The sequence below is a fragment of the Bradysia coprophila genome, assembly GCF_014529535.1.
Source record: "Bradysia coprophila strain Holo2 chromosome X unlocalized genomic scaffold, BU_Bcop_v1 contig_38, whole genome shotgun sequence".
NCBI lineage: Eukaryota > Metazoa > Arthropoda > Insecta > Diptera > Sciaridae > Bradysia > Bradysia coprophila.
The window spans coordinates 1,495,205-1,639,383 of record NW_023503327.1 but is presented as its reverse complement, the minus strand read 5'-3'; the positions used below and the strand labels follow the sequence as shown (position 1 = coordinate 1,639,383).

General features: G+C 35.8%; 2 protein-coding genes across 5 annotated transcripts; both read left to right on the top strand.

The window, feature by feature from the left end:
- Positions 1-10,096: 10,096 nt before the first annotated feature.
- Positions 10,097-12,089, top strand: LOC119069575 (sodium-dependent phosphate transporter 2-like). Its single transcript, XM_037173660.1, has 7 exons — positions 10,097-10,268; positions 10,336-10,468; positions 10,534-10,737; positions 10,800-10,991; positions 11,059-11,650; positions 11,722-11,777; positions 11,840-12,089. The coding sequence occupies exons 1-7, from the start codon at positions 10,179-10,181 to the stop codon at positions 12,040-12,042; spliced, it is 1,470 nt and encodes a 489-aa protein (XP_037029555.1). The 5' UTR covers positions 10,097-10,178; the 3' UTR covers positions 12,043-12,089.
- Positions 12,090-47,251: 35,162 nt separating this feature from the next.
- Positions 47,252-137,727, top strand: LOC119069667 (carbonic anhydrase-related protein 10). 4 transcript variants are annotated; one of them, XM_037173786.1, is made up of 9 exons: positions 47,252-47,598; positions 59,635-59,879; positions 103,719-103,769; positions 109,934-110,070; positions 110,281-110,493; positions 110,777-110,872; positions 110,965-111,186; positions 125,370-125,547; positions 131,683-137,727. In XM_037173786.1, the coding sequence occupies exons 2-9, from the start codon at positions 59,819-59,821 to the stop codon at positions 131,703-131,705; spliced, it is 981 nt and encodes a 326-aa protein (XP_037029681.1). In that variant the 5' UTR covers positions 47,252-47,598; positions 59,635-59,818; the 3' UTR covers positions 131,706-137,727. The 4 variants fall into 4 exon arrangements, with proteins under 4 accessions (XP_037029681.1, XP_037029680.1, XP_037029679.1 ...); XM_037173785.1 differs by having other exon boundaries at positions 47,252-47,667; positions 59,660-59,879; XM_037173784.1 differs by having other exon boundaries at positions 47,252-47,667.
- Positions 137,728-144,179: the final 6,452 nt, after the last annotated feature.

The following is a 144,179-nucleotide window of genomic DNA, read 5'->3' as shown; positions in this document are numbered from 1 at the left end:
GATTAGATTTCTGTTTTCCGACACGCAGCTTTCAAGGAAAATTATGGCTACCGTAGTAATCGTTCTCCAAATATTAACAAAAGAGAATTTTACACAAAGTTTAAAGAATTTTAAATAATATGACGAAAGGCAGATGGATATTTAAAAAAAAAAATCGTTAATATGCAAGACAGACAAAGGCACAGTGATCCCGTACAACGTACAGGTTTGAAAAATCACAATAATGGAATCGATTGAACAATTTTAAATTGAATATTTGATGGACAAGGCAATTATAAATTTGGTATTTTCAATCGAATCGTTCTTTTTTATCGTTTATAGAGAAACAAACGTTAAAAGGCTGACTCTATATTTGTAATACACATTTTGGGCTCTCTTTATGTGAGAATATCGTTCGCAAATTTGGTACGTAAGGTGGACGCATACAGTTTTCAGCGAACTCAAATCGAAATGGTTAAGCAAGTTTATGCAGTTGAATTCAGAGATATTTTTGTAACTATTTCGATTTGAGCTTTCAAATCTTTCAATTTTCTTAGCTTTTACAGTGACGCTGCTTGAATAAACGATTTTTGTTCTATCACTCGGTATAAAATTTGTCTTAATTTGTTCCTTCCGTCACTCGTCAATAGAATGACACAAATATTCGGCATGTCCCGGAAAATTTGTGAGGAAAATGGATACTTTGGTGGAAACTCGTGGGATTATCACTCCAACCACATACGTCGAATTAGGTCCTTTTTCCTGGTTTTAATCGAGTTACTAGGAAAAAGGATGAAATTTTGAGGAAATGAAGTTTGGTGTCCGGAAGTCCGGAAGGAAAATTTTAAAGGAAATTGCCTATGATACAGTCAAGGGCAGTGAAATTTCAGCATGAATTTGCTTCAGCTGATCCACACATACAAATAAAACTGTTTATTCTTGTGTAGAAATGGAGCATGTTTCTTTAAAAAAATTTTTTTTTGGAAATTTATGTGAAGACGAACGATAACTTAAAATATGCCCAAATGGACCATGTTTCTCTGAAAAATTTTTTTTTTGGAAATTTATGTGAAGACGAACGATAACTTAAAATATGCCCAAATGGACCATGTTTCTCTGAAAAAATTTTTTTTTTGGAAATTTATGTAAAGACGAACGATAACTTAAAATATGCCCAAATGGACCATGTTTCTCTGAAAAAATTTTTTTTTGGAAATTTATGTGAAGACGAACGATAACTTAAAATATGCCCAAATGGACCATGTTTCTCTGAAAAAATTTTTTTTTTGGAAATTTATGTAAAGACGAAACGATAACTTAAAATATGCCCAAATGGACCATGTTTCTCTGAAAAAATTTTTTTTTTGGAAATTTATGTAAAGACGAACGATAACTTAAAATATGCCCAAATGGACCATGTTTCTCTGAAAAATTTTTTTTTTGGAAATTTATGTGAAGACGAACGATAACTTAAAATATGCCCAAATGGACCATGTTTCTCTGAAAAAATTTTTTTTTTGGAAATTTATGTAAAGACGATAACTTAAAATTCGCCCAAATGGAGCATGTTTCTCTAAAAAACAAAAAAACCAAATTGGAAATTTTGTGAACACGATAACTTAAAATTTGCCCAAATGGAGCATGTTTCTTTAAAATTTTTTTTTTTTTGGAAATTTATGTAAAGACGATAACTTAAAACTTGCCCAAATGGAGCATGTTTATCTAAAAAAATTTTTTTTTTGGAAATTTATGTACTATGTGTAACATGCAAAATTGGTCATGATCGTAGTTAATTTATTTAACACAGATACCAAATGTCATGTGGAATGCGTGGAACGTTAAATCGTGAATTTTGCTTTGTGTTTGAGTGATTTGTTTCCGTACAGAACTCATTCTGTTCTCGTCTTTTTTAAAAGAAAAATTTAATTAATTTGATAATACACAAAGTATCTAAACTAATAATTTTCCATTAATTCGTCAGAACTTTTAATTCATAATTCAATCCTGAAAATTCATCAATCTAAAAATACACTGCTCGTACGCATTCACATCCGCAATCAACAAACGTCAAACGGTTTTCATTGTCTCATTAGATTTTTTTGTGAAAATGTTTTTTGCCTACCTATTAAACCAGAGCTCTCAATATTTCCGAAATTGTTTCATTTCGAATAAGGAAAGTGCTCTTAAAATCAACAAATCGAAAACAAAAAAACAATGTTTTTTATTCTTGGAGTTATTTTCAGAAAAGTTACACTCCGCAAGTGTCGCATATCGATTTTTTTTAATAAAACTTAGATTTATTGATCAAAAACAGTTAAAGAACTTATATAAATTGTTCTTCGCTTGTTCGATACTATTTTTAATTCATTCTCATTTAAAATGTGTTTTGACTACTTATCTACTCGAAAATAAAGAAATATCAGGAATTCCTAATAAGTTGCAGATGTTTTCGATTCAAAAGTTTTTTTCCTCTATTTCAGTGGATCTTTATTTTAATATTGAATAATAGAAGGGTTCTGTTAGCCGGGCTCACTGAATATCTTTGAATTTTGACCTAATCTCTTTTTAAGTATCTACAGAAATTCTTATGATTTCTCATTTTTTAGAAAAATACCTTGCAGTACTGCTTGATAATTTATTAATCCAGTGGGGAATAATTTCCCTCACTTATGGCATTATGTAATAAATCTCATATTTCTATCTCCGAAATGCTGCGTAAATGTCGAACATTAACAAATTGGGACAATTGAAAAATATCAGAAAATGTGAGTGTAGAAAATGGCTTGACTACTACACCTCGTAGGCTTATCTCAAATCTTAATAAAATTATAAGCTCTAACCGTAGCTCAACTTTTTTTCGTTAAATATATTCTTTGGTTTTTCTGTCAGAAGCAGGGCCTATTATATAGAATTTTCTGGTGAATTTTGTAAATTTTGTGAATTAATTCACAAAATTCGCAAACTTTAAACCGAAATTTCTGAACTAGATTTAATTTTCCCTAGTCAGATATGACTCTTTGTGAATGGAAAACGAAAGAAATTTACATTTATATTTCAATGTCAGTTAATATTTGAAGTATTTGAGTTGTTATATGAATCTCAATTCTCGGTACAAAAATTGAACAATTATGCACCTGATATCAAGTTTATAAAAGACTTTTAGCATGTGCTGTATAACCTTTTTTTGATCAGAATAATATTCTACGTTGAAATTAAATTTTTCTTGAGGGTCCTAACTCCGTAAATTTTTTCGAATTTCGGTGAATTTTGTGAATTAATTCTACATAGGATGTGCTATGTGACAATAAACTAAAGTTGGTTGATTTCTTGGACTATAGCGGCGGTTTGCAAATAAAAGACGTTATTTCAAGCTTCGGCTTTGCTCTTCATCAGGCTCTTTTGACTACTAATTACATTACTGAAAATCAACAAAAGTATGAAGCTAAGACTACTAACTCCTCTCCACATGCATATTACAAATGTTTTTTAGCTTTGACTTTAATTTAGCCAACGGCGAAGAAACAAAATCCAACATGTGTCAATAAACATCAGACGCATCTTCATTGTATTTTGTATTGTATTTTGAATAGCCTGAAACCTGATATGATCTGGATCAGATCTGATAGATTTTGACTTGAACTGATTTGAGTTGAACCTGAAAATACAGACACTGACCTGAAGTGAATTCTATCAGACCTATTTCGCAAATTATTTTAACAATATCTTGAGAAATTTGTTACTTGTATTATGCAAATATCCTCCGTGAAACTACGAAACGAAAATTACGATTTTAGAACTCCGCGGCAAAGCAAACTAACAAGAAATATGCAAATGAATCAGGTATATTTCAGGTTATTTCAGGTTAAATTTAAAACATGTCAGGTCAGATCAGGTTTTTGATTTCCTGAAAATAAGTCCAAGAATAAAAACATTGTTTTTTGTTTTCGATTTGTTGATTTTAAGAGCACTTTCCTTATTCGAAATTTATAAAAATTATCAATTGAAGCATCAAACATCAATATACAGCTATGATTTGCGTTGTTATCAATGAAATGTTTTTGTTACAGCCCTGATGATGTTCTCGAATTGAGGACGAAATATATTGGCAAAAACTAAAAAAATTGTCTTTTGATTGAGCTATTCCGACAATCTGAATATATCAATTGAAGCATCTTGTAAACAATTTATTGAATCGAATAAATGAAAAAATTTCGGAAATATTGAGAGCTCTGGTTTAATAGGTAGGAAAAAAAAAATTTCACAAAAAAATCTAATGAGACAATGAAAACCGTTTGACGTTTGTTGATTGCGGATGTGAATGCGGACGAGCAGTGTATTTTTAGATTGACGAATTTTCAGGATTGAATTATGAATTAAAAGTTGTGACGAATTAATGAAAAATTATCAATTTAGATACTTTGCCTACTGTATTATCAAATTAATTAAATTTTTCTTTTAAAAAAGACAAGAACAGAATGAGTTCTGTACGGAAACAAATCACTCAAACACAAAGCAAAATTCACGATTTAACGTCCAAATTAGGGCTTATTATATACGAACACATCTGAAACCTATAAAATTTAGATGACTTTGAAACAATTTTAACACAAAAGTAGAAGCTGTTTCAGTCCTTGTTACATTAAAGCGAAAGAAGATGTTAAAATTGAAAAGCACTCGACAACACCAACAAATCAACAAAAAATCAATCAGATGTCAATTGCGTAGCAGTCGCTGTTTCTCCAAGCACTCGCGTTCCACGCATTCCACTTGACATTTGGTATCTGTGTTAAATAAATTAACTACGATCATGACCAATTTTGCATGTTACACATAGTAAAGACGATAATTTAAAATTTGCCCAAATGGAGCATGTTTCTTAAAATTTTTTTTTTTTTGGAAATTTATGTGAAGACGATAACTTAAAATTTGCCCAAATGAACCATGTTCCACTGAAAAAAAAAAATTTTTGGAAATTTATGTAAAGACGATAACTTAAAATTTGCCCAAATGTTCCACTGAAAAAAAAAAAATTTGGAAATTTATGTAAAGACGATAACTTAAAATTTGCCCAAATGGAGCATGTTTCTTTAAAAAAAATTTTTTTTTGGAAATTTATGTGAAGACGAACGATAACTTAAAACTTGCCCAAATGGAGCATGTTTCTCTAAAAAAAAAAATTTTTTTTTGGAAATTTATGTAAAGACGATAACTTAAAATTTGCCCAAATGAACCATGTTCCACTGAAAAAAAAAAAAATTTGGAAATTTATGTAAAGACGATAACTTAAAATGTGCCCAAATGGAGCATGTTTCTCTAAAAAACAAAAAAAAAATGGAAATTTTGTGAACACGATAACTTAAAATTTGCCCAAATGGAGCATGTTTGTCCTTGATTTCGCCAAGATGTTTACTCTTTGACAACTCATCACCGACTGAATATCCTTGATTTGGCAAAGATGTTTACTCTTTGACAGCCATACACACATTGAAGTTAGTTTTTAGCATATCAAAACTAAATTATTGTATCGGGGATACAGTGAACGACATCTCAAATGTCTCACTGTCAAATTTTTCTGAGAATTTTATTGTGTCATTGCAAATTCACAAAGACATTCTCTGAAAAAAATGACAGTGAGACATTTGAGATGTCGTTCACTGTAGTGATTTAAGATGCTTAGGAAGTTTAAGAATGAAAAATAAGCTTGCCAAAATTACATTGCAAAAATTGTCAGTCAAGGGACCTGACCCGCCCAAAAGATGGGACGTAGTTAACAAAGTTACAGCGCTCAAATGAAATACCTATCACGTTCATCTCCATTGAAGATTCTCCAGTATACACTTCAAGTAGAAGGAATTATAATAAATTTCGTAAAATATTAAAATAATGGTCTAAAAGGTGTTTTCTTGGCAATATTCCCGCACCTCCCGAAAAATGTTTTTGGAAAAATTAAAAAAAATGAAATGTTTCAAAATTGCAATCATATGACGAGACAGGACGAGAATAGCCAACTCGAAATGACACCTAAAAAACTAGCCCTAAAATAAAATAGATCTAAATAGTAAATGCAGAAAACGTGCATGATTTACGTCCTCCTATGGCTATAAAAATTAGATTACACCACAGTTTCGATTCGATTATACTTTCGATATCACGGACAATAAATGATGGCATAGCCGTTTCCAAGGCCCATAGGGTATCGCTATATATATACCATTGGAATTATTAAATGAAAAGATAAGAGTGAAAAAAAAACGAAGCACAAAGATTACCATTACAATGCGAATTATTAACAGTTTATTATTCATAAAATGAGCACACAATTGCTAATATGGCAGACGTCCACAACGTCTATAACACGATTCTGTTATCAGTCTTTTTAATTGTTAATCGCTCTCGGCGAATGTGACACACGAGAGTTTCACGTTTACTACATACGGAGCACCATAAACGTTGAGTAGTTGATTCGATTGCGGATCGTAATAAACTGGAAATCGGATATTGAAAATTAGCGAAAAGAAAAAGCTTCTGTTCAAAAACAATCGACCAATGACCACATTTTCGAATTTCAGTTTCTGTCACACATACAATGCTAGAGCCAACCACAACACACTGCATTTCTGCAATTGTTTAAGCGCAAAACACACGAGGCATCAATAACGTGTTTCGACCGAAATTTCTTTGTTCTTTGGTGCTTAACGAAACTATAAACAATTTGGTCGAAACACGTTTTCGATGTCTCATCGCTTGTTTTTAGCTTTATTCGCTCTGTTTTCATGAGGATGAGGAAGTCTATGTCTCACTCTCCCCCTCAAAGGCCACTAGTAAATAACCTCCATACAAACAACAGACACTCTACGGGGAATAATAATGGTCGAGATGTGCGTCAAATTCGTCTCACTCTGCTCGGAGGGACCAGCAATTTCATATGTTTTTTCGTTTCACCCTGCCAAACAACCTAAGTGATAATGCTCGGAACGGGTTCGGTCAGACCGGAACCCGAACTTGATTTAACCCGAACCTGAAAAATTATTTCGGGTTCAACCCGAACTTGACCCGAACTTGAATTTTCGATTTTGGGTTTAACCCGAACCTGATCTGAACCTGAAATTGTTCAACCCGAATTTGACCTGAACCTGAATTTTCAATTTCGAGTTTGACCCGAACCTGAACTGAACCCGAAATTTTAAATTTAATCAGGTCGGGTTCGGGTAACCCGAAATTTTTGTCTTTTTTTAGTGTAATAAACGCTCAAAATTTCGGGTTACCCGAATCCGACCTGATTAAATTTAAAATTTCGGGTTCAGTTCAGGTTTGGGTCGAACTCGAAATTAAAAATTCAGGTTCAGGTCAAATTCGGGTTGAACAATTTCGGGTTCAGGTCAGGTTCGGGTTAAACCCGAAATCGAAAATTCAAGTTCGAGTCAAGTTCGGGTTGAACCCGAAATAATTTTTCAGGTTCGGGTCGTGAATCCTGTTCAGGTCAACCTGAACTAAAACAGGTGAACCCGAACCCGTTCCAAGCCTTACTAAGTGGTCCTGCGTGAAATAACGCTGACGCACATCTCGATCATTATTCCCCGTAGAGTGTGTGTTGTTTGTATGGAGGTTATTTAGCCACTAGTAAATGGTGTTTTACTCAATTTATCGATCAACGTGAAGAGTAATAGGCATACGAAGATTGAGGGAAATTTTAATGGAATTAATTTGTCATTGAATGGCTCAACTAGAACAGTTGTATTCGGAAGTGTCCATCTACCATCTCCCCGTGTGAACTTATTCTATGTAAGACTTCTTCACTGACAAAAAGATTTCAAAAACTTATTTACCTTTGACAGATAACTTATCTCCCGGTAACTTTTTATGTTTCGAAAATCACGTTGGTTGCGGCAGTTAACGTACTTTTATATCAGACAAAATATTACCTGAAAACGAATCTGATGTCTTTTTTGTCGGTGTAATGGTGACAACAACCATAATGAACTGACTACTTTAATAGCTAGTTTACTGAGGTTATAAGAAACTAATATTTTCTGCAAAGTTTTATAAATGTCGGTAACTTCCTATCGTGCACTGTACTGCAGTACTGTAAATTACGGCCTGTAACAATCATTTTGAAGAAAATCAAATCGTTTCCGTACAGTAAACTCTTGTTTGTGGTTCATTAATTGTCTGTTAAGGCTCGGGTTCGGCAATTTTTACATCTTTTGCTCATACCTATCAAGCAGGGTTTTTTTAGCAATTGAAATTCTGATAATATTAAACGAATTGTGGCAGTATTTTCATTAAACGTACACGAATTTGGAATTGAGATCAAAATCTGCTCTTTGAGAGCCTTGGAACTAGATTATCTTTTGCTAATGACCCTATCAAGCAGGGCTGTTTTTGAATTTTAATTCTGAAAAAAATTCCAAAAAAAAAATCAAAATTTTTTCGGATATCTCAACGCACTTGAGTGACAGCTGTCAAATATTTTGTGTGAAATGTCTTTACAGTTTTTTTTATAGTGCCCGAATTTGTATGATACACTGCCCCGTTTCAATACTCTATTTACATTACCACTCATGCTTGACGTGCGTTAACACGTAGGGGATAATGCTCAAGCTAAATTTTTAATTTTAGAAATTTATTTGGAGGTATTCCTCGACTCCCTTAGCACTTTTCGGTATGCCTAAAGTTGACAAGTCGCAATAATCGGCAACGTGACGTTTTAAGCGCTTTGCATTACAGATGCCATGGAATATGGACTAGGTACGTGACCATTACCCCACTTTACAACACTAAATTCGGGCGACAGTCGTCTTAGCCTGTTTTTTCGGAAGCTTGTGCTTCACTTTCAAACATCTATTTTCAATCTTCTATCATCACCTCTCAATACTTAACTTAACTGACCATTTAGGTGAATTGAATGGTACTGTTTTGAACACGTAAAAATCCCATTTTCGATTATAAGCTGTTCTGCTTGGTACTTGGATACGTAAGTGAAATTTTTTTTATCACATACGCGCGTTGTTTTAGCTCTGTCATGTTGCACACGTATTGAATTGGTTTGCGTCAAGTTGCATCTAGTGGCGAATTTGGAACGATTTAGCGGTGTTATGTTGCAGTCATATAAAATTCGGTTGCGTCAAGTTGTATTTAGTGGTGAAATGGAAGGATTTAGGGTTGTCATGTTGCACAAGACTAAGTTAGACAACATACGAAAATGAATTCTCCTGAAAGTTTGGATCCGTAATTTCTCTGATCCGCTGAGGGTCTGCATTGCCTTCAGTGTTTATATACTTTAATAAAGTAGAGTACACCCTTGTCACTATCACTCTCGGCAAGCCTCGACTTCTTCGTGACAAGTGTGTAATATATATTAAGTGGGCAAAGAAGGAAAATTGAAATTTACTTTACGTTTAGGTATTAGAGCTAGAACATAATCGAGAAATGTATGATATGTCAGCGCAAAATTTGAAAACGTCATTGCGATTTCAAATTTTGCGCCAAAATCACTTAATTGAATGGGAACATCGATGACTTTTAAAATTCTGATAAATCTAAAATTTTGTGTACTTGAAGCGAACAAACGTTAATGAATTTTACATGCTATTGAAGCCCTAATCAATTCAAAAAAAAAGCATGCAATAGTTACGTGACAAGGTATAAAAAGTTGAACAGTCGATTTTTCGTGTGAATTTTGTTGATCCGAGGCGAAGCCGAGGTCAACAACCACACAAAAACTCTACCTTTCAACTTTTTATCTCGAGTTTTGTAAATAATTTCATTGAAATTTGGAGCTTACTAAACTCATTATTTGTCTATATCATCATTGTACAGTCTGTCTCTAGTCTGTCAACTAAGAAATATCTCGTTGAACTTTACACGACCAATACCTTACAGCTATTCAATGAGTAATAAATTAACAACCTGAGCATGTGAATGGGTCGAGTCATAATCCGTCATCATTAATTTGATGTAAATGCTCACACGAATATTTCAGCCGCTGCTCTAGTGATCTCGTGTCAACAAAAAGCTATACAATGGCCAATAAAAGAGGCTTGTATAATTCCAAAGCGCTAGATAAGATAAATATTTAATTGAAATAGAAGTGGATATAAAAGCGATTTGCACACCGGTGCTGTAGTTTAGTTTGAATATTCTAATCTCTCGATATACGAAAAAAGAACTCAACGTGTGCTTGTCGCATCATTTCAAGCATGGATCCATACTCAACTGAACTGTTATGGATGGTCATCGTTGGATTCATTCTCGCATTTTTCCTGGCATTCGCTATTGGTGCTAACGATGTAATGTCGATGAACTAGACTCCTTACATGCACAACGAGAAGTTAACGTAAATTTAACCTTCGACAGGTCGCCAATTCGTTTGGTACTAGTGTCGGATCGGGTGTGCTCACATTCAAACAGGCTGTCATCCTTGCAGCCATATTTGAGACGGCTGGATCAGTGCTAATTGGTTACAAAGTCACTGACGCTATACGAAAAGGTACTTTCTCTTTCTGTGATTACCCATTGGCTGGGGCAGCATATTGATCACGTAGTCACTTTCAGGTGTTGTGGACGTAAGCGTTTACGAAGGCTCCGAAAATGTGCTGGTCCTTGGCATGCTATCGTCACTGATTGGAAGTACAATTTGGATTTTCATTGCAACGTTCGCCAATGCCCCAGTTTCTACGACACATTCGCTTGTTGGTGGTATAGTTGGCTTCAGTTTAGTGGCACGCGGAGGTGATGGAATGAATATCACACAATTGAGTAAGTTGATAGTACAGTGTACATGCCGGTCGCCTGGTCACAAGTTTCATTTTTGCAAACAGTAAATATTGTCATCAGTTGGTTCGTTAGTCCGGCCCTTAGTGGTGTCGTGGCCATTGCCATTTATACCCTCATTAAGTTCCTTATATTGAGAGCTAGCAATCCATTGAAGGCTGGACTCATAAGTCTACCAATCATTTACGGTCTATCGTTTTTCATCAACTTTTTGGCTATAACATTCGGCGGAAGTCAATGTAAGTTGGATCAGAGTTACAGACTTCGAGTCAGTAGTTTGTGACAAACCCAATTTTCTTTGAGCAGTGCTCGGCATGTCCAATCTGACGACGTGGATGTGTTTCGTTATATCAATCGGTGTGGCATTGGCAGTTGCCCTGATTGTACAGTTCGCTATGGTACCATGGCAGCGAAAGAAGGCGCTCGGCGTTTTGGACGCAAATGACAAAGCCACAATTCAAGCGCACACTCAGTACCAAATTAACACTGCATTGTCCTTGGAAAATGGTAAAATCGATCAAGGACTCCAATCGAAGGACGTCGAAGTGGCTGTAATCGATAACACAAATCATTCCACACCGAATGGCAGTACAGTTGCGCTTGATGCATCCTTGGTCGAAGAAAAATCAGCAATTGTGGAAACATTGTTCCATTATCTTCAGATATTATCAGCAATCTTCACGGCCTTTGCACATGGTGGAAATGATGTGTCTAACTCAATCGGTCCTCTAATTACTATATGGATGGTGTATGTAGAAGGATCAGCAACGCAGAAATCTGAATCGCCAATCTATCTGCTCTTCTATGGAGGCATCGGTATGGTAATTGGTTTCGCACTACTCGGCCGAAGAATCAACGAAACGATTGGCAAGAAAATCACCAAAATTGTACCTTCGACGTAAGTTAAAAAAACTTTTTGGGTTTCTCATTCGAATAGCTAAAATAATCGAAATTTTCTATTGAAACTAGTGGCTTCACGATAGAAACTTCCGCGGCAGCCACAGTATTACTCGCTAGTAAAATTGGTAAGTTCAACAAACGAATACATTCAATCCGAAACGGATCAGTTAACCATTCCGTGTCACAGGCGTTCCCGTCTCGACCACCCATTGTATCGTTGGAGCAGTTGTGTCTCTGGGCATTGTGCATGGACAGACGGAAGGTGGTGGGAAGCAAGTGAATTGGAGACTGGCTCTATCAATGTTTTCTGCTTGGGTGATAACGCTGCCCGTGGCTGGTGGCATAAGCGCACTTGTGATGTATTTCTTTAAATTAGGATTCGGTTTTTAAGTTGATTTTAGTGTTAGGTCTCCGACTTCGTATTTATTTTCAAAAAACAACAAATTTTCTATTTATTTTGTAATAACAAAGTGAACTTTAGTGGTAGGTTACGCCCTTGTTTGTACATCAAAATACAGATCAGTTTTGAATTAACGGTTACAATTTGTCATTTTCACACAGCTAACTTCACGTCTGTTGTTGGATGGTGATTTTTGGTATTTTCTTGAATTTTTGAGGTTATCCGTGTGAAAATGACACTTTTTACTGCCTTGAGAATGATGTATTGATTGGATAAAAGATCTTAATGCTGATGCAAGTAAGAAATAAATCTATTGACAGTGTCACACTTAAGCTTTGACTTTTTCTGAAATCAGAGAGCTTTATCCCCATAACACCGTGACTTTTCAATAATGAGTTGAGAAAATAATAATTATTATGTTGTAGGAGGGGTAATGAGATCGTTACCTTCTGTACATAACAAGAACGAGCGTTAGCGAGTGTGTGTGTTATGTACAGAAGTGTAACGATCGAGTGTTGCTATACTACCACATATATGATTTTATCGTTCCGGGGTGAATATGTCATACATAAACGAAAAATGGGAAATATACTGATACTAGTCTGCATCCTGTGGCACTTCGTGCCACCTCGCATCCTAGCAAGCTAGACCGGGCAGACACCTGCTCCGGAAAAAAGCCTGTTACAGACAAACACCTATTAGAGACAAACATCTATTCGAAAGCAACTCTAAGTCTGCTAAAGAGCTATACGAAAATCGAGGTAGTGGTCAGTAACACAGTAACACACAATAGCGTACACTTTGGTCACTTCCACACAACCACTCTTTCAATACAGAATAACTCTTTGCCGAAGAAACTAACTCTACATCTGCGAGAAAAAAAAAATTAACTCCTAAGTTACCGACACCGTTCCGGCGCCCGGCTCGCATTGCGGCCCTCCGAAATTACCGAAAAACACCTCGTTCCCCGTACACATTTTTCCGTTTCCCTTTGTTGAAAACCATCAATTTTGGGTGAATCCCGTACCCTTCCACAACTCACGCCACAACTACTGTTTCAATACCGAACAACTTTGCCGAAGAAACTAATTTTCCATTTGCTTCATTTAAAAAGTTACAAAAATCGAGGGGGTGGTCACTCACACACAAAAGTGTACACTGTGGTCACTTTCAGTAGACAACTCTTTCGATAACCAACAACTTTGCCGAAGAAACCAACTTTCCATCTGCTTCACACAAAAAGTTAAAAAAAAATCTAGGGGTGGTCACTCACACACAAAAGCGTACACTGTGGTCACTTCCATACAACCACTCTTTCAATAACCAACAACTTTGCCGAAGAAACCAACTTTCCATCTGCTTCACATAAAAAGTTACAAAAATCGAGGGGGTGGTCACTCAAACACAAAAGCGTACACTGTGGTCACTTTCAAACGACAACTCTTTCGATAACCAACAATTTTGCCGAAAAAACCAACTCTCCATCTGCTTCACACAAAAAGTTAAAAAAAATCGAGGGGGTGGTCACTCACACACAAAAGTGTACACTGTGGTCACTTCTGCACAACCACTCTCTCAATTAACAACAACTTTGCCGAAGAAACCAACTTTCCATCTGCTTCACATAAAAAGTTACAAAAATCGAGGGGGTGGTCACTCAAACACAAAAGCGTACACTGTGGTCACTTCCATACAACCACTCTCTGCAAAACAAAACATGTCAACAAATCAATTTCGTTCGAAGTCTCAGTAGCCGAATCGGTTAGAGCGCGTCACTTTTATGCGATGGTCTTGGGGTCGCTCCTCGTCAAATTTTTAATTATTTTTTTTTAAATCAAATATTCACGTAGACTTGCAAAATCCCTTCAAACTAATTTCATTTTCAATCGAAACGGTATCTGTTTCGATGTATGACTCAACAAAACGTGTTCTTACGTCGTACATGTTGATCCGATCGAGTTTTCAAAGGTTTGTATCTCGGCAGATATTAATCCGATTGAAAAACTAATTACGTTACAGAAGTCCTGAGATCACGCACTACACACTGGCATTTTGTTTGATTGAAATCCGTTTAGTCGAAATTTAATTATTTTCATCGTAAACAAAATACAAGAGAAAGGGTTCACATAACAACTACACAAGCACACACTACGCCATGAGGCGTACACGTTATGTACTTTTCGAATTGAATCACATTAGCCGCGAGAATCCAACTAGCAATTTAGCAAATCGTACATGTTCGAAGGCTCAGTGGTCGAATGGTTAGCACTGCTTGCTTTCACGCAAAGTTTCCGAGTTCGTTTCTCGTTGCGGTCAGGATTTTTTTCCGAGTTTCTTTCATATATGCGAATGCAACACAACAATTGAACAGGTTAGTTTCTTTCATTTAAATGCGGAGTAAAACCTCCCTAGGGACGGGTCGCGGTCGACGATGGATTAATGTATCATATAAAGCTTATATTCAGAACCGTTTAATGTATGACATACTCACTCTGATTAATCTCTGGCTAATCTTTGCCTAATCACTGGTTAATCAAAAAAGAGTGTGTGTCGTCAGCCTGTCACTACCAGTCATGGCCTATTTTAGCGAATTTAATTCCAAAAATTTTTGAATTCTGGTTTCTCTTAAATATGATCCTAAAGTAATCGATTTAGGATTTAGCTCAAAAACATAAAAAGTAACTAAAAAGGCCATAAAAACGACGGAGACACTTCGATCTATTGTTTTTTTTTGTAGGCAAAGAAAAGACACGACGGATTCCACTCATGACAAGTTAATCCTTTTACGAAAATCGACCTTCACACGCAACTTCAGCACTTTTCTCGAATTTTCAACCCATAGCGCTTATAGAACAGAAAAAAATTCACTTTTATTGACTGTCTTAAGCGAACGTTGACCATTACATGACAGTTTGCCCCCTGCGAAAATGATCCATTACATGTAGAAATTTTTTTGTTCATTTTACGTGAATTCCTTTCTGATATTCAACTTTGAGATGGCACAGGCAATAAACCAGAATACATGGGATGTTGCTACGAAAAACATTAATTCGGAAACAACCCTGTGATACTGAGTTGTGAGATTTTTGAACAATTGCTCGACACAATTACTGCTTGTTGCTCAACAAACACACTTGTTAGTTTGCTTTTATCACAAAAGTGGCACCTCATGTATTGAATTACTTTCGTAGCATCCAACATAATCCACAATTTTACACTATTGTCCAAACTACGTCTCCCACTCTACTGCTGATGTAATTTGTGGATATTCCCATTCCCTATACTGTAACAGCAAAATGTCTCACTAGTCGTTATCAACCCAGACGCCTCTCAGACAACAAAATGCTAAATGTGTGTGACGCGTAACTACAAAAAAAAGGCAAAGTGAAATCAATCGATTAAAATGAGTGAATGAGTAGACAATTCTCCTCGCGAAAAAAAAACTTTTTTATTTCACATCTACTACACGCCTTATCAGTAAATGATTCGTTCGCTTATGGAGATAAACCGAAAAGTATGAGGAGAAGATGTGTTTCTACACAAAAGTAGAAGACAGCATGATCTCCAATTTTCTACATTCAGCCAAAAATGTGCCATCATGGCTTCACGGTTAAAAATCGATTTTAAGAATATGTAGGCCAAAAATTGGCATTTAAGAGTGATATCGCCAAATCTTCAGGTGATTTTTTTTAACTTTGGGAACAAGCGGTCTCCGATTTTAACGAGTGACAGCTCGTTGGATTCGTCTTTCAATTCTAAGAAACACGTATCTTTCACTTTTTCTTTTCTGTGAAAAGCGTTCAAAAGTGAAGACATGCCAGAGGGTACCGAAAACAGTTTTTCAATAACTCAAGAAAAAATTAATTTAAATTGTTGTAATGTTGTACGAATGTCGGCCTTGGAAAGACCTACAGGTAGAGTATACGAACCGCTTGGTGTGAGTAGATCCACGAGAGTTATGACTAAAAATGTAGTGAATGTTCGGAGAGTCCGTCTTCTCTGCAGCTTCGATGTTCCACGAAACTGAGTATGGGGTGTTGTAGCTGGCCTCACCCACTATCGTTCCACATATAAATGAACCGTTCGCTCCCACTCGATCATATCGTTTTTCCAAACTCCTATCACGTAGCAAATATTGAAAAACTAATTACTGTTTCGGAGTCCAGAGGTCATTTGCTATACGCTAACACTTTATTTGACTAAAATCCTGCGAGAAAAATTTGAAATTATTTCTCTTGATATTACTAACACTGGATCAGATATATTCGTGGCATAGCGACGCGTTTTTGTATTGATAACGTAAAAGAATAGTTGACGATAAAAAATGACTGCCATACCGTTCTAGATGCTGTTCCAGCTTGAGAGCCCCCGGAAAGAAGGAAAAAAGCTGCATTTTAGCACCAACTTTTTTTCCAACAATTCTGTGGGCTTGCTGCACAAAAGTACTGGGTTCATTTATATGTGGAACGATAGTGGGTGAGGCCAGCTACAACATCCCATACTCAGTTTCGTGGAACATCGAAGCTGCAGAGAAGGCGGACTCTCCGAACATTCACTACATTTTTAGTCGTAACTCTCGTGGATCTACTCGCACCAAGCGGTGCGTATACTCTACCTGTAGGTCTTTCCAAGTCCGACATTCGTACAACATTACAACAATTTAAAATCATTTTTTCTTGAGTTATTGTCGAAAAACTGTTTTCGGTACCTTCTGACATGTCTTCACTTTTGAACGCTTTTCCCAGAAAACAGTTTTTTTTAGAAAAAGTGAAAGTAACGTATGTTTCTTAGAATTGAAAGACGAATCCAACGAACTATCACTCATTAAAATCGGAGACCGCTTGTTCCACAATCACCTGAAAATCTGGCGATATCACTCTTAAGTGATAAGGTTCTTTAAAATGCAAAATGATTGTGGTTCCATTATTAGGTCATCCAATAAGCTAAATTCCACCATCATCCCAAATTATCCTCTGTTATTATATTCACTCATAGCTACTATGCTCGGCTGAACAGTTATGATATTGCACTCTGTCTAAATAACAAAAATGAAAAAAAAAAGAAATCAAAACTCTGTGCAATGTATCGCTTCTCACCAAAGCAATTTATTAACATTTAGCAGACACACATCATCCGAAACCCATTCACATAATGTACAACCATGTTTATAAATGTCAAGAGAGTAATCAAATAGACACATTGGCAATATATTTTTGGGAGACAGTTATTAATTGCAGTGGGTGGTAAAAGCAAATAGCTAAATAATTGCATGTATATTTATGGGAACCATGGTCTCTGATACAGACAATGTGAAAATATTTTCAATCCATCTATAACAACTATGGGTTAATAAAGCAATGTTTACACAACATTTCTGTGCACTATTTAAATCATGCGGAAATAAAATGTACTAGGAAAAAACAGTGATGCATTTTTGTGGGAAGGTCAAACATTAATGCAAAATTCATTGCAATGCTCGATTCATTTTAGAAATTTATCGACAATTTTTTGTTGTTCAGTTCATGGACGTTAGTTTTGAACGTATTAAATCAATACTCCCTCTAGCAAACAAAGTACTTTTCTTACTTTTACAAGTACAAGCTACTTGACGCCTTTGGAATTTACATGAAAATTACAGCGTAGTTAGTCAAAATGTAAAATATTGTTTGTAGAGTACAAAGAAAAAATGTGAGAATTTGACACATAGAGCTAAGAGTTTGTTTGCTAGAGAGAGTATTGATTGAATCAAACTATTTTTCTAAATGTCACTCATGACACTAAAGTAAACGAAATTCGATAAGCGTTTGTTTGTTCACAAATTTTCCTTTTGACATTTCTCTCGTGTTGTCGGAGAGAGGAAATACTATAAGAAATGACAAATTAAGTTACTAAGCTAAGTTATCTTTCTACTGTTTCTCCTGAATCAGGCCAGTTTCCATGGTTCTGGATAAATAAATTCGGGTAGCTTTCGTTAAGAATAGAAGCCACTCCATGAGTGTAAATAGACCGATTCTCAAGGACATTTCGAAAATATTTGTTCGAAGAGACTTCTACAGTCGACGACTTTGAAATAAGTGATGCACTTCGTTTCAGCTGTTTTTCAGCTCATTAACTCGTACAAACAAAAGTTCTTAGTCTTGATGAATTATACGGGTGAAATAGTCACACATAAGCGTGTGGTAGTGTTTAGAGAAGTGAAAACACTTCAGTTTGTACAACTCTTAATTCAAAGTCGCCGACTGTATCTTTTGTTTCTTCTACGTACTTACAAATAGAGATGAGCTAGACTTCTTTGCCCACAGTCCGAACTATAGAATTTATTATGCCTTTCTAAGTCCACTATCATGGTACGGTACAGTAAATGTCAGTGAAATTCATACATGAATTTGCATCAGCTGTTTTTCAGCTGGTCCATTAAAAAAACCAACAAAACTTTATATACCAAGCGGGTGCGTGTTTCTATTTTACAATCTCGTTGGAATGAGTGGAACAGTTGAAGAACAGGTGAGTCCTGCATCAATTTGAATAACGTCGACTGTAAATAAATAATTTCGACATTTCGGGTCGCACATTCTATCAAAATGTCCCATGCACACAATTTATTCAAAATACATCCACGCCAGCAAATTTTAATAATTCCCATGGATATAGGATATGGTGCTGTTGGCAGCCTATATTTTTTCGGGCAACACACTAGTCTCTCTCATTTTATTGGCCAGTTGAAAGTCACGCCAGCAGTAAACTGGTGCAAGTAAACTCTTAGTTATGATAGTCTTTAGAGACAATGCCAAAATTACCAGAATTTGTATTTTGATTTAAAAAAAAAAATCCAATTTCTAATCGAAGTTGACAATGAGGTGAGTTTCGTGTTACCACGCCATGCAAATTCGATTTTGGTGAATTTTTAGCCCCGTACGAAGTACAAAGGGGCTTATTGGATTACGATGCCGTGTGTAATTGATGGAATTCGAAGCAGACGGTAAGGGCAAAGTGTTTGCCTATGTTCATAGATGACGAATCCGCAATAAAAATTTTGTCTGTCCGTCTGTCCGTCTGTCCGTCACGTCGATATCTTGAGTAAATCAAATCCGATTTCAAAAATTTTTTTTCCCTGAAAGAAAGTCAAAATAGTGAGGCTAAGTTCGAAGATGGGCATATTTAGGTCGGCCCTTCGTGAGTTAGGGCCGCCTAAGTGCTTTAAGGTCTTTTGGTGATATTTATGGCAAAATAAACGATGGATAAACGAATGTAAATGACACGGCAAATGATAGGTATTTTCAATACCCATCCAGGAAAAAAAAGTTTTTTAAAATCGGGTGAGTGGACCGTGAGTTAGGGCCTTAGAAGTGAAAAGCTACTAGGGCCCTATGTGTATTTTACATACAACTCGAGTAAATTTCATCCGTTTTTCGTAATTTTTGTTTCATTTGAAAGGTAATCGAAGCCCGAATATAATGTGGCGAAGAACGTTTTAAATTTGGGTCCTTGGACTGAGGCCGCTCCTCGGCCCTAAGTGTATTTTGCATATAAATCGAGTAAATCTCATCCAATTTTGCTAGTTTTTGTCTTATATGAAAGGTAATTGAATACCGAATAGAATGTGGTGAGAAAAATGTTTGAAATTTGGGTCCTTGGACTGAGGCCGCTCCACGGCCCTAAGTGTATTTTGCATATAACTCGAGTAAATTTGATCCGTTTTTCGTAATTTTTGTTTCATTTGAAAGATAATCGAACACCGAATAGAATGTTGTTGAAAAAAAATTAAATTTGGGTCCTTGGACTAAGGCCGCTACTCGGCCCTAAGTGTATTTTGCATATAACTCGAGTAAATTTCATCCGTTTTTCCTAATTTTTGTTTCATTTAAAAGGTAATTGAACATCGAATAGAATGTTGTTGAAAAAAAAAATTAAAATTTGGGTCCTTGGACTAAGGCCTCTCCACGGCCCAAAGTGTGTTTTGCATATAACTCGAGTAAATTTGATCCGATTTTCCTAAATTTTGTTTCATTTGAAAGGTAATCGAACACCAAATAGAATATTGTTGGGAAAAAAAATTAAATTTGGGTCCTTGGACTAAGCCCGCTACACGGCCCTAAGTGTATTTTGCATATATCTCGAGTAAATTTCGTCCGATTTTCCTAATTTTTGTTTCATTTGGAAGGTAATCGAAGGCCGAATATAATGATGTTGAAAAAAAAATTAAATTTGGGTCGTTGGACTAAGGCCGTAACTAGGCCTTAGGCCTCTCAATAAATTAAAATTTAAGGTCAACTTGAAATTTGTGTTACATTTGAAAGGAACGTCGTACGGGGCTTCGTAATTGCGCTATGCGCAATTTGTAAGATGTACACATTTCATAATAATTTGACTTCAACTAGGGTGACAGACGCACTAGGGTCACGTGCGCAATAGATGTACGGGTTCGTACGGGGCTCAGTCGCAGCAAACGCTCCGACTGTTCTGACGGCTCGTTTGTTTGAAAAAGGTGTATTCCCGCGTATCTAATAAAATGTCTTTCTCTAAAGTACTCCGTGAGAGAGCCGTGAAAGAGCGAGCTGTCAAATAAACAAAGGAAAAATTGAAAAATTTAAATTTTGTCTCTCACACGGAATACTTTTTTCGTAAGAGGAAACTAAGCATTAGATTAGTAAGTGACTTGCATTGTCTCTGATTGACGATAAAAACTTTCAAAATGACAGTTTTACCACGTGATCTTTTGCGATTAGTGGCTTATAACTAAGACAAACCTCATCAACAGTTCGTTAAAAATATTATACCTGACGAAAACGAACGAAAATTGAACCTTTTTACAAGAGAATTTTTGAACGGTTTGCTTAATAAGGTGCACTCTTCCCGTTCATTCTCCTGCTAGTTCACTCTGTACACCATAAACGATGCTATACTATCATTTGAATCAATAAATAAATACCTGCAAGCGTGTACGTATAATATGAAGATAAACAAACAAGCATTCACCTTAACCCGTTTACTTCATAACGAACGAAGGATAAACCAATAAATAAATATACGAAAATAAATTCACTGTCTTATCCTTATCCCTCACTTAAATTCGCTTTGAAAAATCGGCACCAAATACACACAAACGAAAGAAGAAGAAGTAAAAAAAAAGAAACTGTTTGCTAAAAACTCACTATACTTACAACTTCTTTCTTCTTGAAAAGGGAGTTAAAGTTGTAGCATATAGACTCTTATCCCCGACAAAGCTTCTCTCGAGTGGCACTCTTTTGTAAAAAGCCTTCAATGAATTTACATAAAAAATTCTACCTAAAATACATTGTTGTTAAAACACTTGAGTGTGAATTGGATATCGGAATCAGAAATCTACAAAGCGAGAGGTTCGATGTATAGGATTTGGGGGGAATGTATTTTTTTCTCATGCATTAAATTGTGTTCGATGACTGTTTTAAGGGATATGATATAAAGCGAGACATTTATTAGCTTTTCGTTTCCCGTTTACTTTTGTTTGTTTGTTTGTTGGTTACGAAAGAACCGTGTGAGTTCTCGGGAATGGTCTTTACAAAGAGGGATTTTTTTGAAAGTGGACCAGGCTCCGTCGGAGCTTTTTTTTTCGACGGTTTGTTAATATGCCCAGATAGCCCTTGGTCCCAATAGTCCAAAACCGCAGTCGTTTAATTTTCATGTTTGCGTCTTGGCTGGTGGTGAAGGTACAAAAGTCGAAAATGGGTGTTTTTTATACATGATTTACTGCCGCTGCAGACGATGGACACACATGTGTGGCGGCTCGTTGGATAGGTACTGTCCAGGAGACCCGGGGCAAAGACAGATATCAAATGTGTACTCAAGCACTATTCAAAAATAACAAAAAGTATGTATCAGTCAAAGGCCGGAAATTTTGATGAGCTTTATTAGGTGATATTTTGTACCTGGTGACTGTTGTTGTACAGATCAGTGGTTGCCCTGATAGAGGCTTAACCCAGCTCTACAATTATACCTCAATTGCCATAGAAGTGAAAGGTTTCAGGATACTTTTTTCGGTATAAAGCAAATGTCTTCCTTCACTCGAAAGCAAAATATTGATTTTAGAAAAATACACGAATTATGCTGTTTTTGATGTCTGCATTCTCCAGGTGCGAGATATCACCTTTTGAAGTTCATCAAAATTTACGGCCTTTGACTGACACAATATTTTTGTTATTTTCGAACAATGGCACAGAACATGTAAGATATCTATGCTTGCCCCGGTTCTCCTGGCCAGTACCTATCCAACGAGCCGCCACACATGTGTGTCCATTGTCTGTAGCGGCAGTAAATCACGTATAAAAACACCTTTTTTTCGACTTTTGCACCTTCACCACCAGCCAAGACGCAAATATGAAAATTAAACGACAGCAGTTTTGGACTATTGGGGCCAAGGGCTATCTGGGCATATGAACAAACCGCCGCGAAAAAATAGCTCCGACGGAGCCTGGTCCACTTTCAAAAAAATCCATCAAATTGAATGTATCGATACCTACAAACAAGATCGATGGCTCATTAGGCAGAGTCTAGCGAAATGCAATAAGACGTGAACCTCGTAAAAATTCATTTAACAATTAAAGTTGGATTGTGCTTGTGTACACGGTGCAGTCGTTCGGCTGCAAAAACCTTCAAATAATAGAGGACATCGTTTTCCATTTAGTTGGAGCGGATAGATTGCTTTTTAAGCTGATTGTATTTGTATAATCTTTCGATTTACATAAACTTTTCCATGTCGACGTGTAACCGATTCGTTACCAATTTCACTATAATTCCATCGGTTAAATTGAATTGGTATTGCGAAGAGGACACAGAAAACCGGCCAATAAGAATTCTATCGTTGCAATTCGGAGAGAAATGAAATGAAATTAACGATAACTTCTTCATGTCTTTACCACGAGGAAAATTATAAAATATATTTGATGTGAATTATGGTGGAACGATTGTTGCTCGAACTGTTTTGGATAAAAAAAAATCGTCGTTCCCAGTCTGCTCAGACTATGTTGACGATTCATTTCACCTATGTTACAGACAGCTGTCATCTGTTGTCGGAAGCAACGACAGCAATAATAAACGACAAGCTCTGACTAATAAGGTCTTATATAGCAAAAAGCGTGTTCAAAACAATTGAAATAAAAGATTTCTGAAATAAATTTCCAAAAATCTTCGATCGAATGAAGTAATAGATCAGATAGTAAAACTTTTACTATGCTTGCCGTCTGAGACAGGTTATTGTACTCATTTACTCTTTTTGTGGGAATTTTGGAAAAAATGATTTTTTCTTTTACAAATATTTTTGAGCACTTTACCGTTATTTCGATCCATTTCGACCAATATCGGGAAAACATAATGGTAGTTCTCATAAAAGATACCGTTCGACTATCACTATCCGTTAAAATTTTAGGCTTTAGGTTGTACGCAAACTTAACATTCCACATAAAGAGCGAGAAGGAGCCATCTTTGGTTCAGTGCTCCATTTTGCTTCTGATACACTTTATACCTGGCCACATTCGTCAACACGATATTGCCAATATTTCATATGTTTATACTTTAGACAATAAAACGGTAATTTCGCTCCGGCGGCGTGATTCACAATGACTCAGAAAGTGACATTTTCCTTATATAAAATATGTCATTTTCTGTATCATTGTGAATCACGCCGGAGCGAAATAGCCATTTTATTGTCATAACAGCCAATATTATATGTGCTTGAAATTCAATCTGTCAAACGTACGGAAATTTGGAATAGAGTGTTTAAGGAGAGCGAAAATCTGTTAAATTTAACTTGTCTCCGAGTGTATGTGAGAGAATCAGCTCAGTTCGTATGGATATTTGAGAGAATTCTCTCTGCACGTTCTACCTCGAAGAAACGATATTACTTTTATGAATATTGTGCGGCTTCGGTCAGAAAAGACGAGACAGCTCCAATGCAAATGAAGGTGTGAGCAACGGCGAACCGTCAGCATTGCTCCACCCTATGAAAGTTTATATACGTGAACAACTTAAATGTGATTTGAAAGAAAAGATTTTCAAACTTGGTCAGAAGTTTATAGCCTGAATACAAGCACCGATACCTCTTCAGTCAGTTTTTCCGTTAAAAATGGAATTACAGGCGGAAAAAAAACCCCGTATACATAAAGTTGAAACCAGAATTCGAAGCCACACATTGATTTGGCAGGTATACATTTAATATCCGGCTTTTTCACAAAACTTTTCTTCAACTCGAATATTTTTGTAGAATTTCCGCAAGTTTATACAAACTTCTGTTACAATTTTGATTGAAATTAACTGAAATTGGTACATGAAAATTATATCGGAAATAATTTCCGTAAAAGTTAATTTCTTTTCTTTTTTGGAGTTCGCCCGTTGTACATGTAATTATAAAAGCAATGGTGGACGGTAACAACTTCAAAAATGTTAACTTGCAAAAGTGCTGTACTTTTTTCTTAGTGTGGTGCATTGCAACAGAAATTGTTTTATTTTTCGGTGAGCAACTTTTTCCATTTAATCGTAAGCAACGTGCAGGCGAATGCAGACGTTTAAGTTACGACTTCTGAAAAGTTATAGTAACACCCGATAGCTCTGTAACTACTATCAAGAGATCAATTTTTAACTGGAAAAGATTAACAAGTTTCTAAGACATGGCTGTATGAAGTTGCTTAATTTTTTGTTGTATCCAAAACAATAGTCTTCGTTAGAAGAATGAAATCAAATCATCTGTTGAAAAGCAGAAATTAGGGCGTTTTTAGGTACTGTATTTTCGCTGATATCTTTTTACAAATATCCTTTTTGAAAAATGTAAGATGACAATAGCCCGATCGTCAAACCACTCAAACGAGTTGTAGAGTTGCATCGGAGTTGAGGGAACGCTGAAAAAAAGAGTTGCATCGGAGTTGCACGGTGAAAAAGAGTTGCATTCAAGAATAAAAAAAAGAGTTCGACGGGAAAGAAATAAATTTTGTGGTTTTTCAAGCTGTTACCTGAACTAACCTTCAAATAGTGAACAGTGATCCACTTTAATATAATCTTTGACCAAATCAGCACACTTCAAGCAAAAGTGTTTTGAGGGACAGCTGTCAAATAGAGCACACGCCCGGAATTTTACTGGGTTTTTGTGAGTTTTACATGTAATTTTTAGCCCCGTACGAAGTACTGGGGGCTTATGAGATTAATATGCCGTTTGTAACACGTCGAATTGGAAGCAGACAGTAAGGGCAAAGCATTTGGTTATGTTAATAGATGACGAATCCGCAATAAAAAAAATATCCGGCCGTCCGTCCATCCGTCCGTCCGTCCGTCCAAAATTCTTTTTTTCCCCGATTGGTATCGACAAAAGTAAGGTCAAGTTCGAAAATGGGCATGGTAGGGTCGGCCCTTCCAGAGCTAGGGCCCTATAGGTGTTTTTCAGTCTTTCGACGATATCTACCGAAATACGCACGCAATAGCTGCTTGTGATATATCAAATAAAAGGTATTGACGAGTAGAACAAAGTTGCTGAACATTGTTTTTGAGTAAGATGCAACGCGGGCTTGTTGGGAGGGCTCAAAGGTCGTTACTCGGCCCTAAGTGTTTTTTGCACATAAATCGAGTAAATCTCATCCGATTTTGCTAGATTTAGTTTTTTATGGAAGGTAATTGAATACCGCAAAGAACGTGGCGAAAAAAGTTTCAAATTTAGGCCCTTGGACTAGGGCCGCTACTCGGCCCTAAGTGTTTTTTGCACATAAATCGAGTAAATCTCATCCGATTTTGCTAGTTTTCGTTTCATTTGAGAGATAATTGAATGCCGAATAGAATGATGGTGAGAAAAGTTTCAAATTTGGGCCTTTGGACTAAGGCCGCTACTCGGCCCTAAGTGTTTTTTGCACATAAATCGAGTAAATCTCATCCGATTTTGCTAGATTTAGTTTTTTATGGAAGGTAATTGAATACCGAAAAGAACGTGGCGAAAAAAGTTTCAAATTTGGGCCCTTGGACTAAGGCCGCTACTCGGCCCTAAGTGTTTTTGCTAAATAGGATTACGGGTCGTACGGGGCTAAGTCGGAGCAAACGCTCCGACTGTTCTGATGCCTTGTTTTTTTTTTGATTTTCTTTACATTTTTTTGGGTAAGAAAACGAATACGAAAAGAGTTGCAGAAAAAGAGTTGGACATTAAAAAGAGAGATGAGTTTTATTGGTTTTGAACCATTTTGTATGAAATTTAAAGGTTTAAAACACTTACAGTGTAGACCGAATATTTTTTTAAAGCAACCACATTGTTGTGGTGAGGTCTAATACTGCACTAATTTGTATTTGATTTTAACAAAAGCGCCCAATTTCGTTCTTTTTACTTACTTAATTTTAATTTAGATATTTAATTTCACTTCACCTTCTTTACTTACAAAAAGAATGAAATTAAACTGATTGAATAAATCGAAATTTGAAGAATTTTTATATTGCTGTCGTTGTCGATAACAGATGAGTTCAGTACCACGAGTTTGAATAACATCAGTCAAAAACACTCAAAGAGTAAAAGTGACGCAAGTCCCTGGGCATACTTCCTAAACAACTGATATCGCTGTAGGTGAAGCATGTACGCAAAAATTGTCAAAGCAAAAATTAGGCCAAAAAAATTTTACCAAAAAAATTTTGCGTCACAAAGTGCTAACGCGCGTCCATGATAACAAGAAAATATTTCGATGGGAAATTTTTTGTTAGGTCGATTTTTCGTTTTTTTTGGGAGCTGCTGGAAGCTTCGAATACTGTATGGAGCCTGACAAAAGATCAACATTCAAAAATTTTTATCTGTCAAAAACAGTCCTTAACATCCGCCGTTTTCAAAATTCTCCATACAAAATGTAAACAAACGGCGGCTGTTAGGGACTGTTTTTGACAGATAAAAAGTGTTGATCTTTTATTTATTAAATTGTTGTATTGCTTGGTAAGTAATTGTTGAACAAAATTGTTGAAAAAATTTGTTTTATTCAACGAAGGGCGAACGAAACGTTTTACTGTTTACAATCATAGTGGACGAACAACAGGACAAAACAATGCTGATTAATTTTTATTTTGAATGTTGTATTGCTTCGGTGGTGTTCCGAACATTGCATAAAATGCTGATTAATGTTTTGCACGAAGACAATGGTGCAAAACATTAAGGTGAAACGATCGGTTTTAATGTTTTGCCCCATTGTCTTCGTGCAAAACATTAAAAGAAATCGATATATTTAATCGATACCATTAAAAGATGATACCAGAAAGTAATTTGTCTTGCGATGACTATGTGCATATCAGCACGACACAAACTGAAGCGAGCATACATACACTTTTTCGTCATTTGTTAAAAACTCTTTGTTTTTCGTGCTATATCTCTCACATACAGAATCGTAAACGGTAACACGTTTCGTTCGCCCTTTGTTGAATAAAAGACATTTTTTCAACAATTTTGATCAAGTCAAAACATTTTGTCAATGTTGATCTTTTAGCCTTTGAGCAAAGTCATTTAGGTCGCTGAGAATTTTAAAGGCTGTATCGTACTCAAATGATTTCTACTTAATCTCAAAAAGTATTTTTAGTTATTTTGCATAATTGCAGGAGTTTTCCATAGAACGAGCTACTTTCGCGATGATCCAAAGCGATGATCCAGGTCAATAAACATACGAAAACGAGACTTTTCATTTTGATCCCGAGTTTTGTAATCGTCGATAGAGATGAGTGGGCCGCCCGCAAAAGCCTCATGGGCTTCAGAGATCGTGGGCATGTGCCAGGCTGTGGGCATTTTTATAAAACTTGGGCGCCCAAACTACGATTTGATATCGTCATCCCATCAATTTATAAGAAATATTTTTCGATAATTAGTGTAATATCGGATGTTTTTTGGATCCTGGAATCAAATTTTGTTTGAAACGGTCGTCATTAACATAGGAATCACTAGCAGAATGTCTTGATACAAACTTATTACCCATACAAGACACATTTAACACTAACTAAATCAGCGATTCTTGTAGACAAAGTTTGTGGGCTGGGCTAGTGCCCATGGACATTTTACTTGTGGGCATTGGTCTGGGCATTGGGCCCATTTTTTCAAATGACGGGCATAGTGGGCATGTAGGCACGAAAATTTGCTATGCCCACTCATCTCTAATCGTCGAATGAAGAGCAGGTCGTGTTTTGTAATCGTATAATTTGATTAGTGTGTCAACGCTTGGACATTCTCAAAGGGCGACGTTCTATGCAAGATTGATTTTTCAGAGAATGTCATAGGTCACAATGAGGAGGAGATAAAGACGAAGGAGAACATAAGATCGAATTTGCTGTATTTATTTCGACCTGATATTTGTTATCCACTACTTGATGTAAGCCTCCCAATGAGGGGTATTTAGCCATGAAACACGATGCGGGCCAGTGCAGGTTGGTGAGTGTGAACCACATGCTTTGATTGAATATAGCTTAGCAAAGCCTTTAGGATTTTTCGTCTGGTGCTGATTATATCTGCGCCTGCAGTTAGACTTCAGATATTTATACACCGAATTCATTGTGAATGTGTCGATGAAGTCATCAAACACCTCAACTACCCAGACTCTGAAGAGTGGGTACTGGGTACGCTTAGGAACATTACTTTCGTGCTACACATTGAGGAAAAATCCTATACAGAATTTGCTCTCACCGTGATTGAATAAGGATTATCTTGGTGGGAGGCCAGTACGTTACCACTGAGCCAAACCGTTTACCACCTTGCTCCAAGATAAGTTTGTTGTAGCAACATAAAAATAGTATAACTCTTTGAGCGACAATTGTAGTCGTCTCACGTCTGACTGTTCCAATTATCATTTATTGGAATGATCACTTCGTTTCCTGATTGCACTAGTGTTCCTCGTTCCAGCAGTTATCTAAAATGCTAATTCAAACTAATTCTTCGGTTATGAAAAAAAAGGAACGACGACGAGAAGCAGAGCGTATTTTATCAGTCTTGTAAAATTTTGCATGTTTTAGTAAATTTTCGCATAAAATACGGAATAACGAGAGAAGGGTTGTACTTCACCTATTTGTTCGCTTATAGGCACTTTTTCAATGAACGGAACGGTTCTCATAAATTATGCATTCAAAGTGAAATGTTAGTCGCCGCGCCATTTGTATAATTTTCAGGATATGCAAAATTTTAAGCACAAAAATAACTTTCCACACAAAGTAGTAAAAGCTTTAGGTTTTAGCCAAAAATATTCTCTACATATAATTTCTGTGGATGAGCATATGCACGGGTATAGTGTACAGTATAGTATATATGTATTCAAGCACTTGCAAGTTTGTATAGAAATGTATGCTTTTACACGTTTGTTGTACGAGTAGTTATGAATATAATTCCGGAAATGTAGAGAAATTGCATGCTATTGGTCTCACACCCTTTCAAATAGCCGTATTTATTTGGGGGGATGAATGAAAAAGTTGCCTTCGGGGTTAACGGATGTCATGTTCGAGATTGGGGCTTTTTTTGTGTGCGGTGTTGTTTGGTAAGTTTTTCTTTCTTGTTTGTGTAGTGGGTATATTTGTAAACATTATATAAAGCGAGAGAGACATTCGGGGGTTTTCGCTGAGAGTTGAAGAAGATTAATATGAAAGATAAGTTGAAAAAGTTTTGAAAATAATTTTTTTTTCTGTTTGTTTATTGTTTCAAACGTGTCAATGGCAGGCGAAGAAATAAATGATAAAATTAATAATTGTTATTAGTATTTCGGTGAGGGTTTTTTTGTGCTTTCTCTATTTTGATAAATTACCGAAATTTTTGTTTTGACTTTGATTGGGCGCGTCTTTGATAATGAAACTTTGAATTTGTGGATTTTGTTTGAACCATGAACGGTGTCACGCATTATAATACAACAATGAAATGGTAGTGTACTACGGAATTCAAAGTAGAGCGGGGAATAAAGACCATTTTTCGTGAGAACGTTAACATGGAATCCCAACGAAAATAAGAGCCGGCGGACATAAGGAATTTGTTTTTCTTTTGGGATATGTTGAATCATCCAATCTTCGAGAATTGAATTGCCTCATAGGAATATTCATGGAAATATTGTGATTTGAAAAACACACCGACAATTGTTCGATTTCCATTGTTTGTCGTATGCTACAAATCGAAGTACAGTGGTAAACGCTGCATAATTGTCGATCTTAGGCCGAAAACACACAAGCAATTTTGCATTGATGGGATCGGCAATTATGCTGCGTTTTCCATTATTTAGACTGTGGTGAATATCAGATCGCCCAAAACCACTTACAGTGGAGGTGTGACGCAAGTCCTCTTATCCACTTACAAAAAGATATGCGTCACAAATGGCAGCTGATGAGGAAAGCACGCGAAAGTTTAATCAACAAAAATTTAACCCGAAAATTTTTAGAAAGAATATTATAACAAAAAAAATTTGCGTCAACAAGTGACAGATGATTCGGCTTTCTTCCGTTTGAATTTCATTCTTTAAAGCAATATATTTCACAATTAAAAAAAAAAAATTTCCTCTACATCTGCCACTTGTGACGCAAACTTTTTTATTATAATTTTCTTTCTAAAATTTTTCGGGTAAAATTTTTGTTCATAAAACTTTCGCGTGCTTTCCTCATCAGCTGCCATTTGTGACGCATATCTTTTTGCGTGTCGAATCTGTAAGCGTCACCTACACCGATATCAGTTCTTTTGTAAGTGGATAACAGGACTTGCGTCACACCTCCACTGTAAGTGGTTTTGGGCGATATCAGCTCTTTTGTAAGTTTTCATTTTTTAGAATTTGATCGCAGATAATAGAAAATCATATTGTGCAGTTTGAACGAAAATATTCTTCTTACAAAACTGTATAACTTTCTCTTTCATCTCAACCTTCCAGCTTTATTTGACAAAAATCGAAAATTTTACTAAATTCAAAAATTTGACGAAAATCAAAAATTTGACGGAATTCTAAAATTCAACGAAAATAAAAAATTTGATACAGTTTGTTCATTTCATTTTTACACAGTTTCTAAAGATTGTCGATATATCAGAGATTTTAATGTACCCAGTCAAGTTCTTCCCAAATTGCGCAATATTTGAATTCGCGATAGAAATTTTAAATTTTGCGCCAAAAATTCATAATTTGGGAAGAACTTAGTTGACTGGGTACATTTAAAACTCTGACATATCTAAAACTGTGTAAAAATGAAATGAACAAACTGTAATTTGACGAAATTTAAAAATTTAACAAAAATTGAAAATTTGACGAAAATAGAAAATTTGTCGAAATTCAAAAATTTAAGGCACTTAAAACGCTCATAGCTCCGAGATAAGCGACTTTTTAGGAAAACCATGAATCACGCGTCGACTAGAATGTGAAACTCTATAACTTTGTCTTTTAAACGAACTTTCTATCTGCCATATTTTCTGAGTTATGGGTCCTATAGTTCAATAAAAATTCAAAATTCCTTTAAATTAGTTTCTTAGAATTACGTCCTTGACATACCCTGACAATTTCAGCCAAATCCACCGGTAAGTTGTGTACAGTCCTACGGAATTTTTTTTTCAAATTTTTCAGTGTGAACGGACTTGCGTCACGACAATTCACTAACGTAGGGCCATGATTACAATGGCAAACGCAGCATAATTGTCGATGTCATCAACGCAAAATTGCTCGTTTGTTTTGGGCTTTCGGAAATTTTCGTATTATGTGACATGCGAACAAAATTTCCTCGACGAAAACTTTAGATCTTTTAACCAGAAGTGAAATCGTTAGAACACCAACGCTTTACATCCTCTGACTCCCTGACGAACAAACTTTGCTTTGCCAAAATTTGACGAAATGTGTGCCGGTCAATTTTCACACAAATTCAGTCATTTTTAGTGTTTGGAAGAGCAAAGTGACTTGATTTTTAGGAAGAAAGAAAAGTGTCGGCGTCAGTTGATAGAAAGACTAAACCGGAGATGCGAGAGATGTAATATTTCGATCGCACAAAAGTAATACGGCTACAACAACTATGCAACGACGGCTGTGCTAACGTGTATAAAATGTACAATACAGCATTGATATAGATCTCACGCCGTAAGCTTAACAAAGTGCTGAACTGAGTGAAATAAATATTGACTGAGTTTCAACCTTTTATTACCGTTCAGCGACAACAACAGAATAACAACTCATCCGTATACAACAGAAAATTAATCAAGTAAACACCATCTAATCGTCTCGGGTTGCAATCAACGAAACATGGTTCATCGCAATGCAACCTAACATCATCGCCTTTATACAGAACCGTTCTGTATTTCTAAAAGATTTTTTTTTTCGTACGAAAAGCATTCATTTCATGTGCTTCATAATTTATTGTTTATTATTGCACCAATTTCATGCGAAAGGGCAACGCACTTCAAGCATGAGTGGTACTCTAAGTAGAGTACTGAAACTGGACAGTGTAACATACAAACATAAAACACTGCAAAAAACATTTTCATGTAAAATAGAGTACTTTCTGCAGATGACCACTATGATCACTCATGCTTGAAGTGCGGTGGAAAAAGGAGGGGGAAAAAGTTCACAAAAAAAAACTCTACAACTGCGATTGAAGACATTTATCTCACATTCACTGCGAAATTGCATGCAACTAGCATCTCTTCGGTATGTCGAATCGAATTATGCATTTTCCCATTTCACCATTTCTCGATGCATTTATATATAGTCATGGATGGTGTAAGTGCTATTCGAGCTATTTGGAAAGCTGCATTTTAATGTTTACTTTGATTCGTGTGTGCGTTGTATATTGTATACAGTGCTTATAAAATCATAAGCGACTCAATTCAAATGTTCATCAAGCTCGCTCTTCGAAGTAAATTAAACATTGCGCTAAAGTTAAAATAAGGGACGATGAAGCTTGCGTTTAATCAATGTTGTTATTTGACTATTCCATAGGTGACAGCTGTCAAATCTAGTTTATTTCTAGGATAGTATTGATGGTGTTTAAACAGAACTCAACTTATCATCGAGTGGCAGGGCTTACTTTAGACAATTTTAATTCCGAAAATTCTGAAAAAGTTCCGAAAAAGTTCTGAAAAATTCCGAAAAATTATTTCAGAATTTTTCGGAATTTTTTCGGAACTTTTACAGAATTTTCGGATTTAAAATTGTCTAAAGTAAGCCCTGTCGAGTGGTGAGTACAATGGAATGTCAAACTCAAAGTTTCACCATAGCATCATTCGGCCCTGAAAACCGGACATTATCATGGGTTTCCATAGCAATCTAGTTTTTTCAGGTTGTATGTTTTCTTTGCATTATTTAAAACACACACATATGCAATTGTGTGTGCATGTATGCGTAAATTGGACTAAATATTTGACATCTCACATTTAAACGTTCATACTTGGAGCTAGAGTGCAATGGGGTTTCACATCTGTTCAGATACGTTCACAACTGAATTGATTAAATTGACAGCAATCAATCACGTGATTCGATGTTACTAGTCATTCTGTAGTGGTCAAATCATTCCAATTTAGTGTACACGAACTACGGTAGTCTATCCAATTCGTTGTGCAATCGGTGTATAATTTAAGGTCAAAGCTTATTAAAGCTCTCCAAGACAAATAAGAAAAAAATTCCCTCAATTGTGTCGGCCTCATACACGTCACACGGCAGATGCTAACACAACGCCATCCATAAAATGAAAATATAAAAAATCTAATGGAAATTAAATTAACAAAATAACGTAATATCATCGCCCTCTTTAATCATTTCAATATAAATCATATAACGTAAGTATCCATCAACGAAAAAACCGCATCGGAAAATTGATGAGCTTAATGGTATTTACTTTAACCTTTTACAATGAACACCAGAACACCCCGCCTGAAGACAACACTTTCGTTTTGATATGATTGTAACCGTACACCGCATAGACACACACACCTATTTTGACACACCTACCTGTCGGAAGTCATTAACTGAAATTGGGATTTTATGATGATATCGTTTTGTATATTATAAGTTGGCTCACACGAACGACACATACAGCCAAGTCAACCATAAATACATTTTCAAACCGTACGAATAAAAAAAAAACGGCAAAACAACAACAACAAGAAACTTTTTCGGGGAATAGTGCTATGATGCCCTGTGTGAATAAGGGGGAAACCAGTCGTAGAATTTTTGGGACTGGCCGTGGAATTCTTTGGAAATGGAACTGAGTTTGTGGACTCTAGTTGAAGTTTTGGAACTTATTTGTGAAATGGGATCGATTTGTGGGACACATTTAATTGCTAGTGTCTTCCCCCCGTAGCCAGTGAGTCTTCGTGGAGCTTTAATATGGTCACGTCAAACTCAAATGGTATTTGTATTTGATGGACTAATTTGGCTGGAATATAGTTTGTTGAAACGTTATATGTTTCTATGAAAATGCTACACATCGCTGCTATTTTTCGTCTGCTTTTTACAACTGTATAACGTTGATAATTAGAATTTTTTTTTTCGGTTTGATATTAATCCCAGTGAAATTTATTTGCAATTTGGGGTGTATTTGAGGTAATATTTTATGGCCAAATGTGGTATGGTGCTGTTAATATACCTATACCGATATACCTAATGTTTATGCTATACGAAGCAGTCTTTCAGCAAATCTTTACGTAGAGTTCTAGCTGCTTGATTTATACCGCTTTTGTAACTTGAAAATGTTTGTGCGGAAAAGTTATATCTTATATCTTGAGATAATGGTGGAATAGGAAATGGTTATTTAATTGCACCTTTGTTTTTACCGTAGAGATTTAGTGATACTGATTTACGGTGTATACAATTTTTTAATCGTCTCGGTAGTAATTATTTTTCTTTTCTTTTATTACTTTTTCTTTCGTTTTTTCTTTTCATTTGACACAGAAATTTGGCAAGTACATCGGTTCATTGAAAATATATTTTGTGTTTTTTAATTAATTGTTTATTGTTGTGGCCGGTGAATTGTTGGTTTTCCGAGAATTATAGCCGATCTGCTCGTTTTGATCTAACAAATTCTTTTACGTTTCTCTAACCAATTCGCTATTTTCACGTTCAATAGATGACACTACTTGGTATGTTAAAAATTTTTAATATCGGGCACAATCATGTTCAAATTGTGCTAACAACAAACATTTGTCGCCACATTTTACAGTGTTTAGAAAACACAATTTTAAATTTATCACAGTGTTAAGCCAAGTAGGTATTGGAGGTCCAATGTCTTCTCGAAATAAGGATCTTATCGGGAGTGACTTTGATAGAGATCTTATTCGGTTGAACGGTTTATTTGAAGGCCCGTCATTGGGAAATGACAGGACAGTTTCCCGAAAATGTATGGAAAATTTTATCACAAAAATTCACCGAAAAGATTCAAAGAAACTCACCCATGATGCTTTCCATTGTATTCGTGCACCGTCTCTTTAGGTCCCCAAGGCATATTTGAACACTAAAACACTTTTTACTCGATGCAAAAACAAAATTTTGTTTTTTGTTTTGTCGCGATAAAACACAGAAAATATTTCGACACAACTGTGACACTCCGCTATTATAAGTACTAAAATGAATGTTTGCTGTGTTCACTTCGGCAGTAAAATATTTTCATTCAAAAAAGTGTCCGACACTTCAACGATGGTAGACATTTATTAAAATTGTAACCTCGCCCACTTCTTTAGTAAGCTAACAAGACTTCGCTGAGTCTAATTATGCCACCTCTTCAAACAAAAATATCGGCTGAGGTCGAATAATTCTCCGTTGAGCTTTAACAAACCTCCGCTGAGCTCTAATAATTCTCCCCTGAGCTTTGACAAACCTCTAATGAGTTCTAATAATTCTCCGCTAGGCTTCAGTAAGAGTCCATCAGACGTTAGCACGTTGTAGTAAGGCAATGACGCTAAGCGAACACTCAATGAGCATCAGCGGATACCTAATAATTGTTGCTATGATTTAATAAGACTTCACTTAGCTTTGGCAGATCTCCGCTGAGTGTCCGATTCGCTCCATTAAGCCTTCGTGCAACTTGGTTAGGCCTAACGGACACTTCCTGAAGCCTAGCGGAGAATTATTAGAGCTCAGCGGAGGTTTGTTAAAGCTCAGCGGAGAATTATTCGACCTCAGCCGATATTTTTATTCAAAGAGGTGGCATGATTAGACTTCGCGAAGTCTTCTTAGCTTACTAAAGAGGAACGAACATTTATTTACGCTCAGTGCAGTCTTACGAGAGGCTAAATTTTTAATAAATGCTCTCCAATCGTTGAGAGAATATCCGCTGAGCTCTTGTAAAGCTTTAAAAAATGGTCGATGAGCATTAATGTATACGCTACCCTTTGTCAACCGTTTGATGATTGTTTTTAAATGTCCGACACTTTTTTGAATGAAAATATTTTACCGCCGAAGTTAACACAGCAAACATTGATTCTAGTACTTATAGTAGCGGAGTGTCACAGTTGTGTCGAAATATTTTCTGTGTTTTTGTCACGACAAAACAAAAAAAAAACTTTTTGTTTTTGCGTCGAGTAAAAAGTGTTTTAGTGTTCAAATATGCCTTGGCGACCTAAAGAGACTATGCCCGAATACAATGGAAAGCATAAGGGGTGAGTTTCTTTGAATTTTTTCGGTGAAATTTTGTGATAAAATTTTGCATACATTTTCGGGAAACTGTCTTGTCATTTCCCAATGACGGGCCTTGATGGGAAATATTATTTTTACTAACATCGTTTGGACTACTTGAATCGACTACTATGAATTTCTATTAAACAAAAATAACTCGTAATCTATGATTCCAACAGTAGGGTGGCCGACTATTGGTACATGTCCGTATACTAGTGTCGCCACCAGTCGGCGAAATGAACTTTTAACAGAAAATGTATGGGTCATCTGTCAAAATTTTCAGCTCGTGTGAGAAATTTATGAGAATTTCAATTCGCAGTCTTGTTTTATAATTGACTTTAAAAGACATTGACTGGAACACTTAATTGATTAGGTACATCGATGACTTTTAAAACTAGTAAAAAACTGTCAAATGTATATCAAAAGATTTACGTTGGATTTACGATTTACGCGTCGCACCCTTTGTTGCAAATCGCTAATAACACTTCCAATTCAAGATCTTTCATTTCAAACTTTGATCCTAGATTGTGATTTCAAACAGAGATTTTTTACAATTTACTGGAAAATCTGATAATCTACAAAGCAACAGTAATTCACAGAGAAATTGTAACAGAAGACAATTCTTCTGCATCATCGGATACGTATTTTTTAGAAGAAATTGAAATCCTTCCGGTTCGGCGGCAGCAACGCCATATATGTTATCATTTCTCTGGTAATTTCGGACACATCCCTCAATGGACATCCAAATGCCAACTCAACTCTGATCGACAAGCCAAAGGTGAAGTTTGCTGGTATTGCCTATGTTCCGAGTCTATCCGAAAAGATTGCTGACACGATTAGGAAGAGTGCACCGAACCTGAAAATTGCGCCCCGTCCGATCGTCAAAGTTGGTGGCATTTTCACCGGAAGCTGTCCTTAGACCAAGAATCGTGTGTAGTCTACTGAATATGATGCAAATCTTGTGGAAAATTTTTACATTGGTGAGACATCGTGGTGTTTATGTGACCGAAGCAAAACACACCAAAACGACATTAAATACATGAACAATAAGCCGGAGAACTCTAGGAAAACAGCGCTAGTGAAACATGTATATGATTTTGTAAGAAAGGAGATATTGAAAAGATAGTGAGAGAAAGCAATGTTAAAGATTCACGAAGCGAATCAAATTGTGTTGCATGGTGATCGGCCATTGAACTTCAAGTCTGACGCAGCGCATATCACACCGGTATTCTTCAACATTATCAATGTTTAACATGCTTAACAAGTGTATTGGCAATTGTTGGTGACAGATTGGATAACAATCAGCTGTCCAATGTCAATAACAACAATTTACAAACGCGATACAATCTTCGTGATAGAAACAAAACTGTGAGATATAGATTGTAAGAAGTAAAATCCAATTATACTAATGATGGCACCTAGTCTAAAAACGAACGAATTTTTATAGCTCTGATGATGGTCTGCTTGACCGAATGCATGGAATAAAGTTTGTATCGTAACGAAGTGCTTTTATTGCTTGCCCCAAGCGAAAATTGATACTTACATATCAATTTGGCCCCTGCGAAAATGGTCGATTACATGAGGGATATTTGTGTGACACTATCGTCAAGGAATCTCTATTTTCGCGGGGTGCACAGTCATTCACGTAAAACTTAGTTTTCGCGGGGTGCAGCCAGATGAAGGAGAATGCATCATCTGAAATATTTAATGCCTTCCAACAGAAAAAAAGAAAATAATTATTGATGTTTTGTGTTTTTGAACACAAATTTTCCAGTGGCGTGAGTTGAATGTCGCAAAAGCATTTGAATTATTTCGAAAAGAAAATCACAAAACTGAAAGTGTCAGCCATTTTTTGCTCCAGCAATAAATTCAATGTTTGTAATGAACACATGGCAAACACTTATTTTTCACTTATATTCGAGAACACTAAACACTTTGCTTATGTTAGACATTATTCACTTCACTTCACTGCAAAAATTTTATTCTAAATAACGAAAACAACAAAATTAATGCATTATCTGAAACGGAAAAACAATTCAGTGACAAGCCGACTGTTGTGACCGTTGTGACGTGTATTGAGATTACTGCTGTAACAATACCAACATAACATTAGTGTTGTTTTCGGGATTTTTTTCTTCGTAGACGTGTGAGCCAATTTCGGAGGGTTCGGCGGTATACTAGATTCGTTGTTACTGCGTTAAGGAATTGATATGTAAGAATCAATTTTCGCTTGGACAAGCAATAAAATAGAATACAGTGCAAGCTGCTGCCATGATTCATTACTTGGGGAAACAATTTTGAAACTCGCAACTCACGCGTGTGTGTTTAAGCGCCTCGGTTTGAAAACTGTTATTTTGACGCGGGTAGTTACATACCTCGCCTTCGGCTCGGATATGCAAACTCTACCCTTGTCAAAATAACAGTTTTCAAACCTTGGCGCTTAAACACACACTTGTGAGTTGCTCGTATCTCAAAACTGTTCCCCCATGTAATGAATCATTTTCGCAGCATGCACTGTAACCTACTATTATTTGTGGTTAAAGTCAAGCAACACAACCAGAAGAAGTTGGTAATTTCGTTTCGCTCGTTTGATAACTTCACATCTAGTGACAAAAACACTCACTTTCGCAACGTGTTGCATAAAACGTTTGCAATTTCGTCGTAAAATCTCTTTGCCATTTATAATTTCACTGGTTTCGTATTCGTATTCGTGCGTTTTTTCACTAGTGAAAAAATGTTAAAAGGAAATCCTTTTTGTCACTATATATAGTGATAAAAGATACCATTTACTCAACGCACATAAAACACTCAACATCGAAGGGGTCAGCAAGGATCAGCCCTTGGTCCATTGTTATTCTTACTTTTTATCGATAGTGTTTTGCCCTTGCTAGATCTTTTCAATTCATCAAACTCCTAGTTCGTCGATGACAATAAAATCCTCTGTTAAACCAACATTACTCTTTTAAAAGAAAATCCTCTGAGGACTTGTCAATGGTTTTCTCAAGATGGTCTATGATTTAAGAGGATTTTGAGGAATTTCTTATGAAAGGATTTTCCAAAATTTAAAAAAAGGATTTTCTAGTTTATCCGCCCTCGTCCATTACTTGCTACATTTCATCTGTAGTTTCTATTGTTATAGTCGATGATGTTTCGTTATTGAGCTTATTTCGATCTAGACCCGATATACAGCCGTCTGCAAAACAGTCAGTTTGCCGCAACTTTTTCGTTTCAATTTGCAGTGTCCCATTTTGTCACAATTCGAATGATTTCAAGGAAAGAATAATAAATTTCAGTGAATTCCCGATACGAAAACAATATTTTTGTCGGTATGGGTATACGCCGCCATTAATTATTATTACCGAAGAAGTTTATTCAAATGTTCCTTTCATTATCTCTGCATGGAGCATGGGTACCAAACACACTGTAAATAAAAAAAAAGAAATCATCATTGCACTGAATGCAAGCAAATAAAATCGCTTTTGTCTAAATGAATTTATTCATGAAGTCAGGTGAAAATAATACACCCCCGCACATATAGCCCAACTTGGAGTGCCTTCAAATATACTTAAACCGAAAGTACCGCATAATTTATAGAAGTAATTTTGGTGCTTTTGTTTGCAAAGCCACTTGGTATAAATGTTGGTTGTAGATACTAGAAAATGGTACTAATTTCCACTTCACAAAATTTCAATAGGTGACTAGGTGAGGGTATTATAATAAATGGCCTTTTATGGAATTGGTATTGTGTACGAATAAAAGGATTTGTTTGAAGCGAACGGGGTGTTCGGTTTTTTTTTTCATCTTCCTTTCTTTCTTTTTGCTGTTAATTTACGTGGTATATTTTTCCTGATTAAATTTTATATACATTTTTACCGTGCCATATAATTGAAAAGTGGTAGAGAAATGATGCCCGGAACTTTTCATAATAATTTCATCCGGCGAACAGACAAAACGAAACGAAGAGGGAGCCATTCAAATTTAACATGACTGAAGTACGTCCAGATACATACACACGATATAATATTTTTTTATTGTATTATTATCTCGTAACAACATTAACTTAACAAAAATAAAATAAAAAAAAAAGATTTTTCCCGGCACATTTTCATGAAAATTTATTTTTATCACGTCAAGCTTTTCTCTTACTCATAATAATATCAGTCAAAAAAGACTCTTCACAGAGTAATGCGTGACGCAAGTGATTCAATCAACTTCTAATACAATTGATATACAGGCAAGCAATATCTACAATACTGAGCTTCTCATGCGGAAAAATTATTTTGGAATATTTTTTCTTAATAGTTTTGAGTGGGAACAAATTGTGTATGGAATGGGATATTTTGAAGTATGTTTTAGTGTATTGGTAGAGACCTTAAAAGACTCGATAAATATGTACTCTCTGCAAAGTTAAAACATGTTCTACTCCCCCAATTCACGACTATAGACGAGTTTGTTAAGAACATTACGTAACTTATGAATGATCCCATGCGGCGTAACTTTTTCTTCCAACTCTACCGTTTAACTCTACCGAAAGGTCTTGGGCTGAGGAATTCAAAACATGCCTCAGGTAGTCCCAAGTCATCCTTAGCTGCTGGTAGGTCTTCAAAGGTCGATAAATTGGTGTTTCTTGGACTCATTTTACCGGCCGCTAAATATCCGCGATCTAGATGTGAGTGGGCTCGTTGGACCGAAGAACATTCCTAGTTTGGTAAACATCTACTAATATATACCATTGACTTGCCACGAGTTAGCAAGATTGGTGATGAGTTGAAATTTCATTTCGACTATGATTCGCTAGACTTGTTCGTGTGTAAATCGGTATAGTGTTGATGATGAGAAGTGGTATTTTTGAACTGCATTTTAAGACGTATTTTTCTCTCACATCAAAACAGTGGTCGAATGTCTTATGTATATGTTAGAATAAAGTATAAAATGGATGAAATGAGTCAAGATCAAGATGATAATGCGCATCTAACATGTTCCCATTGATGCTTTACATGTCGTATTCGTGATCGACAATTTTCATCAATAGAAAGCTTACTAAACATACGTTGCAGAGAGCATGTTACTTGTACATTAGCTGTCATCACTACTACAACTTTGATCCAAGAAGTTGAACGGTTCCTGCATTTCTCGTCTTTGAAAATATTAATTTAAAATGTAAAATTGTTGTTCCAGACATGCGTCGCACATCGTGCCTTGATCCTCGTCGTCGAAATTCTTTTTTTTTACATTTTTTATTCGTTTGACACTTGCGTCACGGCAACATACTTACGCCGTGCCATGATCAAAAAATAACCGTACGTTACACGTTACACTCATTCATATACCCATGCACTGAGATTAAAATAACGAAAGATTTATGACACGCTGCAAGGAAATTCCTGTGTTGCGATATAAGAGAATGAAGTATAATATTATATACGTATGTATAATATACGTTCAGCGCTACACATGCTATACGTGTGTTTATCAGGTACAACAATATTTTCGTTTCTTCCTTTGCAGCGAAAACTTTGTTACATTCAAAGATAAATAACAATGAGTTGTAGTTTTTAACGAAGTGTATGCTTTTTTATAAGATGAGAACGGGGTATTGCTTCGTCTTTTTCTTCGTCTTTTTTATTATTATTATTTTCGGTTGGTGTATATTATGTTAGATGGGGGCATCGCGCGATCATTTCTTAGTGGAGTACAACTTAAACAGGTGCCGGAAACAGAGATGCTATGTTCTGAATAATTTATGACTCCTTAATCGAAAACATCTTTACAATGAACGTAATATACATCGCGTTCACAGGATGCAATCATTTTCCGTAACATATAACGTAAAAATTGCTTCGCAGCGGTAACATTTCAATCATTTTACACATTTTATGGATGCGGGTAAAGTCGCAAGAATAACAATTTCGCGAAAATATATTCCGCGACCACCCTAGGAGAAAACGTTTTTCTTCTAAAGTTGAAAAAACCAGTTCGGACACATTGTTCATTCTAGAGAATGGCCAGAGAAGAGAATTTAAATGTTGAAAAACTTTTGATCTTTGCGTCAGGGCATTTGAGGCACTTACGTGATCATATGGAGCTGTCGCCTAAATACAACCCCACACACAAAATGTCACATTATTTAGAAATTGAATCCTGTTAGTCAGAATTATATGGCTGGGAATACAGCGGACCTGGAAGTTTATGGATTTAACCGAAATGATCAGTTTTTAGGAACTGATCTCAGATTACGTCAAGAATGACAATAACCCAGAAAAGAATCCATAAAATTTGAAAAAGCTCGTAAAACCACAAGGTTCCATAGCTATGTACTCGATGTAAAACAAGTATCAGGAAATGCGTTGTGCAGTAAGTGATCGTTATTTAAAACAATTTTGGCGTCAAATCAAATTATAAACATTTTAGTAGAGAAATCCGGAGCATAACAATTACGTAGTGAATATTCGCAGTCGCCTGCCAATAGAATCTTTCTTAAACAAAATGCTATTGGCAGGCGAACTTGCCTGCGAATACTGTTTTCTCTTTTACGGAGGCTATTGACAGGCGCCTGCCAATAGCATTTTTCCTTTTACAAAGACTATTTGCAGGTGAAATGGCCTGCCAATAGCATCTACGTAACAATTAATTATAGAAATTTTGGTGTTAAAGAGCATCAGCATTTTGTTTCACAAAGAAAATATTATTCCTCGAAATATTAGTATTTAATCAAGCTTTAATGAAAAAACGAAAATTTTCGAAAAATATTGTCATGCTCAGGAGTTGTTTGACTTTACATGTTTTATAAACCGCTTTTCCGGCCGGAAAAACGAATTTCCATTTTCTAGAAAAAATTTCAATTTCACAGCTCGTCATACTCATGAGATAAATAAAAAATTGAAAAACCTTGAGCACAGGGTACTAGACTCCAGAGAAAAAGGTCAAAAAAGTTCCATAAAAACCAGACGAAATATGGTTCAATGAACCTTCAGTAATGCCAAGATTTCAAAGCGATTTATTGTCTCATTTACAAGTGTTATGTTAGCCTGTAATGTCCAACTACACAGAAAATGTTCATTTTGGACATTGTAAAAATCTAGGTCGGATGAACTAGAATATCCTCTGTCAACCACAAAAAATCCTTAGCAAATCAATACTTTGAACGTTTTTGAAAGCTTCTAGAAAATCACTTGATTAGAATATGAAATCCATGGAAATCCTCAATACCGAAATAGGAAATTCAAGAAAATAGGTGAAAGTTCTCAGAAAATAATTGAAAATCCTCAGAGGAATTTCTTCTGAAAATCCTTTGCCAACGAAATGTACAAATCGGTAGAAATTTTAGATAAATTGAGTGTCTAGTGCTCACTTTTGAATCCTGTAATTCATTTTAGCGCTCGGATCAACTGAGCCAAGTTAATCACTTTTTAATTGGTGTGAGAGTCAATGTCTGTTTTGGGCAGATGGTCTGTATCAATATCACATTTGTCACGCACAGAGTTCGAGGAATATTTGTTATTATAGAAAGATGGGCGACTGAAAGTGTTACAGGAGGAAAGGGCATAGAGCTATGTGCGTTTTGGTAGATGCTAGTCGCCCGTACGGGCGAATAGCGTCAGTAGTATAAGTAGACTATTCGTCCGTACGTGCGAATAGTTTTAGTATTATAGGCATACTAATCGACCGTACGGACGAATAGTCTCAGTATTATAAGAATGCTAATCGCACGTACAGCCACCTGCCACAGTGATGATGTTTGGCCGGCCGGTACGTGCGATTAGCATCCTTATAATACTGACACTATTTCTTTGAAAAACATTATACTTAAATAAAGTTGAATTAAGCGAAATGATATATGTATCGCCACCGTTTACAAACATGATCGTCACCACAGCCAAAAAGTACGTGCCCAGAAGATATAGGAAGGAATTCAAATGAATGAGTTGGATTTTACTATATTTTTCGATCAAAGAGAAGTAACAGGCACACATAGCTTAAGAGAAATTTTAATAGGAAGGAATACATTCCGTGCTGGTGCTGGTGCGAAGAGAGCAACCGTCTGTACTGCTGCACAATGAGGTTAAGGAAAATTAAAGTCCCGGAGCAGCTAAGGAGCTTCTAAAATAATTGGATGAAACGAGGAAGAAAAAGTTGACTCAAACAGTTGAAAGCATGGACATGCAGATCGAGCAGAAAAGCATGAGCTTTGATTAGTAAAAAAAAACGAAAATGAAACCGAATAGAATCGCACGAAAATTGGTACAAACGTTAAAAGCTCCGCACGACAGAAATTTCCTGAGCCGGATAACCAAAAAAATCGTGATTAGGAAGAAAAAAGACACCAAAGAGTAGCGAAATCTCCAGATGTTTCTCCACGACGAGGCTCTAAATATCATGAAAAACGGACGAGCTAGTGGATCCGATTCGATCCACCCAGAATTTCTGAAGAATTCTGGACCCAGATGCAGAACATAGCTTGCAGGCTTCTTCACGAACATAAACAAGACGAACATCCCACCACGAGCGTTCAAAATAACAAAAGTAATGGCACTTCTAAAACCGAACAAGAACGAAGAAAAACCAGAAACGCTAAAATTAATGGAACGTATCCTGTACAACCGAATGGAAATTGAAACAATCCTGCTAGATGACCAAGGTGGTTTCCGTACCGGACATAGATGCGATGACCAGGTCCTTTCACTCACCAATTACATCGAAACTGCACACGCAAACGCAAGTTTTTGTACGCCGATGACAAAGCATATGCGTTCCACCACAAAAAATTCCAAGAATTGAACAAAACATTGAACGAAGACATGGTAAATTACGTTTAATACTGCCGGAAGTGGAGATTAATTCCAAACGCATCGAAAACCGTCGCATCGGCCTTTCACCTGAACAACCGCGCAGACTCCTTAGAGCTAAGAATCTGGTTCAACGCGTCGTGTCTAATTCAATCCAGCCTATTTGGGAGTCACGCTCGACCGTTCGCTAACTTTGAAACAAGAAGAAAATCAGCACAAGAAAAAACTTGCTGAACAAATTAACCGGCACCACTTGGGGTGTATCCGCATCGTGCCAACAAACAATGAATACGATGAATACTGCTGCTCCTCGTGGATAAACAGCGCACACACACAAAAAGTAGACACACAACTCAACGAAGTCATTGAATCGTAACTGGTACGGTCGGATCCAAACCTCTGCCATGGCTCTACGCTCTCTGTGATAAAGCACCACCAGAAGTAAGAAGGCAACACGCTTTTCCAGAGAATACCAAAAAGTCCTGTCGATTCCCAACATACCTCTCGGCTGTAATTCCGGAAACCGTCTATCGCCACAGCAACGCAAGTACACGAACACATCTTCGACACCAAAGATTCATGGAAAGTGACATGGGAAGACTCTGGTATGCAAATAGTATTTTTCGTCTTCGCCTCGTTAGGACAAGCTTAAGACGTGTCACGAACTACGTTTTCAAAAACAAAACAAAAACATTACAACAATTTCAGCTTTTCTTAGCAATCACTTTTCGATCGTAGGTGCAATGACGAAATACGTCGAATTATGATTCTAAGGCCCAGAAACTCACACTGGTGCAATTTAAACAGAATTCGTACGGGCGAATAGTCGTAGTATTATAAGAGTACTATTCGTCCGTACGGGCGAAATTCAAAATTCAACGGCAAAACATCATGGGCGGAGCGGTAGCATAGTCCGTGGCGCTAGCCCATTCTGTAAGAAAAAGGCAAACGAAGAAATGCTTTTGGGCGCTACTCGATAAAATTGGTTCAAAATTCATAGGAGATCCATCGTTTTGAAAGCCCTGAAGTGCCATTTTACAGGGTTTTTTTGAGGGTTGGGAACGGTTCTTCAGTTATATTTCTGGATTTATGGATATTATGTCGTACGTGGGACGTTGTTTTATAGCTTAAATTAAAGTTCTCGACGAGGAACAGAAACTACACAAATCAATCAAGGAAGAGGGGAGATAGAGACCTTTTAATTGGTGAAACTCTGGCTCCTCGCACGGAGAATGACTGGTATGAATTTTTGGTGTTATGGCATGTGAGGTTTTTTTCCGTAATTTTCGACATTTTTCAAATTTAATTTCTCGTCAAATTTTCAAATTTCGTCAAATTTTCGACCTAAAACTTCCAAAACAAGTGATATCCCAACAAAAACCCTTTTAAAGAGAAAAGTGTATCTTCTAAAATGAATGGGAAGCGAAACTGTTTGTCGCTAATTTTTTAACATGATTTTCTATATGAAGTCAACAATTTGCGAAGAACATTTTAGAAGTTGCACTAGGATAGCGCCACTCTTTTCTTTTTACAGGCTTTTGTTGGGATTTGATTAGCCTAAAATTTCATTCATTCATTTTTCCGACAACTCGACGAATATGATTTCTCCTTCTACACATTCCGCAACATAACACACACATCGGAACGGAGCAAACTCACCAAAACTGAAACGAAAAACATCGCACCGTAATCGTGGAAACGCTATGCTTCTAGCTTGTGTAAACAAAAAATAAACAAAACTTCTCCAGGCTATTATCATGTGCTACACTACTACAACTCACCAGTATCTTTCGGCATGAACCTATCAAGTGATATCAAGTTCAATTCCACACAATTTTATTGTGATTTCATTCGTGCACCGAACCTGTTAAACGAACATAGATTCTCTGTCTCGGCGTGTGTGAGTGTTTCGTATGCATATACCGACTGAATTTTGTGTGTGATATTTGCCTTCCGACATCGACATCGACGAAAACGGGAACCTCCAATTTTCCCAAAAAAATAAAAACATTTTCCAGCCGATATATATGCGGCGGTGATTGTAAACATTTATGTTTTTTGTGTCAGTCGCTTTTAACGGGTCGTTGTGGCAAGACACAAATTATATTCTCTGTGCGGTTTTTGTTGGGGTTGTAACTACAATGTGCACATGCTATGGGGTTGTGTCTTGCTGTTAATTTTGAAAATTAGTGAATAAACGGTTCGGTGATTTTATCGCAAACTCACTGTGAATGGACTCTAAATCAAATTTGTGGTCAATATTTTAACGGTGTGTGTAAAAAACTGAATTTAATAATTTGCTAAAATTAATTTTATTTCTGTTTCGACTGTGTTTCAATAATACTGCAAAATTGTCCGCTTTAAATCGAAAGTTAAGAAGTAAATTGTGCGAGGGTAGAATAGCATAAAAGAGAAATATTCTTCGACTATATCAAAATTTCTAAACACAATTTGTACAAGTGCTTACGCTACACTAACTCTATCAAAAAATAATAGTTCCCTTCAATTCAATTTCATTTTTGCGGTCGTTAAGTCAGTGCAATTTTCTCCCATCACACAGCATCTCGCCTATATATCTGCACAAAAAAGTATTAGGTTGATGATAGCAAAAAAAAAAAAACGAGAACCGAAACGAACGTAGCAAAATTTGGACTGGCATATAAAATATGATTTCCAAAAAAAAATAAAAAAAAAATATTTTTTGCTCTGTGTTAGCAGAAAGCAATTTATACTTACTCGTCTTCCTCCAATATCATTCCTCGATGATAACAAGTTTGTGGTATGACTATCTCTCTACATATATCCTCCAAAACACTATGTGTCTATACCGTACACTGAACAAGTATCAAGATCATTTGTAAAATTACTCTATACCCGACCATCGAGGAAACGGTTTGAATTTTGAAAATCAAAAAACTGGAAAAACGAATCGAGGAAGAATACAATATATATAGAAGAGCAGAAGAAGGGAAAAAAAACGTTAAGAATTTATATGAGAAACGAAATGAATTTTCGTTTTGCAATTGAAGAAACGTTTTAATAATATGAAAGCGTTGAATTGGGTCACACAATTCTCTTTGATATTTTAAAAATGTTTTGATGCACAATGAAATATAAAAAAAAAATATTTTTTTTTGCTCATAAAGTCATTTGCATAAAAATCATTTTTCCTCATAAATCCAAATGTCCTGTATGATAGTGAAAATTATTTAATTTACGAACGGGGCACATTTTTAGACGATTTCTCGGTAACAAATTGTAAACCTCCTCTCTATCTGCATGCGTGTCATAGAAGTTAAAATGAAAAAAAAAGGTTTTTTTTTATTATAGTTCCACTGCCCAGGCATGTTTTTCGTTATTAATTTTGATGAACGAAAAAAAACCGTTTATAAATAAAGATTCAAGGTTTTCGGTTGGGGGATGGCAATTTGTTTTTTTTTTTTCATTTTCATTTTTTTATTATTAGACATTACAATAGAGCACTCCTGTAATTAAAGCTTTACTGTCGAAATGGCATTAAAGGTTTGGTTGACCCGAGAATTAATTTTCTTTCTTGCCTTTGTTGTATTGAAATCGAAACCATAATTATTTTGTCAAAGAAATTGAATATTCCTGGTCAGTGTGTGTGCTATTATTTTCTAAATTATTGGTTCGAATGTTGTAATTTTCCGAACGGCCGTTTATAATATCGAAATGAAAATTCCTTCAAATAACCAACGTGTGGCTTTGACGGATTAACTCTGATAGTTTTCCTCGTAATTGTTCTTTTTTTGTGTGTGAAGACCCAGTTGTCATTATCGGGGTAATTTTTTTGTTTTTAAATTCTACTAGGGAAAAAGGTGTACGTAGTTGATTTGGTGAAAGTTAATAAGATACGTTCTTTGCAAAACATTTTTTAGACTAGATATTTCGAATAATTTTACATCTGAACCGGTTCTGTAATGTCTCTGATTGAAATGCACTGGCACTGAATGTGATAAGGTAAGCGGAAAAAACTACATCTCCAGTAAGCACTTCCACGATCCAAAATGAATTTTACTTGTAATTGCGTCAAAAAAGGTTAAAATATTAACAGATAAGTCTATCGTTATTGACCTAAAAAGCTAAACAGTATGTCTTAAAGTTTTTTGAATATTACGAAATTAACAAAAAAAAAGACAACAGGTTATGGCCTACACTCGCAACGACAGTTCTCAATATGTTATTCGTTCGTTCATTCTCATAGAATATTAAGAATTGTTATCAATTTAAAGACCGAGAGCCTGAGTAGCATATCAGTCTCACATAGGGTTTGAATACTATAATGCTATACAGTTTGTTCATGTCATTTTTACACAGTTTTATATATGTCAGAGTTTTAAATGTACCCAGTCAATTAAGTTCTTCCCAAATTATGAATTTTTGGCGCAAAATTTAAAATTTCTATCGCGAATTTAAATATTGCGCAATTTGGGAAGAACTTAATTGACTGGGTACATTAAAAACTCTGACATATCGACAATCTTTAGAAACTGTGTAAAAATGAAATGAACAAACTGTATTATTACACAAGCCGATAGGATGGAAGACCTTAACATCAGTCAGTAGAAAATCCAAATTATTTTCAAAATTTTGTGTTTAAGTCAGACACGACAGAATTTTCAATAAATTTTTAGATTCAAGTTACATTCTTCATTTAGCGCCAATATTACATCACTTTAACACCGAACAGATTTATTTAACGATGTATGACGACTGTTATGTGATTCACTAGATCTACACTAAACACAAGGCATCTCTCATCTCTCAATTCTATAATTTGGCATAGTTTCTGATTAGATTTCCCTTATATAGAAAATTGTTTGCTAAACAAATGAAGTAGAAGATTTTTATGGATGAAATTATATATCTTGTTCAAAAGAAGTGACAGATTCAATGATCTTATCGTTAGAGCTTTTTCAAACATTCAGGTTAGCTCTTGTGGTAGCTCACCCACGCTCACAGACCCACAACTAAATTAAATGATGAAATAAAATTTCATTTCAATTATAATTCGCTAAACTAGTTCGTGTGAAAAAAGGTATAGAGTTCTTATAACATCATACCAGTACCACTCGCACCACTCGTGATGGGAAGTGGTATTTTTCAACTGCATCTTAATGCAAAACGTAAGAAAACTTACATTTCTATCGGATCGAACCACCGGATCGAACAAATGCCTTACGACTATGAAGAATGAAATTTTAAAATAAAATTATTATTGAAAGGTCCTGTGGAGCCTGTGACAATTTGGAAAAGAAATATTTGAGCTGTCAGGCACGCCAGAATTTTGTTTCTCATGTGGCGTTATATGCAAATTTCCAGATTTCTATGACACTGATCGAATGGTGAACCATAAACCATACCAACGTACAGGAGACTATAATTGTTGCAGTGTTGCAAAATCACTACAGCGAAGTTACGCTTTCACGTTAACCATACTCAACTTTAAACGCCCTTTAAACACTATACCCGCCTGTGTACACCAACGGACAGCTCTCCTAAGATTACAACATAAATATTTCATTAAATAAGCCTACCGTCTCGGGTACGAGTCTACAAATTGCATATAATTCTTCGATATATATTTTCTTCAAGTTTAATATAAAGGCACCCTCGGTGCATATTTATAAATGAAGTAAATTTGTGCACTGATCTGAAGAAATTTATGATAGAGGTGGTAGAGCATGGTTTATATACAATTTATTTTAACCATGTATAATATTGCCATACTACACGTATCATGATCGCCGTGCCGTATTATATACACGGTTCTGCATGTGGGTTTTATTTTTAAGAAAATAATTGTATTTTCCGACTCGTATCACCACATTTATCGTCATCCCCGACCTAACTCATTATCTCAATGCCAATATATTTCTTAAGACGACAGACATTCGAAATTTACTGCTTTCGACGACTAAAAACGACCCGCCAAACAAACCCTGGCCCCCAAAAAGACTCATTTCAAAGTTTCAGGTTTCTTTCTCGAAAATGAAAATTTTAAAATAAATCACGTGCAGATAAACACCACACACACATACACACGGCCAATGTTGTTTGGAAAATAAATAACTATTTTCCCGTTTTACAACCTATACCCACTCACGAGTAGTTAGCAGTGAAAAGTATTATATAGAATTGCTGAATTGCTGGATTTTATAGTTAGAATTATAATGTCGAAAGGCCCACGGTGTATATTTTTGAACTCTTGTTGAAAAGTAGAAAAGTAACGCCCTTATGGAAAAACAAGTTAAATAAATTGGTAAAGTTTTGCATACGAAATTGTTGTTAAATAGTCTTGTTGTGTACGTATACGTATATGTACGATGAAGATGTATGTCGGTTTATCATGTACGAAATACCGTTTTTCAGATGTTTAATGTTTCGTCATATAAATACACACCGTTCGGTTTTATTTTCCACGTTATATAGGGAAGCAAAAAAACCCCTTTTTAAATTAAATTATTCATCGAAATGAGATACACATACGTTGTAATGTAATAGTTTTTTTTTTTGCCAAAGGGGTCGGGCGGGTGCTAATGTGGGCTTCTAACTGGCTCCGAACATAATATACAACCGATTATCTGCATACACAGTCGGTGGGATTATACATTGGTAATATTGAATTGGTAAATGCAAAACATTTCATTCTTAAGGCTTGATTTCCACTTACCAAAAAAGCATTCAGTGTGAGAGACAAATTTGATTTTTTTTTTTAATTTTTGTTTTGTTTACAGCTCAGTCTCTCACGGCTCTCTCACAGTGTACTTTTTGTTGAGTGGAAACCATGCTTGATTTCCACTTACAAAAAAACCATTCCGTTTTGCCCCTGTATAGCTAAACCGCGCCTATTTTCTATTGTTTAAAGTGTAATCGGAGAGACGTACTCAGTGAGAGAGCCGAGAGAGAGCAAGCTGTCACAAAAAGCAAAAATGAAAAAAAAAACAAATTTGTCTCTTACACAGAGTACTTTTTGTTAAGTGGAAATCAAGTCTTAAGTATGGTTTCCACTCAACAAAAATTACTCCGAGTAAGAGCCGTGATAGAACGCTCTGTCAAGTAAACAAAACAAAAAGTGAAAAAATTCAATTTTGTCTCTCACACTGAGTACTTTTTTGGTAAGTGGAAATCAAGCCTTAAAGAATGAAATTATCCAATTTGAAGTCAAAGTTTTCCTTTCAATTCATTTTTTTCCCGCTTTCCTTTCTAAATTGCCATTTAAAGGATCTTCAACCGTCTGTATATTTCACCATTTATGTTATGTATTATGTCTTATTGTCGACGTAAGTCATTTTAAACAGTTATCAGACGGTAATGTGTGTTGTTTGTACATTTGTTTGGCATTTAGTAGGATTAGTTACTTCTGTTCAGTCTACACATAAGTGAAATGGTTCGTTTTCTTTTGTATTTAAATTTTGTTAGGCCCAGAACATAATGTAGTAACTGACATGGCCATCGTAGAGATAATTGGGTGTACTCTTTCTGACATTCGAAAAAGATCCTATGGTTTGCAGTGTTCATGCTCTGGATAGATTTTACCACACACCTGACGGATAACATTTAATTATTTACTTAGGAACATGTTACATTTCTACAAAATATTTACACCCGCCCTAAAGTATGGCCAGCGGTAATATTTGCGACATGTGTGAAAAACGGCAATCCGTGCTATTTCACACTTCCACTTTGGCTCAGTATACTTTTATGTCTGCTATGTACATTTAGTGCCTCCTGCCCGTTCAATTTTGTTCAAATCTTCGTTGCACAACGACAAAGGAATGTTAAAATATGGTGAGGCCGGATAGACGGCAAATTCTGATGATAGCTGACTTTCAATGGAAATAGACTGGCATTCACATGCTGCCTTTTGACTCTACTCAAAACGATTTCCACGTAGAAAGGTCCGAAAGTTCGGCCAATTTTATATTTCGGCAAATTCAACCAATTCGAAGGAAATTTTGTTTGTCCCAAGAAAAGTGGTCCTTCACCAATATGTCGCATATGTTTAACTGCAACCTGGCAAAATGCAATACGAACATACTAGGCTGATAATAATCGATAATGCATCGGCATTCGATATCCACCGGAGATTCTCCAGTGTATTGCACTAGCAATCAAAACTATTCGCTCTGATTTCCCATTGGAAATGTCACTAAAATTGAATCAAACAAACAGATTATGCTTCTTCCACATGCATCATTATAGTAATCAACTGAGCGCAGGAGGGTCGGTTATTGTTCATACAGACATTCAAAGCAGTACGAACTCAATTCAGCTATGTTTTTATCCTCGAAAATAATTTTTAGTTCAATGGGAGGTGAAACCTGCAAAGGGAGTCTTTGTTTTAGGATCTGTCATAATACACATCGCGAGCCTAATAAAGTATTTTGCACCGAGATTCATACCACGATTTATGCAACAGAGGCATCTAAAGTTTGCAAATTTTGCACATTACGATGCTAAGTTGCATAAAAGCATTAAAAACAACACTACATCCCCAATTAACCAAATTGTTCCTCTCCAAAAATTCGGAATTCCTTCGGAAAACGAACAATAGATGTCGCTATTGTTCGTTTCCGAAGGAACTCCGAATTTTCGGAAAGGAAGAATTTGGTTAATTGGGATCGTGTGGCCTGATCAAGTTACACCACTATTTTTAACCTTTTTTTTGGAACCGGTCGATGTATCGCTCTGGAATCTTTTACTTCATTTGTTTTAACAGAATATTTTAGTATATGAGACAACGATAGGCGGAAATCATCGTGCATCGTTTTCATTGATGCAGATTAACTGCTTGCGAAGGGTTTGAAGATTTGTGTTACTAATTTTTGGGAAGACATTTTCCTAAATTTACGCAGATTTTCCTACATTTATCCAAATTTCTAGATTTTTAGACCCGTACGAAGTACTGGGGTCTTATAGGTTTACGCATACGTTTGTAACACGTCGAATTGGACTCCCTGAGTAAGGGGAAACCTATTGTGGTTGTCTAGAGATGCCAAATCCGCGAAAAAAAAATGTCCGTCTGTCTGTCCGTCTGTCCGTCTGTCTGTCTGCACGATAACTTGAGTAAAACGCATCCGATTTTGAAAATTCTTTTTTTTCCCGTTTTGTATGTCAAAAGACAGGCTAAGTTCGAAGATGAGTGATTTTGGATCGACCCCTCCCGAGCTGTGGCCCAATAAGTGCTTTACGGTTTTTCGAAGATATCTCCGGACATTTAAACGTTAAACTTGTAAGTGATACGTCAAATAAAAGGTATTTACAATACCGATCGACAAAAAAAAAGTTTATGGAAATCGGATGACCGACTCGTGAGTTAGACCCCTTGGTGTGGAACAGGCACAGGGCGGCAAGCAGTTTTTGCTTGTAGGTCGGCCACATTTGAACATATTTCGTCTGTTTTAGCTTTATTAGATAGGTATTGACCGTACCAATCAGGGAAATTTTGTTCTCCGGAGCGTGAGCTAGGTCTCTTGGAGTGAGCTCTTATCTGGCTACTCGGAAGTACAGTGAACGTGGTGTATTTTGACAATATCTCGAGTAAATTTTGACCGAATTTCATGAATTTTTTTTTGTTTGAAAGGTATTAACGAATGTAAAGCGTCGGTAGTATTTCCGGTCTCCTAACAAAATGGCTGCCGGCGGCCATATTGGATTTTAGTAAAATAGAAATATCTTGGGAAAAATGATGCTTAGAGAGTTTCTGTTAACATGGAAATAATGTGTTAAGTGTGAGGAGTTTCAGGGATTCCATATATGGACATCTATATATACCTATATACAGCTATATTGAGCTATATACAGGCATATAGAGCTATATAATAGCATATTCCTCTGTGAAATGTTTATTTACAGTGAAATATAGGTAAATAAAGCGGTATATAGCTGTTTAAATAGGAATTTATGAAATTTGACTTCGTACGGGGCTGTCTATATTGCCTCCGGCAATTTAATTGTATATGATAACAAGGCAAAGAGTGGATAATGTAAGTGATTTGAGAGGAAGAATAGTTTTTCAGCAGAGAAGAAAATGAAGTAAGAGAAATGAAGAGTTTCACATTAAAGGCTTTTGATACGAAGGTGTTTCGTACGGGTCGGCGTTAGCTATGTTTTTTTTGAAAACTAAGGAAAAACTATTTCTTTGATTTTCCAAAAAAAAATTTGGAAAAATGTGGAAAATTTGTGAAAATTGGAGAAAATGTCTTCCCAAATAACAGTCTCTGGCTAATGGCAATGATGTGCCGCTCCTACGTAAAGATGTAATGGGTAAATAATGTTGATGAATTCGCGAACAGGGACTAATATTCATACGAAATCAAATTAAAATACCGAAAAATAAGAACGACAATGTGTGTTAAGGGTAACGATCCGAAAGTTCTTGACTCTATGCTCATGTACCAGTATTTGAATGAAGTAATCAACAACTCCATGTCTTGTTTTGCGTCCACTTACAAATCCAAACGACAACAACACTAAAAAGAAAACCAGAGAGCAAAAGCAAAACCTAAAATTACTTTTATTGCAATACACTCCAAGTTCATGCAGTTCATAACATTTTCGGAAAAAACCGCATTTTCGCAGAAAACTTCAAAACGACTCCTTTGCGACTTTCCTACATTACTTTTGTTTAAAATACGCTGTGTAGAGTAAATATACATTATCATATACTATGTGTAGACCGATGTACAACCATAGAGTAAACATTTCAACCATGTACCACCCAGCAAAATGAAAATGGAAAAACAAAATCTTCACCATATCTAATTCTTCGTAACTCAAATCATGTACATGCTGCTACTATGCATGCACAAGAGTCCATAACACTTGAAATTCCATCTGTATGGCTATGGGAGCGTATATACAGATATTTTATATTGTTGATCTATAGACACACACAAGAAAACTTTAAAGTTTTGTTTAGCTCGTTCGTTGTGTTGAACTTAAAAAAGTATTTTACTTTTCCAGCGAAAAAAAAAACTTTGGTAATTAGTCAGTCCCAACTCAAAAGCAAAGTAATTCGTTTGATATCGCAGAAAATAAAATCTAAATTTCTTCTCCAATTTTTTTTTTATTATATATCTACGCAAGATAAACTCTAATTAATAAGTTGCAAGTTAATTTTTAAATGAGAAAAAGTGGAAGGGAAAGTAAAATGGTAAATAATCCCGGCATAGATAGAGTCGTCGTCGTCGCGTCTTATTCCGAAATTATTTTCAAAGAAGATAATAATTATAAAGGGATAGGGGTTTTATGCGATGGAATGAAATTCGTTTTTTTTTTGCGCGCGCGACGAGACGACGACAATTTAAATGTTTATAGACTGAGACTAAAGGTTTCGCACGGTGTGTATATACAGTTCGGCTCAACCCATCACACTTTCACATTCAGTTAAATTTTATTTATTCCGAAAAAGGGTGCAGACAGAGGAACGGATTATAATAATAATTTCAATGCTGTAGAGGCTTCAGTTTTAATTTCTGTTCGGAACATCCGTTCACGTAATTAAAATCAGTATAGCGTCCTGAGACGACAGGGATGAAAATATGAAAGGTATAAAAAAAAACTGAGCAATTAATGTCTCCACATCAAATTCTTGAACAAATTCTGATTCAATTTTTCTTTTCACTTCTATCGTGTTTCGGAAGGGATAGTTCATGAATGCCGTCCGCTTACCTTACATTGTAGAGATGATTATGAACTAATTTCTAGACCAATCATATCACCACCTATCAAGTATGTTACTTACATCCAATAATGTTTTTTCAACAATTTAAAACCAAATCTTTTACTTCTTTTGTTTTACCATGTATTTTCCTGTGAAACGTTACACTAACCACACGTATCAGCTATTTTTTTGGTGGTCAAAACGGAATTAGCGAGTTATAAGAAAAATGAAATTTCATTATTTAACTTCGATTCGAGTAGTGTCTACGAAGTAAATAGAACTTTTTGATACTTCCGATAAAATAACAATATCGTAGACGAAGATCAAGCAATCTAATTTCGTAATGTAGTGTTTGACCAAGGCTGTAAACAAAGTGTACAGCCTTGGTGTTCCACCTAACAAATCATTGCTGTCTTATATTTCAATGATAAGATTTGGTATTATGTGTCAGACGGCTGTTATCGACAACGACATTAATAATAAACGACAAGCTCTGACTAAAGACGTCTTATAATATAGCAAAAAGCATATTCAAAACAAATGAAGTAAAAGATTTCTGAAATCAATCTCTGAAAATCTTTGATCAAATGAAGTAATAGATCAGATAGTAAAACTGTTACTATTCTTGCCGTCTATGACAGGTTAAGCACTGTATGATTTTCATATTTTTTGTTTGTTTTTTTGCGGGCAAATTTTAAGTTGAATAGTTAGGTGTCGTAAAATTGGGGGCGAATTGTGATTGACCGTTTTTCTCCACAAAACAATAACATTAATTTATTGCACAATTTTTTTAAACAAAAACTTTGACAGTTCGAGGTCGGGGGGCGAATGTCTATTTTCTACATTGTCAAAACAATTTCTTTTGTTGTCAGCTCTTTTGGCATTACTGTCCTAAAATGTCAAACTTGCTTTTGCGTCCAGTTTTCTCTGATTGATTCATTTCAATCGAGAGAACTTAGCAGCAAATGCAAGTTTGACATTTTAAGACAATGTAAAAAGAGCTAAAAGTTCAATAAATGAAACGTTCTTTATGAAACGTTCAAAAAGTACTCCGTGTGAGAGACAAAATTGATTTTTTTTTAATTTTTACTTTGTTTACTTGACAGTTTGCTCTCTCACGACTCTTTAACGGAGTACTTTTGGTTGAGTGGAAACCATACCTTAGATAAAGAAGGATTCTAATTTTTCTATGACCCTACTAGGTGCTTTGGCTTGGTCCATACGATGCAAAATTGAGAAATTTTAGCCAAAGATTTCCGCTGTGTGTCACTTTCTCAATCTCTTAAGCTAAACTCACAGTTAGAAATGGAGTCTGCTTCATCGTCTAAATGAAGCATTATGCTTGAGTCTCCCAAAAGCGAGAATATTAGTCCAGACTCGTTTCCGTTCCAACTGCAAAATTGCGTACATACATCAAGTCATGATACCGACAGAAAGTTATACAGTTTCAAAACAATATACAAACTGAACAATCGGAATTGCTATACAAATCATATCCAGCTATTTTGCATAAATTATTTCGTATTTGCTGCGATGAATTACAGCTAAACGATTAAACGTCTAATTACAGTCTGGTAAACAGTTTATTCCCCGTAATTTTATTCATTAGATTTACGTGACAAAAATGTGAAATTAATTTTAAAATTTTCCAACTTTATGGTAAACCATTGAGTAAACCCTCCGTTTCCTTATAAATATTGCCAGTTATAAAAGCGTGCAAAATAGAAAATCAGCAAAATCCATTCCATTACATATACCATTTCCGTTCGTAATAACAATAATCCACTTCAGTATCAGTGCATGTTGTTTGAAATAAATTATCCTTGACTTTATTCCAACAAAATATATCTACGTAAATATAAAAAGAACAAAAAATATTTATGTTTTTTCCTCGGTACAAAACCAACTATGAACGAGAATAACAACAAGTATATATAGAATACACACGACGAAGAAGAAGAAAAAAACACACACCTCCCATATACACAGACACAGAGCGAGAGCCAGTGTTGTTTCCCATATAGGTCGACATTGTTGTAAAACCACCCGAACAATAATACACACGGCAATTTCCAGCACAAGCTATCTGTTAGTGTGCTTAGTGATTCTTTCATTCTTTTGGCCGAACACCATCAACTCCTCGCTTACACAACACTCACTTTAAAAGCCAAGAAGCAGAGCAGAGAGGCCCCAAAAGAAAAGCACATCAAACCATAACGAAATAATACCGAAAGTGTCACCATTGTTTTGTGTTTCAACACATAAAGCCAGGGATTTATTAGTTTACCCAGTAAATTTATTGCTTTATGAAATTTAAGATGTGATTGCATAGAGCATAAGGTGTATGCTCAAAATTTTTTTTTTTCTTCTTCTTCCTTCTCTGCTGTACTCTTGTAGCCGGTGTGTAAGTATGTACACGACGAGCACACAGTGCAGAGAGTATTATATTGTTCTACATCTTTCTGAAATTAACGATCAACCGTTGGGAACAAATCTGCTTGACAATTTTGTTTTGTATTTTATATATATCCTAGATATAATTTAAAGTTCTCGTTCGGGGGGTGATTTAAAGCGGTTATATCAACAAAAAAAAAAAAACAGCGCAAACATAGCGACAGAACGAAACTGAATTTTAACTGAATTTATACTGATATGATACAAAAATTAAAGTGAAATAAATAAATGAATGTGAGTGTGCCAGAGACAATTTAATTTTCCATATGACGAAAAAATGGGAATTGTAGCCGTCGCATCTTGTCTTGTTGCTATACTACAGCTTCAGCAGACAAAAGGTAAATGAAATCACAATCTATTTTGGGAATTTTTTTATTTTTATTTTTATTTTTATTTTACCGTCCCTTTTTTTACTGCATTTAATTTTATAGATTGAAATTTATAAACCAAACGAAAATTTAATTATTTGAAGTGACTTACTCTATTGACCCACCTGTGTGTGTTGATTTTTTTCCCCATTGATTTTTTTAAAAAGATAACTACAAAATGAAATTGATGTTTTATACGTATATGGAGAGTAAAGGCGATTGCGGATAGCAGCGTAATATAGATAATAAACAAGTACGCCCATCCACCACCCTCGGTAAAACACACACATCACACAGTAAAGAAATTAAGGACAGAAGTGTGCGACGGTACTTTGTGTCACACAGGCGCGGGTTTAAAACTTATTGGCTGAAGACATTGGGCGAAAATACGATAGGTGGCTATTTGAAAGTTTCGTTGTCGAAGTATTTTCAGAAAAGGAATCAGTTTTTGCCGGATTTTCAAGGATTTTCGGTTGGAATTTTGAAAATTTTCCTGGATTTTCATCGATTTTTAATGATTTTCACTTAAAGTTTTGAGGATTTTTCTGAATTTTCAATTATTTCCTTTAGTTTATCAAAGGATTTATTAAGGATTTTCCTTTAAAGTGTTGACGATTTTCCTGGATTTCCAAGAATTTTCATCACATTAAAGACGTTCCTGGATTTCCATCGAATTTTAATGATTTTCACCAAAAGTTTTGAGGATTTTTCTGAATTTCAATTATTTCCTTTAGTTTATCAAAGGATTTATTAAGGATTTTCCTTTAAATTGTTGACGATTTTCCTGGATTTCCAAGAATTTTCATCACATTAAAGATGGATTTCCATCAAAGTTTAATGATTTTCACCAAAAGTTTTGAGGATCTTTCTGAATTTTCAAGGATTTTCTTTAGTTTTCTTAGGATTTCTTAAGGATTCTCCATTAAAGTTTCGACGATTTTCCTGTATTTCCAAAAACTTTCATCTAATAAGAAATTTTCCAGGATTTCTTTAGTTATCTGAGGTTATTCTATGATTTTAGGAGTTTACAACTTTTCTAATTTTTTAAAGATTTTCCTTTCTGAATTTGAGTATTTTTAAGAATTTTGTTTAGTTTTCTACAGTGAATGACATCTCAAATGTCTCACTGTCAAATTTTTCTGAGAATTTTATTGTGTCATTGCAAATTCACAATGACATTCTCTGAAAAAAAATGACAGTGAGACATTTGAGATGTCGTTCACTGTAAGGATTTCTTTTAATGATTTTTCTGTGAATCTTTGAAGATTTTCTTTAGTTTTCGGATGGTTTTTAAGGATTTGGTTTGACGATTTTCCTGGATTTTTGATAATAGAATAATCTTGTGGCTAAAAATTGAGAATTATTTTCTAAGGATGTTTTTGTTGACAGCAGATTTTCTAGGTTGTCCAAGCCGTTTGAAAATACAGTTACTAGAAACATTCTCAAAGTTGCCCCCAGAGACAACAAACAATGTGATGAAACCTATGGCTCCCTTAAAAATGGTCTAAACTACTGGGTTAGACTGAAGATTACTTGCGAGCGAGATTGCGAGGCATCTTTTGTTGTTTCTTATGTTCGTTCGAACTATAGTAGATTACTCGCAAAGCCCCATAAAAATCAGTTTTAACGTTCATATGTCAACGAAGTAAGGCCTCATTTCCCAGGGGCCTAGTGAGTAAAACTCTTTACCCTATTGATATAGGCTGAAAATACGAATATTTCTTTTTGACATTTCTATTCTGACGTGCAGTTTGTAGATATTTACGAAACGACATTGTTTATGCGTTACATTTCCACATTTCAAGTGAAGATAACGGCTGTTATTATCATTTCGCCGATGGAATCTTACGATTCCATTAAAAGTTTCGAATCATTTTCTTTCGATAAGTTTACTATCGACAGTTCATCGGCGCACCGCTCTAATGAAGAATGAATGTAAAGCAAGAAAACGGACTTTGAAATTTTTATTTTATGCCCTTCTTTGATAGTAAATATTTTTATGAGACTGTGATGCTCTTTGTCATACAGAGGATATTAATAGGTTGTATAACGGCTTTTATGGATGTTTGTTATAGCTTAAAGACTGCGGAACGCTCTACAATGCGAAAATTTAACGGTCTGGGAAATTTCCTTTTGAAATTACCTAATGGATTTATCTATTTTATTCAGAGCTATTGTAAAACCAAGATCAACAGCAAAATAAAAACCCCATACAAATGTATAACGTCAAAGATCAATGTACTTCGGTTAAATGTGTGCTGGCATTTTTATTCAGTGGAACATTACAATTTATGTGCTCGACGACCTATTTAATGGATGGTTCGGCTACCTGCCGGATGGGATGAAGAACAGAAATGTTATTTGTTTGATCTTTTAATTACTTAAACGTATTGACTATTGATTTAATTCCGATAATTTGGATAGACGAGGTTTTTTTTTTCATTACGCCAGGTCAACGAAAGCTGACGACAGAATGTTTAATTTATCACAGCTTTCTATGGAAATTTTAATCAATTCAAGAACAAAATGTCTATCACAAAATTGTGTAGAAGAGTCTGTTTCCACTGAATATGCACTGATATATACAACGGAAGTAGAAAAAATTTCAATTTAAATATTCTTTGAGATTGTAATAAATTTTCCGTTGTAATAGTTGGACGCCCATTCTTTCGCGACTATTTTTTTTCTCTCGTTTATTTTGTTAAATCAGTTCTGCGTTCTGCATGTACTTGACACTATTATGGTAAGAAACATTTTTTTAGAGAAGTTTCTAAATCTTGAGATCTTTCTTCCGTATGGTTGTCGGTGTATCAAGATTCAGGAACTAGTATAATATCCCTTCATCTGAACCTGAAAATCAGATTAAAAGCAATCAATGAACATTTTGCAAATTTGTAGCCTACATTTAGGCGGAACAATATCCGTTTTTTGATGATTTCTCTGATAATCAAGGGCCACAGAACATCCTGTGTCCATGAAAGGGGAGAAGAATGTGTTGATTGATCTTGATAGAGTTTGATATGCTGAATTCGAAAAATTCGGGTGCCAGGCTGAGTTCGTGGTCATTTTCGAGAAAAAAGGGGAGAAGTCCAAAATGCAGAGTTGCCGTTTTGATTTTTTTTAGCCATTTACGGCAAGGTATATAATGAAATTAAGTATGGAATCCACTGGAAACTAAATTTCCTATATCTAGGAATTTTTTCGGATGTTTCAAACCCCTTAGGGTGGTCCAAAATCGTGACCAAAATCAAACAAATTTTTGAACTCACCCTATTTCACTACTTTTTGGTAGTTTTCAGATAAATAGATTTGTGTAAAATATTTTTTTTTGGACTTTGGACACAGGATGTTCTGTGGCCCCTGGACTATGAACAAAAATCTCTTTTTGAAAAAGTGAAGCAAAAATGTGTTACATTTAAAGGAAAAATTGGTTTATGGGTAATAGTTAGTTAGTTAGTGTAAGTGGGTAGGGTAAATACCCTGGCACCTAAGCCTCTAGTGGGCCTGTTGTGCGTACCCACGCCGGACTATTTACAATCTAGTAGTTTGATTGAGAAAGTCCAGGATGCTTTGAGGAGATAGACTCCAGATGTTATTGTGAGGCAGGATATACGCGCCAAATGATTTCGATCGGGCTGTAATGTACGCCGGGCACTTGCACAGGTAGTGCTCCATTGTCTCGACATCGCCGCAGTTAGGACAATGAGGGTCTTCCACCACGCCCATTGTAAATAAGTGTTTGTTGAGACCGCTGTGTCCTGTTAACGCAGTTGTGATTCTTCTAATGTTTCTTCTGCTTAGAGAGATAATGTATTTTGAGTTTTTAGGGTTAATCTTAATGCTTTCTTTTGCGAATGAAGCGTTCTTAACAGCTGACCAGTGGTTTTTAAAGGAGATTTGCACCCAATTTTTTATAAAGTTTTTAAAATAAGATGGCGCTGCTTTAAGTATGGGTTCGGGTCCCATAAATGAGGCTGTTGCTCCGGTTTTAGCCAGACGATCGGCTAGTTCATTACCGATGATATCACTATGTCCTGGGACCCATGCAAGAGTGACCGAATTGGTGGTAGCAAGACGATTAAGGTTATCGGAGCAATCCAGGACGAGGGCTGAGTTTATTTTATTTGCCCCGATAGCCTGTAGTGCACTTTGGCTGTCGGAGCAGAACCAGATGCCTTTGCTATTTGTATTATCTTCTAGCATGAGTTTGGAGCATTGTGAGATGCCGAAAGTTTCCGCCTGGAAAATGGAGGCAGTGCTACCTAGTGTGAAGGATTTAGATACTTTAGATTGTGGGCAGTAGATGCCTGAACCGGATCGGTTGGAAAATTTGGAGTAATAACTCATCCCACTTGGAGAAACCTTTCCAGATTGTGTAAATTTGTGTAATCCATACAGGTTTCTGCAAGGCCAAGTGGGTTAAGTTATGACTCACAAACCAATTTTTCCTTCCACATTTTTGCGTGCTTTAATGGTTTCACTTTTTAAAAAAAAATATTTTACTTCAGAGAATTCATCAACAAACGAATATTTTTCCGCCTAAATGTGGGCTACAAATTTACAAAGAGTCCATTGCACTGAACCGGAAAATAAATGCACCTGATTCGATGGTGTCTGAATTTACCAATTATACTTGAAAACCTTCTCTATTTTCACTTACTTGAAATTCTGGTCAGATCAAATCAGTCAGTACTGCAAGGCGATCCCTTCGTAACAAAAGGTCGTTTTGTTACAATGTTTAGTGGTCAAATGTGAGACAAACATCACAGCGTCAGCTATATGATGTACTAAGAGAGTAACTTGTAGGACCAAGAATGTCGGGTCAGTTGAGATTTGAACTCAACATAGACCATGACTTCTTCGCTAGTTGAAAAGAACTGAATGCTTTTTGACACTGTAGGGAAAAACGACTTTGACAATAACTGTTTTCCTAACTAGTATTTAAATATCGCGATCCTGACGCATGCTAAAAGCTCTTTTTTAACGAATGAGAGGTTTACAGCACGAATTCTGGAATCGAATTTCAAAATGATTATTTTCAAACTGGTGGTCGCCTGTGACTTGGGAGCTTCGGAATACAATTGGTTTAGTTAAAAATAATTTTTAAAATCAGAAATCTTAATTGATTCGAAACTGATATCATCTGTTATAAATCTAGTATGACCTATGACCTGTACGGTTTGGCCTGAAACAAAATCTGTTCTGACCTGATTTAATCTGCAACTGACTCAAATAAAATTAATGGAAGCAATTAGTAAAGAAGTTTTCATGATGAAGACGTGAACCAGGTCAAGTTAAAAAATAAATAAATTTAATTCAGAATTACTTAAAGTCCCTTGAAAAGTTCTATTTCTGCACTTGACTTATAATTGCTTTCGCACAACCACTTCATCGAAACGAAGAAGAAATTTTAGCAGTTTCTGGAAAAGATTTTATATTAAAAGTACTGATGGTGCCCTGTTTTCAGACGGATTATCCGGTTTTGTAATATCAAGTGAACATTTGTAAATTAACTAGAAAATTGCTGTAATATTGTAAAGACAGAACAGAAATTATTATGTCCAAATATAACTGCTCGAGGGGGTACTCACTTCCATGGATCGTAGATTGACTTGATTTAATTTCTAGTGAAAATGGCAATTTAATTTCGAGAAATAAGCACTCCTCTTGACTGCTACACATGCTTACTGTTTGTAGATTTCAGGCAACTTAAAGCGTCTTACCCTTTCTGGTTAAATGCGGAATAAGTTAATTAATTAAATTGTATTGTTTTGACTCAACAGCAGAACCTTTAGGTACAGGTGATACAGTTCCGAGTGACCATGAAAATGAGCTTAAATAAAGTTATCATTTGAAAGTGACTAGGGAGACAAACATCGGGTTTATATGTTTACCAAAGCTAGACCCAGGCAACAATCTCTTCAAAAAGATAATTAGGACGAACACATTACGAATTCCATTGAGGATGACCAACGATGTTTCATTGTAGATGTCCCTTTTGAACAAAATTTGGTTTGATGATTTAGTATATTACTCAACGGTACTAATTGAGTTCCAAACAATTTTTTTTTTATCGATGGAGAACCTAGTTATAAGACACTTTGTCTCGTATCATATGCCAAAAAAAGTTAAAACATTTTTTATAAATCATTTTGAAAGTCACTAAAAACACGAAAATTCGAATAGAAATACAGTATGACATCAAAAAATTTTGTATTTCGATTCGAATTTTCGTGTTTTCAGTGACTTTCAAAATGATTTATAAAAAAAGTTTTAACTTTTTTTGGCATATGATACGAGACCAAGTGTCTTATAATTAGGTTCTCCATCGATAAAAAATAAAAAAAAATTTTGTTTGGAACTCAATTCTGGTTGTTTTTGCTGGAAAATAATTAATTTTGTGAACTCACGCAACGTTGTACTTTTCTGCCGCCGACGATGGGGCCTTCCAAATTGAGTACCAAATGATTCCCAGTGAATAAAAACTTTGAGAAATATTGAAATTTTGTAATAATTCCATTGTACTATGAATCAAACTCAATATGGAAGATTTACAGCACTGCTACGAATCGGGACTCAGATATTTATTGTGATATGATGTAATAAAGTGACCAAATGTTTATTCATATTGAGCCCGCCCTCAGGAATTTCTCGCCTTTAATCCCAAAGTATGGTTATCCATAAGAGCGACTCAATTCTTTTACTTCTACATTGAAGAAACCATGGCCATAAAGAACTCACACACGAAAGAGGTAAGGAGTGAAATGCAATGTTGTTGGCATTGAAGAAATACGGACGAACTGCTTCTAGCATGAACATAGAAAATATTCGGAGGTTGAAGAAATCACAGTCGGCACTGCGCTTCTTTCGACGCGTGTGCAAATAATGTTTTCTTCCCGGTATCCAAATCCGATTTCCCGATTTTTACCGGTATCCACTAAAATTCAACCAATTTTCCCGGTAATAATATTGGTATTTACCGGTAAAATGCTAGGACTTCTTGGTAAAGAATATTTATCTTCAATCTTACGGAAGCAACGTACCCATTTAGAAAATTTTTAAGGATCTTTTAAGGACACATATGACATTTTCATCATAATTTTTCGATAATGCTGACAAACAATGTTTTTCATCAGAAACAAGGGAGTGGAACGAAAGATTTTGTGAATAAATTCTTTCGGATGAATGGAAACGTACTTACAAAGAAAAATAGCACGAGCGGAGCGAGCGAATTTTTTTTTTTACTAATAAATGTCAAGACGTTTGAGTTATGTTCCTTTGAAATGACGCGAGTACAGAGGAAAACGTATATTGACTGAAGCAACATTTTCGAAATACAGAAAACCGATTGAAACTGAAATTTCGAGCGAAGCGAGCGACGATCACTATTACTGTTCATTGAAAAGGTCATAATTCCTGTTCGTTTCCCACTTATTTCGCTATTTTTACGATTTTCAAGTGTTTCAATCAATTCTCGTTCCTTATTGCAAGGACCCTTTTTTTGGTCAATTCTCGATTTCTGGCCATTTCCCGATTTCTGGTCATTTCCCGATTTCTGGTCATTTCCAGTGCTCACTTATGGAGCGGAAACGTTAACTTTAACGAAAGCATCCGAAGATAAATTGAGAGTGACACAAAGAGCCATGGAACGGAGTATGCTTGGAATAACACTCAGAGACAGAATGACGAATAAATGGATTCGACAACAAACCAGGGTCGTTGATGTCATGGTGTTGAGGAATTTCGCGCCGCGTCATTCACAATAAACCACAAAGTGACATTTTCCTTATACAAGTTATGTCATTTTGTCAATTATTGTGAATGACGCGGCGCGAAATTCCTAGCAACCGATGTCATGGAAAGAATAGCATCTCTGAAATGGAGCTGGGCGGGACATATTGCAAGAAGGACAGACGAACGTTGGACCAAAAAGATCATGAACTGGCGACCATATAAAAGACGAGCTATAGGTGGACCACCAGAGAGATGGACAAACGGAATTAAGAATATTGCAGGTACAAACTGGCAGCAAATGGCAATGGATCGTACGAAATGGAAAGAAGTTGGAGAGGCCTACATCCAGCAGTGGATAGAAACAGGCTGAAAAAGAAGAAGAAGAAGAAGGTCATTTCCCGATTTCTGGTCATTTCCCGATATCTGGTCATGTTCCTCTTTCTAGTCATTTTCTCGATTCTTTTGTCCTTATCATTATTTCTACCGCTGGGCCAGGTAGATTTCCCGGTATCCAGTTTTTCGGCGAATTTCTCGGTATCCTGGATGGATACCAAGGATACACATTATTTGCACGCGTCTTTCGTAAATATGGATGACTTGTATGAGTTAAAAGCTAAAACATACAATCAATCCTAAGCGGTATCTCTTATCACAAAAGCCTTAACTTTTGTCAACTCAGCGTTCATTCTAGGAGCTACCGACAATCGTGTGGAAGTCCATTATATGCGGACAAAGGACAAAAACTGTTTCAATTTGTGTTGAGTCTACTCGCTTGTTCAATAAACCACACGAAAATCTAGTACTTCAAAAAGTTTATAAAAATGCACTGAGCCGGCGTCAGAACAAACCCACAACAGCGAAAGCGCCGTAAAGCAGAAAACATTTCCTCACTATGCAGAACTTCTACCAACGGCATGTAAAATAGGCTGCAGACAAATGGAAAATAATGTGGAAAAAAATGCGATTAATCTGTAACTTAACTTCGAAACGTCCGAAATCGAATGGGTTGTACTGGGTGTGACCGAATGACGTCGTTCAAAGGTGCGACACGGGCTGTAAACAAATTAAAGCGACATTTGTTTATGATACATTATTTATATCATCATTGAATGGAGTGGAGCGCCGGGTCGACAAATGCTAAATACATTATAATATGCATCGTTAACGGGTCTTTGTTGTTTTAGCGTATCAACATGGGTTTAACATTACATTTTAGTTTTTGTGGTGGTGGATTATATCTACGGTATATATCACATACCAACAACAACAACAACAAAAAAATTAAATTTTCCCGAGCTATTAATAATAGACACATCATGCAGCATTATTTTTGTAATATAATCATTTAATTGGCCTTCATTTATTCTCAACACAAATTAATCATAATTAAATTTGGCGTGAGGTGTAATAAATATCAATTTTCGCAAATGATTTCATTAATTTTTATTTTTTTAAATATTATTTTTCACACTTGGCATTAAAAAAAAACACCAACAACAACAACAACAACAAAACCAGCCAACAACGTTTTGTTTACGGAGTAATTTGTGTGTTTATTAGTTGAAGAAGGTAATTAAATTACTCGCAGGTTTGTAATTATGTTTACATATGAGGGGGAGAGTTCATAAAACCAGCCCCCCACATCAATCCCACACCGTATACACGTTTTTATTGCCTTCTATTGCACAAACACAAAATTATTACCAAACATGCAAGTCGATCAAATTTCAAATTTAACGATATTTTCATATGACGGTTCTTGTACTTAAAACCATAACTAGAATAGTTGTTCCGATTATAGGTTATAAATACAAAGGAAGCAAAATGCTATTTTGACCTGTGTGCTTGCCAATTATGTTATAGATTTATAAGCAATTAGATTTAATTTCCAGAGCAACTGTGTTTAATTTTGTTGCCCTGTGTGTGTGTGTGAGTGTGTGTATTTAGCGTTTCCTTAACTGGGAACAATCTGGGGAGAGCGAGTATATAGAAATGCGGGGGATGAATGTATGGTATGGTTTTGTGTATTATATCGAAGGAATAATGTCGATCAATCATAATTTCATTGCAATTAGGGGAAATACCCTTTTGTGTTTTCTAGATTGTTTCATTAAATGTTAAAACATTAAATCGAAATCATTGTCTGATTGCCTTCTGTGATCTTTAATTTGTTATTAAGTGTATTATGATGAGTTTAGTGCAGACAAAGCATATCTGCGCTGGGAGTGGGAGATATATTTCAATTTCTTTTCGCTGCAGATGCGAGAAAAGCGTTCCTTTGTTTGGTATATAGTGTTACTGATGCTATTAATCGCAAAATCAGTAAGCTGGCGATCGATCCGCACTTATTAAATTAAACGAGCCGTCAGAACAGTCGGAGCGTTTGCTGCGACTGAGCCCCGTACAAACCCGTACATCTATTGCGTACGTGACCCTAGTTCGTCCGTCGCCCTACTCTTACCGTAAGCCTACTGCGCCCGTAAACGTCGGTAAAGTAAAATTCTTATGAAATGTGTACGTCTTAAAAATTGCGCATAGCGCAATTACGAAGCCCCGTACGACGTTCCTTTCAAATGTAACACAAATTTCGAATTGACCTAAAATTAAGTAAGTATCATTTTCACCGATTTATATTGATTTTACAAAAATCCAAAATGTCGGCCGACGGCCATTTTGTTAGGAGGTGGAAAGTAGTACGGCTGCTTTACATTCGTTAGTACCTTTCAAACAAAAAAAAAATTTGAAATTCGGTCAAAGTTTACTCGAGATATTAACAAAAAACACCACCTTCACTGTACGGCCGAGTAGCCACATATAAGCTCACTCCAAGAGACCTAGCTCACGCTCCGGTGAATCGAATTTCATAAACTTTTTTTCCCTGATTGGTACGGTCAATACCTATCTAATAAAGCAAAATCCATCTAAATACGTTCAAATTTGGCCAACCTACAAGCAAAAACGGCTTGCCGCCCTGTGCCTGTTCCACACCAAGGGGTCTAACTCACGAGTCGGTCATCCAATTTTCATAAACTTTTTTTTTGTCGATCGGTATTGTAAATACCTTTCATTTGACGTAGCACTTAGTGCTTAAATGTCTGGAGATATCGTCGAAAAAAAGTTAGGCACTTATTGGGCCCCAGCTCCGGAAGGGTCGACCCAAAATCGCCCATCTCCTCACTATTTTGACTATCTTTCAGGGAAAAAAATTTTTTTGAAATCGGATTTGATTTACTCAAGATATCGACGTGACAGACGGACGGACGGACGGACGGACAAAATTTTTATTGCGGATTCGTTATCTATGAATATAGGCAAACACTTGGCCCTTACCGTCTGCTTCGAATTCCATCAATTACACATGGCATCGTAATCCTATAAGCCCCTTCGTACTTCGTACGGGGCTAAAAATATTACAACTGTGAACACAATTAAGCTGTCTGGATCATCAGACCGGCTATGGTATTAATTATTTATGACGAATCAATTTATTTGTCTGCTTTCGGTAATGTTTTAATGTTCCGACAACTTAGCTGTTTCCAAAACGGAACGCCAAATGTATGAAAGGTTAAAAAATGTGTATGAACAGTCGTCTAGCGTGACTATATATAGCCCTCTACTTCTTTCGACCAAAGTATTTTCGAAAGATTGATTTCGAGTCTTTTACTTCAGTTGTTTGAACATGCCTTTTGCTATATGAATCCGCATTAGTCAGAGATTATCATTTATTTATGTGTTCCGTTATCGATCACAGATAACCGACGCCTCAAGAAGAGCCTTACAAATGTCCGAAATTTAGCGAAGAGAGAACGTAGTTTTATTCAATTAGAAACGCCGCTAGAATCCAATAAAAATATCCCACAGCTTCTGCACCATCGGAGAATAGTAGGACGTTTGACCACTGTTTCGACAGAGAAAATTAAATACGTCTTTCGACGTTTTGCATTAAAAGGCAGTTCAAAAATATGATTTCTCATCAGGCCATGGCGACAGTGGTACTTGATACAATGCTCTAAGAACAATATATCAATTAGCACACGAACAAGTATAGCGAATAATAATCGAAATGAAATTCCAATTCATCACTATCCTGGCAGACTCGTGGCGGGCTTGTGGTTGAGGCACCACAAAAGCTAAACAAAGTTTTGGCTTTTGTGTCTCATACGATGCGAACTTAGGAAAGTTTTTTTCAAACTTTCATAAGCCACTTTCATGTATGTGACGACGGTGGTTTGATTCTTCTATAGATACGAAGTGCAAATATTGTATAACCGTCGGTAACAGGTTGATGAACAATTTCTAAGGGTTATTACACAGAATCCACAAATTCGTAACGACTTTCAGAGGAGCATTGCGTTCCATATTGCAGCACAAATAGTTCAGTAAACTGGGTGAGGCGAACAAATTTCGAAATTGAATTACATTTACAAAAAACTATAGATTTGTTTTATGTAGAATTTGATAGTTTTAGACACGGTCCCCCTGAACCAAAATAAAGTTTTGATGAAAATGCACCCAAAAATTGATTGCTGTTCTCAATAGAGAGACCCTAGGGGAGTTCAAAACGATGGTCCGTTAAGCTGGACCAGATGCTACCCCAACCCCATACAACTCAGAAAAAAATTATATGGGATGGGGAAGCATCTGGTCCAGCTTAACGGACCATCGTTTTGAACTCCCCTAGGGAGAACAGCAATCAATTTTTGGGTGCATTTTCGGTAAAACTTTATTTTGGTTCAGGGGGGGTGTGTAGACCCTCCTATGAAATTTTTGAATTATTTCCCAGCCGAAATTTTTTTCGCACACGTACTAAACTGAGACTGGGACCCAAAGATGTTTTTACATGTTATGGTACTACAGAGGCTAGGCTCTCTCATCATACATACCATGTCTCGGACTTATGTCACTGCAGCCGTTCAGGGACTTGGGAAAATCATCTATTTTTTCACCAAAAATGATTGATATCACCAACAGGTCAACATGGCCCACTATAGTGGTGTGTAAACTCAAAATGTGCGTCTCTTTAAGGCCTACAAGCCTAGCTAAAAACCTTTTTTCCTAAAATTGTTTTATTCGAATAATAGCGAGAAAACGATTTTGGGCCCTTTTTGGGAGACTCTTACTTCATGACCTCGAGCATCGACAACAAAACTTGTCCCAAAGTTGTTCGAAGATTTCGCGATATCACTCTTAACAGATCTAGATTGGCTACAAGAATTGTATGAAGACGACTACAAAATCGATTACATTGGCAAAAAATTATTTTGATAAGGGACTACTGTAAAAACAACGAATTTCTAAATTGTGATTTGTCTCATGAAAGAAATGAATTTTCGCTTATTTTTGTAAACTTTCGAACTACATTCATTCGTAAGAGGATCAAATTTAGTAGTAAGCCATTCCTATTCGTTCCATTTTAACGCTTTCGTTTGATTGATTCACTTAGTTTAAAATGTATTTATAATTCCACCACGTAAATAAACCATTTTGAGATCAGACAATATTAATTTTCAATAAAATTAGTGCCGGAAATTCTGTTCAAATCACGAGAATTGCGATATCTTTTTGTAGCACATAGTATACTCGATGTCTTAATTCAGAATATTTCCACCAAATTTTCCCGAAAACAATTTCCAACACTTGTCACCCGACACGCTGAACGAAATTCCCCTCGAAATTGAGAAATTTATACTGAAAATTTAAGACGATTTTACCGCCAACACCGTCTGTTCCAATTTCAATGTTATTATCCTCGTAAATATATCACACACCAGTTTTCCCATTTTACCAATTTTTACACTGAAATTCGCTTTCCGTTCATGTTTTTTTTTTTGTTTCAACAAATTTATTAATTTTGCTATGCAAATTAACCGAAAAACCCTAAATACTTTGTGATTCTTTTTCGGCCAATTTCAATGAAATTTAATTTCACAAAACATTGAAGAATGAAAAACTCATTTTGTTCGTTTATTCAAATTTTTCCACACAAAAAAACTTGTTGAATTGGTAAATGAGAAAAGAAAGAAAGAAAAAAAAAACGAAAAGAAGAAAGAAATAAAAACCGAAATGACAGAGAGGAAAAAAACCAGTCGGAAAATTTATTCAACGATTCTTAAAGAATTGCAATCAAGCGTGTGCGAAAGCATGACAAATAATTGAAAAGTGGAAATTCAAGCATATCAAAAGAACGGGGAAATCAGGGTCGTAGCTGGAACAGATTTTAAAGGATGATGAAGTTCACTCTCCCATAGGTGCCAGCTGTCATTCACATGTTCCTTCTATCTCGCCACATGTGTACCAACTTAACATTTCTCTGATTGAGTCTCAGAATGATATCGGTTGTTGTCAGCGCCGTACATGATGATCTATCAATCACGAACGTTCCGTGGTGGAAACTCAAGTTTTTAGGTGTGATGATGAAACGTCAATGATGATTCGATAGAGTGTGGATCCTGTCATGGTGACCTGGTCGGTCCCATTCTCCTATTAGTTGTTTCCATTTCAATTTTACAATGATAAATATCCATTATACGCCTGTGACGAAAAAAATGAGACAAAACTTTGTTATCTAAGCGTTACATGTTTCGAATGGCAATGTGCAATCTAAGGCTTCTGTTGAAAACTGTGGGATACCAAATCTATTACTTCACTTGTTTTGTCATTCAGTTAGCTGTGATTGATAATAGGTTGTCAGACACAAATGACTTGTGGAAGTCAGCTCATTCAACAATGTTGAATTTTGTGTTACACAAAAGCGACTTCTTGATTTTAGTAGTGATCTGAAGCAGTTCCATGGAGAAATGAATAAAGATTCCATATGAGTATTCTGTCTGGTACACATATGAAGCCTCTGAAGTTGCTACGGCCCTGTGAGAAAGACTGGAAAAAAGAATTAAAAACGAAGAAAGAAAAGTGTTTTCAAGTAATAGACTCTTCCCGTGGTTTTTATCTGTTAAAGTTTTAACGTTTTTGCAATTGTTTACAATTGTCACACAAAGACGGATGAAAATGATGCGGTGTGTCGAGAGTCTCTTGACTTCATATTATTATTGTGAAGAATTTGTGAAACATGACTTTCTTTTGAACGAAAAATCTTTTTTTTTTGTTTGCTTCTTTGTTTTGAACTCTTCTTTTATTTGTGCATTTTGTATGCACGCTTTATTTATGACGGATAAATAATAGCTCAACGTGTGAATATTTCTCGACAATGTAAAATTGTACGCTGGGATAAGTATGAGCTTTATTTTTTGAATCTGTAAACAATGGAAATTGCATTTGGTACGATGTCAAACTTGACACTTGAAGTGTTTGAAATAATCTGTGGTTTAACACTAACAGACACTTCGAAAGACTTCATGTGGAAAGGACATAGCTGATGAAGAATAATTCTCGCTGGGAAGTAAACGGTTTGATAGGGAAAGGCAAAAATGATTTCAGATATATAGGATGATAGGATTGATAGGAAAGGGGTGGAGCATCCTGTGATAACGGAATCATAGGAACTTACCTCTATTCATATCAAAAATGCCATAAATCCAGCAGAAAACCAAAAAAAAACTTGATGGAAGTAAACATAATCCGTGATTTCTATGATTGGGAACGGGGTGGAGCATCCAGGAATAATGGAATCATAGGAAGTTACCTCTCTTCACATCAAAAATGCCACAAATCCAGCAGAAAACCAAAAAAAAACTTGATGGAAGTAAACATAATCCGTGATTTCTATGATTGGGAACGGGGTGGAGCATCCAGGAATAATGGAATCATAGGAAGTTACCTCTATTCACATCAAAAATGCCACAAATCCAGCAGAAAACCAAAAAAAAAACTTGATGGAAGTAAACATAATCCGTGATTTCTAGGATTGGGAACGGGTGGAGCATTCAGTATTGAAAGTAATTGTAGGTTCTACTTACTAGTGGGTATTGTAACACTTTGCCCACATTTTAGGCACAAAAAAATCAAAAAGCAACACTTTAGGGGCTGTTCACATATGACGTCACGCTATTTTATCGAATTTTCGACACCCCCCTCTTCCCTTGTCACGCTGTGTCATATTCACGCTACCCCCTAAGAATTACGTCACGTTTCGAGTACTCCCGAGCGTTTCGAGCGTGACGTCATATGTGAACAGCCCCTTATAGGTTAAAGAATATGCGAAACGTGACACGTGAAAAGCTCAAGCTCGGCCGGCTAGATCTAAAAGTGCTAGTCTTCAGCTTTCCAAAGAGCCCCATATCAATAAAATATGTTTCGATTTGGCCAGGGAAATTGAGGTCAAAGTTAGCGGTTTTTTTTGGTCACTTTTTTGGGATCTCCAAATATCTAGAACACTTTTCCAGTCTCAGAAAAAAGTTCTTCCATAAAATGTCGGCAATGAATGAGGCTTTCAAACAAAACAAACCTCATAAGAAAATGTTGCTTTTTAACGGAGATATTCAAGTTTATTTTTACACTAAACCGGTTATTTTGTCAAATTTTCGATAAGTTCCCCAGCGCGCGGATGGACATAAGAACCCAGACTAGAATCTGGGTGGGCTTTTTGAATTTAGAAAAACACAGACATCTCAAAAACATTATTCCCATTGGAGTGGACTTCGAACCACACACAGAGCTATATCAGGTTCTATTTTCGAGAAAACAGTTTCTTGAAGTTTCTCGATTTTTTTTTTTTTTTTTTGAAAGAATCGTTATATTCAGTTACATATTTTTGACCAAGACTTTACTGAATTGAGAAATTCAAGAAATATTTCAAGAAATTTGAGAAATTTTAAGAAACACTTCTATCGAAAATTGGATTTTTTTTAACGCATCACCAAAATTATAATACGGATAGATTCAATTACACTAGCGGAAACGTCAAATCCGAGATGTTTTCTGAATTGGAAGTTTCGTTTAACAATTGAAAGTCTAGATTTTTTTTTCTGCATTTTTCGAAGATACGCACACTCGACTTGCAACGAAATACTAAACTACAGAATCTAGATTTTTATTTGTTTGATACAGGGAGAGAAGAGTTAAATGTTTTCTAATTTGGGAGTTGTTGTGGTTTGTAATTGATCCAACAAGAATTTCGTCTCGGCAACAACATCAATCTTTAGCTCAGTGTAGCCAGACCAGATTTATGTTTCGAATCCACAAATTATTCGACAGATGCACTGACTAGAAGGAACCCATTTAATAGCAGAAATTATTAACAGTTTTTAATTTTCCCCATAAAAACGGCATATTTTCATGCATATTAAAACAAGAAAAAATTTTTACGATTTTTTCGGGTTCAATTTCCTTCTTTTCCCACATTAGCTACTTAACATCATCACCGCTACTACTCATGTTATGTGACGCCACTTGGCAATAGTCCAAAAAGATTTTTTCCACAAAAAATGTAATTTATACCACTTTTCTGCATATAGTTTCAAATTTAACCATTTTTTCCGTCTTCTCTTGAACGTAATTTAAATGCACAATTTTGTTTCATTTATAGATTATGATATATGCTGTATAATATTATCATCGTGTATATATATGCACCTATACCCACCCTTATATATATATTTATATCGTAAATGTGAACTGCTGGGTATGACTTTACCACCTTCAAATTAACTTGCTAAAGTTCTCCACGATAATAAATTTACGTTAGTGTTCGCTTGTGGTTTGAATAGCAAAATAGTGAGTTGTGGATATGGCGTCTTTTCTGACAGTTTAAAAATTGGCACTCCGGTTTTGCGGTTATTTCACAATTAGTAGAGACTTAAGGATTAATAAAAAAAAATCCATGGGATTTATTAGTTGCAATTAAACGGGCTCTGCACTAAGAGGAACGTCAATCTGACAAAATGAGGAAAAGAATTTGTATTAGCCGCTTTGCGTGGAGAAATGTTTTTCTGGGTAAAAGAGCGAAGAGCAACTAAATAAACCACTGAAATCACTCAAATCCAATCTACCATACACTGGTCGCCCAACAATATCGATTTGTTGTTGTAACACAATAAAAGAGCGATTTAACCTCGATAAATCATCTGAAGAAATAAAAAAACGATAAAGTTTCCGTCACATACCCTCTGAATTTTAACGCATTCTTATGCGATGGGGCGAAAAACCACTTTCACAACCCTTAGGGTATTTATATGACAAGGGACAAAACGTTTCCGAGTCTAGTTTTCGTGGAACTATTTTGATCCGAGACGAAGCCGAATTCAACACTGACACAAAAACGTGACTTTTCATTTCTTATCCCGAGTTTAGTTATGAATTTTACACACGCTTTTAAAATTTAAATCAATTTTATTGTTGTCCCTAGGTTTGTAATAAGCCACTTTCGCCTCTAGGGAAAACAAGAGAGTTTTATACGTAACTTGGAGGAACAGTTTTTTTTAGTTTACACATGCAACCCATGCCTTCGGCTCGGGTTGCAACATTACATACTCGTAAAAAATTCATTTTCACCTACTTACGTATTTTCTGACCTATTTATGTGTCCGTTGCTAAAGCGTAACGTTACTGTCGAATGATTAACCGACTAAACTGCTGTGTACACACTTCTCATTTTCAAATACTGTAGTTTCGTTGTGGGAAACCCCTAGCTATGAATTGATTTGCTAAGACAAGTGTTATTATTCTCGATAATATTTGACAGACTCAAAATCTGCTATTTTGAGTGTCATGTCAGTTTATAACATCATGCTATTTTGACGGTTGAAATGATACACTGAAACCAGTCATATCTGCCGGTCTGTGTGGGTTTTGTAGAAAAGTGAATTTTACTAATTTTAGCTTAAGTGGACGGGGATACGGGAATTAAATATTAGTTCATTACAGTAACAATATTATGTCAATCTTGAAAGTTTAAAAATATTTCTTTGTATTAGATTAGCCCACGTCATGCAGAGTAACTAGGTAAATTTTGCATTATTGATGACTATTTGCATTATAATTCCGACGATTGTGATTGATGTTTTTGTGTTTAGTCTAAATTTAAAATTTAAAAGAAAATTAGAATTAGCACAGGAACATTGTAATGTATCCTTCACACGGGCACCAACCCACTCTAAATAGAAAACTTTACTTCGCGGCTCAGCGGTAAAGCTTTACCTTTAGTCTTTAAGTAAGCTTATTCGGCCTTGCCGATCTATAAATTTCACACAAGAAATACCATTTCCATCATTTGTCGCATTGATTAGTAGGTGATGGATTTTAGTCCCGGGAAATGAGCTCCAAAACACAGATTCAAACTTAGTGTGTCAAATAACTTACTTAATTGTTTGGAACTTTGTCTTGTGTGGTTGCCACTCTCGCCTTCGACGCGAGCTGCATACGGCACACTTGTCAAAATAAAACGTTCCAAACAAGGACGTGATCTATGTCAGGCAGGTTTTCCGCTTAACGTCACACGTAAACTCGACTGTTCAAATTTTTATCCCTAGTTGTGTGGGAGCCTAAATTCGGGATTGGTTTTAATTTTAGATTTGAGTGGTGTAATACGCCCTTTACTTCTCGAACACCAATTTTAAGGTGGCGAATTCCATAACCTGTGAGAATGTAATAAGAAAAATTTGGTTTTGAAATTGCTCGAAGTCTGAGAGCAACGTTCAAGGAATCGCATGTCATCAATTAACGACGCGAGGTCGAAAGAATCTAAGTTGTTCTACGAAAAATCAGACCAGGGACTATTATTGGTAATTGAAATTACCGAATTTACCGACATTGCCGATTAGATTACTGAAATTACCTAATTTACTGACAAAATTACCGACAACTAAGTTCTGTAATTTTATCAGTTAATTAGGAAATTTTATCGGTAAATTCGGTAATTCAAATTAGCAATAATAGTCCCTGGGCCAACTTTTTATCCCCAGTTGTGCAACAGTCATTTACATAACTAGGGGTATAAAGTAGAGCTTTCGAGTGAATTTTCTTGATCCGAGGCGTCTTTTACATGCTGAGGGCGTCGAAAATAGTGATGGAAACATGAAAAGTACGATTTTCTAGGCATGCAGAATGTAAATAACTATTAAAATAGTCCAATACACGCTCGCCATGTGTACATTATCCGAGTTGTATGGGCCTGAGTGTGTTGTACTCTATTGAAACATACTATTTCCAAGGGCTTTGCGATTAAAATAAACTAAGCAATTCAGTGGACATTGTTAACACAACATTTGAATCGATAATTTTTTAATGACCATTAAATTATTTATATTTGAAAGAAGAAGAAGAAGCAGACGAAAAGCTTACCGTGAAATTGCCTTTTCGAAAAACATATTTCAGCTTTAATTTCGTTTCGATATTTGAATGAAAATAGATCCAAAATATACAAATTAATAAATAATGAAAAATATTTTTCTATCTCAACTCCACTTACCTACTACAGCTCACGCAATCATTAAAATTGATAATTTCAACAAATTATGTATTGAGAGAGTTGAGGAAAAATTGCACTAAATGAAAGTTGAAAAACGAAATTGTATTTCACTGTTTATGTCGGAAAATGTTCAGCAAAAAGAAAAATTAAATTATCTGAAGTGTTTGAAGTTTGAATTTGTAAAAATCTTTTCAACTTGTACAGACTGTATCCCCGCCATATATAGTCGGTGAAACAGGTCAAGTGTTTTATTTTAGTAGGGAAAAAAAGAAAATATTTTGATGGAACGTTTTTTTTTTCTCCTCGTTCTTCTTCATAACCATTATGGAGCTTTGAAAAATTAAAAGAAATAATTGTTATGCGCCGTATTAAAAGGTGTGCAACCCTTCCACGGAAAATTTATTTCGTGCTCTTTATTTCAATTCAATTATTCGGGCGTAATCTGTATCGGCAAACAGAGTTATTTTTGTTTATGAATAAATGAAAAATTTCGAATGGAAAAGTGAAGGGAAATTATAATTACTTCAAACTTGTTATTGCCACGGGCTCGCAATTGCCACTAGTTCGGTGGACGAAATAAATTTTAGGAAAATGGTGAAATGACTGCAAGTACATCTTAAATATTAATCAGCTTATTACCTCCCACATAGATTGGAAGATTCAAGCACTAGTTTCAAGTTGTTTACGACTGTTCTATGTTAGACCAGTACGAAATGATTGGCTAGGCGAGAAAAATAGTTATTGGTTTACCGAGGAGTGAAAATAGGAAATTCCACATTGTAATCGACCGGTATTGTAATCGACCGGTGGTACAAAACTTTATTTTACCTGGAAGCCAGACTAATTCCAGGGGTGGCGTTATCTAACATGCAACAAAAAAGTTTTACTCACAAAAAGAGCCTGAGCTTAGAACAAGTAAAGTTCAATCGAAGACAGCTAAACAAACAGAGCAGAATCACTCTTCCCTTTCCCATGGTACGCGTGAAGCGAATGTGGAGACAAATTGCCGTTTCGACCTCCGGATCCAGTGGCGGTCAGAGGTTAGCGTGGTCTAACCAGCTTCGATTGACTCCGTTCTGCACGGTGGCACGAAATTCATTGAACAAACTTTAATACAATAGTTCAAGCGTAAAGTTTGCGGCTGTATCGTGTAACGGACCAGTGGAAGCGACTGAAGATGGTTAGACCACGCTAACCTCTGACCGCCACTGGATCCGGAGGTCGAAACGGCAATTTGTCTCCACATTCGCTTCACGCGTACCATGGGAAAGGGAAGAGTGATTCTGCTCTGTTTGTTTAGCTGTCTTCGATTGAACTTTACTTGTTCTGAGCTCAGGCTCTTTTTGTGAGTAAAACTTTTTTGTTGCATGTTAGATAACGCCACCCCTGGAATTAGTCTGGCTTCCAAGTAAAATAAAGTTTTGTACCACCGGTCGATTACAAAGAAATTACGGCTCTCGCTTCGCTCCGGTCGAAAACATAGCTCTTGTTGGAATTTCCCATTTTTCCCCGAGGTGCAGTCGTCAATTTTCTCATGGCCTATTGAGGGGAGAAAATAAGGCAAAATACAACGAGCGCATGAATACTATTTTTCATGTGTCTGGGCCGAAAATTAGGGAGTTTTGAGATTTTTCTCGGTTTGTCGGCCCCTTACATGAAAATGTTTTTGAGTATCTGTTTTAGACGATTGATTTTAGGCACTATCGCATGAAGCCCTCACTTCATTCGGGCGAAATTGCCTAAAATCAATCGTCCAAAACAGATGCACAAATAACTATTATATGTCTCTGTGTGGTAAGAGTGTAAGATTAACATTATGCATCAGCTCAAAGAGGGAGTTTGGGTTTATCTTTGCATCGAAAAGTATAGTTTTCGTGTGAATTTTGTAGATTTTACATGCTGCGGGCGTCGAAACAAGTGCTTGAAACATGAAAAGTACGGTCTTCGACGCATGTAAATTCATCTTCCTGGGGGACCCTCGCTCTAAGTTGAGTGAAATGGGAGCTATTTTGATAATTGTTGTTGTTCTGTTTGGCGAGGAATTGGAACTAAAAAAAATGGAAGACGACATGCCACGGATCACCTGAATTCATACGTATATTCGGTATAGGTCTAAGTAGAATTCTAGATTGATAGTTTGGTTATCAATGTTAATGAATATTTTTGCCTTCCTGTCCCAGTCCCCATGTTCCGTACATCAAAAACAGTCATCAGTCATGCCTTTGTTAAACCACCCAATGAAAGTAGATAAGTAGGTATGGCCAGTCCATACAAGTCGGAGCACATACGGATTTGTATGGCGCCACCTCAAACGAGCTCATTTCCAGTGGAAATTTGCACTAGAAATGAGTTCGTTTGAGGTGGCGCCATGCAAATCCGTATGTGCTCCGGCTAGAACAAATTTGAACGTTTGGCCATACCTATCCATTTACTTTCATTGAAACCACCCTCTCTCGCTGAAGTGTGAACATATATGTTTTATGAATGTCGCGTCGCTATAATAATTTACATGAACATCGAATTCTTCAGTGTCCTCCTGAATGAAACCGATTCACCGATGAATGTAAACTTCAGCCTGTAGGATGCATCTTCACTTCACACACATTGTTCGCAATCGTTTTGTGTTCGAAGTATGTGCTTTTTTCGATGAAAAACAAATCTTGAACTGAACATGTGTGCTGGTATTTATGGAATGCTGTTCCGCAGAGGCACAATTCACAAATAGATTGTTCATCGAACATATAATGGTAGAAATGAATTGATTTTTGTGTTCGTTATTTTAGGATTAAAATTTATTTAAATTAATGGAATTTCCAAAATTGGATTGTGCCATGCACAAAATACGATCAAAAATAATTTTAGCTCAGCCCGTATCGTCCAAAAGTCAATTGTGCTGTACAATCGGCTGTACAGAGAGTGTATATATATATATATATATACATTCATATGTTACATTTAGTGAACGAAATAAATTAATCAATTTGATTGAAAACTTGGAAAACAAACAAGAATATCGCAGTTTATACCAAACCAACTCTCATTGCAAACTTATAATCGATATACACAGTCAGCAAAAATAAGAATTTTCAATTTCGAGCAAAATTTAAATTGGAATCAATAAACCATTAATAAATTACCAACAAAACTATTCCAATTTCAAACAATAAAAAATTCAATATTGAACCCTTGTACTCCTTCCCTCTTTCTATACCATATACCATACGTCATTATACAGCAATTGCTTCGAATTGAAAGTTTTCCAGATATTGCTTAGATAATTTTCAGTTAGGTTTTTGGTCGTTTTATTTATAAATCAGAGTTGCAAGTGAAGTACAACAATTCTGTTTCTCTTCCTCTTCATTTTTGTAGTTTACAGTAGTGCCTACGGTATTTCCCAATGGATTGCAGTACAAATCTGCAAAGTCAACTAAAATTGTAAAATTTCATTGCTCATAGTTTTCATTGAAAAGATGTTGTCTTATCTTGTATGAGTTAGGGAAGCCTTGAATTGTAGCTTCTACAAACATATTTTTATTAAGACTCATTACTAATAATTTCCATTGAAATTGAAATTGCTTCTGGGTGAGTTGTTACGGACAGCTACATTTTAGATTCTACAATCAAATTATACGGCGTAAGAATGCCACCGTAGACATAGACAGGACCTACTTTTAGAAAATCTATTTTCCGCAATTGTGACAGTTGGGATCAAAAGTCGGTCTATTCCATCTGTCAAAGTGACGTTTAAAACGTCAAACAAGATTTTTTATGTGAAATGTATCGCAATGGATTTTATACAAAATCGGTAACTTTTTCGTAATTCTATTCCACTAATTGCATTGAGGAAAAATTAACGATTTTGTGACCATTTCACCTAAAAAAATTTGTTTGACATTTTAAACGTCACATTGACAGATGGAAGAGACCGACTTTTAATTGTCACAATTAAATTTGGGCGTTGATGATATTTTTCCACCAGAATCATTTTTCAAAAATATAGGACCGCAATAACGACCACGAATGTGTTAGCTTCAAAGCTGATTCTAGATGGATTTTCAAAGGATTTTTCTCCAATTTTCAAGGATTTTCTTCTTTTTATTTGATTTTCTTGAGCCTTTCCATCATTTTGCGGATTTTCTTGAGGATTTTCCATGGATTTGCTGTGAATTTGAAGATTTGACTGACTATGAATATTTGCTCCTCAGTGAATGTCATCATTATCGATCCTCGTATTCGATTCGGTGCGAGTATCTCAACTTCCGTTTATCCTTTCTTACTTCTATCTCGCTTCGTTGACAACTTGTTCCTAAATTTTCCGCGAGTTTTCTTACGTTACGAAAATTTTCCCAAAAATATTTTCTGCGAAAAATAAGTTGGAAAATACGGGAAAATTCAGGAAAATAGAGGGAAAAGTTTTTCCTAAAATAAGTCACTGACGCAATCTTTGGTATTTTCACTCTCTCCTGTTCCCAGTGTATTGCAGACCGGTGTGCCGTTCGAAATTTTTTTCTGGCATTTGACTAGGTGCCAGATTAATAATAATGTTCGCTTGTCTCAAACTCAATATTGACGAGTGGCTGTAATTTAGAGGCAATCATAATTCCATGGGAAGTTGCTTGAAAACCGAAAGATAGATACCATAACGTTTCCATAAAGTGTCTCTACCATTACTTAATAGCTCAATGATTGGAGTAGTTTGTGTAAGAAATTTTCAGCTTTGCTTAACAACAATCAAATCAGAATATTTTTAGTGTTCGATGAAAATCTATTCAAATTTCCATTTTCTACGAATTCGTAATCCGTCTCTGCATAACATAACTGATTACTGATAACTTAATTGATAATTGATTGAGATTGAAACTTGTAATACGAACCGTTTCAAATTAAAATAATTGAAAAAGGAAACTGGAAAGCTATAACGTATTAGAGAAGGGAGTGTAATAGAATGCACTATTCCAAATTGCATTTGCCGGAATATGTTTGTAGCCATTTAATACACAGAAGTTTCCAAAGTAATTTTGAAACTACGATTAGAAATAGAAAACAATTATTTTAGTTGCATATATACCACCCACGTGCAAAAGTTATTGGATTGATTTGTAAAATTCTCCGTCTGAGAATGACCAATGTCTCCGCCAATGACTTTGTTATTTGCCAGACTCGTCCCTTGATCATATTTGTTTCTAGTGATCAATCCTTTCTGCAATTTCTGTACAACCCGAACTGGCCTTACATACAACGACTGCCATCAATTCGGGTTTCTAACGGACCTTATGCATTGTTGTCATTCGTTTGTACCGATCTACTGATTGTTGTACCAATCTACTGATTGTTGTACCAATCTACTGATTGTTGTACCAATCTACTGATTGTTGTACCAATCTACTGATTGTTGTACCAATCTACTGATTGTTGTACCAATCTACTGATTGTTGTACCAATCTACTGATTGTTGTACCAATCTACTGATTGTTGTACCAATCTACTGATTGTTGTACCAATCTACTGATTGTTGTACCAATCTACTGATTGTTGTACCAATCTACTGATTGTTGTACCAATCTACTGATTGGTGTACCAATCTACTGATTGTTGTACCAATCTACTGATTGTTGTACCAATCTACTGATTGTTGTACCAATCTACTGATTGTTTTACCAATCTACTGATTGTTTTACCAATCTACTGATTGTTGTCCCAATCTACTGATTGTTGCACCAATCTACTGATTGTTGCACCAATCTACTGATTGTTGCACCAATCTACTGATTGTTGCACCAATCTACTGATTGCTGTACCAATCCACTGATTGATTCTTTCTGATTTGCCAGACTTATCCCTTGATCACTTCTACTTTGCTAGTGACCAATTCGTTCTGCAATGACTTTCCATCAACCACGTCTTCTTCGCTAGTGGTTTGGGCGAGGGTTTGGGTCTGCCATCTTCGGTTCAATACCAACCGAACCGGATCTCGACGGGGCCTCCATGTTGAGAATTTTACTGTTTCTCTTTGAATTGCCGGTTGGCCGTATTGATACTTACTACGAAGCATTCAACTTCTACTGAGAAATAAACATTTATTTAGGGCTGTTGCCCGTTCAGCGTTCAAGTTTATTCTGATCTAATTGTTCGTACAGCAGCTCTATTTAAACAACTTTCTGAGTCTACTCGATCGACTTAAATTTAATTGACTTCTTTGATGTTTCATTTCAGTGCAGTGGAAACTCTCGTCAGTGGCAGTTATAATATTTCGAACACTTTTTTTTATGTTTCGCTTGGTTTTTATGGTCCTTTTATAGTCCCCACAGTGTGTTTGAAATAATGTGTCGGTAAACCGTTTCGATTAAATTTTAAATTTTATTCATAGTCCTGCACATCCATAACATGTTTTATCCGTGTTCGGTTAAATGAATAAACGATTATTATCAATCAATTCGCTGCTGACATCCAATTACTCACAATTTCCTCAATCAAATTCTAATTTAACTAATATTTACGGCTAATTCAATATCTAATAAAATATATGGAGACACCTGTCCCCCCACACACATATAAATGTTATAGGTATAGTGCTTGCAGCAGCTGATATCCATAAAATGATATATAATTCAACCAATCTAACCAATTCAATATGTGACAAATACACACACTCCACTCGTCTCAACGAAGAAATAATACATCACCCAGGTAATATTAATACAATGATACATGGAGTGAATCCCTATCAAAACACCGAAAATGTTTCTATATTTTTCTCCTGAAAAGTCTCCAAAATCCTCTTCCAATTTTCTGACTGACATCTTGAACCAATATATCACACTTTGTCATTCTTTGCTTCGAAATCAATTCAACCATATATCTTGTTTAGGTTTCCCTTTGTGACAAATTGGTTTTCCTATGTAACGTCAACTATTGTGATAAGAAGAGTCGACTTGAGGTTTTTTTTTTCCGTATTCGCTTTTTCCATCCACCACGTACCCTACCTAATACCTTCCCTCCGCCTTCACTTATATCGCCAAGAAATGCGGTTGTAATACATAAATAACCAATATTGAATTTCGAATACATTTCATGAACCCCTACACATAGTTTCTGTGTTATTTTATTTGAATGTATGCAGATACTTTTGCTGGTGAAATCAAGTTTACAGTGATGGCTTCTCGAATGGATTGAATTCGTATTAATTTTCGAAACAGTTTAACTTTACAAATATGTATACATAAGAGCTGTGCTATCCCGTATAAAAACAATACATAATCAGGCCCGACCGGGAAGAGTGGCGGGAAAGGGTAATACAATTAATTGGTTATTTTATGCAGATTGGTCATCTAAATGTCAAGATAAACATGTCAACTAATTCGATAGGTGAATATCTACCAATGGATGTGTTGTAATAATCATTTTACGGTTTTTCCAATTGACTGTGATTGACTGAATGTAGGTGTCCACCTTGTGCTAAAATGGCACTCATCAATTTTTCTTCGCTATGAGCTCTGAACGTTAAAAATTTGACAATTTATTCACAGAGAGAGGCTACTTAACTGAATCTCCTATTCACCCATTACGATTCCAATTTAAGAATTTAAGAATTCGTAACTTGTCAGTTGCGGCTTGATTTCTACTTACCAAAAAAGTACTCCGTGTGGTAGAAAAAATTGAATTTTTTCAATTTTTGCTATGTTTACTTGACAGCTCGCTTTCTCACGTCTCTCTCACAGAGTACTTTTTGTCGAGCGGAAACCATACTTAATGCTAAGATTGGTCCATACGATTCGTAACATTTAAAGTGTCAACTGTCAAGTTACGAATTTATAAATTGACGAGAATAGGCACCCTGCTCTTAGCATTAACATAGACATTTTTCAGAGGCAGATGAAATCATAGATGACTCGTTTTCGTGGTATGGGTTAAAACATAAAATACAAACAATTTTAAGCGGTAGTTCCTATCACTAAACCCTCCAAATTTGACGCTTTTTAATTCAGGGTTAATGCTAGAAGCAGTGCTGTGATATCACCCAAACTTCCGATGTCTTTCTAACGTAGCGTCATTTTACATATTTTACATGAAAGAAGTGTCAAAATTCTCACCAGTGAAACTTAACGAAGAGTTCCTGAACGGCTCTTTCAAAATCTACACTTTTGGTAACGAGTTTTTAGTTCCTGAACGAGTTCTCATACAATGAAGCGTTGAAATGTATTTTTCGGATCGTTCACTTAAAATTCAAATTTTAGGCACACTTACGGCGTGAATTAGGAGCCTCTGCGCCTTTACGTAGTCTAGCTCTCCGTTTACTTGACAGTTTAAACAATGAAAGTTCGTCGTCTTTTCTAAAAATCTTTTCACAACAGATTCTGTCGTTCGTATTCAGCTGGCGCCACTCGGATAAATGGCCCCTTTAACAGTACGGGTCCTGTGCACAACTACACTATCAACTTTAAATTATATCTAGTGGAAATCTATTAGACTCATCGATATTGAAATTCTTCAATGCTGAAATTCATGCGGTTTGATTCCAGCAGTAGGTAGTATACGTAACGTATTTTGTTGGACAAACAATTCGGTTTTTGAGAAAATTAATTTTAGTTTTTTTCTTCTTCTTCTTCTTCATTCATTCAATTAATTTATCGAACAATGCAGGAACCACAGCGACAATTTTCGTGTAAGGGAAATTTTAAACGTTCTGGCAATGACTTGCTTTTGACATGAACCAATTTTTTTTTTGATGACTGCGTCTTTAGTATCATAAGCCGTAAAAAAGAAACCAACGTGGAATTAATGCTTTTTATCCTCTCATTGATCGAAAAAACAAAAACACCGAACCGTTCGACAATTCATTAATTTTATGTTTGTTGATTTTGATTTCAATTTCGAGAAAAGCTTAATTTTGATAATAAATAAAGGGCGTGCGTATAGCATGAAGGACATGTATCATTAAGTACACGATAGCTGAAATTATATAACAAAGTCAATGGAACCGACATGTTTAAAAGGGACTTTTTTTTTACTCACCGGGCAATGCTAAATTACATGTTGCCTTTCGACCGAATTGTAGAGAGAGAGCAGGCCAGTCATTAATTTCATTCGTAAATATTTTCTATTTGTCATTGCTTTAACTTCGACGGGGTTTGTGCTGGTCATTCACCGCAAGAAAAACTCGTTGAATAAAAAAATCTATTAAAAGTCCAGTTATATTGACTCGCAGTGACTTGAATATTTTAACAACAGCAGCGAAGATAAAATAAATCATTTCGTACACTTGAATTGAACGGGAAAAAGCAACGTTAAAAATGAGATAAACTCAATTTTCACCCCCCCGCAAACACATCCACACACAGAGAGGGAAAAAAAACCGTTCGCATTGTCTTGTTAAGTTTCGCAAATGGCCAGTACATTTTCTTGTGCTTCATTTTCTTTTTCAATAACAAACACCTATTTTTAGTGTCGAAAACTTATCGACACACACTGTCTAAACTGTTGTCGAAAAGAGGGAGAATTTGTTTCAAAAGATAGATGGACAACATCGACAATATGGAATTTGATATCAAAGTTTTGCTAAATATACATTGTTGCATCGTCCACAAATCTGATAAACAGAATAAACAATAAATAACCCATAGACGTATATTGGTGTCATTGGTGTTAATTGACCGTCAATGGGTTTCCTATGTTGTTGTTGGAATTAGCAAGAGAATAGAATACCGATAAAAGGAACTAGTGGTAGTAGATCAAAAGTGAAGGGCGGATAAACTATAAAATCCTCTATCAACCGAAAAAATCCTAGAGGAAATTTCTGAAAACTAGAACATTCTTTCATCAGAAAATTCTCGAAAAACTGAAATCACTTTCAAGCGTTTTCTCTGAATTATATTTTCGACCAGTTTCTTTGGGTATGAGTTCTTTTCAAGTGTTGATCTCAGAAGCTCAAATTTTTTTCCGTGAAATTCTGGTTCTGATCGTAATAAAATTCGTTCGGTTAGTAAGCTTATTGTCTAGAGCGAAGCGAGGGCCGTAATTCACACCAGTAGTGACATTTTATTCACCGTTGAAGGTTTTGTGAATGGGAAATTATATTCGAGGGATTAATTTTTCTCGGTCTACCAATAAATTTCTCCTTTTACAAATATTTTAAATCCCTTTACCATTTTAGAGTCGAAACTGGTCACGGTGTGGTTAAATGGATTTTAATTAAACATACCGTCGCAAATTTGATATTTTTGGATATTCCTAGTCTGTTTGCGACCCTGAACCACATTCCACAAAAAATTTTGATTTTTATCCGTGCAGTTCGGAGCACCCGGACCAAGGCTCCCTAGAGTGCTCTGTAGGTGCGATAGAACTGATTTGGGTCGCAATCAAAAGGGTATGGAATTCTAATAGTAATAGCATAAAAAATTGGTCTCGTGGGTTCCAGATAGGCTAGTAGCGACTCATTGAAGTTGAAAAATGACGATTTTTGAAAGGTTCTACAGGCAGGGATACTTGAGTCACAGACCTGGTAATTACTTGCATTAGTAGAGGGACATTACCTCTACCAATATCCAAAAAATCACTTTTTTAAATTGTCTACATAGCAACTTTCCAGGGGTCCAAAATTTATCTCTGCTATTTGGCCATAGTTGTGAAACTCAGCGACACCTAACTCACACTCATGATAATTTTTCGCTACCGAACTGCTTAATTTTGTTTTGCTGCTAGTCTCAGCTTTCTAAGAACACCCCTCCCCACCGTTTTCTCAAAATACTCAAAATTTCGTCGCAGATGAACTTACCTCACTTGGGCACTCAATAGAACGGCACTGTTGACCAGATATTCAGCAAAAGGGGTGTTATTAGACAGCTGAGACTAGCAGCAAAACAAAATTAAGCAGTTCGGTAGCGAAAAATTATCATGAGTGTGAGTTAGGTGTCGCTGAGTTTCACAACTATGGCCAAAAAAGTGAGAAAAATTTTGAACCACTATAAAGTTGCTATGTAGACAATTTAAAAAAGTGATTTTTTGGATATTGGTAGAGGTAATGTCCCTCTACTAGTGCAAGTAATTACCAGGTCTGTGACTCAAGTATCCCCGCCTGTAGAACCTTTCAAAAATCGTCATTTTTCAACTTCAATGAGTCGCTACTAGCCTTTCTGGAACCCACGAGACCAATTTTTTATGCTATTACTATTAGAATTCCATACCCTTTTGATTGCGACCCAAATCAGTTCTATCGCACCTACAGAGCACTCTAGGGAGCCTTGGTCCGGGTGCTCCGAACTGCACGGATAAAAATCAAAAATTTTTGTGGAATGTGGTTCAGGGTCGCAAACTGACTAGGAATATCCAAAAATATAAAATTTGCGACGGTATGTTTAATTAAAATCCATTCAACCACACCGTGTAGTACCAATTTACCGAAAATATTGGTAAACTGAGTTATTTTTAACGATGAACCTAAAACTATGTAATTAAGTTCATTTATTACCATGTCACCATGTGAAGGTATATTAAGTATCGGTGGACTTCCTATTTTTACGCAAAAGTGTAAGAGACGAACATCTATCGCACTTTTTTATTTTGTGAAAAAAACCTCGTTCCACATTCACAAAACAAACTTCGCATCTTCTCCGATGTAACAAAAAAGACAATCAAACAGAATAATAGACAGCTCATACGAGTGGGAAGTTTACGGCCAGAGCGAAGCGAGTCCTATTTTAATTATGATTTGAGGTTGATTGAAAACCTTGAAAATTTATAAGAAAATTGAGAGCTCAAAAAGTGGTCAAAAATCATTCCACCTTACGCTCGATGGTTTACAAGAATTTTTTTTTGTCAAATATATTTTGTATTAAATGTGACAAGTTTTTATGAATACGTCAAAAATACATTTAGAAAAGTGTCAGTCAAGGGACCTGACCCGCCCAAAAGGTGGGACCTAGTTGTTAAATCTAATAATTCAATATTAATGTAGAACAAAATCTGGTACGACGAACGAGATAATTGGATGTAATTCCAATCTAATGCTATTCGTGATCCCGACCGAATTCGAGTTTGTCGACCATTTAAACGAATCTTATTTATTCACACAACTTATCAATTTTCCAATATTTGCTGTGACTGTGCACTATTAAACAGAATCTCCATAGTCACATTTAGATTCATGAAACATCATTTCAATCTGCTCGAATCACCACAGTATTCTGAAAATGTGCACTCCCCGTTTTTTTGTCTTATGCCACTTGCACTTGCATGCCCAAATAGCGTTCAATCATAAAATGGGTTCGAGAAAATCTAACGTTTACTCACTGCACCATTTAGAGTATCGAATTTCTTCTGTTCAAAGTTAGACAGCACGTCTACTTTGGTTGTTGATGTTGTGAATATGAATTGCACATTGTACTTTTTAACTGTAGACTGTAGCGAAAAATGAACTTAGACAAAAGAACTTCACTTCTACAGCACAACGAAATAATAAAACGAGCCATCAGAACAGTCGGAGCGTTTGCTGCGACTGAGCCCCGTACAAACCCGTATATCTATTGCGTACGTGACCCTAGTGCGTCTGTCACCCTACTTTGACCGTAAGCCTATGCGCCGGTTAAAGTAGTTAAAGTAAAATTATTATGTAATGTGTACATCTTAGAAATTGCGCATAGCGCAATTACGAAGCCCCGTACGACGTTCCTTTCAAATAAAACAAAAATTTCAAATAGCCCTAAAATTTTAATTTATTGAGGATAAATACACATAGGGCCTAGTATCGGCCTCAGTCCGAGGATCCAAATTTTTTTTTTTCAACTACATTCTATTCGGCCTTTGATTACCTTCCAAATGAAACAAAAATTACGAAAAACGGATGAAATTTGCTCGAGTTATATGTAAAATACACATAGGGCCCTAGTAGCGGCCTTAGTCCAAGGACCCAATTTTTTTTTTTTCAACAACATTCTATTCGGTGTTCGATTATCTTTCAAATGAAACAAAAATTACGAAAAACGGATGAAATTTACTCGAGTTGTATGTAAAATACGCATAGGGCCCTAGTAGCGGCCTTAGTCCGAGGACCCAAATCTAATTTTTTTTCAACAACATTCTATTCGGCCTTTGATTACCTTCCAAATGAAACAAAAATTACGAAAAACGGATGAAATTTGCTCGAGTTATATGTAAAATATACATAGGGCCCTAGTAGCGGCCTTAGTCCGAGGACCCAAATTTAATTTTTTTTCAACAACATTCTATTCGGCCTTTGATTACCTTTCAAATGAAACAAAAATTGCGAAAAACGGATGAAATTTGCTCGAGTTATATGTAAAATACACATAGGGCCCTAGTAGCGGCCTTAGTCCGATGACCCAAATTTAATTTTTTTTCAACAACATTCTATTCGGCCTTTGATTACCTTCCAAATGAAACAAAAATTACGAAAAACGGATGAAATTTACTCGAGTTCTATGTGAAATACACATAGGGCCCTAGTAGCGGCCTTAGTCCAAGGACCCAAATTTAATTTTTTTTCAACAACATTCTATTCGGCCTTTGATTACCTTCCAAATGAAACAAAAATTACGAAAAACGGATGAAATTTACTTGAGTTCTATGTAAAATACACATAGGGCCCTAGTAGCTTTTCACTTCTAAGGCCCTAACTCACGGTCCACTCACCCGATTTTAAAAAACTTTTTTTTCCTGGATTGGTATTGACAATACCTATCATTTGCCGTGTCATTTACATTTCCATCGTTTATTTTGCCATAAATATCACCAAAAGACCTTAAATCACTTAGGTGGCCCTAACTCACGAAGGGCCGACCCGAATATGCCCATCTTCGAACTTAGCCTCACTATTTTGACTATCTTTCAGGGAAAAAAAAAATTTTTGAAATCGGATTTGATTTACTCAAGATATCGACGTGACGGACAGACGGACAGACGGACAGACGGACAGACGGACAGACGGACAGACGGACAGACGGACAGATGGACAGACGGACAGACGGCCCAAATTTTTATTGCGGATTCGTCATCTATAAACATAGGCAAACACTTTGCCCTTACCGTCTGCTTCGAATTCCATCAATTACACACGGCATCGTAATCCTATAAGCCCCTTCGTACTTCGTACGGGGCTAAAAATTGCTGTGGCTAATGAGAACTTCATATTATTGATACTGACTGACCAATGAGACTGTAAAGTCAAGGTCCACTTGGCTTTTACTCTTAGTGAACATAAGAAAAAAAACTGCACAGCATTTACATACAGAGATCGAACATGCCGATTTTCGAAAGTCGTTACACCAACATGTGATGTTAAAGGGGGTCACTGCTGGTATAGTTCAAATGAAAATCTTGATATGATTTCATTCATTGAATATAGTAAACACTGAAAGTTTATGTATAAGAGAGTCTGCGCAAATGACTTATAGCAATAGGTCGTACTTATCAACTCGATTTTATTAGTTATATGTCTCGGCCTCATCATGTCTGGAGCGATAGCGGAGGACTTGACGCAGTCTGAACCCCTAAAAAAAAGAACGAAGAAATTTTTTTGAGATGCGTCAACTATGTATAGCCGAACATTTCAGTTTCTACCCCTTGGTCTATATCATCACAAAACCTATTTTATCATATTCTCGCTTCAACGAGCAAAACGAGCTATCACTCGACTATGTAGGTTTAAACTTATTGGAGATACATCGTTTTGAAGCTGGTCATTTTTCATAGAAGATGCACCAAAATGACTTTTTCCAAACAATCAAAATCCTTCAACTTACTCTGTTCTGTGTGTTTCTATCTGTCTATCTATCTATCTATCTATCTATCGATAGGCTATCTCGGAAAGTAGTCAGCCAATCTCTGTGAAATTTTGCAGGAGGCTCAGGTTGGACATAAAAATGAAAATGTGATACGTCATTACCTCAGGAAAAATTTTGTTTTATTGGCCTCGAAGTGGCTTCTGAGTGTGGTTTTTGAAGGTCAGGAACGCGTTTTCGGATGTATCGCAGCTGTATTGAAACCTACTGGGACGTGTGATCCATCAAACGAAAGGTATTCGCCACATGAATCGAACACAAAAGTAATGAAAATTGGTGCAGATCCGGTTGAGCTAGAGTGGTCAGAGTGACCACATTTTGAGCTACTCGAGTGTAGGATGAAAGGACTAATATTTTTTGGCTTATGAGAGATAGAGAGTTACTTTCTTCGGCAAAGTCTCAGAGTTTTACGAGTGGAACTTCGTGGCATATGTGAAAAATGTAAAAAGTTGGAAAGATTTTTTTGGTAAAATTTTTGTTGTTTTAAGTAAAATATTTTTTTGGTAAAAATTATTTGGCAGATGATGAGAAAAACTAAGCCAGCTCGTTTGAACTAATTGGGCGTAAAATTTAATTTTTGTGTAACGAAGCTGAAAGAAAATGTATTTCAAAGACTGCGTCACACTTTTCTCGTAGAGATTTTTGTTGGGATAAGTCATAAGTCATAGTTCAAAATTTACCAAAACCTTCCAGAAAACATCGCATACATTCATGATTTGAGTTGTTGGTAGGCATGGGCGATAATGAAAATGATTATCGATAATTATCAATTATCGATAATCGATAATTATCGACTTTTTTTATCGAAAATTATCAAAAAATATCGATAATCGATAATTATTGATATTTTGATAATTATCAAGATATCGATAATTCGATATATCGATATTTTGGTCCGAAAACCCGATATTTATCGATATATTCCGATATATCGGTATATTATCATGAATTTTCAGATAAATATCAAAATATCGATATTTTGATAATTATCGAATTTCGATATTTTGATAATTATCGATAATTATTAAATTATCGATAACGATATGATTAATCGATTATCGATAATTTCTTTCGATTGATATTATCGATAATTTTGAACGCCTCCCATCCCTAGTTGTTGGTAGATTTTGAAAATTTACCTGAGGTCAAGTTATATGTCTGACTTACTGACTTACTTATAACTTTTAAAATCGAGTTGATAAGTTCAACTTATCGCCATAAGTCATTTTGCGTAAACTCTCTATTGAACAAACAAATCCGAGATCAACACCTCGAGAGAATTTTTCCAGCCAACGAGATAAATTGGTGTCTGGCTATTATATAAGTTTAAGTTTGCGTAACAGGTACTGTTCGACGACCGCGATATTCTACTCGAAGTCTCACTTCTGCTAAATCATAGATGGCACTGGGTTTGTCGTTCACATAGCAAAACATTTCGGTAATGTGAATTGCCATGATGGGCGAATCTAGTACAACAGGGCCAAAGTTCATTCTGATGATGATTCAAGAAATCACTTTCAATACAAACACATTTCTGTGCTAAGCATTTGATAAAATTCGGTAAAACTATTTGCGCGCTTATCCCATCAAATTTATGGCGATAACCGATTTACTTGTATAAACACACCGCCGCCAAGAGCTTCAAACAATAATGAATTGTTACCGAGTAATATATTATTTTTACATCGATCAACTTTCGTTATGAACGCACCACACCGCAGCACACAAAAGTTGAGGAGCTAAGTAGCAAACACATTAACAGCTACATGAAAACAGCAGGTGTGGCCGATACACATTAATTTAAGGTGTGCTAAATTGGTATAGCACACAAACTTTGCCATAGTTTTTTCATAAATTTTCCTTAAACAAGAAAATATTTTTATCACAACCGAGAGAGAGAAGAAGACGAAGTAAAAAAAAAAAACAACGCGCACGTTGTTGGGTTACACAGTTCGAGGCATATAAGTTGAACAATTTTTTTTTTCTTCTTCCTCGTTTAGCCGGTGTTTATACGACGTCACTTCATAATTGGAAACAATTTCTTAAAAAATCAACTTTCCGCTTTATTATTAACTGAAAAATAAATTCACTTTACGATACCCCGAAGGGAGCTTATATTAATAGCATAGCATCATAATGTATAAATATACACAAGTTGGTATACTTAGCGAAACTAGGCTTATTTTGAGGAATATGGCAGAAGAGAAGAAAAACTGCAGCACTATGTATACAAGTTTCCCTTCCCCGAAAACTACTTAAAAATTACCTTTATAGAGAGAAACAGTATGTTTATATATTCTATTATAGTGGATAGGTAAGCGATATTGGTTCGTCAGGTACGTAATATCCGTTTTCTGCAAAAGTTTTTTTTTTGCTACTCGTCCATGGAGTAAAACTTTTTGATAGAGCTTACAAGATGGAAAAACTTTGTTGAGAAAATTGTGTGTACCGTTTTGTTAGCTATATATCCGTATAATACCAACATGGCATTGTTACAAAAGGAGCCGAATAACAAATCGTACAATTTCAGCTTTTTTTTTTCTTCTTTTTTTTATTTCGTGCATCTCTTTTCTTAGCAGTAATTTATGTTATTTTAAAATTTTATGTAAATTTTCTATATTTTCTTTGGCAGTTATCCATCAGCAAATCTCCTTATTTTTCTTCTTTCGTTTTTTTTTTTTTCTCTACTCGTCTCTGCATCGAGAGATGGAGGTAAGATACTGATTGAGGTATTTTTGGGTGATATCGAAATTTCATGGGAGACGTTTTTATTTCGTCAATGTTTTTGCAGCCATTTTTTACCCTTGGTCGTAGACATTTTCTGTCTGGAAATTTTAAAAATAAATTGAGGTGAGTTTCAGTCAACCGAATTTATGTCTCAATTTTTCGGCTGGCTGCCGGTGCATTGAAAAGAGCCACAGCACTGCTACTAGCACGAACATGGAAAATTTTTGGAGGCTGATGAAATCACAGTGAGCAATGCGTTTCTGTTATACAGATAGATGACTTGTTTTCGTTGTATTAGTTAAAACATACTGTTCGGAAGACAATTTTTCTGCAGTCTGACTCTTTAAGCTTTCCTATTAAAACTTCAATTGGCTTTATTTCTCGATACATTTATTCATCGAATGTATGCGGAAGTGGGAATTTCTCAAATTACGGAAATTTTGGTATTTTTAGCTATAAAAAACTTGAAGAGAAAAGTCTTTGTTAGGGACAACAATTCATTCAGTCTTTTGACTTCTCTTCGAAACAATAAATGTAAAATGAAAGCAAAATAAAATGATCGAGTCTGGTTTTTGACAATTGAATTTCAATTGTCAAAAACCAGACTCGATCTTTTTTTTTTGCTGTTACCTTATCTCAATTCGTGCAGCGTGTCAACTTGGATCATGAAATTGCATAAATAAACGAAATTAACCTCAAAATCAAAGCAAGACGAATTTCTCGTAAAGATGCAAAAAAGAATCAATTCTTACATCGTCATTGAACTTAAAAACTCCGGAATTCGAATTGTTCACGAAAACACGTTCAATGATTGAATTCTAACTGGAAAATACAAGAAAATTCAATCAAAACATTGGACCACAAATTGGTCAATTTCTTTCTCACTTTTCGGCTCAAACTATGCCGCAAATTAGCTGAATTCTTAGACACGCTTTACGATCACATAAATCACTTATTTAAGTATAGTTCTAAGCACTTCTGATTGATAAAATTAACGAGGCAAAGTTAATGACAGACTAGATAAGGAAGATAAGGCGCGATTTTCAACCAGAGACACTTCTAACATACAAGCTCGTGGGACAAATCCCCCGCAGGCCCCTGTCTCGTCCCCCCCAGTTGACCTTGCTCTCTCTAACAAATCCCCCGCAGTGGGCCCCTAGTGTTCTTAGTCTAAAGGGTAATGTAAGGGCTCCCTACTAGAAAAAATTGGGCCCCTGCATAAAGCGGCCCCCGCACTGAAAAAGTCTTAAAAGTGTCTCTGTTTTCAACACATACAATTCAAACAATCCTAAGCGGTAGCTCGTATCCCTAAAGCCTGCTGTGAAAGAGCCAATTTTTAAACGCTTTCAATAGTTACACACACATGTAATCACGTATAAGCAGTGACTGTATTTGTGGACCATAGCGGCTTATTTAATCAGCCGGGAATGTTATATCTACCGAAAATATGTTTTGTTTCACTCTATCAGTTATCAGTTGATTGAATTAAGAGGCATCGGTACTTAGCTAAAATTGTAGCCTACATTTGCGTGTATCGTATTTCATTTTTGATGATAACTTTTCACTGGAATCCTTTTCGAAAAATGTACGACCGCAATAAAAAATTAGTTTTGGTTGCAGTTGGTTCTGAGGAACGTGAGCAGTCATTTCGGTCGTACATTTTTGAAAATGAATTTTTGATTGAAAGATGTCATCAAAAGTAAACTAAATTCAGCCTTTTGAATAAACGCCCAAATGTATGCCTTTCAGCAAAGTATCGATGCCTCTTAATATCATATATATACATTTATTCTCAAAAGAACAACACTGTCATTACATTTTAAATGATCCAAAATCATTTAACGAAAAAAATAGAAACGAACAAAGGGAACATTAGCGTTTTTCACTACTTTGTCATCCGATTATTGTGCTTTGAATGATTCACCAATTAGAGGTCGTTCAACTAGGACGGGACACGTATTTCGCGGTTTACATTAAGGCCTGGTTATGGTCGAATATATCGCACAGATGTAAACGGGCGGCATCGGGGAATCTGGCACACGGTGCCAAAAGAACGCACTTTTAAACTACGTAAAAGGTGAACTCGCACACGCAAGTTCATTGCTGCAAATGCTTTTTAGCCATGTCATCGACTTAATGAATCCTTTTACAAAATTTTGGTATCGAGAAATCGTGTGCGAGTTCACCTTTTACGTAGTTGAAAAATGCGTTGTTTTATCACCGTGTGCCAAATTACCCCACGCCAAACGGGCATAGCCTGGCTTTAGGTGATCGGCTGAGTCGAAATCCGAGTCCAAAATTGAACTTAGAGCTTTTTGGTAACAAGTGAGTTAATTCTAAAAACAAAGAAAGAAATAAGTTTGACAGCGTCGAAACGAAATTTATTTGCTAGAGAGGGTATTGGCATTTGTACAATGACAATCACAAAAATGGTGGTCGAGCAAATTATTTTCACCGATCTTCTAAACCTAAGTCGAAAAACCTCCTAAAACTCCTAAAATTGAAGGATTTTCAAGGCCTGGGAGGCCTGCAATATTTGTCATGGCCTCCGGCTGGAAAATTTCAGCAAATTTTAGCAAAATATCAATAATCTATCCCAAATCTCTTTGTATGCAGTTAAGACAGATTATTATAATCGATTCGTCCACAGCCATACCTCAAATTTTCTCAATTCTTGAATTGTTGAAAATTCCTAAATTCACAAAAATTGACAAATTCAAATAGAGTTGCTTCTTCACAGTGTTGGAAGTGAAAATTAATCATTTGCCATTGCATCCGAAGCATCAATTGATCAAATTCTGGTTCGAATAGTCGTATGTCATTTATCGTAAGCAATGCTTAATAAGCATTGTTGGTACCTGGATAATATGTGTTGGGGGGTTGTACACAAATTATACGTACGCTTGACTAGTGATTCAAAACCCCAACTTTATAATCGAACGTTTTTTCCATAAATTTTCTTATTTTCTATGAACCGTACGAAAATACTTATCACCTTCCTCCCCCCAAATGTTGTACGTAATTTGTGTACCGGCTTTTAGCAAATCTTTTCATTGTTTTTGTGGTAAGTGGCAAGATGTTATTTTTCACTGGCTGTTGTTTTTACCAACTATGTTCAACACAAAACTCGAAAAATCAAATTTGTTTGTAGTGATACTATTGCATTTGACTCACAGAGTCATCTTCCTGGCTTTGAATTTATTTATGAACAACAATCTTGAGTAGACAGCCACTGCTAAGCAACCACTGTTACAGGGAAAAATGATACAATTTCTTCTGCGAAACTAACATCTTTTCAGACATTCAGTTGTTTCGCTGCTGGTTGTAAGCTGGTTATCATCTCATTTTCTGCCATCAACGACAGGAGTCATGAGACTCCAAAATTACCGTAGGGATGTGAATCGTCTTGTCTGCTATTAACTTTTGGATCGTAAGTTTCATATTTTCTTCGAACCAGATTAGATGGAATATTACAAATAGTAAGGTCGATTTGGGTCAACATTTTGAATTATATGCGAAGATGTGGTAAAATGGTTATAGAAGATCGATAACGAAAATAAGTTTAAATTAAGAATTTTTTTTGTCTTAAGCCAGAAGTCATTGCTTGGAGTTCAACTGTCAAAAATAAAGTTGAAAATGACACATGAGACATGCTCACATTCTAGATACTCACTGTATGTACCAGACTGTATTGAGCTTAATTCAAATGTGTGTAACTCTTCGATTAAGACTCCGATCAGGAAACGGGTTGACTCAATGGTAGCGTACTATCCTTCCACCAAGCAATCCTGGGTTTAAATGACGGTGAGGACAAAGTCTGTGTAGGATTTTTCTTCAATGTATAAAATGAGAGTAACATTCCTAGGCCCACCCAAGCTTCATAATCTGGGTAGTTTTGGTATTTGGTACAATGAACTTTACACTGAAAAATGACATGAATAACGCCACCCATTCACTATGAGGCATGTGTACAAATATTTGAGTCTAACTTTACGCGGAGATGTGTTGTTCGGAATTCACGTAAAGCATGTGGTCGTACAAATGTTGTGGTTACTCGTTGGGACTGTGAGAAGAGACATGTATTGGCGGGAACAAAAAAATGTCTTGTTGACACCATAAGAAAGGCACAAGACAAGGTTCATTTGGCATACCAATACAGTTGCGGTGTGTTCTGAATGGAAAGCATGCGATTGTGTGGATGGAGGAGTCTAACTAAGGCACACGAATATACGAAGGAATGATAGACGAGTTATGGCTGGGAGGTGCGGTAATTCGACAAATATTCAGTTTTGAGCAAAATAACACAATTTAATCAGTTGGGAAGAGAATATTCTATTTTTCGCAAAAACATTGAAATCTCGCAACTGTAATCAACGTTGTCAATCTTACAGTGAAACAAATTATTTTAAATTTAAAATCAACAATGAGTCGAGTTGTCATATACTTCAAATTTCATTTATTAACACTCAAGCCTTTTATGCGAAATAAATCGAACATTTATATCAAATGTTTAAATATCGCGCTACTCGGATGTTTTCTTAGTGACAGCAATAAATACACAATTGTACGCTCACCACAAATTCCGATGTCATGTTTGCATTGTGCACCATGCGAAAAATGAAGACATTTTTCAGAAAAAAAACATTTTGCTTTCGTTGGCGTTAATGCTTCAAATTGAGATGTAAAGCAAAATATGTGGAGTTGTCAAGCGAGCAGCTGCATTTCGACAATTTCGACAGAAAGTGAAACGGTTCCAAAGTTTGCCTATTAAAACTGCCACCATACTGTCAGAAATAATTATAAATTATTGTTTGACGACCGAGACTCGTCTCCGAAATGCTTTCAAAATGCCGTCGAAATGTCGTCGAATGCATTTTTCTTCGTTTTGCTTCAAATTGAATTTCGAGTTAAATGATGCACTATTTTGGCAACTTAGAGCCCAATATCGATAAAAAAGTAAACGTTTCCCCTTGTTGCCACACAAAATTGTAGGCTTTATGTCAGTAATGATGTGAAAACATCATTCGAAAACAGTCGTTGCCGGGCTTTTGACCCCGGCAACGACTGTTTTCAAATTATAATTTTTCATTGTTACTGACAAAAAGCCTACAATTTTGTGTGGCAACAAGGGGAAACGTTTACTTTTTTATCGATATTGGGCTCTAAATTGACAAAATAGTGCTTCATTTAACTCAAAATTCAATTTGAAGCAAATCGAAGAAAAACGCATTCGCAGACATTCGACGGCATTTTGAAGACGACTTGGTCGTCAAACAATAATTTATAATGATTTCTGACAGAATGGTGGAAGTTTCAATAGGCGAACTTGAGAACCGTTCCACTTTCTATCGATATGCAGCTGCTCGCTTAAAAACTCCGCATATTTTACTTTAAATCTCAATTCGAAGCATCTACGCCAACGAAAAAGCAAATATTTTTCTTCTAAAGACGTCGTCATTTTTCGCATGGTGTACAATGCAAACATGACATCGGACATTAGTTTAAATGTTCGATTTATTTCGCATATTAGGCTAGAGTGTTAATAAATTAAATTTGAAGTGTATGACGACTCGACTCATTGTTGCTATGGCTGATTTTACATTTAAAATAATTTGTTTCACTGTAAAATTGACAACGTTGAGTACAGTTGCGAGATTTCAATGTTACTGCGAAAGATAGAATATTCTCTTCCCAACTGATTGAATTGTGTTATTTTGCTCAAAACTTAATTTTTGTCGAATTACCGCACCTCCCTGAGGACAGACACAATGGGTCCAACAAAGAATGAATGGTCAGTGCTCCTTTGCGTTTAAAGTCATAGTCAAACCAACCAACTCTTCGATTTGTTGGCTGGAACTTAAAAATTCGCTCGCTTCGCTCGCGTACCGTTCTCAATCATTCAGATGTTCCGAATTTGTCGATACTGAGCTTAAAATTTTAGAACATTTGAAATAACATATTGCGTTGAGCACGTATGGTCAGGTGTGTCTAAAATAACCAGTCAGAGTGAAAGTTTCTGACAAAATCTTCGTAAAAAGTTCTATCTGAGGAAGTTGAAAAAGGAATTCTCACGGGTACCTGCCACTGCCACTAAAATTGTAGTGGCGCTATCATTGTAATGAATCAACAATTATTAAAATATTCCATAAACAAAATGTGAAAATTATAAACAAAAATTTCTCCATTTACTTCCAGTGACACATGCAGTAAGCTGGGAAGAATGGTGGACATACGATGGAATTTCAGGTGAGGCGAAAGAAAGGGAGCTCATTAATTAACTAAAACAACACTAATGCTGACGTAGAGAGAAGTTAGCATTCTGTATAATGAATTGAAATGAATAATAAATTTATAATTAAGTCTCTATTATGCGATCAGACCGTACAAAACAATTGTAACAAAACATTTCAACCATATCACTCATAATTTTATTATAAATTACCCATCCACAAACTCTCTATAATATTTTCTCATTCTGTTCGGCTATACTGACTCTACACACAAACCGAAAGAGGTAATTTAATTTCAAAATTATTAAACACAAAACTTTGCATATATTCATGTGAATGAAAATAATAAACAAAAGTTTATACATGCTCATTATAGGTTAGATTAGCCATATTGTCTGATGTAATTAATTTCATTTTACTCACATTACCCCAAAGGTATATCCTTCTTGATAATAAACATTCTCATTCTCATCTTTCCCATACCCTTGTCCCCTCTTCCTCTTCCCCCCCACACACACATTTCGGTTATGTTGCTTTATACAGCTCTACAACTCTAAAAACCGCAATTTTGTATAATGTATACACTGTACACAAAGGGAGACTTTATACGAAACACATTTCATTTATTATTATGTTCTCCAAACATAAGCATATTATCTCAGCAACAAGACGAGGGGAGATGTTTGAATGAATAAAAAAAGAAAAAAAATTTTGATGAAGACGAAGCAAACCTGAACCATTTTTGTGGGGTCTCTCTCCAAAATCTAGTAAAGGATTATTTCCGATTATTCAATTTCTGTTAAAATTTCTTCAATGACTACAACTCCATTAATTTGAGACAGGGTAGCATCATCAAAGAAGGTACATTACAAGATGTTAAATGTGAATTAATAAAATCTTTGCGCGGATTTTTCAATGCGATAACGAACAGAGACCAGACGATATATATAATAGAGGAGTTTGCTGTGTATGCGGTAAAAAATAAATCCGTTCTTCATCCACGGCTATTGTTATCTTAACTTTCGCATAATAATTTTATACAGTTTAGACGTTCCCAAACCATTTATGTATAAATGTGTAGTACCAGTACGTTGGGTGTGTGTGTGTGTCTGTATCTATATATATATAAAAACGTAATTCAAACAAAATGCTTCGTCAGCAAAAAATTATAAATTAAGCTTCAGGCTCTTATTCATAACACAAAATTTACACCTAAAAGCAAACAGATAATAAAAAAATCTTATACATAGAATGATGGTGAGATAAAAGATGGCTTACTTAAAAACGGTTCACAAGAGCAAAGTCTAGGGTCGTTCATGTAAGTAGTTTTTATCTCTCCACAGCCACATTGAAAAGAAAATTGTGTGGAATTTTCTTCTTCGTTTTTCTGTTCATATTGGAGTAAATGGAAAATGGTATGGGCGTCGTGTTGCTGACAATGCTACTTATTCAGTCATTGTTTTTAGTTGTACGTGTATTTTCGCAGCATTGTGGGTGATATTTAGTAACGTTTGCTATTTTCGAAAGAAATACAAAAAAAAAAGATTCGCATTTTTGTGTGTGTTACTTAAAGTCCAACGCAATTTGGCTGGAAAACAGTGTGAAACCATAAAAAAAATTCATTTTGCTACAATGGAATGTATGCAATGTACCGAGTCTTCCAAATACCGTTTCTTAGAAGGTAACGACTATTTCACAGAAATCTTTATCCTTGAATGAAATAACCATTTCCATCACTTTTGTTCCAATTCTCCTCTCCAGATTAAGAGTAACGTTTCTCAGTAACGATTTCTCACAAGCCTCAACTCTTTTTAGCCCCGTACGAAGTACTGGGGGCTTATAGGATTACGATGCCGTGTGTAATTGATGGAATTCGAAGCAGACGGTAAGGGCAAAGTGTTTGCCTATGTTCATAGATAGCGAATCCGCAATAAAAATTTTGTCCGTCCGTCCGTCTGTCCGTCCGTCTGTCACGTCGATATCTTGAGTAAATCAAATCCGATTTCAAAATTTTTTTTTTCCCTGAAAGATAGTCAAAATAGTGAGGCTAAGTTCGAAGATGGGCGATTTTGGGTCGACCCTTCCGGAGCTGGGGCCCAATAAGTGCCTAACTTTTTTTCGACGATATCTACAGACATTTAAGCACTAAGTGCTACGTCAAATGAAAGGTATTTACAATACCGATCGACAAAAAACAAGTTTATGGAAATTGGATGACCGACTCGTGAGTTAGACCCCTTGGTGTGAACTAGGTACAGGGCGGCAACCCGTTTTTGCTTGAACGTTGGCCAAATTTGAACGTATTTAGATGGATTTTGCTTTATTAGATAGGTATTGACCGTACCAATCAGGGAAAAAAAGTTTATGAAATTCGATTCACCGGAGCGTGAGCTAGGTCTCTTGGAGTACTCGGCCGTACAGTGAAGGTGGTGTTTTTTGTTTATATCTCGAGTAAACTTTGACGGAATTTCAAATTTTTTTTTTGAAAGGTACTAACGAATGTAAAGCAGCCGTACTACTTTCCACCTCCTAACAAAATGGCCGTCGGCCGCCATTTTGGATTTTTGTAAAATCAATATAAATCGGTGAAAATGAGACTTACTTAATTTTAGGTCAATTCGAAATTTGTGTTACATTTGAAAGGAACGTCGTACGGGGATTCGTAATTGCGCTATGCGCAATTTTTAAGACGTACACATTTCATAAGAATTTTACTTTACCGACGTTTACGGGCGCAGTAGGCTTACGGTAAGAGTAGGGCGACGGACGAACTAGGGTCACGTACGCAATAGATGTACGGGTTTGTACGGGGCTCAGTCGCAGCAAACGCTCCGACTGTTCTGACGGCTCGTTTTAGTAAAAACCATCGATATAATACACTGTAGATAAGTAATGTCAAAATAACTTTATGCGGATAGATCACATGTCATACAAATGTTCCTTTTTCTCTTCGTTTTGTGTTGTGATTCGTATTTTTTGCAATTTCGAAATTTCGTTCTTCGCGTCTCATTATCTACATTATCGATGGTAAAAACCAGTAATGTAAGTCTACTATATCTATCTGTATCATACTAACGGGTGTTCAGAAAAGTTGATGCTAAATTAAAGTAACGCAGCATTTTCTCTAAAAAACAGGAACTGCAACAGGAATCGTTCAATAATTTTTCAGAAACAACGTTCCATTCTCCAACGATTTTGGATTCACACCAAACGATGCATACGTATGGATTTCAAAAATTTGTGAACGATTTTGTCTCCCCCTAAGTACGTAATTTGTGCGTATCTGCTTATAAAGCTTAATCCACGCGTTTAGTGGTATGGTTCGGTTTTTATTGGAAAACATCGATTTGTCATTCACAATCATACTACAATTAAATTATCAAATACTGAAGAGCAAAATTGAACATTTATTGTATGAATAAAACTTCACAAATCGAAAACACTGAGGCCAGTCCTTGTTGGGACCATTGTGCTATTTCTCCGTTCAAAAAATTATCAGATTCCCCTTTCGGGTGCGAGTAGCCATTTGCTTCCTGTAATAAAAGAAAGCACGTTAGCCAGGTCTAGTCTTAACTGTTTTTCAGGAGTCAAATAAAAGTCTCGTAGATGCTTAGTCATTAAACTCTTTAGAGCCGGGCAAGTTCATATGAAATGTCTTACTGTTTCTGGTTCTAGCCCACATCCTCTGCAAGTTGGATCATTTACGATACCCATCTTATTGAGGTGATAACCCAAGCTGTTGTGTCCTGTTAGGATTCCAACCAGCCCTCGTAACTTTTCTCTACCGCGACTCAACAGAAATTTGGTGTTCTTTGCGTTGCATCCCGCCAAAAATTCTTTTGACTGTCTACAGGTCGCAAGCGAATCCCATCTTTGGTATGGTGGAAAGCGCTGCAAAATAAGCGATCGAATCCGATATTTTGAATTTTTGTATGGGAATTCACATTCAAACTTTGATTTCTCCGTTGTTTTTAGAATTAGAATTAGAGCCAGATTTTGCTAGGTTAGCTACTTTTATGGAGTTTTATCGATTGGCTTGTCGGAGATATCAACGCATGTGAATTCCCATACAAAATTTCAAAATAATATCGCATTTGATAGCTTGATCCTTAATCTTTAAACGAACGAGCCGTCAGAACAGTCGGAGCGTTTGCTGTGACTGAGCCCCGTACAAACCCGTACATCTATTGCGTACGTGACCCTAGTTCGTCCGTCGCCCTACTCTTACAGTAAGCCTACTGCGCCCGTAAACGTCGGCAAAGTAAAATTCTTATGAAATGTGTACGTCTTAAAAATTGCGCATAGCGCAATTACGAAGCCCCGTACGACGTTCCTTTCAAATGTAACACAAATTTCGAATTGACCTAAAATTAAGTAAGTCTCATTTTCACCGATTTATATTGATTTTACAAAAATCCAAAATGGCGGCCGACGGCCATTTTGTTAGGAGGTGGAAAGTAGTACGGCTGCTTTACATTCGTTAGTACCTTTCAAAAAAAAAAATTGAAATTCCGTCAAAGTTTACTCGAGATATTAACAAAAAACACCACCTTCACTGTACGGCCGAGTACTCCAAGAGACCTAGCTCACGCTCCGGTGAATCGAATTTCATAAACTTTTTTTCCCTGATTGGTACGGTCAATACCTATCTAATAAAGCAAAATCCATCTAAATACGTTCAAATTTGGCCAACCTACAAGCAAAAACGGGTTGCCGCCCTGTACCTAGTTCACACCAAGGGGTCTAACTCACGAGTCGGTCATCTAATTTTCATAAACTTTTTTTTTGTCGATCGGTATTGTAAATACCTTTCATTTGACGTATCACTTACAAGTGTAGTGCTTAAATGTCTGGAGATATCGTCGATCAACAGTTAGGTACTTATTGGGCCCCAGCTCGGGAGGGGTCGACCCAAAATCGCCCATCTTCGAACTTAGCCTCACTATTTTGACTATCTTTCAGGGAAAAAAAAAATTTTGAAATCGGATTTGATTTACTCAAGATATCGACGTGACAGACGGACAGACAGACAGAAGGACAGACGGACAGACAAAATTTTTATTGTGGATTCGTTATCTATGAACATAGGCAAACACTTTGCCCTTACCGTCTGCTTCGAATTCCATCAATTACACACGGCATTGTAATCCTATAAGCCCCTTCGTACTTCGTACGGGGCTAAAAATATAATAAAATATTTTCACCAAATATGAAAATTTGGAGAATTTTCAATTTTCCCGAATGTCTGCATGTCGTGGGAACAACTTTGTTCCCTGACTATGCAGACCTTTGCAAAAATTAGGATTTCTCAAAAATTTTATATTTGGTGAAAACATTTTTTATATTTTTCCTTTAAAGATTAAGGATCAAGATATCCAATGCGCCATCTTTCGTGAAAATCCGGTACCATTTCGATTTTTGACACCCTCTCAAAGTTTGTCAATTTACACTGAAAACACTCAATGATCGAATACTTTTGAACGGTAGTGTAAATGACACCACTTGAGAAAAGGGGCAAAAATGACGTCTCGGCATATGCAGTCGACACAAATTCTCAACGAAGTGTTAAAACAGAGAAGTACTTGTTGAACTTTTGTTAAAATCCAGTCTTAAAATTGGATTAAAATTGAGTAATTGTGCGATACACTGCATACGTACTCTCTACACTGTATGAAGGAAAGCATGTTATTTGCCAAGTGCATTGGCTTGTAGAGACACTTCATTTTTTAATATTCGCTGCGCTACATTGTCGAACAACTTCACTTTTGTAAATACAGAGTCAAAGCCATAATAGATTGAAGTTTGTTAACAAGTAATTGGCAATTAGCGGACAATTAGACGTACAATTGTTAAAAGTTTCCTATGTGCTGAATAAGTACCAGCTGAATATCACCAGCTGGTGTACAAACAAAAACACTTTGCATTGTAAACAATTCAAAGACAACTCACAGTGCATTTCTACGTTAACGTCATCTATGCGCGCACATAACACGTATGATTGAAGTAAACAAATTGTTCAGAAAGTGTTTTGATTGTTTATCATACGGTAAGTGTGTGTTAGTAGATCAGCTGGTGCTTATTCTGCACATAGGAACCTTTTAACAATTGTAGAGCGTAATTTTGATTTTGTAAAAAGTAAATATTTTTCATCAACAACAAAAAAACCTGATTTAATTCCAGGCCCTGCATTTTGGGGTTTAATCAATCCGGAATGGTCATTATGCAACAAAGGTAGAAGGCAATCACCTGTAAATCTTGAACCACAACGTTTGTTATTTGACCCAAACCTAAGGCCTTTGCACATAGATAAGCATAGAGTAAGTAACACATCGCATAAGAATTATGACAATTTCAACGATCAAAATACTTAAAATTCCTTGCACGCATCGCATGCATTCCACCATTAAATTTTATTTCACGTAGGATACCACATTAGAATATTATATGATATACGTTACGATATTACGTAGCCATCCCGTGCATTTTGTACATACGATACGAAACTATGCAAACAATATCTATTTCAGATAAGTGGTACAATAGCAAACACAGGACACAGTGTTATATTTACAGCCGATAATGAAACATCGTTTATCTACGAAGGTCCTCAAACTCCAGTTAATCTGACTGGTGGACCATTGTCATATCGCTATCGATTTCATGAGATACACATACATTATGGCCTACACGACCAATTTGGTTCAGAGCACAGCGTTCAAGGCTATACATTTCCTGCCGAGGTAAGCTATTTCAATAACACCACACATCACATACTCGTAATACATCTGTTTGTTCATGATAATGGAATTCAGTTTTCGATGGGGCGGTTTTGAAGGGGTGGTGTATTTGCTAAATATCTCATGCACCAGCGTATAATATAGAGTCTTAGGTGTAGAAATGAGGATTTACCATTTAACCAATTCAGATATATTTGTACACACATGTTGTGTGTATGGATACGTGTATATGTACCAGTACACTGTGTGTGTCCTAAATTAACCAGATAATTCCATTTCATTTCAGATCCAAATATTCGGATATAATTCACAGTTATATTCGAATTTTTCGGATGCTCTCAATCGTGCACAAGGAATTGTAGGAGTGGCAGTTTTATTACAAGTATGTACGCTCTGGTGGCGGTGACTTTATTTTTAGCCTTGAATTTGCGAGAAATTTAATCGTTTTTTTTTCGTCGCATTTGTCATTTCCAGTTAGGCGACCTGTCGAATGCCGAACTGAGAATGTTGACCGACCAATTAGAAAAGATCCGGTTCGGCGGTGATGAGGCACCGGTGCGTCGGTTATCCGTTCGTGGACTACTTCCCGATACCGAACACTACATGACATACGAAGGTTCAACAACGGCACCGGCATGTCATGAAACCGTGACGTGGATTGTTCAAAATAAACCCATTTATATAACGAAGCAACAGGTGAGTGTTCCGTGTATAATATCATAGTCAGTCTCGTCTTCCATACTTCATTATTATGCTTGTTTATGTGTGTATATCCCATCTCTCTCTCTCTCTCTCGCTCCCGCTCTCTTGTATAATAAATATCGAGGTTACAATTTGGTGCGAAATGTTTGGAGGGATAGGAATTGGGAAAATTTAAAGTGACAAAGTCAAGTACGGCACATTGTTTGGGGAAAAGTTATTGTGCAGACATCATCAGCTTGAATATTTTCACATATTTATCATTTCCGATGGCAGTTCGTGTAAATTGAATTAAAATGCCGTCAGAATTGATAAACACACCGAAAAATGACGGCAAGATTTGTCAGATGTCAGAAGTATTAGGAGATTACATTGGATGCTGCGACAGTAATTCAGTACAATACAGTTTTGTGATCAAAGCTAAAAGCAAAATCACAAGAGTGTTTTTTTCGGGCAGCAAGCGTCGGGAACTGTTCTTTCGACAAGTGTAGACTTTGCATATCTATAACTATAGCACTCTCCAGTGCTTTGCTGTAATATAATATAAGACAATTGCCGGAGCAGTTTACGAGTATCACAAAGATGTTACCTCATAGAATGAATTCACAATTCACGTAAAATGAACCGAAAATATTCTTCATGTAATGGATCGCTTTCGCAGGAGGTAAACTGCATTGTAACGGTCGATTTTCGCACAAGGCAGGCAATAAAAAATATTTACCGTAAGACTTGTTAGTCTCATTGGTTCTGATAACTGACCCAATTAGCTCAGCGTTTTTTTTTATCCAAGTTTTAAGATTGGTGATTGGTGAATCCTTAAGCTGTAATGGCACTTACTTCGTTAGGTCCCCGCTTAATTTTTAACAATGAGAAGTTTAAAAATCTGTCAATGTTCGACGCCGTAAGTGCGTTGACACACTTAGACGAACTATACCTAGACTGGAAATTACGTAAAAAACATAGCTAACGCCGACCCGTACGAAACACCTATTCGTATCAAAAGCCTTTACTGCGAAACTCTTCATTTCTTTTACTTCATTCTCTACTGAAAAGCTATTCGCCCTTTAAAATCACTTACATTATCCACTCTTTGCCTTGTTATCATATACAATTAAATTGCCGGAGGCAATATAGACAGCCCCGTACGAAGTCAACTTTCATAAATTCCTATTTAAACAGCTATATACCGCTATATTTAACTATATTTCACTATAAATAAACATTTCACAGATAAATATATGCTATTATATAGCTCTATATGCCTGTATATAGCTCAATATAGCTGTATATATATATATATATATATATATAGATGTCCATATATGGAATGCCTGAAGCACCCCACACACATAACACATTATTTCCATGTTAACAGAAACTCTCTAAGTACCATTTTTCCCAATATATATCACTTTTATTAAAATCCAATATGGCCACCGGCAGCCATTTTGTTAGGAAACCGGAAATTTTACCGACGCTTTACATTCGTTAATACCTTTCAAACAAAAAAAAATTCATGAAATTCGGTCAAAATTTACTCGAGATATTGACAAAATACTCCACGTTCACTGTACGGCCGAGTAGCCAGATAAGAGCTCACTCCAAGAGACCTAGCTCACGCTCCGGAGAACATAATTTCATTAAAAAAAATTTCCCTGATTGGTACGGTCAGTACCTATCTAATAAAGCTAAAACAGACGAAATATGTTCAAATGTGGCCGACCTACAAGCAAAAACTGCTTGCCGCCCTGTGCCTGTTCCACACCAAGGGGTCTAACTCACGAGTCGGTCATCCGATTTCCATAAACTTTTTTTTTGTCGATCGGTATTGTAAATACCTTTTATTTGACGTATCACTTACAAGTTTAACGTTTAAATGTCCGGAGATATCTTCGAAAAACCGTAAAGCACTTATTGGGCCACAGCTCGGGAGGGGTCGATCCAAAATCACTCATCTTCGAACTTAGCCTGTCTTTTGACATTACCAAACGGGAAAAAAAAGAATTTTCGAAATCGGATGCGTTTTACTCAAGTTATCGTGCAGACGGACAGACGGACAGACGGACATTTTTTTTCACTGATTTGGCATCTCTAGACAACCACAATAGGTTTCCCCTTACTCAGGGAGTCCAATTCGACGTGTTACGGATGTATGCGTAAACGCATAAGACCCCAGTACTTCGTACGGGTCTAAATATGTCCCCGACATTAAATACGAAATATTTGATAGTGTGAGAGTTGGTGGGCGAATTGGCGCGAAAAAAATTAAATTTGTTCGTCGAACAAAACTTCTTTTGACAAAGTTCATAAAAACACATGAGAGTTGTGACACTTCTTCTAACGCACCCTCCAAAAAGCAGCATGTATGCACCACATTTTTACAGTAAATTAATGAATTGTCATGAATATTAACAACAAAACTTTACATTCGTGATACTGGATTGTCAAAATGCTAAGTTGACAACTACCAAAAATGTCAACTCCTACATGTAATTGGTGTAACATTCTACGTAAAATCGTACAAACCACGGCGAAGTAAAATAAACCAGGCAGTAATGGTTAATTTTTGAAACGTCAAATAAGGGACCTAATACACTGTATGAAAATGAACTCACATGAGCACTGACATAAATTGAAATAATTTTATTCGCAAAATATAAGGCTACTAGATAATTCAGGTCCCTAGTCAAATCAAGTCTATCAGAATAGAATGACGATTTGTTTGAGCCAGAGCTCGTTTGAATCGCCGTCGGCGTGAATTGCGACTGTTCGAAATTCTTAAGAATTTTCAAGAATTCTTTTTATTAAATAACATGAATAAATGTGATTCACTTGATTGAAATAGATGGTATCGGCTGTAATCATCCTTCTCTAACGACGAATGGAGTCTCATCATCGAGATCAATAGTTTGATTTATTCCCATGTATATGGCCTTTTGGTCCTCCCGTTATGCGGATTTTTCTGCTACTACCAAAGTACCAGCCAGGCGAATTTAAAGCGCTTCCATTAATTAGTCGAAGAAGATATCCTTGCTTAAGGCCGGCTGCAGCATTGATTACACATAATGTTTTACCAACCATCGAAATTCTTTTGGCAGCGATAGCGTTTAAGACAGGTGGCAGTCGGGCTAGTAACTGCACATCCAAGGGCCAATGCAATCAAAGTCACAGATACAATTGGAAAAGCAACATCAGCACCGGTATAGTCATTTTCTCCTGTCGAAACTCTTCCTTCAACGGTAAACAAGACTTTTCTGACGCTTCTCTCGAAGCAATGTCCTGGTAGCACATTGTTCTCGTAATATAGTGGACCAATTTGTGAAAGGGCAATGTTCGGAATCAAATCAGTGTCGTTGCAAATGGAAACGGTTGACCCCATTGTGAAATCCAGACGAGTTTAAAGATTGATATTTTATCTTGAAGTCGAAGTGGTCAAAAGGGGGAAGTGTCAAAAATGAACAGTTGCCTACTACAACAAAAACTGTCAAAAATATTATGGAGAGTGATTTCACTCTAGTCAAAACAGTAGGAAAAAGTCATCAAAGTATTCCTTTAAATTGGTTGGTCGAGTCAAATCACAAATTGATGGTCGTCGTAATGCCCAGCAAAAAAAAAGCCAGCAGTAAGAGGAAGAAGAAGTTAGCAGAGACTGGTTGATCATTCGGTGGTCGAATCGATGGTCGTCGTAACAATCCAGAAACATCAGTAAAGAGTAGTGAATCGTGCCACGATTATCGTGGTGTGGTTTCCTCATCAATTCGGATACCACAGGTGGGAGAGTCAGAAGAAGAATTTAAAAAAGAATTAGTGAATTGGCATGCGTCATTTGACAATAGCAAAAAGAAGAAGAAGAAGGAGAAGTTAACAAACAATTGGTCAATTGGCAAACGACATTGGCAACAGCAAAGAGAAGAAGTTCGAAACAAATTGGTCAATTGGCAAGCGTCATTAGCAACAACAAGAAGAAGAAGAAGTAAACAAAGATTTGGTCAATTGGTTGGTCGAGTCGATTTAAAAACAGTCGAATTGAAAGGACGTTGAGGTTGCATATTTTTGGTTGGAGTTTCCTCGTTACCTACGGAAACTGGTGGGAGTGTCAAAAATATTATGGAGAGTGATTTCACTCTACTCAAAACAGTAGGAAAAAGTCATCAAAGTATTCCTTTAAATTAAAATTGGTCACATAAGCCTTGAAATCAGTATAAATACAAGGTTTTGTATGGAAGAAGGATCAGAATAAACACAACTACTAAACGGGCAACATGCCCTAAGTAACGAGTTTCTCTCATATTAGATGTACTGGCACATGCGTGTTGGGGAGAATATCCCTCCAGTACAAGTAGAAACAGTGGAACCATCGATGCAGCGGCCGACGAACAAAGAAGTATTTGTTAAAATTCTTGACAAAAACCAAATTCGAAGATTTGAATATTAGATAAAATTGGAGATAACAAGTGAAATTCGACATGTTAAAGTTAAAAAAAATTAAATTCTCCCTAACTCCGCTACGGTACTAGGCATTCTTTTTTGCTCAGGATGCCAAAGGTTTCGTCAAAGTACGGTAGCCGCTGTTTGCTAGACGCTGGTCCGAAGTTGTTTAATGCACTGCCACCTCAAATTCGAAATTCTTTCAGTTTAAACCAATTTTGTCGTTCATTAAAGGCATTCTTGTTGAATTGATTACGAATTTTTCCTGATTTAATTTACTTTGAAGTTACTTACCATGGTCGAATTATGTGCTTTTTACTAATGAATACTTACTTCGATAAATTTTCCATTTTTCGGTTCCATATTTATGGAGCTTAAGTTGTTTAATCTTGTGATTAATTTTTGTTTTTACGATTTTGTATTTTTGTTAACTTTTTTATAGTAGCTCTTTTGAATTGTTTAATACAAACTAGAGTTACGCAGGTCATGTAAAACACAACTTTTTTAAGATGAAATAAATGAAATGAAATGACATTGTTTCACCTATTTGAAGCGAAAATTTCCAAAATATGTAGACTCCCTTTCGCCTAACACAAGGCTGGAAGTGTTAGGTAGAGCTAGTGAGAATTTTTGTGGTACCACAATAATTTTTGAAGTTCGCTCAGACTTTTCGTTGTAATACAAATACTTGAGTCAGAAAAATTTTGTTTAGTTTAAGTAAATATTTGTGTCAGTAAATGGAATTTTTCTTTTTACAAGATGTAAGGTAGAGGCGTTTTGTTTGATCCTAACGATTTGCCTTTGCCAGGATTGCCTTTATGTTAGACGCATACTCACTAAAACCAAATCTTCTTTCAAATCTTGTACTTCAATTTTTTCAACATGCATTTTACTATGTAACCATATTATCCAGAGATTGTCATTATTTTTGTCGTCGTTATCGATAACAGATGAATTGCCGTATGTGACAGGTTAACGCAAATTCACCACAATTTTCGAATACTATTCTGACTCAACAATTGGAGCTTCTATGTTTCTCAATGTATGAATTATTTACCATTAAGTCAGTGTCGCTGATCATTGTTTCCAGTCATCCAATAAACGATCGAACAATCAATTTCATTCGGCCAAATTTAATCTGTCGTTTTAATTCTCTTTTAACGACTTGCACAATACAAACGGTGGAAGTAATAAAATCAATAAATGAAATAAATATCCTCAACTGCAACTGGATGTGCACCGTACATTATACTCACATATACACAGAATATGATTCAATTAAATTGATTCAATGAACAGTAAATAATAATGTCACAAAATTTACAATAATCGAATCGTAAAAGCAAAAAATTTAATTTTACGATTTATTGTAAAATCATGTTCAAAATGTTGTTATGACGCTGTGTTAAAACATTATTATCATGCTACCGTTCCAGCTTTATGCCATTAAGTGACGACTTCACTCCGGTCATACAATAGCAATAAAATGTAATTTTTGTCAATTTTCTTGAGCATTGTAACGAACAATAGCTCCTTGCTCAAAGATTTGGGTTAAGAGACATGGATGCTTTGCTTCGCATCAGAATCCTTTTTCAAAAATTGACGACCGCTAAGACGACCACGAATGTGGGGAAAGTGTGAGACAAATTCCAAATTGAATTTTTCTAGCTAGTAACATCGTATTCACCACGTCCCAAACTCCCTAAACTTCACTGAATCTTCACAATTACGGTGGTCGTGGTCTGGCGACTACGACGATGTACACATACACACAGTGAATGACTTGAACTATGTAACCCAAATATGATTTTGTTTAAAATGCATCTAGGCTACATATAGGCGAAAAGTATCATTTTAGGCATCTAACTTTCTTCAGATAGTGTTTGCATTCTTCGAGGCGTGGTTTGGAAGCCGGTACTTGTAATTGGCCTTAAAAACGTTGTTAATGAGGTCAAACGATCTCGTTTCTTTGGGGTTGCTCTTATGGGTTTAAAAAAAAGTTGGAGTAGGGGTTCTGTGATGTCATAACCTTAAATATTTCTAAAAAAAGAGGCATGGATACTAAGCTGAAATTAAAGTCTACATTTGCGTGTTTAGTATTCTTTTTGAAAAATGTAAGACGACAATACCCACCACAAGTGTGTAAACTTTCAATAAATAATCGATTTGTTTGTGGCGGTTTGACCAGCTCTTCTATTTTTTTATTGAAAGCTTACACATTGGTAATAGTTATTGCCGTGTTACATTTAAAAAAAAATTGAGAAGAAATCATTGAAATTGCAGTACTTAAAAACGCCGGAATGTAGGCTTTTCAACAAAGCATTTATTCCTCTTAAGTGCAATGGACGCTTTGCAAATTTGTAGCCTACATTAAGGCGGAAAATAACTTTTTTTTTGATTTCTCGAATTACTTTTAAAGGCAAAATTAGTTTATGAGTCATCAACCCACAGAATCCTGTGCAAATTACAAAAATTTACACAATCGACACAGGTTTCTCCAATTTTTCCTTTAAAAGTAACACATTTTTGCGCGCTTCAATGGTTTTACTTCTTCAAAAAAAAAAAGAATTTGGAAAGAAGACTGTTGCTCAAAGGTAAACTCTCTCTCTCTCTCTCTCTATCTCATTTACGTCAATGCCCACTGAATCAAAGTATCGTTTTGTCTGATACAATTGCACTTAATCGGTTAAAGAAATCCATCCTTGCAATCGCTTCATATATCCATTTTCCCATTTGAAGAAGTATCAATTTATCAACTGACATGATAAGTGCTTCCAGTTGAAGTACATTTTACATTCAAATCATATACAGTTGTTATGTATATCTACGGCCTAATAGATAATTGAAAGCATCCGTATCCGCTTTCATTAAGGCATCACTTTCAATTTTAAAAGCTTATTCAGTTATTCCAATATAAAAGTCTATAGCAAACAAAACCATCAATATTGTCAGACAAAACCTACATATAAACCCCCCCAACAAACTTTTTCCATTAACAACTAAAATAGATTAATGTCTGCGAATAACTACTAACCCAACAAATAACTACTAGCTTGCAATATGCATAGGGATGGCGGGTATGTATGAAGTGGAAGTATTTATACAAATACAGTAAATATATTGTACTACTTACACCGCATACACTACGGGTATGCTGCTGGTGAATGGGGCGCGATGGAGGGAAGGGGATAGCGAGCGATAGGTATGTGATTACGGAAAAATCATCCGCACACACAATATGTGTATAATGTAAAGCGACTCGCTCGGTTATACCTCATCCACACACAAAACATATGAACGAAATATTTTATGATTGGGATATGGTATTAATATAAATACGACTTCAGAGAGGGATATAATATATTTCATTTTCAATAATAGCAAGAAGACATACAAATATTCCAAAATTTCTAACTTTCGATATAAATTTGAAAAGTTTCCTAATACAAGCATCAAGCATATGTTTGCAATCGTGTTTACCTTACTTATCTCCCATCCGAAAAGATCCCACATATAATAATAGCTGGGGAATCTCTGTTGGATATGTGTATGGACTATGACTATACACCCCCGTACATACGTTATGCGGGATAATGCATCATATGTGTGTAACACAAAAGTTCCCATTTTCCTATTATTTTTTCGGATCATAATGTTGCATTATTACGGTCAACAGATTTTCGAACAAAAATGATCGGTTGAATGTAAGAACGAACAAGAAAATAAAAATTTAAATATTACAACGATTCAGACCATATAGAACATTCCATAGATAATATACATGACCGAATCATCTTTTGTTTGTGCTACATTAAATTTTCAATGAAATTGTTTCATTTAAAAACTTTGGCAGTACAATGCGATTGTTGTATCTGGGATTTTTTTTAGGACGTTAAGGCTACACTTTTTTTCCTTTCGAATAACTTTAAGTGTAGAGTTATGCGCCGAAAAAACTATATCACGGAACGCCGTTGTCAGTGTTTTGAAAAGCTACATAAACAAATTGATGACATCAGATCCTTACGATCCAGTTTACCTAGTACAAGCATGTTAAGGAATCAACAAAAAGTTCACAAAAATTCCTCCAAAGTTCGAAAATACTCCCTAAAGGTACCTAAAATTTCCCACATAGTTCACAAAACATCCCTAAAGGTCACTCAAATTTCCTAAAGTTTACAAAAACTCCCTAAAGGTCTGTAAAATCAAAAGTCCTAAAAATCACCAAAGTTCACAAAACCTCCCTAAAGGTACCTAAAATTCCCAAAGTTCTTCAATATTCCCAAAGTTTACAAAACCTCCCTAAAGGTCACTAAAATTTCCTAAAGTTTACAAAATCTCCCTAAAGGTCTGTAAAATCAAAAGTCCTAAAAATCATCAAAGTTCACAAAACCTCCCTAAAGGTACCTAAACTTCCCAAAGTTCTTCAATATTCCCAAAGTTTACAAAACCTCCCTAAAGGTCACTAAAATTTCCTAAAGTTTACAAAATCTCCCTAAAGGTCTGTAAAATCAAAAGTCCTAAAAATCATCAAAGTTCACAAAACCTCCCTAAAGGTACCTAAACTTCCCAAAGTTCTTCAATATTCCCAAAGTTTACAAAACCTCCCTAAAGGTCACTAAAATTTCCTAAAGTTTACAAAATCTCCCTAAAGGTCTGTAAAATCAAAAGTCCTAAAAATCATCAAAGTTCACAAAACCTCCCTAAAGGTACCTAAACTTCCCAAAGTTCTTCAATATTCCCAAAGTTTACAAAACCTCCCTAAAGGTCACTAAAATTTCCTAAAGTTTACAAAATCTCCCTAAAGGTCTGTAAAATCAAAAGTCCTAAAAATCATCAAAGTTCACAAAACCTCCCTAAAGGTACCTAAACTTCCCAAAGTTCTTCAATATTCCCAAAGTTTACAAAACCTCCCTAAAGGTCACTAAAATTTCCTAAAGTTTACAAAATCTCCCTAAAGGTCTGTAAAATCAAAAGTCCTAAAAATCATCAAAGTTCACAAAACCTCCCTAAAGGTACCTAAACTTCCCAAAGTTCTTCAATATTCCCAAAGTTTACAAAACCTCCCTAAAGGTCACTAAAATTTCCTAAAGTTTACAAAATCTCCCTAAAGGTCTGTAAAATCAAAAGTCCTAAAAATCACCAAAGTTCACAAAACCTCCCTAAAGGTACCTAAAATTCCCAAAGTTCTTCAATATTCCCAAAGTTTACAAAACCTCCCTAAAGGTCACTAAAATTTCCTAAAGTTTACAAAATCTCCCTAAAATCAAAAGTCCTAAAATACAGCAAAGTTCACAAAACCTCCCTAAAGGTACCTAAAATTCCCAAAGTTCTTCAATATTCCCAAAGTTTACAAAACCTCCCTAAAGGTCACTAAAAGTTCCTAAAGTTTACAAAATCTCCCTAAAGGTCTGTAAAATCAAAAGTCCTAAAAATCACCAAAGTTCACAAAACCTTCCTAAAGGTACCTAAAATTCCCAAAGTTCTTCAATATTCCCAAAGTTTACAAAACCTTCCTAAAGGTCACTAAAATTTCCTAAAGTTTACAAAATCTCCCTAAAGGTCTGTAAAATCAAAAGTCCTAAAATACAGCAAAGTTCACAAAACCTCCCTAAAGGTACCTAAAATTCCCAAAGTTCTTCAATATTCCCAAAGTTTACAAAACCTCCCTAAAGGTCACTAAAATTTCCTAAAGTTTACAAAATCTCCCTAAAGGTCTGTAAAATCAAAAGTCCTAAAAATCACCAAAGTTCACAAAACCTCCCTAAAGGTACCTAAAATTCCCAAAGTTCTTCAATATTCCCAAAGTTTACAAAACCTCCCTAAAGGTCACTAAAATTTCCTAAAGTTTACAAAATCTCCCTAAAGGTCTGTAAAATCAAAAGTCCTAAAAATCATCAAAGTTCACAAAACCTCCCTAAAGGTACCTAAAATTCCCAAAGTTCTTCAATATTCCCAAAGTTTACAAAACCTCCCTAAAGGTCACTAAAATTTCCTAAAGTTTACAAAATCTCCCTAAAGGTCTGTAAAATCAAAAGTCCTAAAAATCACCAAAGTTCACAAAACCTCCCTAAAGGTACCTAAAATTCCCAAAGTTCTTCAATATTCCCAAAGTTTACAAAACCTCCCTAAAGGTCACTAAAATTTCCTAAAGTTTACAAAATCTCCCTAAAGGTCTGTAAAATCAAAAGTCCTAAAATACAGCAAAGTTCACAAAACCTCCCTAAAGGTACCTAAACTTCCCAAAGTTCTTCAATATTCCCAAAGTTTACAAAACCTCCCTAAAGGTCACTAAAATTTCCTAAAGTTTACAAAATCTCCCTAAAGGTCTGTAAAATCAAAAGTCCTAAAAATCACCAAAGTTCACAAAACCTCCCTAAAGGTACCTAAAATTCCCAAAGTTCTTCAATATTCCCAAAGTTCACAAAACCTCCCTAAAGGTACCTAAAATTCCCAAAGTTCTTCAATATTCCCAAAGTTTACAAAACCTGCCTAAAGGTCACTAAAATTTCCTAAAGTTTACAAAATCTCCCTAAAGGTCTGTAAAATCAAAAGTCCTAAAAATCACCAAAGTTCACAAAACCTCCCTAAAGGTACCTAAAATTCCCAAAGTTCTTCAATATTCCCAAAGTTTGAAAAACTTCCCTAAAGGTCACTAAAATTTTTGTAAAGTTTACAAAATCTCCCTAAAGGTCTGTAAAATCAAAAGTCCTAAAAATCACCAAAGTTCACAGAACCTCTCTAAAGGTCACTAAAATTTCCCTGAATTACACGAATTCAAATAAATTCAGGTAAATTAGGTGAGCTTTCATGTATACCTGAAACAATCACAAATATATCTGAAAACTGTCTGATTTACCAGAATTTTTATTGGTCTTCAGATTTCAGGAAAATTCAGGTCGGGTAAAAATTTTCAATGCAGTTTCAGTTAGTCTGAGCTGCAGATAGGTCTGGATGTTTTATGAAGCCGACACATTTTCCAGCAAGTCTTTGAATGCAGTAATATCTGTATTATAGATCGTTCATAATATGACATTCGTTAACAAAAAAAAGTCCCATTTATGTGAACCGATTTTTTTCTTCCTTTTTATTAAGGAAATACAGAGAATATCTCGGAAAACATTTAAATTAAATCAAACGGAAATTGTTGACTCAAACTCTGTTCAAATTACGTTGTTGAAGCTAAACTTTCCACGGAGTTGTACCTCACCGTTCAGTCACAACGGTAAACAAAGCCAAGCTAAAGGTTAAAATAGCAGCCGCACTGCATAAACTCAAACGAAAATACAATGTGCCAACTGTTAAATGCAAAGCTCAATATTTTATTTCATGTTTTTATGGAAAATGTATATCATGGCCATAGGGCGCATTCAAGAATGGTGCAATCGTCAAGTAAATTGTTATTGTTTGCGTCGTTCATGTCGTCTGTTCATTCGTGTAACTGGACAAATCAATTTTAAATTTAAATTTCTTTTACTGCTTGATTTGTCGCTCAAAGATATTTCAAACCATCGAACAATCTTCGGCGTACAAATGTTTTGTTTTGTGAGCAATTTTACCTGAACGATTGCGGCAACAAATCAAGCAGTCATCAAAATACAGGCGTTTTTTTTTTGAATTACAATCGTCGTCAGTGGAATTTAGACATGAACCTACTTCAGCTGGTCCACTCATACAAATAAAAATTATTTGCACTTTATACGGGGTAAAAATTTACATGCACGCGAGTGCTAACGCTGAAGCAAATTTATGTTTAAACACTGACATTTCCAGTTTGTTTGATGTCACAACGTACTCCAAGATCAGGCAAAAAAGAACATACTAAGGCGCCTTCATGACCAAGTAGTCAAAATGCTCATATAAATTCAGTTTTTTATGTTGGTAAATGGCCATTGCGTTCCATACAAAATAAGAGGCATAATAGGTTTGTTCCGAGGTTTTTTCGAGATGTCAAATTTCATCCACAGAAGGGAACTTAACCTCAACTTTCAGGTTGACGAAAATTTTAACGAAAAATTTACTAAGAAATTTGTTGACGTTTAGGTTATGTTCATCTCTGTGGATGAAATCGTCGTCGTTCGTGTTGTCAAAGTTCGGGTTTACATTTATTCGGAACAAACCTATAAGTTTATGCCAAATTACTGTAAACCCGAACTTTGACAACACGAACGACAACGATTTCATTCATAGTGAAGAACATAACCTAAACGTCAACCTGAGAGTTGAAAATTGAGAATAAAATTTCAACAAAACGCCTCCAACACTTAGACTATCATCTTCGTTGGGACCATTTCATTTTTTCAACTTTCAGTCCTCTTCAGGTACGGCTAGCCATTTGCTCTCTGTCACAAACGACTGCCCTTTAGGCAAATCTAATTCCAACTGCTCTCCAGACGTAATCGTCTAAATGCTTTGTTCTTTGGTTCAATAAAGCCGGGCAGGTTCAGAGGTACAAACTGCGAGAGAAGCTCTTCACAAAAGCGACTGAATTTTTAATGGTTCAGCGGATATTTTTTCTCTTTCAAGTTGTACGGAGAGCTTCTAGAGAATGTTGATGGCATCGCCTTCGTGATCAAATGTGACATAAAATGTCTTTATTCAGAATCTTGAAATCCACACGTGTTGCGGCGTAATCTAAAAGTAATTATACCTAGAGAGGAAATTTGTACAACGAAATGTGGTCCCAACATTTGTTTGTGTAAGATACACATTTCGTATAATTTTACACCAATACATGTATGTTGACGGTCTTGATAGTTCAATTTGTCCTCTTAATTAAGAGGACAAACACATACCAATAAACATTTCGTATTTGATGTTGGGACCACATATTTAACGTAATTTTGTTCGAAATTTCCTCTCTAGGTATAATATCTCTTAGGGCGTAATAGCCACATAAAAGTCGATTTTCCACCTAAATTGCCCTTTGTTCGATGCCAAAAAACCACAAACAATAGAAAGTGAACTTTCGGTTCAATTTTGAAATCGGTGTCTTTTATGTGGCTACTTAACACCAACAACCATTACCATCTGTTGAACGTGAAAAATATATAAGGAACTTATAAAATCGGTCAAAGCTCTTGACTCCACGTTCAATAAATTATGCTTTCTTAGATTCATAAATGAAAAATGGATGACTATCGTCACTCGGATGGAATGTTCTACTGTTTATCAATTGTTAAATGCAAACCACTGGAACCACAAAGTGCATTTATAATTTATTTTCTTTTTTTTTTTAAATCGCTTTAAGTGTTTCCCCCTGCGGCTCAAGCCACCTTATAAAAGTTTTATTTGTGCTCTCCAACCCGCCGTCCCTTTTGCCCCCCGAAAAGACTTATTAATATCGTTTGGTGTAGGTATTACCGAAAAAGCAACAAAAATTTCTTCGTTTTTTTTTTTGTGCCATTACATACATTCCAAGCGCATTATGCTCCACCTACCCACTCGGTTGTGTATGGAGTAGCATTAGGTGAATTTTATTTGCTTTGGAAAACAAACTCCATAAAACGTAAACAGGACATAAATTGCAATGAACAAATAAAATATAAAAATACTTGAAAAACCGTCTGGATGGTGGATATACACAATTTTTTCTTTTTTTTTTTTCATTTCATTTCTACCTTTTCTTTCGTTTTATTTATATTTATTTTGAGTTCGTTCGTTTTTTTTTGTTGCTCTCTGCTGTTCGCATTCCCTGTTAACTAAATATTCGTGTTTGCATTTGTGTTATTATCAAAATGTTTGAATTTTTCCAGTTGCATGCACTAAGGCGTCTAATGCAAGGTAGTCCTGAGCATCCGAAAGCACCACTGGGGAATAACTTTCGACCCCCACAACCATTGTTGTATCGACCTGTACGTACAAATATTGACTTCCGAACAAAACAAACGGGAAAAGTATGTCCCAGTATGTATAGGGATGTGCACTATAAAGGTAATTATTTTCCTTTTCGAAAGTAGATTACGTTACAGAACTGAAATGTAAAATATTTTTACATTTTTCGACGAATGTAGAAAACTGAATTTTTCATGTTTCAAGCACTTCTTTCGAAGTCCTCACCATGTAAAATCCACTACACAACTCGGGATAAAAATGAAAAGTCTCATTTTCGTGGGTTTTCTCGGCTTCGCCTCGGATCAACAAAATTCACACAAAAATTCGACTTTTCATCTCTTTATCCCTGTGCCATGTAAAATACTATTGTTCGGACGAAATGCAGAAAAACATAGTGTTCCGAGTGTGTATAACACGTCGTATAAAACTGCATAATAGCATCAAACACCTATAGAATCCCCACGTTACATATCTATACATACAACGAACACGACATGTCATCCTGGGCAAATTTATTGTTTAAAGTGTGTTTGCATTTTGGCACACATTGTGGGCATATACATAAATTGATGAGAATGGATATAATGGAGAAAAATATTTCTAGTGCATTGGAAATGGAATGCGTGTTTTTCATTATTGTTTTGCTTTCGAGTGTTAGAATCAAAAATAGTTTTGTTCATTTTTTTTAATTAAATTCCAAAATGTTCCACTTTTAGTGTTGGATATTCCATGCATACATTTTTGATATCGCGCTGGAATAGTGTCAGGCCATGGCCAGGCCATACGAATATAAAATACAATATAGGATGAAATGTGTGTGCACACCGTACACAAATATTAGAAATAAATATTACAGACGTTCGTATCCACCACTCGCATACAATCAAAATGTCCCAGTAAACAAAAAGTCAGAGAGAGAGAGAGAGAGTTGTTTTTGTATGTCCAGAAATATTGGCATATTGTTTTGATCGTTTTCATAAAATTTGATGTCATTTTTGCTAGTTCTAAATATGAAAATATGAAAATCTGAAGCTTGCCACAATTAAAAAAAAAATCGTTTATTCGTTGTGTATATGGCGAGGTGGTTGTTGTTTAGTTATAATTTAAATTTAGACGATCATTTTGGGGATCCTTGTAATTTTCATGCAATTACCGATCTAATGACACCCTACATGACCTTGTACATCTCGTGTACCTGGAGAAATTTCAGTCTGAAAAAGGATTGTCTTCGGCTTTTGATCACCTCCCATTAGCCACAGAATCCACGGTGGGATGGAACATAACTTAAATAGAGTCGCGATACCACCTCTGATTTTTCTTCATGTTCTTATTGAGGGGCTCGAGTACTATAAGGAACCACATTCAGTTCGCGAATCCATCCAGCAGTTTCGGAGAACAGGCACTCATGGCCGTGCAGGACCGACGAGCCAATTTGAATACAGATTGTTATCGCAACGGATAGAGGGACTCTAATTCTAAGTGTAAACGGTACCACACTTGTCATACCAGCCTCACAACAAATATCTGTTACAACATTTTGTTTGCAGCAAGGTCACTCTACGACGAAATTTTCAATTTTTCCTCTACCGTCAAGGGTCCCTTCCTTTAAGGCCAACACACAAGCATCTAGTGTCATCGGTAATACGATATTTCTATTGTTTAAATCAGCTAAAATCGGTTAAAACCGGTTTTAACAATAGAAATATCATATTCCCAACTGACACTGGATGCTAGTGTGTGTTGGCCTTTAGGATGAGTGGAATTGTTATCCATTCTTCATCAATAATTGGTGAAAGTTATTTGAAGCTGTTCTTACATTAATTACGTGTATTTGGAGTCGGTTAAAGCTGATTTCCACATATTTTTGTGGTAAATTTCCTCTAACGGAGCAATGAACTCGTATGTATTCCTAGATTCCAGATATTTTCCACCCTATTTTCACCTCAACTGATGACTCTAAGCTAATTTTAACTAATTTTTATGTTTTCTTAGCTTGTCTTGATTGACTATTTTGTACCAAAGAATTTTATTTTTTTGATTTGGACGAGTATTTTTGTATGATACCTCTTTTAAGATCTATGTTTGTTTTCTTCCTTTTTTTAATTTTAGTTTACCTAAGTCATGTGCCTAATCTAATTATGTACCGCGAATTGTATCCCACACGCCATAGGTTAAGGAATGCTGATAAATTGAATAAAAAAATCCTAGTTTGGGGGCCATTGGAGCCAAGGGAGAGAAGTAAAAACGTTGCTGTAAATATGCCCCGCCGTCCCCAAATTTTTTTTTAAAAACCTTTTTTGATAGTGGACTTGCGTCACGCCCGCTTACTAATATCATAATCATATACAGTGAATTATGCACCAAAATCAGCAGATTTTTCATGTAACATCTAAACATATGACATATTACATGACCTTCCGTAGCCTTAATATCCCTAATTCACCACTAATCTGTGAAGTTGGTCAACAGCCAGAGGTTTTACTGGGAGTACTCACAATTTGAACTTGTTTATCGACTTTCATCTATTATTGTTGTTCGCGTTGTACGCGTCATTGAGATGAGATCACAAAAATTGAAACGATCCTGGATGAAGAAGAGGACGAGTCAACAATTGCGAGCTTCGTCTACAAATCTTTTGTCGACAGTACCGTGTTCGATAAGGAAAATCAAGGCATCGAAATTTACGTGCAAAATCTCTCGCTTAATATTTAAAGTAAAAAATTTAAATTGCAACATACGTACATACAAGCCATAAGCACCCAGATTACACCAGCTCTTTTACAACATTTCTCACACGACATTTTCAAATGCAAATTCAACTTAAAAATAAAAATCACAATTTTTTCTGTACGACTGGCAGCGGACACTCGCATAAGCGAACGACACTACATCGCAAATTACTTATTTATTAATTATTTTACATTCAAATCTCCATGCTAAGAAGTGACACTGATTTGCATTTATTTCAAAAATTCTGTAAACATGCAGCATCAGAATCTCTAAACAAGTTCTGTGTTCTTGCTCAATACAATTAATAAAAAGAAGTCGGCTACGCGAAGCCCATACGGTAAAATAGATGTCATTTTCAGAAAATACTCTCTAACAGCGTTGTCACAGTGGTGAACTTTTGTGAGACATACTAAAAGTGGGATTAAATGGATTAAATAGGAAAACATAGCTAACGCCGACCCGTATGAAACACCTATTCGTATCATTTCCCAAGATATTTCTATTTTACTAAAATCCAATATGGCCGCCGGCAGCCATTTTGTTAGGAGACCGGAAATAGTACCGACGCTTTACATTCGTTAATACCTTTCAAACAAAAAAAATTCATGAAATTCGGTCAAAATTTACTCGAGATATTGTCAAAATACACCACGTTCACTGTACTTCCGAGTAGCCAGATAAGAGCTCACTCCAAGAGACCTAGCTCACGCTCCGGAGAACATATTGTCATAAAATGTTTTTTCCCTGATTGGTACGGTCAATACCTATCTAATAAAGCTAAAACAGACGAAATATGTTCAAATGTGGCCGACCTACAAGCAAAAACTGCTTGCCGCCCTGTGCCTGTTCCACACCAAGGGGTCTAACTCACGAGTCGGTCGTCCGATTTCCATAAACTTTTTTTTTTGTCGATCGGTATTGTAAATATCTTTCATTCGATGTATCATTTACGAGTATAGCGTTTAAATGTCCGGAGATATCTTCGAAAAACCGTAAAGCACTTATTGGGCCACAGCTCGGGAGGGGTCGATCCAAAATCACTCATCTTCGAACTTAGCCTGTCTTTTGACATTACCAAACGGGAAAAAAAAGAATTTTCAAAATCGGATGCGTTTTACTCAAGTTATCGTGCAGACAGACAGACGGACAGACGGACAGACAGACGGACATTTTTTTTTCGCGGATTTGGCATCTCTAGACAACCACAATAGGTTTCCCCTTACTCAGGGAGTCCAATTCGACGTGTTACAAACGTATGCGTAAACCTATAAGACCCCAGTACTTCGTACGGGTCTAAAAATTTCCTATACCTCACGAGTACTTAAACGAGCTGGGGATCGTGCAAATCTATTTTTCGCAATTACTTTACAAATTTTTCAGGTGGGTAGCCTAATTATTTCGGTAAAACTAAAAAATTTTTTTTGGATTAAATGGATTTAATGGATTAAATGGAAGTGCGTCACACCTCGCTAAAAGTACTTTATTTTTGCATTCAGTTCCTTAAGACTTCTGCTCGAATTCTTTTTTAACGCCAGCATCTTATGTTTTATAATATTATAATGAGTGAGTGAATTTGAATTGGTCTTTCTTACAATCAATTGGCCCGTCTTATGCTTCTCTTGCATTCTATCGATTTCTTTGCATTATCACATTCCTTTGAATTAAACTCTTAAAAATTCCATGAAATTCTTAAACATTCCTGAAAGTTACCGAAATAGTAATTTTCACGCGCAAGGCGTAGTGTTTTGCCGTATTTTCTTTCGTCATGAGAAAATTGCGTTTTCTTGACGACTGGTCGAATGACATCACTAGAGAGAAAAGTGTAGCACTTTCTCTCACATGTGGAGAAAATTGAAATTTTCTTATTCGAACTGTCACTTTGTTTAGGTTTTCGAAACTGTAATGATGATGTTTCGTGGAGAAAAACGGCAAAACACAATGTGCACGCATGAAAAACGTTGTGTTCACGGTGAACAGTTCACCTCTAGGAGAAATAGGAAATTACAACTCGCGAAATTGCGGTTAGAGCGAAGCGCTCTTGTTGGAATTTCCTTTTTTCTTCGCTCGGTAAACGAATAACTATTACATAATTAGGGATAAAAAGTAGAGTTTTCGTGTGAATTTCGTTGAACAGACGTGTAGCCGATGTCAATAAACAAACATTTTTATGCCGAGTTATGTAATGGATTGCACATGTCGAAAGTAGTGCTTGAAACATGAAAAGTAAAATACGGTTTTCGACCACGACAGAGTACTAACGAGGCAGGAGCGCTCATTTGACTAGGGACCTGAATAATCTAGTAGCACTATATTTTTTGCCAATAAAATTTTTCAATTTATGTCAGTGATCATTTGAGTTCATTTTGATACAGTGTATTAGGTGCCTTATATGACGTTTCGAAAATGAGCCGCTCCTGGCTGGTTTATTTGGCTCTGCCGTGTTTTCGACGCATCATGTAGTATTTAATATATATTACACACTTGTCACGAAGAAGTCGAGGCTTGCCGAGTATAGTTAAGTAATTTTGACATCCAAACACCGCGCGTATGTGATAAATAGTATTTTACATGACTAGGGATAAAAAGATGAAAAGTAGAGTTTTCGTGTGAATTTTATTGATCCGAGGCGTAGCCGAGGTCAATAAACACACGAAAACGAGACTTTTCATTTTTATCCCGAGTGCTTAAAACATGAAAAGTACGGTTTTCGACGCATGTAGCATGTAAAATTCTTTTGTTTTCAGATCTTTCCGCATAGTCATAAAATGTCAAACTTGCTGCTAAATTTTCTCTATTGAAATTAATCAATCAAAGAAAATTGGTAGAAAATGCAAAATTTGTCATTTTTTTGCCAATAATGCGAAAAACTCTGAAAACAATAGTAGATTACTATACAAGGGAAGTAATTTAATATCTCCGACTCCAAACGAACAGGTACTTTTATTCATCGTGGTACGAGATATCAAATTATTCCCCACGTGCAGTGTGTTATTTTATTTTACGAGCGAGATAAAGTGTTTTCCCTAGGGAGGGAATGGCCCTTTTACCTCCTTAGTAAAGTAAAAGACTTTTTACGTTATCTTTACATTGCTATGTAAATCAAGACTTACAGCCGAGGGTGGATATATGTAAATTTTAGAGAATCTTCAACGGTTTTCCGAGGTTTTGCTGTGATTTTGGGAGGATTTTCTTCACCGTTTTTGCTGGTTATTTTTACAGATTTTCCTTTTATGTTTTGAAGAATTTTCCTGAAATTCAATGGATTTTCCATAGTATTCTGAGGATTTTTTTAAGTTGTTTGTGCGGATTTTTGGCGAATTTTCTTTGATTTTGAGGATTTTCCGATGAAATTTTTTTCGACTGACCAGGTTGTCAAAGTTATAGTTTATCCGCAACTCGCTTAGTGTATCTACTTTACATTTTAAATATATAACTTAGTTTCAGTTCGAAATTTTGATTACAATTAACGGATTTTTATTCTCTAAATGTCCTTTTCTTTTACAGCCAACAGTTGGAAACAAAACTAAAAATTGAGTAAAAAAATCAGTTTGTACTATCCGATTTCTTCCATATCAAAAACAAAACCAAAAAAAAAAAAATTAAAAACAAACAAACCGTATATGAGTGTGTTTTCTATGTATCATATCTACGAATGATTTTAAGAAAATGAAGCGCTTTTCATCACATGAATGTAAATAAAGTATCAAAACAACAAAATTACTATAAATAATGTAATGTATCTTACACAGCCTTTTATATAAAAAAAAGATGAAGAAAATGTGTGCAAAAATAAGAACAAAACTCTTTTTTTTCGTGTGGTAAGACATGAGCAAATAATTAATGTTTGTAAAATAAAAATTAATGACTAAAAAAAAAGAAAGAAAAAATGTTGTGATGATGAGTAATGGAAATAAAATTGTATGTGTCAGATGAATTACGAAGATAAATAAATTAAAATAAATAAAAAAGGAATTCATGTAAATATATATAACAACGTGACATACACACTTAACTAAATAAAAAAATAAATGAAATGAAGTAAATTAAATGAGAATATATATTAAAAAAATGATGCATACAAAATCAAATACTATAATTAAAATTTATTTAATTTAACAACAAAAAAAACTTATAATTAAATTGCGAACCATTAAAAGCTCTTTATCCAGTGTAAAAACAAATAAAAAATGAGAGAGAGAGAGAGAGAAAGAACAAATGAAATTTACCAGTCACTTTCGTTTTAATGAATTCCATGTGGTGATGTTCAAAGTAACGCATGAATCGCACGAACTCCGTTTACAAAAAAAAAATCCCCCGTTTTCATTCCGCTTTGCCTCCGTTTACGATAAAAATTTGAACACGATTCAATTTTGTCATCACAGTTATTCACAGCATCATATGTAGTCACCACCGTTTTCTCTCAAAAATTCATTTTGATTCAATGGCATTTGCTTAATTGTCACGTAAACGAATGAGCCGACTCCAAAACGGAGTGTAGTGCGATCCATGCTTAAAGCTGGAATTGTATTCACTCACTGAATAGTTTTGGAGAGAGGAGAAAGTAAACAATTTCCAACAAGCCTGAGTTAAAATTACCTTTTTTTTCCGAGGTGAACACACAATTAATTCATGTGTGCGTGGTGTGTTTAACCGTATTTCCACACGATACGAAACCATCAATTCGTTACAGTATTGTGGAAAACAGTGACGGTTCACGTGAGAAAAATTATATATTTTTCCCACGGGTGAGAAAGTGATGAACTTTTCTCACTACAAAAGTGTTATTCGACCAATCGTCAACAATAACGCATTACTGTCTCGCTGGGACGGAATACGGAAAATTCTCGTCAATAAAACCAAACCAACTGTTTCGCTGGGACATTTTTTGTTGAGACATGTGGAAAGGTTGTATTTCGAGCCGAAGGCGATGAGTATATCCCACATATTGAAATAACAAAAAAATGTCTTAGCGAGACAGTACGCTGATTTGTTGTCTTGCCGCCAGAAAATGCTAGAAAGTGGTTTTTATTCACACAGTTTCTGGCTGCAAAATGAATTTTCACAAACGAAAGAGAGAAAATTGTAATTTTCTCCGCTACGTTGAAACTTCAAATGTTGTGAATGACGTTGTGTTAAGCTCGAGAAAAAGCTCTCTACGCTCTGGCTCCACATTCAAAATGCAACTTCCATCCTTTTTCCCTCGGTGACTGTTTCGAAGAACTGACAAGTGCAAGGAAACACAAACGGAATGAAAACGTAGACAAAATCGTGTAGTATTTTCAAACGGAGTGAGTATGCTATTCCAGATTTAAAACATATCAGTTATCCGCCGTGCTCATCGAAATTGAAATCACCATATGTTACCTGGCCCATCACAAATTACGCAGGCACTTACCGAGGGACGGGAATTTTCGAAAAGCGTGCGAAACTTACACCAAACTTAAACTACATAGCTTGGTAGAACGAACCGAAGGATCTTCCAGGCCAAAGTATTTAAACATAGAAATGATAACAGGTGGCGCTGGGTATATAATATATATTATAAACAACTGAAGGGCGTACAAACCTCAACGACTCACTAAAAATTCGGAACCGAACTTTCAGGTGAATTTCTTATTACGTCATTACAGGAAATTCCACATAATTTGCAGCACATAACGTAGCTTACAAGAGAGCGTTTCATGTATTTTTGTATGGAACGCTTTTTCGTAAGCTACGTTCATCAACATTTCGCTGTCGCGCCAACTAGGTTTGTGGAAGTCTATTTGACGATTTAAACTAAAAAAAAACGGTTTTCTTTAAGTTGACTTTCCAAGGTTCTAAAAAAACGGGTTAAGACACTTACGAAGGCGGGTGAAACACAAATTTTGACAATTTTGACATGTTTTATTGAATACAATCATTAGAAATTGTGTGAAAAGTAAACTTGAAAAAAAAAATTTTTTTTAGAGCATTGAGTCACAAATTAGGTGGTTTTTCTAAACACGTTGAACGTTGTACGTTCCGTGAAGTGAAATTAGACAATTCGTTCCTCAAGCAGTTGTCCGAAAGTGTTTTGACAAAGACTATCCATATAATTAGTAATATTTATGGCTCATGACGTAGCCACTTTTGAGCTTTGTGAAAAGATTAATTGAATTCGAATTTGTTTGTAATGACGATGTCCACTGGATTGATCAATATGCTGTGTAATTAAGCAACTTATGTTAGGTAAGCAGCACCTTTTATGTGAAATAAATGTTTCTCTCAAAAACAAACCCACCACAAATTCACTTCAAAGTATGGTTCCGGTTGATACATGATACTGAGGTCAACAAATGAAAATGAAACTCAAAAATTCTTTATTATGATTTACAGGCTGTTGATTAATTTGATTAAATGAACGATGTTCGACTGGCACACATGTTAATAATGTCTTATTCATCACAATATTCTCTTCCATCAATCAACATTTCCATATAATAAAAAAAAAATCGAAATTAAAGCACGAATGGGACCATTATGTGCAATAAAGTCATGTGAAACACATCCAGTCCCTTTTGTCTGTAACACACATATACATCTCATGTGGAATTCATCAACCGAATGAAGTAAAATGTGAAAATGATATAGATCCCAGCTATACAATTTATGAAAAATTGAAAATAAAAAAAATCCTAACCACACTATATCATACACACCGAAACAACAACAAAACAAGAGAGAAAAAAAATCACACAAAACAAAAGATATCCTTATAAACATCCTGTATAAAAATAAAAATCCAAAAACATATCATCCTTTCAAATAAAAAAAAAACAATTGAAATATGTTTGTAGGTTATGTATCCGTTATCATATAGGGGCTAAAAAAATAATATAAAAATCAATGTTGCTTTTGTAGACGAAAAATTTACTGAACAAAAAAAATTGAACAGACAATTGTGTTGGGAGAGAAACAAAAGAGCGAAAAGAAAATTAAACCAACAACACAAAAAAAAACATTTAGAATTTATCTTACGTACCATAACCATAATTGGTCGGACTTCTTATTATCCTTCATATTTGGTATTGTTATAAATATATTCATTCATTGCATATATCCTATACTAATATACATCATCGACATGTATATGGAAAAAGGTATAAATTACAATAAATGATACAATTGTTGAATAATTTTTGGATCAAATATTATTACACGCCATTTGAGCTAAAAAAAAATTCCATTGAACGCAGAAGTAACCACTTCAGCGAAACAAAAGTTTTCAAAAGCTTAAATTATAGTCAATTGGAAAATATGTCTGTATGAGTGTGAAATAAAAACAATTGCAACAAAACGTATCTTGATTTAGAAAACAACAAAGAAAGAAGAAAGAAAGTTATGCGGAAGCAAATTGTTTACTATGCAAAGAGTTTAACTGAAAACGCTGATGTTCCTTTTACGGTTAGAGAGCCTGATAGTAGTAAAAGCTACTGACTTCTCCATTTTGAGACAATCTCAATAAAGTTTTCATGCTAGCGATGCGAAAATCCTTATTTTGTCCACTACGAAACGGTGTTAGAAATGACGTTTTGTTGTCATAGTCATTTTCATCCCTAAAATGGCAGGTTGGGTGAGAAAATGATCATTTTCTCACCTAGAATGGCTGCATACCAAAACACGCTATTTAATCCATTTTCTTCAAAGTGGACAAAAATGCGAATTTTCGCAAAACGCAAGTATGAAAAACGTTGTGCTTAGCTCGGGGAGACAAAGGAAATTTACTCCACTTGGTTAACAACTAATTATTGAATTGAAGTTAAATTTTACCTTCTAAGGATTTTTATTGGTTGATAGTTGCAATCAATAAAAATCCGCAATAGACTCCCTTAAAATCTTGCATCTCTTTTACACTAAGTTTTTTATGCTTTGTGGGCAGATGAAGAGTGTTAAGAGAGATTTTTTGTACAGAATGGTATCGGGGTCACATAACAAAGTTAGAAAAGTCGTAAACAAATTCAAACAGTTCGTATCTCAATTTTCATGAATTTTTGACAGCTCACCCTGCGACCAATTAAATTCAACTGGTTTATGCAACTCTCATAATGTGCAGAATTTGCCAACTTTAGCTGTCTCTGTTGCATAAGTCGACCTTCGGACTTGTTTCAAAATTATACATTTGGAGCCTAATAAAACACTTTGCACTCCATGTCATAAAAAAACCGTTTCATAAGCACTCAATTTGTTTGGTAAACGAGTGCAGTTAATTCTCTACGTAAAAGTTTCTCGTTAGTCGATTTGCAATAACGGTTCCCGTATTTCCACTATTCACGGACAGATCAGAATTCCAAATCTTAAAAACGAGCTTAAATTATATCTGTTCGTACATTACTACATTAACGATTCTGATTGATTAAAACGAAACCGTAAACCAAGTCTAAAAATTGAGCTGCGATTACCGCTCAGTATGAGAGTTTATAAGCAGTGTATCGAACATGAAGTTATTCCAAGAATTTTTTTTTAAACATTTATATCCTTTGGCTTGGTAGGACTTACGCAGAAACGATTGCAATCAACTACATCCAGGCACTGGAACTGAATTTAAATATGGGACATCCTTGACGAAGTAATTAAAAATTCTCATTATAAAATAAGTTTTTAATGTTCGTACTATAATGACACACTACCTGTGTTCCGACTTTTACCCACAGGGTATCTACTCCTCCATATGAACACCGTAAAATCAAATCGTTTGAATTAGAATATTGATTACGTTGAATGAACGGTCGGTTTTTCAGGCATGTTGTTGGACAGATTTTTTTATTGTTGGAATATTTTTCGTCGATTTGTGAAAATTCTTCTAATTCAATTAGTTCGAAAAAATCGGTTCCACGGTCTGGTTTACAGATTGTTGTATCGAATGTGGAATATAATAGTATATTATCGGCAGCCGAAGATAAAACAGATTTTGATGTTTAATCTTATCTACACTGACAAAAAAGAGTTGAAAATCTTACCGGTTGCAACTCTTTTTTGTCAGTGTACATTACAACTCGACGAGTCTTTAGCCGGGTCTAAGTAGTCGTGGTGTAGCCCTAAACCCATAGCCAATGGTCATTGTTAAGACAGAATATATTGTGAAGACGGTATAAAGGCTTGTGTTATTTTCCACTGCTAATATATCAGCTTAGCAACGAGGCAACAAATGATGCAAACTAAAGTAAAGTTCACATTAAAATCCTAGGAGTCAAAGTTTTCGTTAAATCATCGCCTGGACAACACCGTGATTGAATTAACGTTTCGTTAAAAAAAAACGACAAAAATAAACTTAATGTACGCAAAGGCTTTTTGAACTAACTGCATGAGTTCGAATTTCGAATATTCCGACGAATTTCCATGAAAAGTAAACAATCCATTTTTTCGATTGGGAAAAACTAGAAACTCGGCGATAATCTGCAAATATTTATTAAATTTCACAATGAAACAGAAATTACCTGAAGGAAATATTTTTAATTAAAAAAAGATGCAATTCTCTCGTTGGATAGTAAACAAATTGCATGACGCACACAATCGATTTCAAATTTTGTTAAGAAAAAAAGTTTAAAAAAATATTTTTCCAACATAACTAATCAGAAAATTCTGAAAAGGAAAAACTGTATGAAAATATATTGAAAATCGTTTTCTTTCGGTCATTTAGTAGGGTTTTCAATCAAACATGGCAGGTAATTTTGAAAAAATGATTATAAAAATAGGCAAAAGTAGAAAAATTTTTGGTTAAAAATGAAAAATATTGTTAACAAGAGCTATTTGAATAAAAATATACAAAATATTGAAGACAAAAAAAATGTGTTTGTATAATGTATAGTGTACACGCAGACGGTCAGAGTGAAGCGAACGGAGTTTTTTCTTACTTTGATGTCGAAATGCACGAAATTTTTGCTCAAGTGCAATAAAGTATTTCGATTATTTTCAGCACTAGTTCGTTAAAATGGTTATTTATGACATCGAGTGCAACGTACTTTATAAGGCTCTAGATGTGTGATTATGCAACTCAGCATCAAAATGTACAAAAAATTTTGTTTCATAAATCGTTGTTATGAATATCGGTGCATAGCCTCACGATGTGTATTATGACACGAGGCCACAGGCCTGACTTTGCACTCGATGTCATAAAGAACCATGGTGAAACAATGCTTGTATTTTATCGCACAAAATGACTTTGCCTCGGATTAACAATCGACATCTAGTTCGATAAAGTACCTTCATACGATTCTTGTTACATAAATAACTATTTCGTACTTCGATTTGAAAATGTACGAAATGTTCGCAGTAGTGCGATAAAGGATTTCCTTTTTTCGCACCAGTTCATTAATGTAATTGTGTCGCAACATAAATTTGACGATTTTTTTTTATATCGTACAGGGAATCTTGTGAAGGAAATGCTTTAATCCGATCAGCTTACAATTAAATCCCTGTCGCTGTAATTGTTCAGTGTATCGAAAATTCACCATGTGCAAAATCAACACAGTGCAGAAAGATTTTGACTCTGCAGCACTGCTAAATACTTTCCATGCTTCCTCTACGGATTATAGTTTGTAGTCTGGTTTTGGCCAGTCTATCGACGGTGGTTTGGGTGATTGGATTTCAATGCATCTCCGGCATTTTGTTTTCCGTAAAAATTGACTTAAATTTCAGGTCATATTTTAGAGACCCAAAACAAGAAGTTCAGCTAAATGTAATCAACATCTTCCGGTAATATGTATTATGAAAAGAGAACATGCACTCGGAAATCCGGTGGAATCTTTCTGGTATACATCGTACATCGTTGGAATCATAAAAGCTTCCTAATTAAAGGACGAATTTATTTGTTTTCAAAGCAAATCGGATTAGCGTAATATACGATTTTCTTTAATGCCTTGAGGCGCTTTTAATGAAGAACAGAAAGGAGTAATTTATGTTGAATTACGTCATTGTGCCGTCGAACATCAGGTCGATTCCATGGAATCAATACCCTCTCTAGCAACCTAACTAACGTAGCTACATTTATTAAGGTGGTAGAAATACAACGTAGCCTTTGCATTTTACATGCAAAATTAGAATTTAGTCAACGGTGGATGATTCTACAAACAAAGGAATAAGTAGGTATTTTGACAGCGTCAAAACGAAGTTTGTTTACCAGAGAGGGTATTGTTGGAATAGATTGATTAAATGCAAGAAATCGTAGAAGTGGCCGATCCCTCGCTTCATACTTTATTTCTGTCGCTTAAGCAGAGAAATGATAAGCGGCGACTCATGGTTCGGGTAGAGCAAGGTTCTGAAAGAACAGGTTACGACACCCAGGAGGGCGGTTGACACACAAATTTTGACAAATAGATGCTATTTATTGAACATACTCATTACAGATTGTTTGAAATTTCAACTTGAAGAAAAAAAATAGTTTTTATCAGGTTGACATTTCAAACAATCTGTATTGGGTATGTTCAATAAATAGCATCTTTTTGTCAAAATTTGTGTGTCACCGCCTTCGTGATCAACTCAGATGTGTCTTAACCTGTTCTTTCATAACCTTGGGGTTGTCCTGTTGTCTGTCTCAAAACAAAAGACAGTTGAAATGAGATTTTTCTTCAATAAATATGGCTGTCGTTGAACCGAGGGGCAAACAACACTAGCGAAAGGTGGGACAGGGTTCGGACGAATAAAGGTAAATAATGTGCGAATAAAGGGTAATGCAAACGAGTACTGAACGGTAAAATATGAGTTCGTCCACAGCTCTGCTACTAGCATGAACACTGAATTGACAAGTGTCAAATTTGGAGGCTTTAGTGATACGAGCTACCGCTTAAAATTGTTTGTATTGTATGTTTTAACTCATACAACGAAAACAAGTCATCTATCTGCATAACAGAAACGCAGTGCCTACTGTGATTTCATCAGCCTCCGAATATTTTCTATGTTCGTGCTAGTAGCAGTGCTGTGGTTCGTCTCATTCTCTACCATCGTGTTAAAAAGAAATTTAAGCAATGTCGAACAACGAGAAAAATAAAGGATTACAGCGACACTGAGCGAATCCTCTTCGCTAAACGGTCTATCACATGTATTCATTAGACCAATAAGAGAAGATTCGCTCAGTCTCGCTGTTTATTTTTGTTTTGTCAGTCTGTTAGCAAACAGTTTTAGGTTAGCTAAAGAAGTTCGGCTTAGACCAATGCTTTCCGTGTACTACACCGCAAATGTAGCGGCTTTACGGACTATCTCTTCATAGAATGGTAAGGGTATACACACAAACGTTTCAATTTCGTTTACCTGAATTTCAGCAGCTAAAATGTTTGCCATTACATTGATTTCTGTATTGTGCACCTCGGCCAGAAACGTTTATGCAAAACACCGACCAAAATTAACATTTACAATGCATCCGAGAGTACAGTCGTTCGGATCGATAAATGCTTATCACAGTAATCATAATGCCATAACCCCCCGCCATATATGCAAATCATGTCAAATGTGCCATTCGTACACTTCTCACATAAAGTCGTTATCAAGAATCCATTTCCATTCTTTATGGACACGGAGAGATATCTTTTTATTATCCGAATGATAATCATGACATAAACATACTGAGACATTCTTCCTACACGAGCAACATCAAAACGAATAAGAAACTTTTAGCTCTGTTTCTCTGCACCGAAAAATTTTGCCAATATCAATTCATTGGATGTATTAAAATTCCAAGCTCATCCAATTTTTATAGTTCAGCATTTTTCATTGCAAACGAAATGATGCCTAAAGTTTGTGTGTGTGTTTTTTCTGCTTTGTAAAAAAAAAATAGAAAAAAAAAGAAATCAGACACCTATAGCTAACAAATTAGCACTAAGAGCCGGCGAAAGTCAGCCGCCGCGATGACAGTCATACTGTTGAAAATCGAACAAGGAGTGTTTTCACTCTGCGAACTAAATTAATCAAAGTGTGCAATTACGTTGAAATAGATTTAGTTACCCTTGACTTGGGGTATAAATACGAGTAAATTGTAAGAATAAAATCAGAGCAAGATAAACATTCATACGAGCAACATCTCTATAGTGTTTTACGTTCTGAAAATATAGGAATTCGTCGGTTCAACATAGCCACAATTTCTATAGAACTTTGTCCCAAGCAAAGCCACCAAAATCGAAATTGTGCTTCATAAGGAGTTTAAGGTCTCAGTTTCAACAGATACCCAAAACTTTATTTCTGCGGACGCTAGCTTTCATCTTAGTCAGAAAAACCTACAAATAATGGCAAAGATTTATGATTTTTGTGACTTTCTGTGTTCCGGATTCAAGAAGAAGAAGGGAACGGGATGGCTAAGTGGAAGCGTACTAGCCTTCCGCCAAGAAATCCCAGTGAGTACCAATTCTTTATAGGATATTTCTCCAATGTATAACATGAAAGTAGCGTTCCTAAGCCCACCCAAGCTTCAGAATCTGTGTAGTTGGGGTTTTTGGTGCCCTCAATGAACTGTACACAGGAAAATGACATGAATGACACATTGGGACTATGAATTCTTTGTACAAATACCTGAGTCTAACTTTAGGCGGAGATATAAAATTAGCACCAGAAGAAATCCTAAAGGTTTGCTAAAACCTAAAGGCGTAGTTCGGAATTCACGTAAAGAATGTGGTCCAACAAACAGGCTATGGTTGCTCACAAAAATGTCCTACTAGTGTATATCTAGTGTATAAGTGGTGACATATCGCATACACTGGCTTGTTTAGAATGTGTATGGATGTATCGGGAGCTAGAAGATGTACCATATATATATGTGTGTGTGTGCGGTGTCGAATACTAAGTACACTGCATGTGGGTGAAAATAGACACCAATTTGGCTTCTTTGGACTGTGAGAATAGACAAGTGTCGGCGGGAACAGAAGAATGTATTGTATAGACGAGTAATGACCGAGGAAAAGCACAATGGGCCCAACAAAGAATGCGCTCAGTGCTGAGTTGCGATTAAAGTAACTACCTCACAGTCAAAACAAACAAACTTTCAGGGTTCAAGAATGCCACGGCAGAGTAAAAGTAACCCAGTCAGGAGCGCTTGTTTGACTAGGGACCAGAATAATCTAGTAGCCCTATGTTTTTTGCGAATTAAATTTTTCAACTTATGTCAACTTATATTTGTGTGCCAAAGAGACATTGAACCAGAAAAATTTTTCTAAGATATATCATATGTACATCAGTGCCGGACTGGCTCAAAAAAGCCCTTCGGGCGTTGTATGAAGAAATTGTTCAAAAGGCCCTTCGTTGCTCCTTATCCATACAAAAATCAAAAAGCCATTCGGAAATCGCCCGAACGCCCATAGGGCCAGTCCGGCACTGATGTACATTGTACAACGAAACCGTCAAGGTAGTGTGAAGGCCTAATATTATGTAAAAACACAAATAAAACATAGACATCCATTTAGAAAAAGGTGTCGCTAGCAACGACCTAATGTGCTCGACCGCACGCCTGAATGCCATTACCTCTCCACTATATCTACCTTGGAAAAAACAATAAAAGTTTCTGGTACTGGAACGTTTCAGTTGAATTAACCCAGTCACCCCGATTTAAATTCAGTTAAATACAAACTGTAAACTGAAGTCCATTTACCTCGATCTATGTATTGCGGACCTTGCACATCATTTCAATCCAAATTCATGCCACTAACAACGGATAAAACATACATGGCTGCATCGGTAGGTGTGGAAGAGATTAGATGAAATCGACATGAAATGACGAAAATTAGTTTGCGGTTCACGTTTTTGTTTCCGATTTCCTGGTGAACAGACGACATCCGACGATAGTGTTCGTGTTGCTCGGATTTGATCGCTTGTCACAAAGTCTGCCAATTTTTAAAATATTTTTTTTCTCTTTGTTACATTTCAAATTTCAGTAACGGCCTTAGCCGATAATACGAGTCGCTGCCGACCACTTTTATTTTTATCTGAGCCTATGTACTCCAATTCTCTATATGCCCTTCATGCGTTTTTAAAGCAATACCGAAGCAGGGCACGTTCCATATATAATATACCTTAATGCACACTCCTAGTTGTTGGAAATACGTCGCTCTCGGGTATTCACAGCTATCATGAATAAATTCGGTATCTCAAGAAAAAGATCTGCGAATTGAACTATTTATGTAACTTCGATAATAGCATAAAACGTCCCATGACAGACATTCAGCTGCGAGAAAGAAAAAAAAAGGAACGAAGTAATAGTTAAACCTTCGGTATATGGATATTCGGTAAGGTTTGAGATTAAGGAATGGCATACAGTATTACAGTATATATATCTGGTGTGTTCAAGTTGAATATAGTAGCCTCGACGATTTCTCAATGTTTACGTCTGTTTTTTTCCTTTCCTCCTCGACGCTTTTTTCTCTTCCTTCTTCTCCTTCAAAGCAGTGTGTTGTTTATTCGGTGTTCAAAACACGTCCATAAGAGGATTACTTACTTAGGATTCACGCTTTTGTCTGGGTGTCGGGGTGTATATCACATGGAGATAACATTTTATATGGTTGATTAAATTCTGAACACACGAGAGAGTTTATTCCAGGTATTACATTATAATTGAAGGACGATGATTTATGGTCAAATGATATTGTATCATTGTATTATATGAAGTGCCACACACCGGATTTGTTGTAGTTTTTTTTTCGTCTGTTTTCGTCATATATTGTGATTTGGTGTTTGTTTGATGGCTGATTTATCTTGTGTATTTGATGAAGATTTATGTATGGTAGGGAAATGGAAATTGATAGAAAATCCCGGAAGAAAATCTAATTAATTTTTGGGTGAATCGAATGTCCAGAGGCGTTTTGTGTTTTGGAATTGTTCGTTCTTTTGTTGGTGTCCTTTAATTTGCATTAGGCTAGAGCAGACAAGCTAAGAAACATTTGGCACACAGTCTGCCGGAGAAAGCTTGCGAATATGCAATATAAATGCAGCATTTGCATTGGAAAAAAACAGCTCAAGAGCATTAGACAAAACCACTGAAGTTGAAAATGGAACGGCTGTGACTTTGG

Bases quoted from the DNA above. Each gene is read 5' to 3' on its own strand.
- LOC119069575 (XM_037173660.1), top strand. From the start codon at position 10,179: ATGGATCCATACTCAACTGAACTGTTATGGATGGTCATCGTTGGATTC. The intron at 10,269-10,335 runs GTAATGTCGATG...AACCTTCGACAG, and splicing joins TCGCTATTGGTGCTAACGAT to GTCGCCAATTCGTTTGGTAC. The intron at 10,469-10,533 runs GTACTTTCTCTT...AGTCACTTTCAG, and splicing joins CACTGACGCTATACGAAAAG to GTGTTGTGGACGTAAGCGTT.
- LOC119069667 (XM_037173786.1), top strand. From the start codon at position 59,819: ATGGGAATTGTAGCCGTCGCATCTTGTCTTGTTGCTATACTACAGCTT. The intron at 103,770-109,933 runs GTGAGGCGAAAG...ATTTAATTCCAG, and splicing joins GACATACGATGGAATTTCAG to GCCCTGCATTTTGGGGTTTA. The intron at 110,071-110,280 runs GTAAGTAACACA...TATCTATTTCAG, and splicing joins TGCACATAGATAAGCATAGA to ATAAGTGGTACAATAGCAAA.